At 38.8% G+C, this 141,137-nt stretch overlaps 1 protein-coding gene across 3 annotated transcripts; it reads left to right on the forward strand.

Annotated features, from left to right (window-relative positions):
* Positions 1-40,023: 40,023 nt before the first annotated feature.
* Positions 40,024-104,944, forward strand: LOC127411562 (B-cell lymphoma/leukemia 11B-like). Of its 3 annotated transcripts, none has more exons than XM_051647250.1 (4): positions 40,024-41,285; positions 55,446-55,829; positions 97,596-99,455; positions 102,056-104,944. In XM_051647250.1, exons 1-4 carry the CDS (start codon positions 41,228-41,230, stop codon positions 102,076-102,078), a joined length of 2,325 nt encoding a protein of 774 aa, XP_051503210.1. In that variant the 5' UTR covers positions 40,024-41,227; the 3' UTR covers positions 102,079-104,944. The 3 variants fall into 3 exon arrangements, with proteins under 3 accessions (XP_051503210.1, XP_051503209.1, XP_051503208.1); XM_051647249.1 differs by lacking the exon at positions 102,056-104,944 and having other exon boundaries at positions 40,024-40,703; positions 40,797-41,285; positions 97,596-99,796; XM_051647248.1 differs by lacking the exon at positions 102,056-104,944 and having other exon boundaries at positions 97,596-99,796.
* Positions 104,945-141,137: the final 36,193 nt, after the last annotated feature.

A 141,137-nucleotide genomic window follows, 5' to 3' on the forward strand; every position in this document is an offset into this window, starting at 1 on the left:
CTTCATGACCTATTACAGCGAAGGATGGAAGTTACCCGTTTTGAAAATTATGAGACACTGTTTTCTGAGGTGCTGTGACAGTTGATTGCATAGTTCAACTAATTTTATCAGTAAAGAAATTCATGAAGTCATTACTATTGTGCTGCGACAGAATATCTGGTTCAGTTGATGCTTTATTCCTAACCAATTTAGTCACAGTACTGAATAAAAAGCTAGGATTGTTGTGGTTATTTTCTATGAGTTTGCTAAAATATGCTGACCTGGCAGCTTTTAGTGCCTGTCTGTAGCTACAGACACTATCCTTCCATGCACCGCAAAATACCTCTAATTTTGTATTCTTCCACTTGCACTCCATTTTCCTAGCTGCTCTCGAGAGCATGAGTTGATCACTGTACCATGGTGCGGGGCTTTTTTCTTGAATTTTCTTTAATCGAAGGGGGGCAACACTATCAAGAGTGCTAGAGAAGACTGTATTTATATTTTCTGTTATTACATCAAGTTCTTCTAGACTTTTTGGCTTACTGAGTATGTGAGACAATTCTGGAAGTTATTAGTGAAGCTATCTTTAGTGGTCAAAAGAATAGTTCTACCTGAACGATAGTGTGGTGTAGATTGAGTCCCTCCCAGATGGATTCAGAAGTCTCCAAATGTCTGAAAGATTTTTACATATCCTCTGTAGTGTCAACGTTGCCCTAAAGGGTTTACACACCTTTGCATCACTATGTTCAAGGACCAGATCCATTACAAGATTGAAGCCTCCACCCAAAACCATATCATGAAGGATCCCAGTTGCTTGTAACTTTACCTCAAGATCTGTAAAAAGTTCTGATTATCAGCGTTAGGTGCACAAATATTAGCCAAAATAAGATTTTGCCCCTGTATTTCAGTCAAAACAATAATGACTTCCTACATTATCTTTGATCTGTTTGAGACATTTAAATGGTAAATGCTTACTTATCAATGTGATGACTCCCCTGCTCTTATTCGTACCAGCACTACAAAACACATGCCCACCCCATGTTCTGCCCAGTTTTTCAGCCTCCTGTGGAGAAAGGTGCGTTTCTTGAAGAAACACTATATAAAAAAATGTTACTCTTAAGAAAAGATACCACCTTCCTTCTTTTAATAATGTGCCCCAGCCCATTAACATTCCACGTGGAGAAAAACATTTTCGTGGAATTTTACCCATATAAAAGTGTGACATATTGACATGCAAAGAAAAACTGTGTACCCAAGGCCAAGTTATATAGACCTTTATCCAACATTGCTCCTTAACCCACAGAACAGACAAAAATGTGCCTCAGCCTCATATCATTTTTCTTTTTTCCTTCTCTCCCCTTAATGTAAACTGAGCAATTAAACTGTACATAAATGTGTTCAATAAAATAAAAATAGGCCCCAGTAAACAATAACATCGAACACACAATTTGAATGAATGAGCTCAACAGCAAGTCAACAAAGAAAAAAAAAAAAAAAAAAAAAAAGAGAATCAGGCAGGAGCCAGTGGGCAGACAAAAGAACAACAAACCCTTTCAGGCTCTCAAGTTAAATGCACGATGTGTAGTCTGTATTGTTGATCGAATGCAGGCACAATTACCCACTCACACCATTGATTTAATGAAGGCCATAGCTTGTTGTGGGCATGTAAAAGTCTTGTGTCCATCCTTGGCATCAATTCTCAGCTTAGCAGGATAAAACAGTGCGAAGCTTACATTCTGTGGGGCAGTAATTTTTTACACTCTTTGAATCTGTCCGCTTTGTTTGTGTAGCTCTAGTAAATTCTGGAAAAATCATGATGTTGTGGTCCTCCCAGCACAACTTGCCTTTATTCCTCGCCGCTCGTAGACAAAGTCTCTGTCAGCCGACCACAAGAATCTTGCCAGGATAGATCGGGGTCCGTCACCTGCTTTGGGAAGCTGACTGAGAGCTCTGTGCGCACGCTCGAGCCGGTGGCCCACTGTGTCGCTAAAATTCAGAATAAGCCCCTGCAAAAACTGCACCATATCTTGACCTTCCTTTCCCTCTGGGATTCCAACGAAATGAACATTATAACGTCTGCACTGATTTTCCATATCCTCTATTTTTTCCACACCCGTTCCACATCAGCCTTGGAAGCAATGTTAGCTTGTAACTCTCTTTTGGCCAACTCCAGAAACTCGACACGTTTTTCAACATCATCCATTCTTGTGACCAGGGTGGAAAGTTTCGCCTCCATAGATGTGATTGCACGACGTGTTTCTGCGAGGCCCTCCATGTCAGTCAAGATTTTTGTTAGTGCTGCATAAATGTTCGAGATATCCCAACCTACGTCACAAAACTTGCTGCTTTCACTATCGACTGGACCTCTGCCATCTTGATCCTGCAAGGCATCCAACACGTGAGAACGTAAGTGCTTTTTAATGTCCCCAAAGGCCGAGGATTTCAAATTTTTCAACATCCTGCCCTCCCAGCACAGTTTAACAAACAAAACTATTACAGTTCTCACCGGTTAATTTTATGCTTAAAAGGATAACTGTAGCAACGTTTAAGCGGAGCTCACCTCTAAGCGATCAACCCTCACGTAGCGTCACGTGATTCCCCCCTTTTTTCAATTTTTATATGCTTTCTAGTATCCCAGCGATCAACTGTATGAATAATCAACTATAAGTAACCCATTTGTAGGTTCAATTCAATTAAAACTGTTACAATTTGGTGCCATCAAATCATTGTCCCAGCAGCCAGACCAGTATGACAAGGCAGCACTGGCTCAACCAATGGCGTGAGTTTGGTTGTACAACCAGTGGAAGACTACGGGAGTTTTTTGGAATCAGTTAGAAAACAACAGCTGATTTCCAAATGGCATACTACACATACTACTCTTACTACTTCTGCCATATCGGTCTATGGCAGAAATAGTAAAAGTAGTATGGTGTCAGTCCAAACTCGGCCAGCAATTATTTTTGCAAGTCTGCTTAAAGCTAGGGTGTGTAATCCAGAGAGGCTAGCAGTTAGCAAGCTAGCTTTGAAAGCATAGAGCCCGCCCTCGCTTCAGAGGTGTCTCCAAAGCCACGCCTCCTCTATCACACATGAACACACACACAGAGCAGTGTTAATTCTGCTTTTAGCATGCTCTTGATCCAGACGTTTTTTTGTTGTAGAAGTTTCTAAAACGGTCTTTCTTTTGTTTCCTTTTACTGGTGGTTCAGGAGGAACATAAGTAGCTGCGGTTCGCCTTCCATTCTCGTGCTCGCTCTGCACAGCGTCAAGGAACCCGCACTGATGACGTGTGATTGTCTGCACGAACAAGTTGCGCGGCAGTATGCAAATATAGATTGATAGACAGGAAGGACATCCTATCATTACATTCGGACCGAATGCAATGATTGGTTGATCATTTTTTAGTCCTGTCCCTTCCACAGAAGATATATATTTACATTTATACCACTTAAATTATTGATTGCTATCAGGATGTGAAGAGACTTTCAACCAGTATAACAAAAAATGTTTCTGGAAAAGATTGCACACCCTAGCTTTAATGATGCTAGTGGTGCAGAAATTACACTTGTTAAGGAGAAATTTAAACAAGTTCAGCAAGTAAACAAAAATGCTTAAAAAACTTAAAGTATGGAATATATTTATATTGATTTACAGTATGTAGTCTATTTGTATTATATTTACTTGAGTAAACAGGATGCTAACATTAATGGCAGAATGTGTATTCTCACACCTATTGAACTGTTTCATGTGATGTCACTGTATGGCCGCGCCACCATGTCTGTGACCAATATTCTATATATCTTCAATGTGCTGCGCTGTTGGATGTAACAAAAGCCTTCTTCAGGAGTTAAAAGCAAGCGAGATCATACAGGCAGCATCATCACAGACATTTTATAATTCTGCGACTAAATCAGACCAGAAAACAACATTTATAACATCTCGCATTTAAAAATGAGAGATGTTTACAGTGATGTACCCGTGGGCATGTGTAGTTGCCAGTCACACATTAGACTCGCAGGTGTAAGGAGATGAATCGTGGATAAAATCTTTAAATATCCGCTAAAGTTCAATTTGGCAATATTTGTGCTGTCTTCAGACCTGTATGAACTTTTCCTGGGACTTGGCATGGATCAAAAGCAATTTTGGGTGTTTTTCTTTATATTGTTTTTCGGGTGTACCGCCATCGTTTCCTCCCGCTGATGGTCACAAATATGGCGGCTGCGGGGAAAAGTGACATCACTGAAACAGGTAAAAATGAGAAGTTCAATGAAAATCAACACTGAAGGCAGGTAAGGACAGCATTGAATGCAGCATAGCTAGCATAACAGCCAATCACCAAGCATAACTTATCCTAAGCAAGTATGTTTGTTTAGTGACCCATTGATGCAAATCTGATGTAAAATTGATTTTTTGTTTGTATGCAGCGGTCTAATAAAACAAGAAAAATTAAGTTAGGTTAAGAAATTAAGGAAAAACACAAGCTAACATTAGCAAGGCTGCTAGTTATCGATTGAGGTAAGAGACTGAGTGATAGCCGAGATAATTTTGAGGGCCAGGCAAAACACACCAAATTTTAGTATTAATAATAATTTTTATCCATCACAAAGATATAACACAACACTGTACCAGACTTTAAAATAATACAACCAAAAGACTGAATTTGTGGATGTTCTAAGAAGCAAACAAAGGGAATGGTTATGCTTCACACGCTAACATACATAGTTTGGCTGTTACAGATAGAAAGTCTTTTAGACTAACCCATAACGCATTAAAGTTTCATAAATGTAAATGAGGCTAGAGAAGGAATTGTGGAACTCCACAATGTAATATGTCCAGTTGTGTTTGTTAATTATATTATTAGGCCAACTAGCATAATTTAATTCCCACTTATTTAATTTATGTTATGTGACACATTATTGAACTCTAAAAAGGATAGCAACCAGAAAAGTTAAACAGATAACTTAAAAATAGAACATTTCCACCTAGCAACCCATTTTGTCAAGGGTTTAAGTGGCAACAGTTCTAACAGTTAGATCCAAGGAACCATCAAAGTGCCTTTTTTGAAGTGTGTATCAATCATATTAACAACAAATAGTTCATAATTTCTGAAATAACTTTGATCAGATTTAATAACAGGCTTAATCTTTAAACATAAGCGATTGGCTCCACATAGTTTTAATTACTGTCATTATACGGAACTCTTTGTCTGTACATTCAAACAAATGTGTCTTTATTAGAGAAAATTATGTGAGGAGAGCACCACATTTGTCCAAATGGATCCTTTCGGAGGGGAAAAAATTCATCAACGTGAAATCAAATTAGACCGGAACAAACTAATATGACATTTCATTTTTATGAATAATTACTGCTTCAAAAAGTCCCCGGCGGCCTCCCCTGAAGGAGATCAAACTTTTAATGCTCTTAAAATTGCCTCCCATAATTTATTTATGGCATTTTATATACTTTGTTGCCTCAAGATCCCTTGAAAATACTTCATTGTATCTGGCGCAGCTCTCCAATAATAGAATTTTGACTTGATGTGCTGAAAGTGATAGAGAGCATCTTGTGTTGTTTTTACCCAGTACGTTTTTGTAATAAAAGAATTGCAATTTCTTCTCTTGTACTGTGCTGGGGAAAACAGATTTTGTCTACTGAGATCAATATATGGCTGCAGAAAATATCATAAGGAGCAGAGAAATAGAGAATGGGCGTCTTTGTTCCGGTACGTGGCTTTGAGGAGCTTGAATTGTCTCACAAATTCAGGTTCTCAGAGGGTCTTTGGAGACTATGTGTACATAAAAAGCCATGCTCTCTTTCCAGTGGACACTACAACAGCCAGAGCAGCATTCCCTTTGAAACCTAAATGCTTGCAACCTGGTGGAGGAACTCCCAAAGAGACTGATGTTACAATCATGGGTCTCTGTGGGAATTGTATACAGACAGGTGAGATGTTGTGTTCCACCTTTTAGTGCTGCTTGTTTCCTGTTGACAGGGGTCAGCCATTCAAACTGTAAAACAGTGAGTCCTGACAGCCTCGTTCCTCACTTCCACAGCTTTCTTCGGCTGTTTCTTCAAGCACTTGACCCTAAAGAATGTGTCATACAGCAAACTGTGCAGATATTTAGCCAGTGGGCTGCAAATAACCACACTGGACACAAAATTATCTTTTTGGGGTCTATTCTGACGACTGTTTATAAAAAAGGGGGCCATTTAGTATTTAAAAAAATAATAATAAATAAAATACAAAAACTGTGTCTTTGAGATTATGAAATATGGTAATAAAACAAGGTATAATAAAATACAGTAATAAAATTAGATTTAACGAAATACAACAATTGAAATACAGTAGAGGCTAATGTCAAAAGAAAATGCAAACAGAAACAGAGCATTAGCCTACACATACACCCCATTCCGCCCCGTTTCACGGGGGCCCACTGGGAAAAGTCCCAGTTCTCCCTATGGCCAGTCTGCCCCTACCCAACACTGCCCACAACAAACACTCAATTTTAACATACAACTCTTCTGAACACATATTTCATGCAATTTATAAGCATCTTGTGTAAAATTTGATATTTACCCAAATAATTCTTTACCGATGAACAAAACTGGGAGCTCTCTTGCACAATGCATGCTCTGACACTTCTAACACTAGAGTGTGCTGGACAGTGGGCGTCGCCAACCTTGGAGTTGCAAAGCTCCAGTCTTAAAGGGGCCATGTCCAATTTATGACCAGAGTAAAATTACATGAAATTTCTCCACTTGGCTACATTCTCCCCTGCTAAAAGTCATTGTCCCTGATGACTTAATATATATTTTTCACTTCTTTAGCAGCTTCTCTAAAGAAAACACTACCCAGGCTTGTTAACACCTGAGAGAACTCTTAAGGACTGAGTGAAACAGCATCACATGCTGATTTTGGCTCATGAAATGGGTCTGAGTGTATGCCAGCATTGGCTCTTTTAGTTCTTCTTGGTGCTGGTACAGGCTTTTTCATCTCTGGTTCAGACAGAGTGTCAGGCTCAACCCTCTTTGGACCAGACACTTTAAGAGTGGTGTCATTGCCAGACTCAACTCTCTCTAGTACCGAACCTTGTTGTTCAATGTTCCCTGAAATCAGTACAGGTTCACTGATTCTCCCCTCGATTGTGGTGTTGTGGGAAAATGGGTTTCAGTCACCTCTGGCTCAGGAACAGAGTTAACACAAGGGCACAAGTCAAATCTATGGACTCTCTTTATAGGACCACCCTCAAAGCTCAATAGTGTGTGTTGTACCCTGAACATCTATGATACTGTATAAAGTAGGACCCCGTGAATCCTGTATTTTGTTTCTAAGCCAAGGGTCTGTGACGCAAGTATAGATGCTGACCCATATAAATCACAGGGCAATAGACCTTGTCATTCAAAGGGGCAAGTCTCTTAGCAGCCTTGTGTTTAGCATATTCCCTGGCTTTTTCATGAGCTTCTCTCAATCTGTCTTGGTAAATCACTAACCAGTCACTAACTGTCCAAAGTTTGCTCTTGACCTAGAGTGCATCTACTAGAAGATGCGGGTTGAATTCAAACAGCAAGTAATGTGGTGAGTATCCAGTGGTTGCATGTGGGGTTACACTGTAAGCATAAACCAGCTCAGGAAGGTGTTCTGGCCAACACTTTTTCTTTTCAGGGAGTAGTATACTGTACGTAATAAATCATGCAGCATTCTGTTAAAGCGCTCACACGGAGCGTTACCCTGAGGCCGATAGGGTGTGGTGCTGGTTTTCTTTACACCATACATTTTACACAGCTCAGCAATTACCTCACTTTCAAAATGTCTTCCCTGATCAGAATGCAATCGTTCAGGCACAACATACTGTATTTCATGAACCATTGTTTCAGAAGGATCTTGGCAATGGTATCAGCCCTATGATCCTTTGTTTGAAATGCCTGTGTGAATTTTGTAAAAACATCAGTCACAATTAACACATTCTTATGGCCATCAGAGGCAGGTTCAAGCACATTAAAATCTACTGCCACTACTTCAAGGGGCCTTGAAGCCAGAAATGTTTTCACAGGAGGATGTATCTTTGGCTGTGGCATCTTGGTTAAGGTGCACCTTTGACACTTTTTGATCCACCGCTCCACATCATTATACATTCCAACCCAGAAGTATCATTGCCTTAACAGGTTTAGCGTGCATTCAATGCCCTGATGCCCCATACAGTCATGAACACTATCAAGGACCTGTTCTTTCAGACATGAGGGTAAGAGCAGCTGTTGACATTCACCACGAATTTGGTCATTCACAATGCGATAAAGCAAGCCACCCAGCTCTCTAATACACTTCCACTGCTTTATCAGTGGCAGTACAGACTTTGATAGACCAGTTTTCTCACGAGTGGTGGGCTTTTGTTTATGTTCCCAAAAGGTTCTGAAATAAATAAAATTGGGATCTTTCATTTTAAAATACTTCAGTTCAGCTGTTGTATAACCCGGCAGAGTAGGTGTACTACCTTGAGGGTTACTGTCTTCCTCTATGCCACACTCTAAAGCATGAATATGTAACTCTACAGCACTTTTCACCAGCCATCACTAAGTCAGGCTCTGAGGCTGTTCCTTTGTTTATTATATAGCATATAACAATATGATAATGCAGTTGTCATATTCTGCATCCTCAGGAGTGGCAGGCTCCCCTGCTGATGGTCACTTAGGGAGGGAATCAGCAGCTACATTATGCCATCCTGGGCGGTATTTCATCTCAAAATCAAAGACGGCTAATTGAGCGATCCATCTTTGCTCAACTGCACTGAGCTTGGCCATTTTTAGATGGCACAGAGGGTTGTTATCTGTGATGACCACAAACTTGGAACCCAGCAGATAACCACAGAATTGTTCAGAGATAGCCACTCAAGCTTCATGCTACTGTAATTTCTTTCATTCCTTTCTGCTTTACGAAGTCTCCTACTGGCAAAAGCTATGACTCTCAACCAGGGGTAGTATCACACTCTGCATGAACCAGTCATCTACATCTGCTAATGATGTTCATGCCAATGAGGGCTGGTACAGCAGATGAGTTTTGCGACTCTCTGTCTACTAGAAAACCACACTCTGGTAGGGTAATACCCATAGTTTCAACCTCCAACTCAAGATAACCTATGTAAGGTATGTCTAAACCATTGGCAATTGTAGTCTTCAGCCAACCTGCTGTGGACAGCATACTGTATCTTCATCCTCACCAGACAGGTGTTTTCTGAAGAAACTCTCAGAAATAGTACTGACTTGGCTTCCTGTATCAAGTAAACAAGAGGCCATTACTCCACTAATCTTTAGATTAGTGACAGGACATTTTTCCCACAGCACGCTCAAGTAGTCAGTCACGACAAGTAGGTCAAGACAAATATCGATATTGGCAGAGCCTATGGACTGCCCTTGCACTGTCTGGCTCACAGCAAGCGAGGGTGCAAGTTTCCCTGCTGCACTGACGAGTTAGCATTCTCTGTGACAGTGTTTGTTTTTTCTTCACACACCTCTTAGCTGTGTCCTACACCATTACACCAGAAACATATCGGTTGGCCATTATCTGTAAACCTTGGCTGCATCTTGGGTTTACAATCAGCCACAGGTTCTGGCTTAGTGCACTGCAAAGTGAGTTTCTCAGGCTCAACACTTCTGTTGCTTACTAATTTTGTGACACAGGATTAGGACCTTCTAGAGACCACATAAGGGCTTCATCTCGCACTTCAATAAGTGTTGACTTTGGCTTGTCTCTCACAAGCTTATGAAGCTCCCTTCTAAGGCCTGTGTCCCTAATCCCGTCAATGAACTGATCTCGGATTGCCAAATTCACTTTTGATACTGCATTTGATGACAGCTTGAGGACAGAACTTAGAATTTGGGACAAAGCATGAGGGTAAGTACGAGCATCCTCACCTTCCATTTGTTTATGGCAATAGAATGTTTGTAATAACTGAGGCACAATGCGCTTTTCTCGAAAAGCTTCTCTCAGGTACACAAAGAATTCACATGGTCGCTTTGATTTATTCCCCATCCATAATCTGACCTCTTCTAAGGCTGAACCCTTTAAGAGGGAGAGGACGAGGTCTAACTGGTCCTCTGTGGTCTAATTTCTAGAATGTAGTACCCTCTCTACTTCTGCAATAAACTGATAAATATATCTCCCATCTTTGCTGAAATCACCACAGAATGGTTGAATGTGACGTTCTCTTGACACATATACATTACTGATTCTTGAGATAAGGGACAAAACATGTCTTACATACAAAAGTCATCTTTATTTTAAAAATCAATAAATTCATAACAATAAAAATACTGGGAAAGTTACATCTAAAGGAAATGTGTATACTCAGGGCATTTTTTTACTTATATTTTAAAATAATTTCATTAGAATTTTTTAAAATGCATGCTCTATACTTGGAAGCACATGTAACTTAACCAGTCCTCAGCAAGAGGTCATAATGTTAAACTGCTTAAAGTGTTTAAAAATGCAACAAATTCATAAATATAAATATCAAATGAAAGGCAGGGATCTGTAAGATATCAAACAATACATTAAGAAAACTTTAAATGATATTTTCCATAAAAAACTGCCTATCAAAGTTGTGTCCTCACTTTGCGTCAACTCCGTCACATATTTTTTAATCCTGAATAAATCAGAAAATGTCCTGATCAGCTTTAACTCTGAGTACCCCTTTCCCACTTCCTGCTCATGGTGGATGCAACAGTAGGACACGTGGTCTGGTACGTTTGATATTTTTCATATTTTAAACAAACAATGTGTAAGTCTCTGCGGTCACAGCTTCAACTTGTCAATTCCGTCATTCTCATTATTATAATTTCTGTTAAAACTGTGGGATCAATTTTGGCATTTTAGTTTAGTTTATAGAGGAATCTTCAACTGAGGGGGAAAAAATGGCTCCAGTGTACAACACATGGTTAAGATGGAAAAATATTACATTTTGTCAACTCCGTCAGAATTTTCAGAATAGTATGAAAACAGAAATATATATATATATATATATATATATATATATATATATATATATATATATGTATATATAGAATGTATTTTATCACTTAACTCCTTTACTTAATATTATTAGATAATTAAAGACATTACACTTGTTGGATGAATCAAATTAAAATAGCACGTTTTTTGGTGTGTCTGACGGAGCTGACACAAATGACAGTAAGATGTAAGTTATGAAGTGAATAAATGTCAATTTTCAGAAGAAAAAAAAAGTTTTTATAAAAATCTGTTCCCTTACATCATTCGTTAGCCGAGACCTTTGTCTACAAATATATCCATTTCAAATTAATTTAGTATTAAAAAATAAAAACTCAGATTTTAAACATGTTTTGTCCCTTATCTCAAGAATCAGTAAGAGCTGGTTGGCTCTCTACTCAAATTAGCAATAACTGCCATGGTCTCCTCATGCTTTCGGTTGAGCTCTTAAATCTGTCCCTGAACACCATGCATATTACCTGCACCCTGCTCATCATCAGTGTTTTGTAATACTGGACTATCATCATCAGATTGTGACATTTTGAAATGTTCAAATGATCTCAGTTCAACTCAGTAAAAAAAAAAAAAAACAGCAAAAAAAACAGTGTCAGTTCACTTGTGGGCAAAACAAAAAGTATCTTTATCAGTCCGTAACGTTGAAACAAAAGGATATGTATGAATGTCTGTTTAATATTTCTATGTTCTCTTGTAGACAGTCACTGGATAGGTGTCTCATCAAACAGTACCCCCATGGAATCAGCAGAAATAAGGTGCTCTCTCTCTCTCTCTCTCTCGTCCAGCAGTCTCACCACCTTGCCATGTCACCTCTGGCCGACGTCTGTTCACTGGACAACTGCACCAAGGAAGACAGCCTATATGAAATACAGTAATGAAATATGGTAGAGCCTAATGTCAAAAGAAAATACAAACAGAAACAAACCATTAGCCTACCCATATACTTCAGCATAAATCACTGTAATTCATGCTGTAATGCATGTCATTCACTTAACACATGTATAAATCACTCAAAGCATTTTATGCATTTAACACATGCCCAAATCACTCAAAGTATTTTACTTATTTTAACCAGGCTTTAAGAACATGTATTGCAGTTTAAAATATTAGAACTCTCATTACACATGTTCTCATTACACGTTTTCACATATAACACATATTACAGTTATTCACTAAACTGTAAAAAATTCTGGGTTATAAATCATTAAATGAGATATGATTAATTCAAAATTTACAAACCCATGTGTTGCACAGAATGTGGTCAAACTTCACACATGCAATCCATATGCATCCTTCAAAACTAACCCACAACAAATACTCAGTTTTAACATACAACTCTTCTGAACACCTATTTAATACAAATTATAAGCATATTGTGTAAAATTTGATATTTACACAAATATTTATTTACAAATGAACAAAACCGGAGCTTATAACACAAGAGAGTGCTGGAAAGTGGGCGTTTCCAATCGCTGGTGTCAAAGCTCCGATCTTAAAGGGGCCACATCCAATTTATGACCAGAGTAAAATTACATTGAATTTCTCCACTTGGCTACATATAAGCAAAGGCTTTTTAAAACCATTTTTTGGCATCTGCACAATTTTCGGCTGTAGGGGCGTAAACTTTTTAATCCACCATTCACAAGGTACCAGGCAGTTGTAATGAGTGCTTCAGCTGAATACAGCTGAATATAAAGGCTCATAGCGTAGAACCTTTGAAAGTCTTTCAGTTTAAGTCTTAGGTTTTATTTGAGATATTTTTTAGAAAGTAAACTAGATTTCCTTTAGCACACCTGCATTCCATTTTGTCTCAGAGATATATGACATTTCGTATTTAGCTACCTTTTAAATAAATAGTTCACCCAAAGATGAAAATTATGTCATATTTTATACACCCTCATGTCATTCCAAACCCGTATAACTTTCTCTTATGTGCAGAACACAAAAGGAAAAAATTTACTGATCATCTTTTCAAAACAATGGCAGTTGATAGTGACTCACTTTTTAAAAGCTTAAAATAGGACCCAAAAATATCATTAAAGTAGTCCATGCGACTTGTGCGTCATATTTCAAGTTTTTTATGCAGGGATTCGATTGTTTTGTTGGGAAACAACCTGAAATCTTAGTAATTTTTCTGTGAAAATCTTTACATTCATTGCTCATTCACAAAAATGTACCTTCAACAAAACACACATAAAAAGCAGTTTGCATTAATACATTTTGTGATGCAATTTCATAATGTGGAACTTTATGTTATGGGCATTTTTAAAGCAATATGCATGGTATTTTGAAGTGCAGTTTAATCTTGTCAAGTGAAGTTATAAACAATGCATTCTGCATTAGTAGCATGTAACTGTGGCCTGCCACTGTGGACCGAATTGCCATCAGCTGGACAGTGGTCTGCCGATGGAGGCCCAACCGTGGCAAACAAAACAAAAACGCTAGTGGTCCGACGAGTGCTTGTCGATGGTTGGCTTGCCACCCAAAAAAACGCTAGTGGACCAACGAGTGCTTGCCGACGTTCGACTTGCCGGTGGTCGGCCGACGGTGGACCAACCGTGGCAAGCCTCTGGCGGCATGCCACCCAAAAAACGCCGGTTGACTGATAGGTCATTGTTAGCTGGGAAGTGGATGAGAGAAGATCACAGTGGCATTTTCTTGTGAGATCTTGCATAGTTTTTAGCTCTAAAACAATGCAAATTCTCATGTGAACACCTGTGCCACTGTGAACCAGCTTCTCTCATAATGTTGGAAAGGCGGAGCTTAGAGCGCCTATTCAATCAACACCATGGCACAGTGAAGCAAGGCAGAGGAGAGACATGCCCATGAAATGTGCTAATATAACTTGTTGTGGGTGCTAAAGTTTGCATCCATGAGTGACTGTAATTATTTCCTTGATATATGTTCTGATTAAGCCACAGATCCTTTCATGACTGTTAATGTGATGTTTTTCTGCTGATATTGAGTGTATTGAGATCTGATGTTAGCCGTTATCTTAGTGTCATCTGCGCGGTGTTTTGCATGTGTTTGTTCACTGATATCTGACTCCAGAGACAATAATATTGCAGATTATGTTTTTATACATGTCACTGTGTTGATGATGACTAGAATTAGTCTGTGTTATGTTCGTATGAATGAAGTTATTCACCTGAGTGATGTTCATTACCGCTCAGAGGTTTGGTTTCAGTTTCTATGTGTTTACATATTAATGCCATATCAGCGCGTTGTATTGATCATTATTGCATTACAAGCTGATATTCCTATGTTATGTTATGTGTATTGCTATTGATGATTACATAATCTCCTGTGATTTGTTAGAGGTATAACAGTACAGAGATTGTATGTTAATCTATTTCTTTCTGTTTCTGTTGTAGAACCACACACACACAAGCATAAACACACCCATTCAAATACTCTCCTATAACCCTCATATCAACCTGACTACCTTAATATTCAACCTGTCATGTGCCTGTGTCATGTGGCTTCTTCGATGTAAGTAAACCCCCTTTGAATTAAACCTGGCTGTTTGGATCCTATCCTGTGTTCTGACCGACACGCCAGGAGGCGAATGGATAATTAGGAACCTTCTTAGTATAATGCCTTTGCTCTTCCCCCAAACTATCGAATATTTGTGGTCCTTCGAGCCGGATTCAGTTGTTCCCCTGGATAAAGAGGATTCATCAGCTCTAATATGCAGCCACAAGGGGTATATGCAGATGGAGGAAGGCCTCAGCAGCACGTCCGCCCTCCAGCTTACTTAGAGGACTATGAGCTCACGGCCACATGGCGGAAACAGGTCAGTCAGCCTTTGGCACTTTATGATGAGGAGGTAGGAGAGGGTAGCCTGCTGGATGATGTTGGGAGAGTTCCTTCGTTGTCAGGCAGAGCCTCCAGCCTTGTTAGTCAGTATTGTTGGAGCATTATGGATGGGTGGTTTGCACCTACCTACAAGCTAGCGCCTCATTATGACAGAGAGAGTGTCGGAGATTTGTCAGTTTCAAGTTCCTACACAGTCAGCTCCGACAGCTCAGTCTTCCCCTTATCACAGGCCCTGGGAAGGGAACCATACTCCGTTCACGCCACAGAGTACTCATATCACCCCAAATAATCCTCAGCAGTCACACAGTGCTATATCCTACTCTGCTGACTCACACTTAACGCCTTTACCTCGCTTACCAAACCCCATGCAGCCACCGCAGTTGGTAGTGCCCACCATCACACCTAATAGAGTCCCTCATCCCGCCTATAGTGCAGACTATAACCCTACAGTCCCCACAGAGCAGGCTGCAGACAGGAGAGATAGTGATGATGCGCCTAATCAGCTTGTTAAAGGCTCTGTAGAGCCACACCAAGAGCAGGTGCTGGACTTACTGGGCAAGATGCTCAGTGAGATTAAGTAGTAAGAGTTCAGAAACAGGCAGGTTCGCCTGTAAAGCCCCCTACCCATTGTGACCTCCTGCCCAAGGGTTATGAAAGTGAAACTGTCAGCCATTCCTACCATAAAGGAGGTCTGTCACCCAATGATTACAGTAGTTGGGGTCCTGCTCCTAGCTATCATGCAGGTCCGACTACTGAGCCTGTTAGGGTCACACGTCTGCCTCCTAAATGGTCATGTTATGACCGTAAGCCGCCCATGAGCCCTGTACCTGCCTACACAGCAGTTAGTCAGTATCCTGGGGGGAGAGAGAGCATATAGAGGTCCCACACCAACAATTCCTGACTTCAGTACAGGGCACCTGAGTGAGTTCACTAAACTCAAGATTGCCCTAGAGAACCTCCTACCCCCTGATGCTACAGATCTCTTGCGTTACCAAATCCTGATGGATCATCTGAGGCTAGCTGACTACTATCTCAATTCACCTTTCCCCTACACTGACACTATGGCAGCCCTTACTGAGAGATTCAGACTATAAGCTAGCTCAAGGAGGATAGCCAAAATAATGGATGTCCCTGATATCCGACGAGGTGATATTGTTGCCTTTGATGTATATGCTCTGCAAGTTAAATCCCTCATAGGCATGCTAGAGACACTACGTCCTGAGGGCAGATCTGAGTTAAAGTGCGGGTCACATGTTGAGAGGCTGCTCAATAAGCTACCCGCTGAGATACGGTCAGAGTTCAGGCGACACATTTTCCACCATCCTGGGGCAGTTTACAACCTCTTAGACTTCTCAGAATGGCTGCAGTATGAGTCATGGTGCCAGAGCAGTGAGGCCCACATCCCTGTATGGCGGCGAAAGTCAGATCACCAGGCAGACCAAGGGAGAGTCAGAGCCCTTGCTAGATGGTCAGCCACAGTTCTCAATAGAGCAGACGCTAGCCCAGTTAAGCCGCCTGCCGCAACAGGCCCTGTAGTTCCCTCAGTCAGTTTGAGGGCCGACAAAGCGGCACCTAAAGCCTTATGCCCCTACTGTGATTCAATGCCCCACTTTCAAATCCTTTAATAAGCAACAGATCACCGACTGGGTTACGGCAAATCACTGCTGCTGGCACTGCGGACGCGCCCATCAAGCGGCTAAGTGCACCCTTAAGAAACCATGTAGTCTCTGTAAAGTTTGGCATCTCCAGATCCTGCATAATGTCAACACTAAACCTATGACAGAGGGTTCCTGCTTAATTAGTTCAGCTACTGACACATTGCACCTAGATAAGCCAGCTACCGACAAGTAGGTACTTCTGAAGGTTGTCAGAGTCCTACTTCGCTACCGACCCTTGACACTTATACCGTCCTAGATGACGGGTCAGAGAGGACAATTCTTCTATCGGCTCCTGCTAAAGAGCTGGGGGTCTATGGACAGACGGAGAACTTAGCCCTGCGGATCATCCAACAGGATGTGCAGATAGTCACTGGATCCTCAGTCTCCTTCCATATCTCGACTCTGATGCAACCACAGAACATATTCGAGATCACTGCTGCCTTCACAGCTTAGGCCTAGCTGACCATTCTTACCCTCAAAGTGTTCTGGAATAGTACAAGCACCTAAAGAACCTGCTGCTGCAAGCCTTTGAGAAAGCGTGCCCACTACTGCTCATTGGAGCCGATAATACCCACCTCATTACGCCTATATCCCCTGTCCACTTAGGCCCAACTGGAGGACCTGCTGCTATTCAGACCAGGCTCGGATGGACTCTGCAAGGACTTGTGAGACTGGTGAAGGGTCAGATAGGCCCGCAGAACTGCTTCTTCCTATCCTACACCCCTGCTGATCTGGCATTGCAGAAGGATGTTGAGAGGCTGTGGAAAATCGATGTTCTGCCCTACTGCTGCGAGAAACAAGTTACCAGATCTAAGGAGGATCAAGAAGCTATTCGCCTTCTGGAAGCAGCGATTACCTGAGTGGAGGTGGATAGAGAAATTTGTTATGCTACTCCCTTGCTACACAGGAAAGACTTCCCTTTCTTCCGTGCCCCTAAAAATGCAGTGATGCCTAATCTCCAAGGAATGGAGCGACGGCTCGCCCAGATCCCTGCCAAGGCAGAAGTGTACAAGGCAGAGATCAAGAAGTTGGAGGATAGGAAAGTGCGGCCTCAGGTGAGAACTGGTACATCTCGCACCACATGGTTCACCACAACGGTAAGGACCGCCTAGTATTTAACTGTTCCTTTCAATATGAGGGTCTGAACCTTAATGACTCTCTCTTTCCTGGCCCCATGTTGAGTCCTTCACTCCTAGGGGTCCTCCTGCGGTTCCGAGAGCATGCTGTGGCCATAAGCGGGGACATCCGTGGGATGTTTCACCAGGTCCTACTCCTACCTGAGGACTGGGCCCTCCTACGCTTCCTATGGTGCGACATGCGCAGAGATGACCTTCCTGATGTTTATGAATGGCGAGTCCTGCCATTCAGGACTACCTGCAGCCCCTGCTGCACATCATTCGCACTCCAGCAGCATGTAGCAATGCACAGTGCCCCATGTGATGACGTGAGAGTCTCAGTAGAATGATGCTTCTATGTAGACAACTGTCCAAAGAGCCTCCCCACAGCACAAGAGGCATGACAGTTACTGGACAAGCTGCACAAGATTCTAACCTCCGGGGGATTTGATATCCGTCAGTGGGCCAGCAACATCCACCGAGCTGGAGCTGTGGCTCCCATGACAGAGCTGACCCAGGAGAGTCTACCTTAGGCCTGAGCTGGCACTGCAAGCTGGACTGCCTGAGATTCAAACACTGACCTATCACTTACAAGACTTTGACCATGTGGAATACCTACTGGGTGCTGGCGAGCCTGTACGTCCCCCTCGGAGTCATCCTTCCCTATACCACCCGGGCAAAGATAATATTGCAGCAGCTATGGGCTTGCCAACGAGACTGGGATGATTTGCAGCTACCCGATGAGCTCCAGCAGGCCTGGACAGCCAGGGAGGATGAGATACAATACCTACCATAGATAACACTCCCTAGATGTTACACTCCTATCACAATGGATCGTCCAGATACCTGCCATGAGATTCACATATTTAGTGACGCCTCGGAGAAAGTATATGGGGCCGTCGCCTATTTACGTTCAAAGAATCCCCAAGGAGGATTCCATGTCTCCTTCCTACTAGCCCGCTCCAGGGTTGCCCCGTGAATGCAGCAATCGATTCCCAGGTTGGAGCTCTGGGCAGCCCTGACAGGAGCACAGCTGGCAAAACTGCTATCAGAGGAGCTCACTCTGGAAATTGGATGAGTCACCTGCTGGACAGATTCCATGAATGTTCTCCATTGGCTGCATTCCGAGTCCTGCCGCTATAAGGTCTTCATAGGCACCCGAGTAGCGGAGATTCAGGAGTTGACTGACCTACAAGCCTGGCGATATGTAGCCTCTGCAAACAACCCTGCTGTTGATCTCACCTGTGGCAGGAACCTGAAAGACTTCACCAGTCCAAACCAATGGATGCAAGGCCCAGGATTCCTACTACAACCTCCAGCAGAGTGGCCTTCTCCTCCAGTCCTGCACATTTCCAAAGCTGAGAAGCTGTGGAATCATTACTGAGACCCTAGCTACTTCTGATGAGAGGAAGTAAGACAGGTGGGAGGACATTGTAGAGGCTGTCGCTTGAGAGCTACATGGAGCGGCTGCACAGGGTGACTCTCCCCCAGCGATTGCCTACCGAGAAGCCGAAACAGTTGTTCTAAGGAGGACACAGATGGACAGTTTCCCCGAAGAGTACCACGTACTGAAGGCCAGTAAATCAGTTTGCCATACCAGCCAATTATTCTGCCTCTCTCCTGAATTTGACACAGACCACCAGCTCATCCGTGTCAGAGGCTGCTTAAGGCGAGTGGAAGCCCTTGATCCTGCCACTGTGCATCCTGTGGTACTGGACCCCAAACATCCCAGTACTCAATTCCTAATCAAGGACTATGACACTCGACTCCACCACCCTGTACCCGATCGAGTGTTCACTGAGCTCCGCAGGAGAGTATGGATCCTAAAAGGCAGAGAGGTAGTTCGGAAGCATCAGAGGAACTGTCTTGAGTGCTGTAAGTGGAGATCGAAGCCAGCGATGCAGAAAATGAGTGATCTGCCCCTGCCGCATCTCCGACTGTACAAGCCGGCATTCTATTCAACCAGAATGGACTGTTTCGGCCCCTTCCTAGTCAAAGTGGGTCGTCGAACAGAAAAGCGACAGGGTCTCCTTTTTAACTGCCTAACCACTAGAGCAGTGCACCCGGAGTTGCTAACGTCCATGGACACTGATGCCTTCCTGATGGCACTGAGGAGATTCATTAGCCGCCGGGGCCAGCCGGCGGAGTTGTACTCTGATCAGGGCACTAACTTCAAGGGCGGGGAGACCGAACTCAGGGAAGCCTTCGACCAGCTCAGTCATGACCAGTGTAGACTGTTGGCCAAGAAACAGGTCAGTTTCCACTTCAATCTTTCGGCAGCTCCACACTTCGGAGGGGCGTGGGAAAGGGAGTTCAAAGCCGCTAGGCTACGTATCAGCTGTCCTGGCCAGCTTAGATGCTGTCACCCCTAACTGTCTCCTGATGGGGCGGCCTGACAGAGCTTTGCCACAAGTAGTGTATCCTGAGTCTGACCTCCTATCAAGACGCCGATGGAGGCACTCCCAAGTGCTAGCAGACTTCTGGACTTCCTTTGTTAGGCACTACTTACCAAGCATGCAGACGAGAGGGAAATGGCAGCAATTATCCCCTGACATTGTACCCGGCACCGTAGTCATGTTAGTTGACCCTTAACTTCCCTGTTCCCTGTGGCACATTGGAAAAGTTAAGAGAGTCTTCCCGGGTATAGATGGTCATGTCCGAAGAGCTGAGATAGAGATAAAGGACAAAGTGTACACTCGGCCCATAGCACACCTAATAGTTCTCCCTGAAATTCCAGAGGGGGAGGACGATCCCCAGGACAGTAGCCAATAGCAGGGGGTGTCCACTTTCCAAAGGGACATATCTGCACACAAGTCTGGGGGCGACATTGTTGGAAAGGCAGAGCTTAGAGCTAACTTGTTGTGGGTGCTAAAGTGTGCGTCCATGAATGACTGAGTAATTATTTCCTTGATATATGTTCTGATTAAGCCACAGATCCTTTCATGACTGTTAATGTGATGTTTATCTGCTGATATTGAATGTATTGAGATCTGATGTTAGCCATTATCTTAGTGTCATCTGCACGGTGTTTTGCATGTGTTTGTTAACTGATATCTGACTCCTGAGACAATAATTTTGCAGATTATGTTTTTATACATGTCACTGTGTTGATGATGACTAGAATTAATCTGTGTTATGTTCGTATGAACGAAGTGATTCAAAAAGTGGTTTACTTTTGGTTTTGGTTCTATGTGTTTACATATTAACGCCATATCAGCACGTTGTATTGAGCATTATTGCATTACAAGCTGATATTCATATGTTATGTTATGTATATTGCTATTGATGATTACATAATCTTCTGTGATTTGTTAGAGGTATAACAGTACAGAGATGGTATGTTAATCTATTTTTTTCTTTCTGTTTCTGTTGTAGAACCACGCATAAACACACCCATTCAAATACTCTCCTATAACCCTCATATCAACCTGACAACCTTAATATTAAACCTGTCATGTGCCTGTGCTGTGTGGTTTCTTCAATATTAATAAACCCCCTTTTAATTAAACCTGGCTGTTTGGAACCTATCATGTGTTCTGACTGTTAAATCTTGGCCTCAATTAATATTTGTGATGTTAATAGTTGTTTGGTCACTTTACATGTCCCTCAGACATTACCTTTCCTTTCTAACTGGGAAATTCATGGCAGAGACTATTTAGCAGAGACAGGCCACTTCTATTAAAATGCATGGGAGAATTTGGAACACCCAACCACCAAGGTGTTCATGCCCAAGGGTCAATGGATGTAGAAATGAAGTCCCATCTTACAGGTAAAAGAGCCAATCACCTTTTAGATACTGACATTGCCTGTCAATCAACTCAAGAATGCACATGCGCATTAGCTATACAAGATGGGGAAACTGCATTTTTCAACATAATCTGAGGTAAAGAAGCACAATTTATGATACCATTGTTGTTTGATTTTACTGCTGATTTGAAATTTGTCATTTAAACATAAGCTTGGCACTCCATAATGTCGGTGTTCCCCCATTGAAGTAGATAAGAGCTGCACTGTCATGACTGGAAATAGCCTCATGGGAGCATTCCAAAGATGGCCGCCAATGGACTGATTTGCTAGAAAGACTTTGTTCATGGCCAGAAAAGGCTGCAATGTGAACCACACTTTTATTCTGATAAGTCTGGCTATACGTAACTACAACTACAGCTGGAGTATCCCTGGTGGACTTCAGCTCCACTGCCCTCTCTCCTTCTCTATTTCTCTCCTCCTCCACAGACAATCGTCCTCACAGTGGGACGAGTTGGCCAGCTGGAAAGCCAGTGTGCCACAAACCATCTCATTTTCTTCTCCTTGGTGCATGTTGGGAAGGCCCAACCTATGTGTTGGTTGCTAGGTGACATCAGTCACTTACAGTTTCCGATAAGCAGAGAGCACAGAGTGCCTTGTGGTGTTCGTGGGACATGGACTGAACTTTCCTATTTCTGTGTTAAAGTGGATATGTGTTGAGTTGTGCGTCAGTGACAACATACCACACTCATACACACCTGTACAGTTATTCAAGCAATGCCCTGTGGTTTGGCTGTGCCTGTTTGTTTGTGCTGAACTTTAATTAAAGACTGTTAACTGGACTCCTGTCTCCTGTGTCCTGACCGACACACCAGTGCGAACACAGCTACCCTAAACCAGTCAATACAGTTCTAAGTAAACTTAGTCACAAAATTTGGTCCTTCGAGCTGGATCTGTGTTTACACTGGACCAGTATGGGTGAATACCAGTTTCAAGGACACGTCCTAAATGTACAGTCTGCTATCCAGCACACTTGGAAGATTTTGAAGTTTAGAATCCAAATCAAACAAGAGCTCCTTTTACAGCACAGCAGCCACATGGGTGAGAAGATTACCAGCTCGGTGATAGAAGGATGGCTCATCAGCACGATTTCAGCCACTATGGTTCAGATGAGGGATCTGGCAGGAGAACACCTGATTTGCTGGATACAAGGGGCACACAAACAGAGCCATTGTATCTCATAAAAGACCAGTGGAGTGAAGGCGATGGATATTCTCCACAGATGGAGAGCTATTTCTTACCTCTAGAATCCCGAGAAAGAGTGCATGACCACGAAAGAGAGAACAGACAGCTTCGTCAATCACAGCAATCAATGAGGGAGGAAATCAGACAGCTGCTAGAAATTCAAAGAGTTATGCAAGAAAAGCTAATGAGAAATCAGCCAAGTCAAGCTTCTCCATCTTCTAAGCAACAGCCCTTAGCCCCAACACCTCCATTATCCTCACCTAGAACTATCTGCAGGGAGCCAGATAAGCCTGTTCCTAGACCAGCACCTCGAGCTCATCTAGTACCAGGCCCACATAAACTTCCTTTTTCACCACAAGCCCAAAGTCACTATCCTGATACCTCCACTAGTGAAAGAGTAACTCATGTTCCTGCAAGTACACTCGATCCCTTCAGAAGTAACCAGGACACAAGGCAGGTGAAGACGGAAATGACACCCTCTACTCCTTTAATGCCTACTGTTCCTTTCTACTCTCTACCTTATGAGTCACCAGTAAAGCACATGGGGGTGTGGGGGGGATGGGGGGCAGACAAGTGGAACTAGACAGGAGACAACCTATAGGGGTCCTCAACCAACCATACCTGACTTCATCCATCGGGACCCAAGTGAATTTACCCGTCTAAAGTTAGCGTTGTGTAACTTGTTGCCAGAAGATGCAACTGAACTCTTCAAATATCAGGTGCTAGTCGATCATTTTAAATTAATTGAAGCATGCCTGATAGCAGACTCATTCCTAAACTCACTCACCCCCTATTCAGACACTATGGTGGCGCTAACTGAGAGGTATGGGCATCCTCATCAACTGGCTCTGAACAAAATAGCAGCTGTTATGGACTCCCCAGATATCCAGCCTGGTGATACAAACAGCTTTGAGTGCTTTGCCCTCCAAGTTCAAGCACTGGCAGTCCTCCTTAAGACTATGGGCACAGAAGGAGAGGTTGAACTATGCTGTGGTTCCCACGTGGCTCAACTTCTCACTAAATTACCTCAAGAACTGGTAGGCCTCCTTAAGACTCTGGGCACAGAAGGAGAGGTTGAACTACGCTGTGGTTCCCACGTGGCTCAACTTCTCACTAAATAACCTCCAGAGCTGCGAGCAGCCTTTAGAAGAGCCATGAGTAATGAACCGGGTACTTTATACATGCTCATTGATTTGGCAAAATGGTTTAAATTTGAGTCATGGTGTCAAGACCATGAAAGCATTGGTGGAAACAAAGCACAGAGAGACAGAGTCAAATACAATGTAGACTTACGCAATGACACCAGATTTAATCCCAGACCAGCCACAATCCTTCACAGTGCAGATCAACCAACCCCAGATCCGGCGCTACGACACCCAGCAAAGAAATTTGAGAAGAGCAATGCCTTCTGTCTGTAATGTGATTCCAGAGACCATTACCTGAGTCAATGCTCCACATTCCAAGCAATGAATAAAGATCAAATCACAGACTGGATAAAGACAAACAACAGATGCTGGAAGTGTGCATGCTCACATCGATCTGAGTAGTGTACCCTAAAAAAGCCCTGCCACATATGTAATGGCAAGCACTTATAAAGCCTCTATGATGTCAATGTTAAGACAGCAAATGAGGGCACATGTTTGGTGTGTTCTACCACTAAACCACTATACTTGGACAGACCTCAAAGTTCTAATCGAGTCCTTTTGAAGGTGGTCAGAGTAATTCTGCAGCACAAGGGTCAGAGTTTGGACACATACAGTATGTGGTGCTTGATGATGGCTCTGAATGCACCATCCTCCTGACATCAGCAGCAAAAAAGCTAAGACTCACAGGAAAGACAGAGGACTTAGCCTTAAGAACCATCAGGCACGACCTTACAAAACTCAAAGGTACAGCAGTGTCTTTCAGAATCTCAGAACCCTCCTAACCACATAAGAGCTATCACATTCAAAAGGCATTCACGGCTGAACCCTTAAGCCTAGCAGAGTACTCCTATCCAGTACCAACTCTACAACAGAGATACAGCCATTTGAAAGGCCTCCCACTCCAGCCCATCAATAAGGCTCATCCATTGCTGTTGATTGGAGCAGACCATCCTCATCTTATTACACCTATAGAGCCAGTCTGCCTTGGCCCACCAGGGGGCCCTGCTGCTGTTAAGACACGACTGGGATGGACTCTGCAAGGCCCGGCTCGAGTACTGGAGGTAACACTAAACACCCAACAGTGTCTACATGCCACCTTTAGCCCTTCGATGACAGAGTTGTTTCAAAATGTTGAAAGACTTTGGCAGGCAGATATGATTCCAATCAAATCAGAGAGATTGGTCACATGGTCAAAACAAGACCAAAAAGCCTTACGCCTTCTCCAAACTCAGACCACGAGAGTAACAGTTGATGGAGTAAATCAATATGCCACACCCTTACTGCGCAAGAAGGACATGCCACTTCTTCAGGCCTCTAAAGATGCAGTACTGCCAAATTTAAAGAACACTGAAAAGTGCCTTGAAAGAGATCCCATCAAAGCTGCTGCCTACCAGGAAGAAATAAAAAGCTTGAAGTCACTGGTTCCTACCTCACCATCTCGTTCAGCATAATGGAAAAAAAAAATTTAGTCTTTAACTGCTCTTTCCAATTTCAAGGCCAAATTCTGAATGATTACCTGCTGCCTGGTCCAGCCCTGGGTCCATCCTTGCTAGGCGTCCTGCAATGCTTTCGTGAGCACATGGTAGCAATGAGCAGTGATATCAAGGGTATGTTTCACCAGGTCCGCCTTCTCCCCAAAGATAAACACCTACTTCGCTTTGTGTGGCATGACCTTGACAGAACCCAGCCTCCAGACATATATGAATGGAAGGTACTACTCTTTTGGTACAACATGTAGCCCGTGTTGTGCCATTTATGTCCTCCAACTACATGTTATGGACCACAGTGACCCTGGTGATGATGTCAGATCCACAGTAGAGAGAAACTTCTATGTAGGAAACTGTTTGCAGAGTCTTCCATCGCCTCATGTAAACTTCTTGCCAGTGGAGGTTTTGATATTCGTCAGTGGGCAAGTAATGTGCCTAGGGTGATCGAACACCTGCCAACAGAAGCACGATCTGACAGCACTGAGCAGTGTTTGTCCAAAAACTGAACTGACACACAGGAGTCCACCTTAGGATTGATGTGGCACTGTCAATCAGATACATTCGGGTATAAACCCCGCCAAGTAAAGCCAGCACAATGTACTTTGCACCACATCTATAGAGTACTGTCAACCCAGTATGATCCCCTTGGCTTTATTCTTCCATTCACCACACAAGCTAAGGTGTTAATCCAACAACTGTGGGATAAGCAGCAAAAATGGGATGAGCCTAAATTGCCTGAGCATCTCCTGAAAGCTGGGAAGAAGAACTCCCTAACCTGGCTACCATTACCCTGCCTCGGTGTCTTGTGACATCAGAAACAGACAGAGGTTACCAGACAGATTCACAACTTCTGTGACACTTCTGAGCAGGCATATGAGTCTATCTCCTATCTACTCACAGAAGATTACCAAGGGAAAATTCTGCTTGCCATTATTATGGCATAATCCAGAGTTGCCCCTAAGCGACAGCAAACTATCCCCCGACTGGAATTATGTGCAGCCTTGAATGGTGCTCAAGTTGGTCAAATTCCTTAAAACTGAGCTCACTTTGGAAATCAGTCACGTGGTCATGTGGACAGATTCCACAACTGTCTTTGCATGGATAAATTCTGAATCATGCAGATTCAAAGTGTTTGTTGGTACAAGGATAGCAGAAATCCAGGAACTGACAACTGGATGTACATGTAGGTATGTGGACTCCAATAGCAACCCAGCTGATGACCTCACCCAAGATAAAATGCTTGCATAGCTGTCTGTACCCAATAAGTGGAGCCAATTCCATCATATCAACTCAGACCTGAATCAGACTGGCCAATATCCCCTCCAATACAAACCTCTATGGACAAAGCTGATCAACGAAAGGGAATTTTCTGTGGCATTATCACAGAAACTACTGCCACAAACATTCCTGAACCTGCTAACTACAGCTCCTGGAGTGAACTCATAGAAGCAACAATTAAAAAACCGCAGAAATGCTTATCTTGAGGAGGCCCTGAGGAGATTTGTAGCCCGCCGTGGTATGCCTTATGAATTATTCACAGACCAGGGCAACAACTTCCATGGTGGGGAAAGAGAACTTCAAGAGGCTTTTGCTTCCCTCAGCCCTCAACTACAACAGCAACTGCCCAAACAGAAAATATCTTTTCAACCCACCAAATGCCCCGCACTTTGGTGGCACCTGGGAAAGAGAGATTCGCTTTGTAAAAAATGCCCTTCGCATCACCATTGGCTCACAGGTAGTAACTGAAGAGGTGCTCCGGACGGTCCTCATTGAAGTTGAAGGTATCCTAAATAGTAAACCACTGGGTTACACTTCTTCCAATGTTGACCCTGTTATGCCAAATTACCAACTCATGGGGCGGCCTGATAGTTCACTACCCCCAGTTGTATACCCAATCACAGAGCTTATGTGGCAGCGGAAATGGAGGCAAAGCCAGGTTCTAACAGATCAGTTCTGGTCAAGCTTTATTCACCCCTACCTACCTACACTCCAAATACGTCGCAAGTGGCATTCAGATTTTAGCGACATGTCCACTTGAACAATTGTCATGCTTGTAGACCCACACTTTCCACAGGCCGTGTGGTTGGTGGGTAAAGTAGTTAAGACCTTTCCTGGTTCAGATGGTCACATCAGAGCTGTGTAAATCCAAGTGAATGATAAAATCTATACTCAGCCCATTGCTAGACTAATCCCTCTTCCTGACCTTGCAAACAAGAATGAACCTGCAAAAGACTCAGATCCCCCTAACTGACTATGCCATTAAAGGAGCAAATATGTTCAACATATTTGGGGGCGGCAATGTTGGGAAGGCCCAACCTATCAGAGTGTTGGTTGCTGCGTGACATCAGTCACATACAGTTTCTGGTAAGCAGAGAGCACAGAGTGCCTCGTGGTGTTCGTGGGACATGGACTGAACTTTCCTATTTCTGTATTAGAGTGGATATGTGTTGAGTTGTGCGTCAGTGACAACATACCACACTCATACATACCTGTACAGTTATTCAAGCAATGCCCTGTGCCTGTTTGTTTGTGCTGAACTTTAATTAAAAACTGTTAACTGGATTCCTGCCTCCTGTGTCCTGATTGACACACCAGTGCGAATACAGCTACAATTGAGCTACCAGTCAACAGAGTTCTAAGTAAACTTAGTCACAGTGCATCCACCTAAGTGACCAGCTCCTGTCAGCTGGGGCCCCTCGCCCCCTTCACCGGTCAGCTGGCTCACCGGGCCCTCAGTTTCTAGGCCAAGGTGTGGGGAAAGTGGCTGTGATACAGATATGGTTAGACACAGAAGCATCTCCCATTTTCCATGGGCAGACTGTGAAAAGTGCAGTTCACCAGTGCAGTGTGAAAACTCATACTTGATCAAAGGTGAATGTGCCACCACCTTATCTCCCTCTTCCTCTGTCTCTATCTGCTTCTCTTGCTCAAGGAGTAGAAGTGAGGCAGGACACAAGATTTCACTTAATGGAATTTCATAGGAAGACTAGAGACTGACCGGACAGCATAGTGTTTCACTGACAGGCCATGCTAGCCTGTGGAAAAGCTCTCAGTTGACTACATTATTTTTCATTTTAATTTATTCTAAAGGAATTACCCATTTACTCACTCTTATGTTGTTCCAAACCCATATTATTTTCTGTTTTCAATGGAACCCACAAGAATATATTTTGCATAATGATCAAGCTTTGCTTTTACATACAATGAAATTAGATGGTTATATATTGTCAAGTACTACAAAAGAGGTAAAAAAAGGTTCATACAAGTTTTGTGCTATATTCCAAGTATTCTGACGCCATATGATTTGTGTTAGGTTTGTGTTGAGAAAATATTAAAATGGAAAGGAATAGTTCACAAAAACATTATGCAATAATTTACTTACCCTCTATATGACTTCTCTTTCTTTCTTTCTTTCTTTCTTCTGTGAAGCAAAAAATTAGATATTTTAAATTATGTCCCATTCACTGATTTTAATACAATGGCAGTTGATAATAACTCACTTTTTTAATGTTTAAAAAAGGACCTAAAAGTGTCAAAAGCTGTCCATGCGACCTGTACTTTATATTCCACATCTTCTGAAGGCAAACCCAAGGCGAAATTTAAGTTATTTTACTGTGAAATCTTGAGTGAAAGTTAAAGCAACCCCCCCCCCCCCCACAGTTTTTACTTTTCCTTTTCACTCATGAACATGCAAAGGATAGCAATGGAGAAAATCTAGATTTTCACTGTAAAAAGTTTTTGTTTATCAACAAAATCTATTGTATGCCATCAGAAGACTTGGAATTTTGCTGTCCTGCTCACTGATTTCAGTACAATGACAGTTGATTGTGACTCACATTAAAGCTTAAAAAAGGACCCAAAAGTGTACACTCAAAACATATATTAACCTATTTTTTTTTTAAGATTTATGCATTTCAATTTCATAACAAAATTCCATTTAATTAAATTGTGTAACAAAAATGAATGAAAAAAATACAATTTAAATGTATTTGTTTTATTAATAAATTTAGTTAAAGATGACACAACTCAATGTGATGCAGTTTTGTTTTGAAATTGAAATGCATAAATCTTAAAAATAGGCTAAAATATATATCATTTTGAGTGCAATACAGGAGTTCATGAGACTTGTGCATCACATTCCAAGTTTCCTGAAGGTGAAATAACTTTTGGCTTGATTCTCATTAAAATCTATTGTATACTTCAGAAGACTTGGAATATCAACTGCCATTGTATTGAAATAAAAACAGGACAGCGAAATTCCTCCTTTTGTGTTTCACAAAAGAAGGACTAGTTTGGAATGACACAAGGGTGAGTAAATGATGACAGAATTTTCATTTTTGGGTGAACTACTCCTTTAATTGTGTCAGTCTTAAAATGGTATCCGACTGGTCAGTCATAGCTCAGCAAACTGCAAAACCAATGCCTTGGAGAAAGCCATGTTTGTGTTGTCACTGAACTTGCTCATACTGTAGCTCTCACGGTGAAGTACCACACAGCAGGAACAAACCTCTAGAGAGTAATCGCGATAGAATTGTGCGTGTCTGCTGTTTACAGAATCAATTTCTGTAAACGCAAAAAGCGCATGTTATAATGAGTTGAATTGTTATTAGTAAAGCATAATTACATTAAAATGTATACAGGCTCACGGCAGCATGAGCCTACAATGGTAATTCTCTCTGTTCTTTGCTGATAGGGCACAATGCCTGTTGACATACCACTGCTCATTACTGCTTGATTAAAGACTTGTACTTAAACAGGAATTAGGCTCCTGAACTGTACACAGATACTCTTCATCAATTATTCAACAGGCAGTTAATATTTAATTGTGCTTTCATATTGGTGGAATGGCAACCTTTTACATTTGACTGTGCTACCTCGACTGTTGTTAATTAAAGTGAGTGGTGCTAAGCACATACACCAGCAGGAGTTATGAACAGGAATGGCATTAGACGGGCTGGACAAATCATACAATAGGGTTGTTAAACCTCAGAAATGTACGGATAGATCAAATCTTTCAGTGTTTTTAGTTATTGGCAGGACAGTCACTTTATAATGTCTAAATTGCATGTATATGTATGGGTTTGCATGTTATATCCATATGTGGAGTGCATATTCGTGTTTAAAGATTTTTTAACCAACAGCACACAATGGCTTTTAAATTGTACCACTATAAAGCATTCAACCAGAGGAGGGCAGTAGTGGGTAGTTAATTAATCCAGTAATTAATGAATGTGTTGAGTTCAACTCTGATCAAAAGTCAGAAAATGCTTGTTTGTGTCCTTTCTGAATGGCTGTAACCACCATTGACATTGAAGGGCATTTTCACAAAAGTGGTTGATCAAAACGGGTTTTTCAGTTACCAATTCTTCAACTTTCAAATTTGGTCCCTCCCAATCTTGAATAATACTGTGTATAGAATGTCAAAGCACTTCTACTGTGATATAATTGGATAATTTTAGAACGATTATTTAATCCTTTTTTGGGCCTCCAAAAACTGTCACAGCCGTGGATATTCATCTTATTCATGCTTTTGGTTATCTGATTATATAAATAATCACATGAAAAATCTATTCGGAATAATAAGTGTGTGAACAGAGGTGTGAATAGATATCACACAGTTCCTGTGAACATTTCACACTGTATTGTGTGTTTCCACCTTTTGGACTCGTGTAGCGTGCTGATGTGCCATCGATTTTAATTCCAGATAGAGGCAGATTGAACAGATAATCACAATTCTGTCTAAACTAATTTATCAGTCACCTCTGCATAATTAAGGGCAAGCACTGTATTGATAAAGGATTAAAGCGCACTTGAATACAAGGCAATACATTTCCTTTAACAAACGCTTCAGACAATATGTGCACTCTGGGACACCATTAAATATAATTAGGCTAAAAATGTTGATTGATGCTAAATCAAATGTATGTAGTTCTGTAACAATGTGGTGTTACGTGTTTTGAGTTGCATGCTAGGTAAATGCTCACGTTTTTAACATCTTTAATTTTTAACACACTTTAAACAATAGGGTAAAATAGGCAATGCTATTGTGGATGTATTGTAAAAATAATAATATTTATTTATTTATTTATTTTAAGCAGGATGAGAAAACGGGAAAAACTGAAGGAAGGACGGGCCTGAACCATATCTAGGGACCAGAACATATAGAGACTTTGGATTGCTATCCATTTTGAATGCATCCTGGATGCCATTTACACTTAGTCTTTTCATGATCAGATTCGTAAAAATGCATGAAGTGACCAAGTGTAAATATTGTCCACCCAGTATTGTTGATTTTAGCACAACTGGAATGCTATATTGTCCAATCAGCATTCCAGAACTGTAAATATCCATTTTACAACATCTTTGATTTCAGATCTAGCACAAGATTTCCAAAGCAGGCTTGTACATCTATCTCATTTTCTACCTCTCTCTCTTTCTGTTCACTTTTTCTCATTTCCACCCAGTTCAGTGTGGCACAGTCTGGCTGTTGGCTGAAGGGCTGACGTTGAGATGGTAGATAACGCTCAATGACAGAGAGGCCGTTTGCTGCTGATCCCAGGGTGATGAATCGCATGGCCGAAGAAAGAGATGGGCTCAGGGGCGTGGTGGAGAAAAATGTGAAACAAAAAGATAGATGGCGGAGAGGCCAAAATTAAGGCCCTGTCGAAATGGCGGTATGGGGCTGGCAGAGAGGGGGATGCAGGCTGGACTGCAAAGACCCCATGTTGAGGCTGCAGTGGGAAGCATAGGCTGATAAGAGAAGCTAGAACTTAATCTTCTAAAGTGCTAATGGTGCTAGATGGAGAAGACTGTGGCTCGAACTGCCGCTTTCAAAAAAGGATGCCATTATTCACCATCAGAGTGCATTATATTATATTATATTATTCTGGTCCTTGGATATGGCTTGGGTCTCTTTTTCATTGTAAGTCTATGGGATTATTTTGATAGTTTTTCGTCAACCAGGCGAATATTGCAAGTCCAATCTCCTCAACAATCTGTAGGTCTTTGTTTTGCTGTTGCAATCATTTTATAAAAGAAATAAGCCATTAAAGCTGTGCATTACATTGATTTTATCACTGTTGGGAATATTAAATCTGATGGCTTATTGCTTTAATAATTCACCTTGCACATAAAATAACATATACATTTATGCATATGTCAAATCCATTTCAGTCATTACTGAAGGGGTTAAGCCAGGGCAACCATTGCCATTCTGTCTTCCATCTTCAAAAATGGCAGCATGAGCATTGCTTATGATTGCATCATTGCAACATGCCCACAAGAAAACAATGGGAATTAATTTGTGCCATCATTTTTGTATTATATAGCATTAGCGCCCGGTTGTCTTTTGAAAGCGTGTCAGGCCTTTTGATTTGGTACAGCCTCTAACCATCCCGCAAGCGCTCTGTGGGGGGGACTCACACATACGCAGCACACCCACTCACACATTTGTCATAACCTGATGTAAATGAGCCCTGTATTTATGGCTAGAGCGGTGTTATCAATGTGAACTGGGAGTGACTTCTGTGTAAGGAAGGCTGGGGATGGTGACCATACTATTCATCACTGTATAGATGTACACTATACAGTAACCTCAGTGCAATGTGTGGTGGACTTCTGAAATGAGGAGGTAAATTTCCCTCTCTGGGTTTGGCTGATTTTTGTTCAATCTAAAGTCGTGCTCTAATTCTGTTACTTAATTTACTATTAAACATATTATTTATTAAAACTAAGTCATCACATCAAAGTCTCCACATCAAGGGTGAACCTTTAATTTAACTGAGCTGAGTGGTCCCTAAAAAACCTCCTCAAGTTTAATCGGACGTGACCCCAAGAAATTAAGTTTGAGTGTTTACATAGTAATTAGTCCATCAATTTCCATTTTTTGCAGACCTGTTGCAAACATGATACATACTAGGCAGACATTACAGACTGATCTCACAGTGAATTGTAAACTGCTGCTGAATTCGGTCTGTGCTTTCCAAAATTTGAACAACTGCCCCCAGTGGCGGAGGTTGGAAGAGTTGTTGAGGTGAAATAACCATAGAGTGGCGCAAAAAGTGAGTTGCAGTCAACATGCATGTTTTATCAACTCTACCCCCTAAACCCAAACCTAAACCTAACCATCAGTGGAGTAAAACTGTAATTTTATACTGAAAACGCAACCTCAAATCACACTCACCATTGTTGATGTGACGCAATTCACAGTGAACCACAAGATCCTCCTGTTCAACCTCTCTGACCTGTTCATCACAGGAACTGCACTTGGATGGATTGAGTCATATCTCACTGGCAGATTGTTTAAGGTCTCCTGGAGAGGAGAAGTGTCCAAGACACACCAGCTGACCACTGGGTTTCCTCAAGGATTCGGTCTGGATGAAGGAACGACACCATCAGCTCAACCTTGCCAAGACAGAACTCCTCGTGATCCCAGCAAATCCATCTGTTGATCACAACCTCAATATTCATCTTGGTTCAACTACACTAACACCAACCAGAACAGCCCGGAACCTGGAATGGTGGTAGATGACAAGCTTAATTTCACTGCCCACATCTCATCAACCGCCTGGTCTTGCAGATTCATGCTTTACAACATCAAGAAAATCAGACCTTTCCTGTCTGAATATGCTACACAGCTCCTGGTCCAAGCTCTGGTCATTTCAAGACTGGACTACTGCAATGCTCTGTTGGCTGGCCTTCCAGCTAACACAATTAAGCCACTGCAGATGATCCAGAATGCAGCAGCGTGTCTGGTCTTAAATCAGCCAAAAAGGGCTCATGTCACCCCACTCTAGATTTCACTCCACTGACTACCTTTAGCTGCCTGCATCAAATGTAAGGCTTTGACTCTGGCTTTCAGGACAGCCAATAGAACCGCACCCTCTTACTTCAATTCACTTCTTCAGGTCTATGCTCCAAATCGCTCTCTGTTGTCTATGAATGAGTGATGCCTGGTGGTCCTATCACAAAGAGGCTAAAAGTCTATTTCACGATCGTTCAATTTCTCTGCTCCTCTGAGGTGGAATGAACTTCCAATCTCCACACGATCTCCTGTTACCTTCTCAACAGTTAAGAACCAGCTGAAAACACATCTGTTCCGCGAGCACTTAACCAACCCACACTAATTGCACTTACAACTGCACTTAACCTGCACTTAATGTAAAACAATAAAATAAAAAAATTAATAATCTTTGTCTGTGTCTTTCTTCTGTGCTAACATCTTTACTACTCCAGTCATTGTGAGAACTTGGTAGTCCTATACTGCAGATGTTGTTAAACTTTGTATGACAAATTGTTAAAATGTGTCTCATTTGTAAGTCGCTTTGGATAAAAGCATCTGCTAAATGACTAAATGCAAATGTAAATGTAAATGTAAATTAGCCTACTTCCTGATTTCTGCAGCATGGAATTGATTTCAAAGTACATTCGGAAGCAACATGTCAATTTACTGTGTGATCATACTGGGCATTTTACTATTGACAAGGTAATCAGCCAATGCTACAGACCCTCTTCTAACTTTTTGTTTGTATTTCGCTGGTACCCCTCTCACATTCACTGTTTAATGAGAATGCAATGAGCTCAAGAAAGGCAAAAGAGACTTTGCCTCCCTCTGAAACATTATCTTCAGGTGTCGCTGTTGGAGAGTGTAGTGTGCAAAAAATAGTGCTTTACACTCTGTTTAATCTCACATTTCATTATACTTGTTTTGGTTCAGTACTACCAATTAGGCCTATTAACTCCCTTGCCTCCTTTGATAAGACGTTCTTGATATGGGCCATGAGAACATACTAGAATTAATGATGGAAAACTGCATAAATACTGTGGTGATGAAATGTGTAAGAAAGCTACAGCTGAGTAAAATCTTTAACAAAAACTCAACACCACCTCTTTAGTCGCAGTCCTCTGCTTGACACCAGCCATAAAGCTGAAGGATAAATTTGAGATCTCCATATTTCTTCTGTTTAATCCCTGTGGCTTTCTCAAATGCCAGCTCTCTCCCCCGTGACAGTTTTAAAGTTGACAGGCCGGCACTCTGCTGCCTTCTCTGAAAGTTTTTACGCTAAGCTAATATCACAGCTTGCGTTTGCATGCTGGAAACTGGACCAGAAATTGCCCCATTTGTGGAGCTCTTTGTGCACTAGAGGCTTACAAAGTTGCTTTAAGAGGTTGAGTACATCCCTGTTTATCTACTTAGTCTCCTTGATGGGCCACCACTCCTGCGCTCCTCTACAGATTTAGAGAAGCACCAGCCGGCAGCTGTGAATTATGTCAACCTAGAGTGAAAGAGAGCCGTTCGTCTAAACCAAAGGTGGCGATTAGATAACAACCTAGGGGATGTATAACCAGGGGGCTGGGACTGAAAAGGTAGCTAATTGTTGTGAATGTGCGCCTTTGGCAATGTGCAACTTTCCGATCTGATGCCAGGATTTGCGGGCCCTGCATTCTCTCTCGGGAGCGGCGGAATCAAGCCTTTGTCCGACTGCCAAGCAAACCGATTTAGTCACACTCTGTTGCCATTTTTCTTTTCAAACAATCACTTTTCCCCCTCTGGACTCACTCGCTGGGTCCCTGAAAGTGGAGGGATGTGGTGTTCCAACATAGATCAGTGATAGGAGCATCCCGAAAACATTCTGGCACCCTGTGTGCAGAGACAAACCTGTTAAGGTCTAGTTTGCAGGCCTCAGGCTGAGAGCCGCCCACAAGATGGCCACCAGGCCTTGGGTTGAATGATGAAAGGAGACTGAGATATGATTTATCAGAAGGTCTTATCGCTCAAATCTTTCCTTGCTTGACAAAGCCATGTCTTTCCATTTTATTTATTTTCCCCATTGAACAGCAATTAAGGATGGCATTCCTTCAGATTCACTAGATTAATGTTTCTTTCTTGCTGGCAATATAGGAACAGAGAGAAAGAGAGAGAGGTTGGGGGACAGATGAATCTTCTTAGACAGGTTTTAATAAACTATGATGGTGGTGTGATCTTTGTATGCATGTTCTTTCTGGTTTTTAGGGCTTGATTTTTAATTTTGGAGTTTCAAAAACTGATTTGTTTAGCAACAGTGAGCACAGTTAGAAAGGGAAATATACATTCATTTACATATTTTGTTCTTGTCTGTCTTTTGTGCATGAGTTTACAGATTTTGTTACACTTGTGAGGTCCATATTTTTTAAAATGCCCTTACTATTTGAAAAGCTCATAAATTGGCCAAGTAATGTTTTGCTAAAAATCTTCTGCTATCAGCATGTTTTAAGGTTGAGGTTTGCAAATACCACAACCGTATAAACCATTGCATCTATGAGATGTCCCACTAATATAGTGCAACCAATGTGTGTGTGTTTGTGTGTATGTGTACAAGAGAAATTGTGAGAAAAATGTTCTGACTGTCGTTTTCACAAACTGACATCTTAAGTCTTTTTTTCTTCTTCCTTTTTCATGTAGGCTTATAGTGCACATCAGGGCCAGGCTATTTTGACAATACAGTCATGATTAATGTAATGCATGACAACACATAGCTTTGTAAATCTGTCACTTTTCATCACCACGTTTGTTTTTACAACCTTTCAATTTACTACATTACTGTCTGCAAGCGCTGTCTGTCTGATTGGCTTGTGTTTTGTGAAAAGTTGTCAAAGTAGATAGAGAGAACAACAAAAGGTCAATTAAAACCATGAAAGTGTCTAAAAACCCATTAAACCTCTTTGATAGACTAAATAGACTACATCCTTTATCAACATACACAAACGCTGTTCTTGATTACAAAATGGTCAAGATACCATTTTTTCCCCCATTATAATTAAATGTAGTAATTAAAGCAATTTGTTAGACCACCCAGGAAAAAAGTGAGACAATTTATTTATATTATTTTACTTCTCTTTGTTTCTTTATTTAAATCAAAACACAAATGAACGGCACATCAGAAACAATATGAGGTTTACCGCTACAGTATTTACAGAATATGTAGATACACCTTAACATATTCCAAAACAAAATAGAAATTCTAAATTAGGTTGGTTGATTTATGTTTCCATTAATTAAATAAAAAAAAATAAAAAAATAAAAATAAAGAATTCTAAAGTGTAACATTTAAGTAGAGGGGTGTTGCTATCATTGTGGTGCAGTCACCAGCCAACAGAGGGTACTGTTGCATTGCGAGTTCAGCACATCCGAGTGACATAATAAATCTTGTCCAAATGTGATGTACACACTTCTGTCCATAGATCGGAGACACTTTTCTCAAAAACCTAAGAATTGAATCGCCTGGATTATACTTAATATATGAAGATAATAATTACTGCAGGGGTGCTGCAGTATAAAATATGGAGTACTGTAAAAGTTGCATCTGAATTTTGATATAGTAGAGCATTTGTGTTCAAATTCAGTTCAAATTAGTTTCAATTGAGCAATTCTTTTTTTTATTTCTTCTTCCATATGCAAATACATGCAGTCACCATGTTAGATCTGAAAGTGATAAGGCGTATGTTCAAATTTTCCATAAGCACCCAAGACATAGCTTTAAATACAGGTAACGCTTATAAACATGATCATAGAACAAAAATGTGTAAGAATGCAATGAACAGAATGTGTATAGATTTCTGAGGATATATGTTTAATCTGCAAATGCTCAATTTAGTATCAATTTCTCCAGAGTGTGACAAGTGTAGACCACAGCACCTGTCTTTCTCATAACAATGATGTAGACTATATGAGATTTCATTTACTGAGGTTAACAAGAACGAACGAGACTTTCTATACACTCCCACTGGTATGGAAGAGAAAGTTGGCGTTCAGAGTCTTCTTAGCAGGCAGTGTTTGAGCCAAAACTATCGTTATAGAGAAACATGTATTGGCATAAGGGAAAGAACTCAATACAACACAGAGAACTGAGCAAAGTACAAGATGTGTCCAATGAATTCATGCAATAAAGTGGGATTCTCAGCTGTGGGCAACCACTACTTTTCAGAGAACATTTCACGCTTTTTATCTGTCTGTCTGTCTGTCTATCTTCTTTGTTCTATTCTCTGAACTGAAGGAATATGAAAAAAAAAAAAAAAACTTTAGTTGCTCATCAAACACACTGATGACACGACGAGGCCTAATGCACAAAAATAAAAGCGTCTCATTGCGCAACCGTTTTTTTTTCTTTTCTTTTTCTTTTTTTTATCATTTATACTTTTAGAAACTTAAACGTAGTACATGTGATGCATATATTTTTAAATACGCAAAGGTTGCGGCGTCGTTTGACTTGGAGCTCAGGGGCAGCGCTCAGGGGCGCTTGATATATCAGGGACAGCGGCAGAATATATGGCATCGTTGGCGAGGCTGTGCCACCCAGCATCCCATGATGGATCATGAGCAGATGGATCGACGCAGACACTCTCTCATCCGGACGCTCCGCCTGAAAACTATATACCTGCCACTGAACTGGCACAAGGAATATGTGCACCCTCTGTGCGCCTTTGGGTGCGCTTTTACTCTATTACGCACGGGGTTAGTCAAAACTCCTAGGTGGAGACTCTCCCCCACGTGAATAAACACGGTAATAACTTGCCCTTTGCTATATGAAAAAAGTCCTGTTTCTCCCAATCCCAACACATTCACTAACTTTTCCACGGCGTGCTTCCAAATGTCTAATTAGCTACAATTTACACTATCCATGTTCACATAGGCCTACATGTTGCTATAATTAGGTAGAGCAATAGCAATAAGAATGTGTAATTACAAACAGCTCCAAAAATAATTACATATTTAGTACATGTAGTTCATTAGTATTACTGATTACTTATGTAAATACCCATGAACATTAAAGTGCGGCCGCCTGCATTTGTAATCGAAATGCTGTTTTGAACAAACTTACGCACAATGACACCTCTGAGAACCCGTTAATTTAAGCTTTAATTCTAAAACAAGGGTCACTGTAACACCTCACCGGCTGACCTCAGCATATAGGCTATAGTAGCCTAAAGGCCACGTCCTGCCCTCTGCGTATTTGCATGTAGAGTTAGACATGAATTGCATTTAGAATGACATATGACCAGCTTTCAGATCAGTGAGTGTAAAACAGGTGCTGGTGAAAAACAAGCAACGCTGCCTATATTTCACCAGTGAATTCGAATCATGTAGAATTTGCTCACACACCTCCCTATTTTCAAAATGACAGTCGCTTTATTTCCTGCAGTAGCCTATTCAGTCGCGGAGTTGCACACATGCAACAGCTCAGAGTGCATTAATTTGTTCAAATAGATGTGATCAAATAATCAAATTAGAGCCATGAGGTCTTATGTTAATTTAAAGGATAAAATGTAGATTAGATCGCCTACCAAACGGGAAAGGACGGCAATTTTGATAAAAAAAATAAATAAAATAAAATAAAATAAAAGTGCCCTGATTACTCCACAATGTATTTTTGTTGCTTCTGATATTTTCTATGTCCAAATGTGGGTTTAATGTAATAACATATTTTCTGTAGGACATAAAACACATAAAAAAGTAAAAAAAGAAAAAAAAAAAAGAAATGTGATGTGTGAGTATATCAACGCCTGTCTCATCGCATGTAATTTATTACATATGAGATAAACACCACAATAATGTCTCTAACTAATGCGTATTTTGTGTGCATCCGTCCATGCCTTAATATTTTCCATCAAATGATTTGAGTTTTTATTTTTTATTTGAATATTTACTGTTAATGCACAAATGTCAATTTAAGAATTAATTGATAAATGTATTACTTAAATTCTTTGCATACATAGAAATCAAATTTGTATTGCAATTCACATATGCCTGAGCTACATCTTTTTGATAAGCTATATACATTAAAAAAATACAACAATAATGAAATCTTCATTGTAAACGTTGTAGTGTATGCGATCTTGCCTTGTTTTATTTGCGCTGCTGCGCATACAGTCAAGCAGTGCGCCGGTCTATCCGGTGATGTGTGTTTGTGTGTGTGTGTGTGCGTGTGTGTGTGTGTGCCTGTGCGTGTGTGTGTGTCTCTCTCTCTGTGTGTGTGTGTGTGTGTGTGTGTGTGTGTAAGACAGTGGCTCGAGATGTCCACGCTCTCCACCGCTGTTCTGGTGATCCGATAGTAGTGAAAAGCCACCACTAGTCGCCCCCAGTGCTCTTGCAGTCTCCAATTTTTCTTTCCCACTGTAGACTTAACGTCACGTCCGCACTTGAACTTGAATTTTATCCCATTGTACGGAGGCAGCCCTCGCCACAGAGAGACAGAGAGGTCCCGGAGAAGCAGGACTCCGCCATCTTCATACAGGCAGAAAAGGGAAAAAAGGTCTTCATTCATCTGGAAAGGAGGTGGCAAGTCCATGTCCATGGTCTACGGTCCGCAAAGCCGAATAGGGGGAGCAAGCGCAAAGAGTTGGAGAGAGTGCAAAGAAACCGGGCATCGCATGCAATAGTGCCCTGGAGAGGCGTAGAATTGTCCAGCGCTTGGCACACTCCAGTGCCTAGGAAAAATTGGATTCCTTTTATCCAATTAAAAAAAGTAATTATTATTTACCTTTTTTATTTATTTATTATTATTATTATTATTGTTTTTACTCAGAAACATTTTAATTGCCTTTGACATATCCGTAAGGCGCAGAGTGGACGAAGAGAGAAAGAGGCACTTGAGAGTCCAAGCTGTCCAAACGCACCGGGCATCGCATTTCTGATCTCCCTCACAAGGCACAAGAGACTTTTCCAGTGATTTCTTCACAACTGTCACTTATCAAGGATATTTTTACACTGCTGAAGTGCATGTGTCTGTCGATGAGATACTGAGCGCCTGCGCGACTCTGGTCATCTGGAGAGCCGGAGTGCGCAAAGACACTTTCGTTTCTCTCACATCCAAGGGACCTCTATCTGTATCCACGGCCAGGAGCCGTGGCAGTTCTTTGGAAGTCCCGGGAAAAGTTAGTTAGTGAGGGGGGCGGGAAAAGCCCACGCCACGGACACAGAGGACAGAAGAAGCGAGCCGATCATTCCTTGTGCGGGTCTCTGGGCGATGCCAGTGTAAATGCCAGGGCAATGTCCCGTCGCAAGCAGGGAAACCCTCAGCATTTGTCGCAAAGAGAAATTTTAACACGTAAGTCCCTTGTTTGTTTTAATTATCTGTGTTGAAGAGGTCGTTTTGGATTTTAAAACTTTATGTTTTCCTTGCAGTGTGTGAGAGAATGGTGTGTGAGTCTATTTGTTGTTAGTGATGGACTGATCCTATTAAAAACCATTACACTCTTAATATCTCTTCAAATACAATAAATTACAATAGTCAAATTGATTATATTAATTGTTAAGGTATTTATGATTTAAATTTAAGCAAACAGCAATAAAATAAAAGTTAAGGCGTAGTGTTACTTAAAAGGAATCAAAAGATTAAGATTATTATTATTTTATTGTATTTTATTTTTAAAGAATTTTTCAATAGATACAATTTCAGGACTCCATACATCTTTCATTTAATCTGCATTGTGAAGTATTCTTGTTGAAATGTAATGTCCGACCATTTTAATTAAGGTAAAAATTATTAGCAGGCCATGAGATCAGCTTAAAAACTTTATATTTGATAACTGATGATTTTAACGTGTGTAAAGTTGATTTCAAGTTAAGTTGTAAAGTATATATGTGTGTTATGGTAGATAATAGGTAATCATTTTAGAAATATGTGCTAATTTTCAAGTCCAGATCAATTTTGGTCATTATGGTGTCTTTTTTTATTTCCTCCAGTATAACCCAGATATGAAATTGGACATTATATTAGGTTATGGAGGGTGTATTATAATAATTTACTGTAGGATAAAGTACAATTTTAGTCCTAATTTCTCTTTTAAAGTGACATGCTTGAGTTGTAGGCCTGTCTTCTCAAACACTGATGCAATGTAACATTATCTATCATGTTTTGTTTGAATGCAAAGTCCTCACCACTTTTTACAAGAACAAGTCTATTGTAGTTTTCAAGGTGAGCTGCTACCTGTAACCACTGAACACAGGAACGATTAGGCTTTATTTTTGAAGTGCAATACACCGCACAGTTGCAACCAAGTGTGTGTTTTTTAACTAGGTTAAACTGATTACTAATCTGCAAAATGTTGATTTTAAGTTTTTTTTTTTTTTTTTTAAATGCACTGGGGGGAAAATTAAAAGAGTCAAGAAAAGTAAAAAAAAAAAAAAAAGGCAAATTATTTGAAAAAAAGGTTCCTAATGGCAAGAGTGCTTACTTTTACTTCAGCCATATTGAAAATACTAAATAATAAGAATACTTTACAATTGGGTACTAAGCTCACCTTGATAATGCAATGTTTTTACTTTTGTTTAGAAAATAGAATTTTGTAGAGGCAATACATTTGTATAAATAGACAAAGCAGACACAGAGCTTTAATAATGTTTCTCTCACTTAAGTTTGCCCCCGAGTCAAGGTGTGGAGTGTGTGGAAATAGACACTGAAAGCAAGACCCTTCATGACAAAGTATGATAAACAAAAGACAGCGACTATTAGACTAATAGACTACTCTGTTATTTAATGAATTTATTTTTAAATTTTCAAAGAACTCCATGAAAATGAAATCTGTTTCATATTTTCCTGTGAATAAGTGTAGTCTACAGAGTCAATCTTGATAGTTCATAACAGAGCCCTGTGATGTAATGCCACCCAAATCTGTTTCGTATTGCAGGGTTAGGGCCATGCAGTGCATATATACTCTAACACACACCATTCTTTTACTCTATGTACACATATGTTCGCAGTTGCAGTGTAAACATTTTGCATGCTGGTGTGTATTGTTTGTTTGAATTTACAGTTGAGTTTTCAAATATGACTAAGTCTTATGAATATGACTATGACTTATTACCGAATGAGAGTGGAGATGTTATTTAAAGCTTGATGTGCATTATCTGTTTTGCAATATGCAGCTAGGCTTGCCATAGGGCATCCCTCTTTGTATGATGCCCTCATATGCAGTTGTGACAAACAGTACTATTTATTTATATTTAATCATGCAAACTTTACCAGTATGTGCATGAATTGTTTGCAAACTGATTGTGTCGATTTACTGCTCAAATGCCATTTGTTATATGTGCATGTAAAACAATCATGCTGGTTTGGTATAAATTGGCCCTTTTTTCACTAAGTGTCTTTTGAATTTGTGTCCCTATAGTAATCACATGTCCTATCAGTCATGGCATGTACAATGGCTGTGGTTATTAATTTGGGCTTTACATTTCAGAATGCTCCTGTTACACTAAGGAACTTTCCCTAAGTGCTTTCTCTCTTACACACACATGCTCTCTCTCTCTCTCTCTCTCTCTCTCTCTCTCTCTCTCAGACACACACACACACAAATGCAGACATGAACAGAGGAAAGCAGAAGACAGTATAGACATAGACATCAAGCTTTTGTGTATTTTTTTTTACACGCACAGAAAGTGAGAGAGAGAGAGAGAGAGAGAGAGAGAGAAAGAGAAAGAGAAAGGAGGGTGGTCGACTTTCTCCTTCTTAGAAACAAGCGATTGAGGGGCGTTTATTGCATCACCAGTGAATGACTATAAAAGCCTCACAGAAGTTCCTGAAACAAATCTTGCCTTAGTGGTATTTTGCAGGGGACATGTAGGCCAGGTGTTAGTAGATAGTCATCGGGGCTCAAGGGTGCGTTCTTCCTTGTAGTTCATAATTCTCACATGCTGATATGTTAGAGTTTGTGGCAGCATTTTTGATGTAACTAGTGTTTGTGATAATAGTTGGCACTGTATGAAAATGTTTTCCACTCTTATTTGCACACAGTCATGCAAATTTACAAACCAAAATTCACTGTGCCAGCTTGTACATTCTTATTGTGTTTGACATGTCATTGATTATTTGAAATGGCTACTTGTAGAAAATTAGTATGGAAATGCCGATGAGAACAAGTTTGGAGAGAGCTGATATATCTGGTTTTCTCTCTAATAGTCCGCCTTCTAAATTTGTCCAATTTTGCTTCAAATGTCAAGGTCAAAAAAGTGCGGTCCCAACCAAAGTTTAATTTTTAGGACACATTCATATCTGTAAATAAGTGTCTGTGTGTGTGTGTGCATGTCTGCTCATCAGCATGTCCTCTGTGGTATTTAGCTTTTGTTAACCACGGTGTCTTAACTGGATTAGCCACGAGTTAGTGAGAGGCAATTTTTGTCTGCTCAAGTGTTCAAGTCTGTGAGTGTTTGCATGTGCAGTTTATGTCCACATGTTAATTTATGTGTTCTCGGCATGAACGACCTGCAAACTTTGCAGTGCTGTACATCAGTAGTTTTAGTGGTTTAGCAGCTTGTGGTTGTGTGCTACATTATGCCACTCAAACACATATTTTACTGTAAAAACCAAGTAGTTTATTAATTCTGTGTGAAATGCAACCATTTGCAGTGTTTTGATTATTTGTATTGGAATTTTTCACAAGATCAGTTATATTGAAAACTGCACAATTTTGGCTAGGAAAAAACTGGATAAAATAAAATCACATATCTTTGCGTGCAAACCTCCAACGTTCCCAGTTGTTTATTGTTTACCATCATTTTCGAGCAATTTCTAAATATGCGTAATGCAAGTGTAATCTTCACTGAATCGGACAAATTTAAATTGGATTTTGACACCTGTTCAATTCATGCACAGTGTATTTTAATGATGTTTAGTGCTGTACAAATAAACCTAAAGTTGACTTAAATGATGCAATCCTCAAATGAAGGAAATCAGATGAGAGCAAGAGAGTACATTTTCCCTTGGTGAGCTAGAGAATAACAAAGTTGTAATGTAAATTTTTAGCTCTCAGTTGAGATGCATGTTTCACATTAGACCTGCCAGTGCAGGAAATTGTGTCTTTATCATAACCTTTCTTTGAATGCGTTTAGAACATAAATTTGAGGTATGACTTCATATGGTCATATCTTGGATGGAAATATTTAATGAAAATGGCTTGTATTAAAATACTACTTTATGCATTAATACCTGTTTGGATATAGACAGTAGCATCTTTGATTATAGTATAGTATAGTTTAGCAGTGATTATATCCTCTTTGATTACTTATAAATTAAGTTCAGATTGTTTTTGTATTTAGATATGGACAGAGGCATTAATACAAGAAAGGCGTATATTGCAGCCACAGGAATCCAAGAGTTTGAAAGGCAATAAATGGTCATCTCCTTTTTTATTTTATTGTACTCATGTTTTTAACACTTAAAAGTATTACTTTTTAGTGTAATTTACAAAAGTATAAGTTAAATAAATAACTCACTCTGAGCTATTGAGCCTTTTTTATTTTTGGTGCTTTGCAGTGAGTGTGCTGGGTATGACCTGCTAGGGGGAGCTCTTAGTCTGCCATAGGGTGTGGTATAGGCAGTACTGAAAAAGTGTTAAAGCATACAGTATTTCCTAATGTGCTTAAATGGGTAAGTCGAGTGAACTACGTGGCTGCGGCTTCCGACGAGTCGGCATAGATGTTTCAAACGATATTGCCATTAACACACGTGCTCAAATTCAAACTGTCAACGCCTCTCAGCAGCAGCTGCTCTTGCAACAAGCAGGCTCTGTCATTTTCTCTCACATTTTTTTAGCACTCAAGTACTTGTTTAATTATTTAAATTGAGAGTTGGATTGCTTTTAGATATGTAATAACTATTTGATAGGTCCATCTTTAAATATAGATACGAAATCAAGCGTAGCATCAAAATAAACAAATAAAGGTTGAACGCGACCATGTTCGTTTTTCCAGCATGCTTAAAAAGTGAATGATGAAGTGGCTGTGGAACTTGCGGGCCCCTCTGACTGAGGACCTATTGTTCTTGCCATCTAAATAAATAAATTTGAGTCTGTGATATAAAAAATGGTAGCCTCTACAGAGCTTACACTCTCCCCATAACAATAGGCAAAATGTCTGCCTGGCACGTTTGATTAATACGCTTGCATATTCTCCTTTCTTTCAGTTTCAGGTGCCTTTTGTTTGCACAGTCAGAGAGAGAAAGACAGAGAGCATGCAGCCTCTCTCTGATGAAATGTACAGAAGTGTATGCCTGTCTGTCAGTATAAATTCATCAAGGTTGCAGAATCCTTTGGATGGCATCAAATGTGAGCATATCCACGCAAGCTTTCCGTGGCTTGATTTATGAGGCACAGAGGCTCTTAATGGTCGCTTGGATGTTTGGCGTCCCACAGCTGGCTAAGTTCTGACCTGCTCCGAGCATGGAAATGCTCCAGTTCTCGAGTTGCTCCATAGATTCAACCTTAAGAATGAGTTTTAGTGTGAGAGAATGTAGTATTGGCTCTGTGATTGCGATATATACTTCTTCTTTGTGTTTAATATCATGTATTTCATTAGCAACAAAAGCCTGGTAGAGAAACAAAATGAGATACTAAGCATGAGGTGATGTTTAGTCATCCCAGCTACACATAATTCCTTTAGTCCTCCTTCCTTGTGAAAATATTAGGTAGCCTAATATCTCCCTGATGAAATTTGCCAATAAAGGGTTAGCGATGCTTAGACAGGCTCCCAGAGGACATCATCATGTTAATCTCTTTTTACCTGCTAGACGGCTAATTTTCCTTTTTTTCCCCACTTTTTTAATTAAACAATGGGCTGCAGCCGCCGCAGTGGCCGAGGATTACGCTTTTAAAATTCCGCCACTGCCGTGTGCCATGATGATCCCTGTTCTCCTCTTGTTAACAGCTTCATTTGCACATGCACGGTGCTCACACATGCACGCCGCCTGCCACCACGCATCCATTTACTAGTGTTTTCTAAACCCTTTGCATCCGCTCTGCAAGACTGTGCTCGTCCAGCAACTACATATCCCCAACAAGAGTGAGTCTTTGTCTTTTGTTTCACATCATTTTAGAAGGCCTTCAGATTAGCAGTTTCTTAAAACAGAGCTAAAGCATGGCTAAAACATCCTTGTAAATGTGTGTTTGATGTAAGACATTTGGACACTGTTTTAGCTAAAGAAACACAGAGATGTATGGTCAACAGAAAAGCTTTTTAGCAAAAGAAAAACAGGAAAAACTAGAGGCCTAGCGCATTAGGCGGTGGTTTGCGGTGCGCCTTTGAGCATTGATGCGCTTGACTGTAGGTTACCGTTTAACCTTTTCATGAGTAGGGTCTAAATTCCCCTGCAGTGCCCCCTGGAGTGAGTTATTTTTGCACGTGACACTGCACAGCCAGTAGAGGTGGGCAGAGTGTAGAGTATTTTTTTTATTTATTTTATTTAAATTTTTGATTTCTTGTCATAAAAAAATAAAATACTGTATATAATATAGTAAACTTGAACAAATTGTTTATGTCTGCTGTACTGTATTTGTTTTATTTATTTAATTTTTATAGCTGTAAAAAACAATTGAACAAATTATATTAGCAGTCCGGTTTGCCTATATATACTGTTTGACTTCTCAGACATTGTGTGTGTGTGTGAGTGAGTGAGTGTGTACATCGGATAATCACGCTTGATCAGCATATTTTCACTGTGAGTATACGAGTTTTAAACTGTTATTGTGGTGCTTTTGTGATAGTTTGACTATCTGTTTCAGAAAACAAAAGTATGTGAATGAAAACCACATCTGCACCTAATTAGTAGATGTGGCTGCATGCATGGGAAGATCGCGTTTAGATATGATGGATGTGCATATACAAGCTGTGAACTGTTATCGTGGTAGTTTGGTGACAATTAGGCTGTTTGTTACAAAAAATAAACATATTATGTGCTTGAAAAGACTCTTTGAGTAGCTGTTTGTTTGACGAATGACAACCGCTACTAATGTAAACAAATGGCAGCACGCATCGGAGGAAGATTTCGTTTGACGTATTGACTGTGCATATAAGAGCTGTAAACTTTTTATCGTGGTACTTTGGTGACAAGTTGAATGTATGTATATAAAATAAACTTATTCTGTGGTTTAAAAGACTGTATGAGTAACTGTTTGAGTGAATATAAATAACAGACGCTTAACCAGTGCAGCCTGTGTCGGCGCGAAAGACGATTTGAATCTGGCAGCTTGTAATGTACTGGCTGCTGCAGAAACACATTTGTGTGACGCTACTATGTATGGCATATGTGACGGTACATATGAAAGGGTTAATGACAGCCTAATTAATTCCTGATAAATTCCTGCAAGCCCCAGTGTGCTGTGTGCATGTGTTACACAGCCCTTTTGCACGCATGATGAACATGAAATGATTGGAAAGATGGATGCCTTCAACTTGCTACCTCTTTGCCAACCTGTTTGTTTGTTTGTTTGCGTGCCATCTGAGTGGAAGGCTCAACCAAAATCCAGCTCGTCTTACTCTATGCCACCGTTTCCCCACTGTTCATTCACAAACATTGAGGTCAGACCTACATGTCTGTTATGTACTCAGTCTTGGGTAGCAGGCTGCTCTGGGTGGGTTGTGTTACACATGGAGGGTATTTCAGAATTGAAGTTTGTGGGCTGGTGTGGTCAGGTTTGTGTATGTAGTAGTGCAAATAGTGCAGCCCCCACCCACTGCCTGTGCTCTTGTGCAGCTTGGGCTGATGGGAACCATAGGAAAATAATGCACAAACAGTAAAGCGGAGCTTTTATTGTTTGATTAGGCCCTTTTTCTGGCTTTCATTTGAAGCGCACTCTCCCCTCTGCACACACAGTTCTGTGAATGACTTTAATTGGCACAGGGTAAATCTTTATATCTGGACAGCATTATACATTCTTTCAAGATTTAAATAGAAAAATGTATGGACCCAGTAAAAAACAATATGAAATCCATTAAATGGTGTGTCCATTGTCTAATTAGGCCTTAGCAATGGCGAAAAAACAAAAACCCCGTTTGAGTGATATCACATTGCAAATTTTTGAAAATCTCAACAGTCTGACATGAGCCAAACAACGCTGAGCTTTATTAGTGGATTTGTGATGTGATAGTCCGAGCGCTTGTGCAGGATGAAAGTTACGTTTTGCTTTACGCTGGGCTGCTAAAGCAATGTTACGTAACACACAGAACTTTGTGTGTTTTTTGGAGGGATAGCCAGACTGTATCGTGATCCGCCAAATACCTGTCAACAGCAATTTTGCTACTCTCCCACAAACAAAAAGACTCCTTAAGTATGAGTGAGTGGGACCCTAACAATGCTGAATAAATCCAAAACGGTGCTTAAACATGCATTGTGATGCGTTCATTTTTAGAAGCCATGTCTTTTATTTTATGTTTTACATTTGACAGTAATCTTATTAGTGTGCATTCTGACTCATGCAGCCTTTTTATGTAAATGAGAGCATCATCAGGAGCTTATCGTATAGACACATAAACAGAAGTAGCCTAATTTTTTTAAACATTATTGTATTTTACTGATTATTGGATGTCAATATACTAGACTGTTTCCTCTTAATTGCAAAGTTTGGCATTCAATTATGGAATAGAGGTAAAATAATGAGTGGAAACTTTATATATACTGTGTATACATAGATAGCCTATATATATATATATATATATATATATATATATATATATATATATATATATATATTTTTTTTTTTTTTCTTTAGGCTTTCTCACTTTTACTGCCCCTTGCACTGTCTTTCTCTCTGGCTGCCAGAGAGTGCTTGATAAAGACAAATACAATTTTACATTTCGGTGGCCCTGATAGAATTATATGGAGTACCTGTTGAGGGATCAGAGAAGATCATGAGTTATAATGTTACCTAGTGTGACAGCAATGTTATCGCTGGTGGATGAGAATGTGTGTGAGAGTGTGTGTGTGATTGTGAGGAACTGCACAGTCTCACCTGTTTGCCTAGAGAAGGAAACATACACTGGTGGATCGGGCCTGCGCAGTTCATTTTCTTACCTAGCATAGAGGTGCATGCACAGTATATAGAGAAAGATAAAGGACAGGAAGTGCTCTTATTAGGATTTTTAATGACCAAGTCGGGGAGTAAGTTTCAAAAACTAGCAACGTTACTAACTGAGCTTAATCTTTTCAGTAGTGAGACTGTACTTTAGCTGTTTTCAAACAGTGTAGCAGTGTAACATATTGTCTTGCATACTCTGCTTTAAACCCGAGCAAATTGAGAAATAATAAAATACGCTAGGCTAAAATATCCACATAATCTCATGTTTAGCATTTGGACGTCTGATTTATTTTAATGAATCAATTTGTTCAGAGAGTTCATTTAAATGACACTTTTCAAAAAGCGATTCACTGAGTCATGTGTCATTTTATGCCTTTATGTAGTTAAATAGAAAATAATATATTTATTTCTTTTATTTATTGTTTTACAAAATTTGATAATATTTTGTTTCATGCTGCTCTTTATCACTATTTTCGACTTTATTTAAATGATGTTGATAGACTTTATCATTTATTTAGTATAAACTGATCTGTTAAAATGCTGTTTAATGTTGTCACACTTATTAAGGTCCTTATTGTTTTTGTGTGCAATAAATACTGCTCAATCTATCCATCCATCCCATCCATCCATCCATCCATCTACTAACTTAATTGTTTTCAGGTAATTTTATTATTAGCTTGAAGTGTAGCTGTTTCTTCGAATGTGTAACTTGACTGTAGTTTAACTACTTTTTAATTATGACTAGATTGTAATTACAGTTTCAAAGTATTGTAGCTTCCCCAATCCTGTTTTTAACCTATGAATTATTCTGGACACTTAAGTTGAGTCCATGAATGTGTGTTTACGTGATTACAACACCTGATGTGTGTGTGTGTGTGCGTGTGAATGTGTGTGTTTGAGTATATGGGTGTCCCTTCCTTTGAAGTGCGTACTAGCGACATTGCTTGCGAGCAGCGTGTTTCCTGTGGTTGGCACAGACAGAGCAAAAGAAGGGGATGGGGGGGGGGGAGTGAAAATTTCAGCTGCACTCTTTCTTTACCACTCTGCCTTTTTTTTCTCCTGCTATCACTTTGATTCTGGTCTGCGCTAGACCTATGACACATTAAACTAACGCTTTCCACCAGCGTACCTCAAATTCTCACCCACAGTACAGAGAGGCTACAGTCTCACTTTCACCTCACGTTACACAGTCTGAGAGCCTATAACGGCTTATAACTTTGTTTATTGTGCAACAGGTGATATGCTTGGAGCTTACGAATTTTAGCTGTTTATGAGTCTATTACAAATGTCAGAAAATAGTGCACTGTGACTCTTGTTGACTCTTTAAACTTGTAAAATTTAAATAATAGCAAATTACCTCTTCCTGTAGTGGTGTGTGTGTGTGTGTGTGTGTGTGTGAGTGTGTGTGTGTGTGTGTTTACGCGCGCACATGTGCGCATCTCTGCTTTACAGCATCCCAGGATGCACAAATGCGTGACACACATACTGTACACACATGCATGCATTATGCTCATGTACGTATATGCCTGCAAGCAATCTAAGTTTATTGGTTCAAATGCATATGCTTTTGTGCATGTGCTCACAGGTGCAGATACAGTTGATAAATGTAAAACAGATGCACATGTACACAATAGCAAGTACACATAATGAATTTCTCCTAACACACTCATAGTTCTTGTTGTTAACCAATAAGAATTTTGATGTAATAATTTTATTTACATTTTCAATTTTTATTTAAATTTTTAAATAAATTTTCAAATGACTATATGTCAAACAAAAAAATTTGTGATTCAAAATGAATAAACATCAAAATAATAATTTATTTGAAATGTGTAGATAAGTGACTACTATAATAATTCACAATCACAGTCATATTAGGTTGATGTTCACAGTCGTTAAGTCTGCAGGCCTTTTTCTCTGTTTATTGACATAGATGAACTTCAGACTAATTTAATGCACAGATGGCCTGATTTTGCCTGGAGGGGGTCTGGATGCTACTCTATATGTCTGGGAGGGGAACTGGATTTCAGGAGGAATGGAAGTAGCTTAGTCATCCTCAGTTATTTCCATTATTATGGTACAAAATTGGTGCCTAAATCATATTTGTGCTAAAACAATGGCAGACAGTTGCAGTTTGATAAAGTAAAATTGATTATTATTGCTAATAATTTTGCAATAGGTATGCATACAGATTCCAAGCTGTTGTGTAACAGGATGCACATCTAAAGTCACTCTAATGTAATATGCATCTTCTGAAACAGAGATAACAGGGGTTGGTTGGTTTCATTTTCAAAGCAGCATTCCGAGCTTGACATTACAAATCTGTCTGCATTCATAATTTGGACCGTGGACAAATTGCAGATGGATGCACAGCCTGCTCGTAATTTATCATCGAAAATTAGTGGTTAGGCCGTTCCTCTGGGAGATGTAAACAGGGCTACCTGTGTTGTATGAGCAGAGTGGTCCGTTCCTCTATCTTTGTCTAACTTACCGTCTGTCTACATACCATTCCAGTAAACGCAACGGTTTCACTCGTTTCTTTGGCTTTTGGGTGATTTTTACTTCTTACATTCTCCGAACACATATAAGCAAAAATACAGGTTAATCTCATTTGACAGCAATCGTGGCACTACCACAAAAATGTATTGTGTAGAAAAAACAAAAAAACAAAAAAAAAAAAAACAATTTTGAGGTTATATCGAGGCACTTACAGTAGCGTGAATGGCCTGATCTCACATAAAATTGGCAAGTGTGTCTTGATTTTTCTTTAGCTGAAATCGGTATACGTTGTCCGAATTTGAAAACACTGCTTCCAGAGGCTAAAGCGGTAAGTATTTCAGAGCATATAAACAAGTTTGAAATCCATTTATATCCAGGAGAGGTCGCCAGAAGCCAGTTGTAAAAATAATTGTTTTCAGCTGAACAGGGTGTAAAACAGTGAAGAGAAATGCTTATTTTATTTAATCTACCCCCCAACCAAAACCCAAATCTAACCTTAACCATTAGTAGAGACAAAATGCAATGTTAGGGACAAAAACACAACCACATTATCATGCTCGTGATTGTTTATGCAAATGTGATTTCTTCCTTGTTTGATTGGGAATTGAACTGTGGTCTCCCATGCAACTGATGCAATGTGCTACCAATCAAGCCACAAGGGATGGTAATTGTTGATGAGCCATTCCAAATATGTCCGATAGGAGCTAGGGCATATAAGTGAGTCGGCATACTGTTGCCGATCCTAGGGTAAAGGAACTTTCGGAAACAGCATGCTGACTTCCCTTGTGATCATGTTGCAGCGACCACGGCATGAATGAAGTGAATGGGGCCAATTTTTAAAAATACTTACCTTAATTCTCGTTAAAACTTGAGTATTATTTGAACTGTAACGTTTAAATCATTCATTTTGCAGGATTACAGTGTTTACAGCTTTGTAAGTTTTAAAATGTAATTTAACTTGTAAGTGATTTTTTCCCCCTACACTAAAGTCATGTTAACACACATATTGTTTATGTGTTGTGGCTATACTTTTAAAACAGTCAGTATTTTAACGTTTACTGATTGGCCCCTTTCACTTCCATTGCAAGTGCTGCACTGTAACCCAGATTAAATTTTTTTTTAAGGAGGAACAAGTCGAAATGAAGTTTTGTGGTCATCAACATTATGCCACAAATGCTGTTGAGTGAGCTGAACTTATTGAACCCAGAATTATTATTTTTTTTATTGTATTTTTTTATGCTATTAGTTTTTCAGTTTAAAAATGTTGCACTAAAATTACTATGTGCACCTTAAAAAAAAAAAAAATAATAAAATAAATCCAAAAAAACGTTCTTATCAATTAGATCCTAATTTGTCATGTATTCTTTTTTCTAACGTATTCTGTTTTTCACATTTGTCCTTTAGGCTCTGACAATTTGAGAATTCCGCCCTTCATTCTCCACTCAGATTTATGTGCACTTAAAAAATCTGCATCTACTTGCTGTGTGGTTTAAGTGTTGCTATGGTAGTGTTTTTCTTCTTTTTCTTTGTTTTTTTTTTTCTGCTTTCGTCCAAATCATGCAGCGTGTTGAGGATGGAGAGCATGAAAGCAGTGACAGAAAGCTGAAGAGTGTAAAGTGGAAGTCATTGAGGTGTTTGTCCAGATCTTATTATTAGTATGGCGCAAGGATAAGCTGTCAAAAGTAACATCAACAGAGCTGTCTGTCAGGGGGTCCCGGGAGGGCTTTGTCAAGGCCCTCTACTGTCTTTTGATAAAACTGCTCTTGCGCTCAGCGTTGGGCTACAAAGGGCCAATTGTGGTGGCTGAATGCTGAAAGGTGAGGCTGAAATTTCAAAATGGAGGCAGAGGGACCGAGGATGTCCGACGTACTTTGTGGTTTCAGCGCTCGCCGCTCCTTGCTGTTTAACTAGGTGACAGAATCAACCAGACAATCTACAGGGCCTCTTGCTCTTATGGTTGTGCAAATATCTCTTACAGCCAAAACTAGACCCCCCATCCCCTCCCGCTTATTTCTTTTTTCTTCTCTCTTCACACTCACTCTCTTTCTCTTTCAGGTCTGGCTGTCTCATTCTCAGCCTCACAACTACTATATTGTATATTAATAACAGTGCCCTGCTGTTGGGTCTTGGCCCTCACATATGGATGTTTATCAAGAGCTGGCTTGGTACAGTACAGAACATGTGGCCACTGGGATGATTAAATTGAAGTCCGGCTTTATGCTCTCAAAGTTTAGTGTGACTGTCATGGGACGGTGAACGGTTAAACGGGCCCCAACATTAATTTCCTTTATTTTAATAAGCTGCCAAATAGCTAAATGCTAAACGACCTGACCCTGAACTCGCAGAAAATGTGTGATTACATTCCGAGTTTCACTCCATTTATATTTCATTTCAATTTTCCGCAGAGTTGTATTTGATTGTTTTTTATTTATTTATTATTATTATTTTTTTATTTAGAGTAAGAAAGTCCAAAGGATCCGGTTGAGGAAAAATGGATGGGCAAATGTAGACAAAGTATAATATTTACAATATATTTAATTTCTGTAACGTGACTTATTTACAAGTGAAACTAAATATTCATTAGAAAATATTGAATGATGTGAAAATAACTGTTTGGATCATGAAGGGGGTGAAGCATGTTAGGTTGTGATATACAGTAAGTGAATAATATTGTTTTGTCCCACCCATACAGCCTTCATCACATCAGCAGAAAAGAAACATTGTTTCAGATGCGGAGAAAGTTGTTACATTGAGATTACATTCTGGATAATGAAAATATCTTCATGACAAAAGTTTTCTTTTAAATAGTGTGCACTAATGAATGCACATTAAGACCAGGAACGTTTATTGAGTAAGTAAAAAGGACAAATTTCGATTTCATGTTACTCAAAACTCTTCTTTCTTTTTCTCTTCCTCTGCAGCGGAAGCGGAGCATGTGGGCGTGGGACTGGCCGTGGCTGATTTCCACTCTCACCCGCTGCTGGATCCCAGAATGCCTGGGCATCTACCTCCAGGCCTGGGTGACCACGACCTCCTCACCTGCGGCCAGTGCCAACTAAGGTTCCCATTGGGGGATATCCTGCTCTTCATCGAGCACAAGAAAAAGCAATGCCAGGGTCTGACGACCGGCCACGGCTGCTACGACAAGATGGCGGACCGCCACAGCCCCTCGCCGCCCCGCACCGAGCTGAGAAAAGTGGTGGAACCGGTCGAAATAGGAATCCAGGTGACACCCGAGGAGAAAGATGACAGACTGTTGACGCCCCCAAAAGGAATTTGCCCGAAGCAAGAAAGTGGCCTGGCAGGTAGGTCAAACTTTCTCCAGTGTATCAGGAAGAAAAGTTTTAGGTAGGCACTCAGATCAGGCATTACAGATGTCAAAATTGAGTTTTGTGGCATTTAGTCCATGTCTATTAGCTTTGAAGCCATCAATATGTCAGTGCACTCCCAGAAGTTGACATAAAGCAGATTTACTGATTTAAAATTCCGTCCTCTTTTGCCAGGAAAAAGGGACAAAATATATTGATGACTCATCTTGCACTTCACATATTTTTGGGTAACACTTTATAGTAGATTAATGTTGCTTGGGTTTTTAAAGGGGTTCATTACTGACTAATAATTAAGTTACAAATGCATTCTAAATCATTGATATGCATTTAAAACGTTCATGCAATGCCTACCAAATAGTAAGCCATTTTACATCACATGTTATAAATGCTTAATAACATGTACAGTATTCAACATTAGTAACCCATAACTATATACAAAGTGGACATATAGCAGTTATTAAAGTAACGTTCTGGGTTCAATACAAGTTAAGCTTAATCAACGGCGTTTGTGGCATAATGTTGATTACCACATAAAAAATATATATATATATATATATATATATATTTCGACTCGTACATCCTTTTCCTTCAAAAAAGCAAAAATCGAGTCACAATAAGACACTTACAATGAAAGTGAATTTGGGTTTAAAGGCAGAAATTTGAAGCTTATGCTTTTATAAAAGCACTTGCATTAATTATTCTGTTAAAACTCACGTATTATTTGAGCTGTAAAGTTGTTTAAATTGTTGTTTTAGTTGTTTTTTCTTTTTTTTTTCACCCAATTTTGCATGCCCAATTCACAATGTGCTTTTAAGTCCTCATGGTCACGTAGTGATTCGCCTCAATCCAGGTGACGGAGGATGAATCCCAGTTGCTTCCACGTCTGAGACCATCAACCCGCGCATCTTATCACGTGGCTTGTTGAGCGCGTTGCCATGGAGACATAGTGCATGTGGAGGCTTCACACCATCCACTGCGGCATCCACGCTCAACTCACCACGCGCCCCACCGAGAACGAACCACATTATAGTGACCACGAGGAGGTTACCCCATGTGACTCTACCCTCCCTAGCAACCGGGCCAAATTGGTTGCTTAGGAGACCTGGCTGGAGTCACTCAGCATGCACTGGGAGTTCGAGCTAGCGAACTCCAGGGGCGGTAGCCAGCGTCTTTACCACTGAGCTACCCAGCCCCCCCCCCCCGTTTTAGGGTTTGTTGACATTACATCATCATGGCAACAAAGCTGTAAAATTGTCTATAACTTCACACACTAAAATCATATTAACAAAAATATTGTTTATGTCTTGTGGCTGTACGTTTGGAAAGAGTATTTTAACATTCAAAATTGGCCTCCATTCATTTCCATTATAAGTGCCTCACTGTAACCCAGATTTTAGCTTTTATTTTAAGAAAAGGAAGGGCAAGTCAAAATTTATTTTTGTGGTAATCAGTATTATTCCACAAGTGCTGTTGATTGTGCTTAACTTGTATTGAACCCAAAATATTCCTTTAAGGAGTTCCCTCCTTTGAATCTCACTATAATATTAGATTTTTGCTGCATTGTGACATAAACCCAGAATTAGGGAATTTTATGTGTTTGATTAATATAACATGTACATTTACATTTAGTCATATAGCAGATGCTTTTATCCAAAGTGACATTCAATTCATATGTATTAGTATGGATAAGCATGTTTATTAAGCATTGATAACATGTAAGTTAAAATGTTTACTATTTAGCAAATATTGCATGAAAGTTGCCCTTTTATTTATGTTGTTATAATTGCATATCAGTAATTTCTAAATTAACCCCTTTATAAACCTTTACAAAGCGAACATTCATGTAAAGTGTTACATATTTTTGTCCAATCAAATGATCTGTACAATGAGAATGCCCCCTATATACCACCTGCAACCTGACTAGCAAGTTGCAAATCATGTTTCATGTCATGTGACATACACAAATGCCTTCTGTGACATAAACAAAAAACTATTGATATTTGAAAAACAGCCATTTGAGAAGTCCTGCCCAAACTTCCTGTTTCAACAGGAAATACATCAACACAGGAAGTAAACCTGAGCTTGGTATTTTCATAGGGTATTTTAAAGCTGTGTGATCCGTGACACTAATGAAGACAAACACACTTTTTTGCACCCATAAAGAGATGCACACCAGAAACACTTATTCTAATTCACGCAAATGCAAAAAACACACACACAGCCTGCAGAGTTTCAGACAAAGAGAGACACACACACATTTACCACGGTAGGACTCTGGGCATCCTGTAGTGATTGTGATACCACTCATCTCTGAGCCTCAAGACAGATTGTTTTTCCTTCAGCTGATTTCATTAGGGGAACCTACGCCGTACCGAGTGAAACATCACATTACTGACTCAAAGCCCTAAAACCCCCTGAAGGACTCGGGTAGTTGAAACAAATTGTGCAAGACGTGACAAAGAACTCACCCTACTTTCATGGAGAAATCCAGACTGAGCCATCTGCTTAAAAGGTGAAAAGCTCATTAAAATTCAAATACTCGCAAAAAAAAGCAGAGAAGAGAGAGAGTAAGAAATAGAGTACGATTAAAAGAGTGAGTTTCCTATTGAATAGAGGTAAAGAGGCAGTTTAGTTTAGTCCAGCTGTAGGGAAAAAAAAACCTCTCACAGTTATCTTGCAAAACAGTGCTAGTCCTTCGCAACGAAGCCAGAGGGATCTTGGGAAATGGGTCTCATAAAATAATATTCTAGGTTGGACAAAGTTACCGGAGGCAACGCAGGGGGGAGCGGCTTATGACACTGGCTCGGTTTTTAATAACGTCGTTTTTATAATGCCTCGCAATCCTTATTTGTGAAAGTTACCCGCGGCATCAGAGACAATTTATTCCGTGCCACCACAATGCCTCACGTATTTAAATGTCGCTAATAATGAGGTCGCTGCTAAATTACTCAGTACCTCACATGATGCAGGGCAGACTTCACTCACAGACTCACTGACTGGCTGTCTCGTAGTGTTGGTGGTAGTTGTGAAATATGATGCAAGCATCCACACAGTGTTACGTGCAAAACTGTTCTGCTACGCTTCGTCATTGATGATAAAAAAAGAGCCACAGGCATCTGCTTTGGCAACCACGCAATTTCTTTAAAAAGAAATATGCAGTGCAGTATAAGGATTGTTGTTAAATTTTTGTAAAAATACACCTTTAATTATAAAGAATTTTCATTCTTTACTGTAAGAAAAAGTTTTCATCATTATGTTAAAGCACCATATTTCCATCCATTTAACTTCTAAATGTAAATATATATATATTATATATATATATATATATATATATATATATATATATATATATATTAATAGCAGTATATATTTTTAAGGAAAAAAGAAAATCGCCTCAATTTACTTCTAGCACAATATATACAATTCAGTTAGCTTGTCCAATTCACATTTCAGCTAATGCCAACAAAATTACATGATCTCACTCTATTTTGAACCACCTTCTTCATGAGCTCCATGTCGAGAAAGGAGAGTTTTAATTTCATTTAAACTTCACAATTTGAATAATGGGTTACGAAAATGAACATTGCCTTTGTAAATCATATTGCAGTTAGCAAGAGTAAATTTTACACCTTTCATTAATTCGGGGTTGGAGAGGGAGGCAGTTCGGAAGGAAGTATATAACGGGAGATGAAACGTCCTCTGAAAGTGATTAAGACACTTGAATGTCAGCTTGCGCGTGCGGCTAAACACTCACAGGCTGCCTTGTATTCATAATTGCCTCCCAGCAGGTTAAAGTATTCTTTTATGCTAAACCTTTCTCTGTTCCATTTGTTCTCGACTTGAAACAGAAAATTACAAGCAAAAAAACACTCAGCCACTCCGTCTTGAAAATGGCAGTGGTACTCTTGCTCGGCAAAGCACGGATCATTTTTCATATTATCTTTTTTCCCATATAATATATCCATCTGCCAGCTTCAAGTGGAGAAATGAAAGAGAGAGTGACAATGCGAGAGAGAGAGAGAGAGAGAGAGAGAGAGAGAGAGAGACAGAGAGACAGAAATGTTGATGAGGAAGATCACTTTTGGGTCCACCAATAAGATTCCAAAATTCACATTTACATCACATTTATTGATATGCCAGATGCTTTTATCCAAAAGACTTACAGAGTATTCATGAGTTTGTGTGTTTCCTGGGAATCAAACCCATGACCTTGGTGCTGCTAGTACTACCAGTTAAGCAATCTAACTCATTTCCAGACCTTCTGAGCTTCTTTTTTTTAATGTTTAATTAAACATGTTTAATTAAACCCTCAGTCTAACTCTGACATACTCAGTCTAACTCAGCACTGTTGTGAAAGGTCTTAAACCCTACCACTTTATTTTCGCACGTCAGTGCCCATCACATTAGCTAGTTTCTCTCTGCCTCTCAAGTATGATTTACTGATCGTCCAACGGAAAGCGCATCATCTCAGACCTTAATTTTAGGTACAGCATGAGCAATGCCATTTATTTCCTTTACTATCCAAAAGTACTATTAAAGCCAATATTGCAATTTTGATATTGAAACCTCTTCAGAATAGAAAATTGTTGTGATTCCTGGGGATAAAACAGGTAATTATAGCCCTTTCAACATAAAAAAAGCTATTTTAACTGAAAAATATCTGTCTCCTTTTTTGTTTTCCCTTTTTTTATTTATTATTTAATCTTGAAATAACACAAAAACATACAATATTAGCCTATAATAAATGTCACATTTAGCTTGGTTGTTATATAGAGAAGTAAAATAACTCGAAGCAGCATTTCTGCTTGTGTTCAGATGAGTGGAAGGAGAAATAGTGTTAATCTTACAGTCTTAATATTAATAATCTTAGTCTTATTAATCTTAATATGACAGTAAAAAGTAGGAGTAGAGAGTAAAGTATTTGCTAACAAAGTACATTTTTGGTTTTTAAAATGAATGAAGCACATTCATTTTCTTGCTAAATTAGAAATAATTCAATCATTATTATATAAAACAAACATACATACACGCGCACACACACACACACACACACACACACACACACACACACACACACACACACACACAAACACACACACACACACACACACACACACATACTGTATATACTGTATATATGCATACATAACAACATCAATATCGAAAGTAGTGAGGTTTCAAGATCTATTCAACCATGTCTACTCGCTTCCTCAAGTTAACGTCCCAATATCACGGCTCATATCTCACGGTATATTATGGGCCTTTAGGAAAAAAAAATCACCCACTTCATTCTTTGTTTTTGGCTGAGTGTAGGTACTAACACACTACGCATGAACAGCAACTTCATTAAGCCATATACATACGCATTCTCTAGGGAATGCATAATGATAACTAAACATTGTGACTTTGATATGAAAAACCCATAATCAGTCAAAAAGATCCCATGATAAAGTATTCTACTGAAATTGCTTTCAGCGATAATTCTCCCAGTGGCTTTCTCTTTATTAGTGTGGATGAAAAAGTCAACGTTATCTATGACAATACGGGGCAGCCATTGAAGAGGAACCACTTGAGGGTTGAATTCAATATTTTGCGCATAAATATCAGCAGGACACAGGCTCACTCGGCACCGTATTGTATTGCCACTTAGCTGTCTTAAGTTTCAGCAGAATTTAATTATATTTAATAGCCCTAATTAAATAAAATATGACATTCCGCTTACCCTCGGGCGATAGGAGCTGCTTCTGGGGGCTTGGTTTGTGTGCAAGAGCCACTAGAGCCCCTCATGTCACACAGCTAGGTTAAAACAGTTCATTGGCACCGAAAAATATGATGCTGAGATGGACACCATAGCCAGCTGTAGCCACTGTGCATCATTAAGCAATCTAAATGTAAAATAAGTTAATAAATGCATAAATAAACAAATAAACAAGACATTTACTGTTCCTTAATGCATCTAGATGGTTTAGCCTGCTGAAGCTGGTCAGGCATTTAATGGTACTTGTTATTTAATTATAGATTGGTCTTAGATAGAGGTGCTATGAACTACTGAGTGCTGTGCAGCTCAACTGTTCGCTGTAAGGATTCCTTAATTAGAGGAATCATTTAATATGATCTCCTGAACCTGAAACAAGAGTATGCATTATCCAAGCAGGTTATTAATGGATGTTTAATATGCTACTATACTATACTACACAACGAAGTCCATAAGCAAGCCTCAAGTAACCTCATTGACCAATTTTAAAGGGTTATTTAATTTACAAATGAATATTTTGTTGTCATGTACTCACCCTTATGTTGTTACAAACCTGTATGACTTTCTTTTTTCAGTGGAACAAAAAGGAGATAGGATGTTAGGCAGAATATAAGGCAATGACACCCGCAGTCACCATTCTGTTTGTAAAAAAATAAATACAAATACAAATGCAATGAATGACAGTTCTGAGGGTAAGCAAATGATGGCACCATTTTCAGTTTTGGGTAACCTATCCCTTTAAAAATAACTTTATCTTACAAATAAGGGCTCGACCGAAAATTCATATATTTTAACTCCATACAAATTGTGGTGAAAATTGAGTAAAGCACTATTTGTGCTATACCTTTTAGGTTTCTTAGAAAACCAAATTGGACTGTGTGTAAATAGAAAGTCTAAATATGTGTATATCATATTTCTCCAAGTGTTTGGTGTTCGCTGTAATCAAGCTCTTGTCAGTCTGCATGTGTGGTGATGTGGCCATGTACCATTCCAAACCAACATTGCATTTTAGGCCAGCTTAAATATGAGCAGGCAAATCAGAGTGACAAATTGGAAGGAAATATTTCCTAAAGAGTTGTTTTGATTTTCTCGTATCTATTTCAAGTACAGTAGAGTGTTGTCAACTTGGACAGTGTGATCTCATTAGTATTCATAAGTATTCATACGTAAAGGGTGGTTTCATAACACATACATTTTCATACATATGTACAGACAATGAAATGTATAAAATCAACGCGTTAACAGCATTTTAAACGTTTACTCTTTTATGTATGAACCACTTTAGAGATACATACATTTTTACAAATCCTTTGAGGTTCATAGAAAAGTGAATTAAAGGAATTTTCTGGGTTCAATACAAGTTAAACTCAATTGACAGCAATTGGGGCATAATATTGATTAATACAAAATTTATTTTGATTTGCCCCTCCTTTTCTTAAAAAGTGGGACACTTACAATGAAAGTGAAAGGGGCCAATTTTTGAACGTTAAAATACTCACTTTTTCAAAAGTAGCCACAAGATATGAACAATATGAGTGTTGACATGCTTTTAGTGTGAAAAAAAATCACTGACTAACCTTTTCTGTGTAAAGTTATTGCCAATTTTATAGCATTGTTGCCATGACGATGTAATCGCTTGCAAAAATCGGGAGTTCACTGCACATTTGACACAAACTTGCCGCAAGTTCGCCACTGAAAATTTTCACAGGCAAAAGCTTTGTGGCAAACCTGCGGCAAATTGTCCATTGTTGCCAAAGGTTTGCTGCAGGTTCACCACTACTGGTGAAGAGCTGCATATTTCTGGCAAACATTTGCGGCAAAACACAAGCTCATTTGCATGTGAAAATAACAAGTGGCAAATTTGTGGCAAGTTCCTGGCAAACCCAGAAACGATTTAAACAACTTTACAGCTCAAATAATACATGAGTTTAAACAGAAGAATTAATGTAAGTGCGTTTTATCAAATTATAAGTTTCACATTTCTGCATTTAAACCCTCCAAAATTGGCCATATTCACTTCCACTGTTAATGCCTCACTGTAACCTCGATTTTTGCTTTTTTTTAAAGAAAACGAGGGACGAATCAAAATAAATTTTTATCGTAATCAACATAATGACACAAATGCTGTCGATTGAACTGAACTTGTATTGAACCCGGAATATCCCTTTAATGGAATTCATAGATTTATTTTAATGTACTTATAATAAATGAGATTAATAAAATATGTTCAACGGCATTACATTTATTTACCGCAGTTTGCACATTTACCTAATTAGACATTTATAACAGTTTCATTCTGTTCTGTGTGATTTCCAAAGATCGGCAATTCCAGTTCTGTTCAGTCTTCAGAAGATTTGTAAAGATTTGAACATCTCTAAAGTCGAACATACTGTATGCAAAAGAGTTTACATTTTAGATGCTGTCAACACATTGATTTTGAATTTTCAGTGTCTGTCCAAATATATGGTAAATGTACACTTTATATATAAAACACTATACATAAAAATGAGATCACCCTGACCTGGATGTGGTAATGTGAAAATCTGATGTGATAGTTTTAATGTGATGATTTAATTGGTAAGTTTAGAGTGGTAAAAACGTTAGTTGCTCAGAACAACTGCTTCACTTGCCATTTTTTTTTGCTGAGTTTATTTACTCATATTAATGTTAACTGATATCCAAGAATGATAGAACATGGTAATATGTGTTCTGCAATCAAAACAGTGACTAAATAATAGCCAAATAGTTGCAATTGTGCTGAATCTAAAACCTTACAGCAGGCTGCATCAGTTAGCTCACATTCTATCACCATAAGAACGCCATCTGGACACATGGTGGGATGATGGGCATGTCATTTGCCGAGATGGGCTCCTATTCCTGTCAGCGCTTTAGACCTCTCTCTCTCTCTCTCTCTCTCTCTCTCTCTCTCTCTTTCTCTCTTCATCACTCTCGACTAACACCATCCAAGCACACTCACACAGCTTTACACATCTAACAAGTGCTGCGACAGGGGAGTTATTTCTGACCCTTGGCTCACCAGATAGTCGTGGTGAAAATTTCATGAGACATACCTCAAACATTCTCCTCTCTTACTCTGCATCTCTTCTTGAGAGTGTTCACACCGCCTTTGTCACTTCGGAGCCAACACCTGCCATTAATGCTATCTTGAGTCTCTATTGCAAGGACTGTTAGCAGGTGTTACGCAATTCGATTTATCAGAAGCCAAAACATTTTAGTATCAGCATTTTTGATGGCCACAGACTAATTTTAGAATCATATTTTGTTAATCAAGTATGCGGACCAATCATAATGTAAACTACCAGTCAAAAGTTTGATCATACCTACTCATACTTTATGATTAGTATCTTCCATATTGTGCAATAATTATAGTCGTAAAAACATGCAATAACACAAATGGAAGTTTTATGTAATGACCAAAAATCTTGTTGGCAGCTTGTTGGCAGCTTTTCTGCCATTATCAGATCCAACTCATCAATTTTATTTATTATAAACGTTAATTTTGTAAAGAAAGTTGGCACAATGTCTGTTTGTCTACAAAACCAATTTCCAGCATTTAAGCACAAGTCTTTATATGAATTTTATATGTTTATAAGATTATGTGTACAAACGTGTGACTGGTAATGTACATTTAATATTAGAACAAAAAATATTTGCGGTGTACTTCATGTTTTATTTCTGAAAGATGTGTTTTTGTGGTATGCAGTATCTCTTCATTGAGGGGGTATTTTGTGGAGCTTCTAATGCTCTGGAGAAAGAAACCAGTCCTGGCTTCAGTGATACTGAGGCCGGCCAGCCGGTTTCTTTTACGTGACCTCACTTCCTACCTATTTTTGAGGTTTTGCCCAGAAATATTTGTATTGGCAGAGTTCCCCTTGCAGTGGTGCGGTGCCAGCACTCTTTGCCAGTTCTATATTTCAATTGTTCTATGGTAATGATGTACTTCGTTTAAAATTTCAGACTTTATCTTGTTTTTGTCATAGTATTAACCATATAGGTTGCTGAGGTTTCATAAATGTCCTTATAGCAACTAGCATGATCTAGTCTATCTTGCATATACGGTTCATTATTCCTCTGGGGTTAAAGGAATATTCTGGGTTCATTATAAGTTAAGCTCAGTTGAAAGCATTTGTGGCATAATGTTGATAACCACAAAAAAATATTTTCAACTCGTGCCTCGTTTATTTAAAAATAAATATATATATATATATATAAAATGCAAAAATCACGCATACAATAAGGCATTTACAATGGAAGTTAATGGGGCCATTCCATTAACATTAAAATACACACTATTTTTAAAGTATATCCATAAAATGTAGATATTACTTGTGTTAACATGATTTTAGTGTAATAAAATCACTTATTAACCTTATTAGTGTAATGTCAAACATTACAACTTAGTTGCCATGACAATGCAACACCAGTAAACTCCATAAGCAATTTTATCATACCAAATCATGTAGTAAAGAGATTTTTTCACACTAGAGTCATGTTAACACATATAATGTTTACATCTTATGGCAATACTTTTGAAACTATGTGTATTTTAATGTTTATTGACTGGCCCCATTCACTTCAATTGTAAGTGCCTTACTGTAACAAGAATTTTGAAATTAACGAAGCACAAGTTGAAAATACTTTTTGCAGTAATCAATATTATGCCACAAATGCTGTCGATTGAGCTTAACTTTTATTTAACCTGGAATATTCCTTTAATTCAATATTTGGGTAGCTGACATGAACTACTTTTGAAAAGCTGACATAGCTTGTGGTGTGCCATACCTGTAGCATACTCCATCTAGGACTATTTCAACTGCATTTTGCTTATTATGTTTAGCTAATTGTCATTATGAATGTGACTTTTATGATCTCATATAATTGAGTGACTACATGAAATATTTCTATTTTTAAAATGAAGCTGTTACACCTCAGGACAATTAAAAAAAAAAAAAAAAAAAATTAAAGTGCCGAGAAATGATGACAAATCACAGTGCCTAAAATATTACCCTTGTACGTTCATACACAATTTAACCTAAAATCTTGACACTGATTAAAAAACAATTTCCATGGACAGTTTACAGAATGCATTTTCAGGGAGCATGCACTGCCCATTAGGTGGTTTACACTGTCATCAAGCTCCCTGAATTTTGATTACATCAACAGATCATATATTTTCTTCTTTCTGCCCAGCAGAGTTGTACATGTACAGTCCAGAATAAACAGATATCAGATTCTGATCATCCCTCGCTGCAGAGAACATCTCAATTGAGAGTACAAGTCCCTCTCTCAGAATCAACATATACACTGGGAGGGCTCTTCAATAAATAATGACACAACACAGGCGCGGAGATATCGAAAACATGTTTCCATAATATGACCCACATGTCATTTTTTTTCAATTAAAATTCACAAAGACTTGGCAGGGGAAAAGGCCTGGTGCAGGGGGCTATGCCTGAATCACTGTGCACAGAAATTGTACCACGGTAGATGTGTGTTTGATTTAACGTGCTGGTTGAGTCATATCACACTTGCTTGGTCTTCTTCTTCTTTTTTTATTTCTTTTTTTTTTGCTGTTGTTTCAATATAGCCCGAAGTGCCGAACCAAGCAGCCATTTTGAAGTGGTAATTGCAATTTTTTACTATTCGTTTACATGTTTCCATTAGCCTGTTGTTTTTTCCTTGAGCTGTTGACTAAGTTCTGACTTAAAATGCAGCATTTCTTTCTTTTTTCCATGCATGCATTTCAACTAAAATACCAGCATGTGTGATGCAGCTCTGATGCATATTTAATGACGCTATGAGTGTTCCATTGAAGTTGATCTGGGATGGCCAAACAAACATGTGAGGAGTGTTTATAATGCTTTTCTGTGGAAACGACATATACTTACTCCTGTGCTCTAAATGACATTTACTTATGACTTTAAAGTTCTGCATTCTAAACCTATTCACCTTTCAGAAGACTTCTCTTTATTTCTAAACACCATCATGTGTGTCTATTGGAATATCCATTGAGAAGTTTAAATATGCATTATTAGTATGCTTGTTTGTGTGTGTGTAGAAAACTGTGGATAACTTGCTTTAATGGGAGCAGAGGCTAGACTAGCTCATGTATTTGTAAAATGTACAAGACTATGTAAATTTACACTACAACAACGTAATCAAGTTCACAAAATCTATTTCTCTATTACAATGGGGCCCAAAAGTCTGACAGCACTGGAGCAAATGCTTCTATTTTGCATTATTTTATTAATTATAACAAAAGTACAAATTATATTATCAGAATTGTTTAGTATTTGGTATGTCCATTGCTTTAATTAAAGCATGTGCTCGAGCTGACATGGACTCCACAATTTTGTGCAAAACCTGATGATACACGTTATCCCAGCATGATTTGAGATTGTTTAAAAAGCAGCTTGTATGCATCAATTGAAGCAAGAAAATCTTACCTTTTGTATGGAGTAAACATGGTCATTGTCAATTTGCTAACTTTTGAATAGAAATCTTAAACATTTGTTCTTCATTTTACATGAAAATCCTTAAACATTCTTTTTATTTCCACTTTTAAATTAGATTTTCAATCCTAGATTTTCAATGTGGTCTCAGACTTTTGGACCCCACTGTATACTAAGAGCAAAATCTCTTTGTCTTTTGATGACAAGGCAGTTGTCTGGCACCCATTGTGAGCCAGCACTTAAAGTAAACAAAGTAGACTGGTTTTAGCAACATCTCTGTTAATCGGTGCTTGATTTCGCAGCCTTAGTTCTGCAGCACATCTCAAACCATCCTCCCTTAGTTATGACATGGCCTTACATGTTGCTAAAGACATCCCATTCGGTGAACCAGACTTTAAATTCATCCCTCCTGTGCGTTTAATCCACTACCTCAAAATCCAGGAAAGTGCTACCTTATACTTGGCTTTTAAAATGCTTTCCAAATCCTCGCATTTGGGCTATGTCCAACAAACGGCAAGAACAGGAAAAGCCAGGAGGAGTGAGAGAGAGAGAGAGAGAGAGAGAGAGAGAGAAAGAGAGAAAACAGTTTTAGTCATTAATAGACCATAAAAAGCGAAAGCTGCAACCATGTTCTTCTTAGCATCTTGAAATCCTTTTCAGATTTTTGCCTCGTTGCTTTTTTCAGTTAATCACTTTGCATGCACACATTTAAATATTAAAATTTTCTTTAATCATCAAAGGCAGTGAGCCTCATGCATATTCATACCCCCCCCCCCCCACCAACCCCCCACCCCCCGTATTACAGGTTCATTACCTCGCTCCAAAGCCAAACAGTCATTACCAAGAGCCAGCTTTTTAATTGCAGATGCCTGGCCATCATTGCCTTACTGCTAAGATTTAAACTTCCATAAGAATATGAAAAAAAGATTTTCCCAAGTTCTAAATAACTTCACATACTTGTTATACATTCTCTTGCCTGGGAAAAAAGTACAGAGTAGAATAGAAAGATAGAGAGAGAGAGAGAGAGAGAGGGAGAGAGAGAGAGGGTGAGAGAAAAACCTGTTCTCTGGCTAGAGCTCTGAATATTTGTCAAGAGGCTTGACGAAAGTTGCATTTGCATAATGACTTTGTAGTTCTGCATTAATAAAATTTGCATATGAAGCCGTGTTAATTACTCCTGATCAGGCTTTTTTGCATTCATGCATGGTAATTTTCTGCGACTTGCGAGAATTGATGTCCTGGCGTCAGGGCTGTGATTGGTGGCGCTTGTGGATGTGGGGATTTTTGTGTGTGAGTGTGTGTTTGTGTGTTGGGGGGTGGGAGGGTCATGAGGAGAAGGAAGAGGAGATAGTGTCGGATGTACCAGGGAGAAAGAGAGGATGGCACATTTGTGTGTTCGTGCGCGCTTCTTTATTGCGTCGCTCGTGCTGTTTTCTCAGATATCTCCTGTAATTGGTCTAAAAAAGAGCAGTCATTTAAATGGCTTTCTGTGTAATGAAACGTCATAAAGCAAGCCGAATAAAACAGCCCTTCAACTGCAGACAGGCATTTCAAATCTATTGTTTAGCCCATTTATTTCTAAACAAGACAACTATTCTTGGCAACGAGAGATTCTGCGTCTTTACCATTTGAATGGGGAATGTTGTCAGAATAGACGGTTTTATAGAAACAAAAAGTGATTGTTTACCTTTTTAATTTTCATTTTCTTTCAGGTTTTCCTGTCCATCTGACTCTTTTTCTCATCCTTTTCTACCCCTCATGTTTAGTCTCACACCTGACTGGTTCAGTCTGTTTTTTCTGGTATTTAGAACCAAAAAAGGTTGTTTACCTTCTTAACATTTCCTTAATGATCTTGCTTCTCTTCCATTTCCACTTCCTCTTCTACCTCTCGCACCTTATTGGTTGAATCCGTCTTATTGCTAGTACACAATTAAAGAACATCTTTACAATTTGGTTTCTTTTCTCAGTTTAATTAGTGTCGGCTTGTGTGATCTTTTACTCCTTGCAAACCAGATCAAATTTCTAGATGTTTCACTTGCGGTGTCTTCTTGCTTGCTTGTGTTTTTTCTTTAAATAACTCAGAATTTTACCTTTGAAAAGAGCTTCAATCATTCAGCCCCGAAGGATTTGTCTTAATTTAAGCATGTCAATTTGTACACTTTTTACTAACATTACCTTTCCACTGATTTTTCTTTCCCTTTGTCAGAGCCCTGTATGGTTCAAGAAGTTGCCTATGGAATTTTGGCCCCTCTCTTGTGGTTTGGCAAAGGCATTACATTGCAGTGTGTGTGTGAGTCAGTGGCCCTTCTAGCAGCACAAGAGAGTCTCAGAAAAGTGTGTGTGTGTTTGTGCATGTTCATTCTCTTCTTTTCTTTTTCAGAAACTGGCTGTCTCCTTGTCATTTTGATATAGCGACAGAATTAAACACAACTTTTACCAGCATGAGGATTCTGGGGCTGGATCCAAAACAAAGAGATGTGTTTTGCAGCAACAGACGCTCAGCATATGAGCAGTATGCTGCGATGCACAGAGTGTGTGACGGCTCTGGCATACCTGCAGCCTGGGTGCTTTCTAAACGCTGCCATGTGTGCCATCAGTGTTGTGATAATGGATATGAAAAAGCTACAGCACCTTTGAACCCTCAAGGGCAGTGTAATCATATCCAGTCATTCATCCTGTACATGATACATGCATCATATGAGACCTTAGAAGTCAGAGCAAGAGATTTATTTGAGATTTGAGAATGTAGAATCAAACTGTACACTTGGACTTTAAACATTTTCATAAATCTATTGAAAATCTTGTTAAAATACTCACTCCTATCCCAAAAGAATATGTAGGGACAATTATAATTAAACCATTCATAGGCTGAGTCCTCCAAAAAGTGTTAACACTGTGGCTCTGTGGCGCATTCAAAACATTACTCAGTTTGAGCATCGCTATATTGGCTCAACCAGTGACATGAGTCTGAGGCGGGACTATCTGTTTGTCCCACCAGTGAAAGACAGGGGGAGTGTTTGGGAACCCTGTTTGAAAAATGACTTGTCATTATTTTTGCAGTTCTGAAATTACACACTTTAAAAATTTGCCTTTAAAACAAAAGCACCTATTAGTTTGCAACCAGGAAAGCGGAGTATGTAGGTTTTCGGTGTTAAAGAAAAATTCGGCGTTCAATACAAGTTAAGCTTTATTGACAGCATGTGTGGCATAATGTTGATTATCACAATAATTAATCATGACTTGTCCCTTCTTTTCTTAAAAAAAAAGAAGCAAAATTCTGGGTTTCAGTTAGGCACCTACAGTGGAAGTGAATGAGCCCAATCTGTAAACGTTACAATACTAACTGTTTTTAATGTATAGCAGCAAGACAAACCATATGCTTGTTAACATGATATTAATGTGATAAAATTGCTTACACCATTTTTGTTTAAAATTGCATCCAATTTTACAACTTTGTTGCCATGACAATGTAACATAGGTGACAAATAACAAGTGCATCCACCTACTTCGTCAACAATTTTTACCAGATATGAAGTTAGTATTTTTACATATTCAGTGTTATGTTTACATCTAATCTTACACTGTTCCTTGAAGAAATCTTTGTCTACTCTGATTTTCAGAAAGCGTAATATATCGGTTTTTATCACAGACAAGAGAGTGCCCGATTTCTCAGCAATCTGTAAAGAAGTAAACAATGCCCTCTTACTGTAATTGTTTGAATGTAATCGTGTGCGCTCTGGACTGTGTACAAGCTTTAAGAGTTTACTATATCCCACATGAAGACATCAAACGGTCCCTGTGCCACTTTGTGGCAGTCGTATGGCAGGATTTTAGTCTCTCGACCACAGGCAGAGAATAAACTTGTCACTAATTGGGATAGCGAGCGCTGGCAAGACTCTTTGCACACGCCGGTGGCTTTCGCCCTCATGCTGGTCTTTGTTTTATTTATTTTTTTCTTTTCTTTTTAATGTCAGCAGAGAAGTACTGTGAAACGCAAGTACACAGACTTTCCTTGCATTGCTTGTGTGGAATAATTCAAGGTAACCAATAGCTTTTAAATCCTCTTAAGATGTTAGAGTTGAAGCCACCTCTCAGATATATTATATATATGGCTATATTTTATATTTAGCTTTATTTGTTTAGCTCTGTCCTCCTGCAGGTTTGAAAGCTTGTTGTTGCTCTGGCGCTATTCAGAAAAACTGAGCACCTTCCCTGCTTCATTTTGCATATCGTTACAGAGGCTCCATCAAACTGACAGTGTTTGTTTTGTGAACTAGTCTCCATGAAGATTTGAATTTGTAAAGCGGGGGAGATGCCTGGGACGAGAGCGCATTGTAAGCCCCTCAGGCTGGGTCTAAGCAGGCCTAGATGACAGTCCCTGTATACCTCCCTCTAAAGCCGCTTTGGTAAAAGTGGATTGGCGTTGCAAACAATGGGGCGGGTGTAGAAAGCAGTGGACAGGATGGGATTACCAGGTTAGCACAGGTTCCTCTCAGCGTTTGCACGTTCTCCCTGGCCGCTCTGTGTTTTGACACAGCACGTCTTAGGGAATTAGTCCATCTTGCCGGTTTGAATCTGAAATCGTCTAATGAAGGCTCTCAAACCTGGAATATTTCCCACAAAAGTGTGTTGCTATTTAGTGGGAGAAATCACCACTTAACAAAAGCTAATTTTTCCCTCTGTTAGCTTGGGAGGATTAGGGGCCCGTGCTTGAAAATTACAAAAGTTTGTGGATCATGTGGAGAGGTGGGGGAGAAGCTGTTAGGAGTGAAATTAAAGCCTAGTGACAATCTATGAAGGGGCTGCTTGTCACTGTTGAAGGTAGGAAGCGTGGTGGAGTGTGTTGAGAAGGACCCGAGCGCCCTATGGAGACTGCATGTGCTGGCGTGTGCTGGCGGGCGGCACAGCTTGACGAATGCGTGTTGATCCCCTTGTTTAGGCGGTTTTAAGTCTACCCAATTTCACATGCTAACGGTCGCAGGGCAGGCCCTAGATGTTCAGCCCTGCCAGAGTGATGGCTCTAGCTACTTTAAGCTGAAATGCATCCTGTAATATTGATATATGTTCCCTAGGGTCTCTCTGTGTCTCTTTCTTCCACCCTCTGCCTTTCTTTTCCTTTCTTTATAGTGTCCACTGTCTTTCTTCTTTTGAAACCCCTGGCATGTAAATCAGCAAAATGCCAGGGTTTTGTGGATATGGCAGACCTATAATCATGCTCCTTTTACAGTAATTGCTCTCGTCTTTTGAGTTTAGAGAAAGCGCTCTATCAAAGCGCTGGCTGGACCAGGGGATCACGCGCTGGCATCGTTCAATCGTCCCATGAAACATTCTCAGGTTAACCCTTTCTCGTCCCGCTCACCATGACAAACCGATTGGCTTTTGGTTTGTATTTGAGTCTACAACAGTTTCCAAACGTTCCATTCCATCGCTGTTACGGTTTGGCACATGTAGCTTCACAAGGTTTATTTTGTTCCTCTGTGGGTGAATTTGCCCCCGAATCTGGTGTTATTTTTCTATTACACACGAGACTGTCTGGGTGGCAGCACGGTAAAACAAGTGAGTGTGTGCTTTCACTAAGCGCTGCATTCTGCCCAATTACTCATCAGAGGCTTGGGCTTGTGGATTTAATCTAACCTCTGTCTTTATCAAAACACAGTGAGCCCAAAGAAACATCAAATTATTCCCTCAGAAAAGACACGGTGGCCCCTTTAATCTATTAAAACAACATGGCTGCCTGAGTTAGCATAAGTTGCCTTGTAAGAATCAATTAGATTTTTATGATTACTTTATGAACTCCCACAGCAAAAAACACAGCAAATAGCTGTGAGTGTCTGATAATTTTACTTTAGAGACAAAAGCCGCTGTTGTTGTGACCTGTTGTAAAGCCAAAACCATCCATTGGCAAGCTAATTCATTTGCTAGCTCAAGGACCTTTTAGCTGTAAACAATGCTGGACCTCAGCCAACAGCAGTCACTTATTGTGTTTTAATACACGTCCTTCTGATTAGAAGAAGGAAAATAAATCACTTTCTTTGGTGCGGTACTCAAAGCCGCCAGAGAAACCTGCCGGTTAATCCGACAAAATTGCTCATGGCGTTTGAGTGGGGTAAAGGAGCAAGTCTTGTTATTTTAAGATGGCACCCCTGTTTTCTGTATCAAGAGGTGTTAATGCACCTGGCATGACTTGAAGGAAAAATTGAAGATGAAAGGCATATCTTTTAGGTAATTGAGCCACTTTTAGTTATCCTCTCTAGCCCCTTAATTAGGCTAGAGTTTTCTTAAGAAAGAATTATTTGCACATGAGCAGCACGAGTTGTTATGTTAGGCCACCCTGTACATGATCTACCTCCATGTTAAGTCTTTCGCTGCCTTTAATGGTGTCAAATGTGCATGCTATGTGCAGCATTTTCTCATGTCCCAGGTGGTTACGTCTTGGTCTGGAGAGATCTGTAGACCCCCATCTGGGTGCTTAGCTCTGTCCGCAGTCTGTGGCCCCTGTTGTTGGAAGAGGATGCCATGTGGAATTTCGCCTCTGGCGGAACTTTGGCCATCTGCCTAATTTGAAAGTGAGAGGTTGCATGTGAAATTAAATTAAACAGAGGCCAGTGCATCAGCCCAGTCTAATTGGCGCTGGAGTGTCAACTTCCTCTCTCGTTCACTATTTCAAAACACATTGCTTTTCTCAGCAACTCTCTCTCTCTCTCTCTCTCTCTCTCTCTCTCTTTTATGTGAAATGTTTTGCTTAAAGTGTAATTGTGATGTATTTCTTTCAAATAAATGTAGTTTGTTTAATATTTTGTTACATAATGCAAAGAGATTCCTATTTTTAAGTATGCTTAAGAACCAATAATGAACATTTCTGTTAATTTACTCACACTTATTTTGTTCCAAATCCATATGACTTACTTTCTTCTGAACACAAAAATAGATGTTAGACAGTATGTTTGTCTTGGTCACCATCAGTATTCCTCTCTGCCTTTTTTATACAATGAAAGTGAATGGTGACTCAGACTGTCATTTTGCCTAACCTCTCCTTTTGTGTTCCACTGAAGAAAGAATGTCAAATGAATTTGGAACAAAAGGGGAGTGAGTAAATAATGACATAATTTTCATGAACTATTATATGAACTATTCTTTTAAGTGTCTAAATACTTCTTGGGGCTACAGTAATCTCACATTTAATTTCCTTGGTCATCATTTGAATACTGAATGAGAAATAAACAAACAAGCTGGCGTTTGATTCATAGAACACAGTCACCTTTTCCCAAGTCATCTGACTTATGGGATGGTTCCGAACACCCTCATCAAGCCGTTGTCGTCCATGTAATAACAATCCTCAACATCTCAAATGTGCGCCTGGCCGCCCCAGCTGGCACAGCTCCCTGCCTGCCCCCTGCACATTTCTGCACACACATCACAGGGACCTTTTATAGCGCCCTGCTCTCTTTGTGAAGGGATTGCTGAATGCCCAGCTTTTTATAGTTACATTTAAAGGGAGTTGGATGCCTGGCCCAGCTGGGGCTCATTATGGTATACGCTATCCAAAAATGCACATGTAATTAATTCACTCACACAGGCCCCCTTCTTCTCTCGGCTCCCAAGACCCGTCTGGCCCCGCTCTGCGCTCCTTCTGCACCTCGGAGGGACTCGTTTGTGGACCGCACAAGGCTCCGTTCAAGATCAATAACCCGCCAGAGCAATAATGTTCACCACATGATCTGCACAGGATTTATTAGTAAAGAAATAGTTCACACAAAATGACACATTGTTCCAAACCTGAATGACTTTCAAAGGAGAAGTTAGGCTGTATGGTAGTCTCAGCCACCATTCACTTTCATTGCATCTCTTTTTCCATACAATAAAAGTGAATGGTGACCACAGCAATTGTTCTGCCTAACATCTCCTTTCGTGTTCAGCCAAAGAAAGTCATAGATGTTTGTTACAACATAAGCGTGAGTAAATAACTATCCCTTTATCTAGTTGCCATACCTGCCAATAGTGAGTGATTTGAGAATTTACAGACCATAAAGTATTTATTACCGCCTTGAAACTGTATTTTAAATTAATTTAATAAAAATATATGCTCTAGATTTTTTTCCATATTATTAAGGTTTATTTATTTATTATTTTTTTTACTGTGCATATGTCACATAACCTGCCCCATCACAAAAATATAAAGAAATAGCGATTTCGTCCTTCACATTTTTGTTTTAGTTGCTTAATGTCAAGACTATTTCACATATGTGTCGCCACATGGCGTTCTGGAGAAAATAAAAACATAAGGCACCCTAGATAAACTTCTGATGGTACATATTCCACTGAGGATAAAAAGTTGTCTGAAGAGGAGCAAGTTGTGACAGATGTCATTAGTCGACGATTTGTATGTCTTTGGTCTGGATCGCATGTCATTTACTTCAGTGAGGGTCAGACTTGCTATCTTACAATTTTTTTTTAAGCCATTTATTATTTTGCAGTTTCTAATAAAGCTAGCTCACTTTTTATTTACTCAACAAAGCAAATTTTACTCTCTTTTTGTGTTTGACAATTGTTCATGTAAGACCCTGCTTACACATGGCTTGCCCCCTAAAATATGAGGGCTGCTCTGGCAGAAAGCATTTGGCTTTTAGTAATTTCCGGTTGATGTGGACTAAAAGAGAATGAATCATTATCCTTTTACATTACACAATGCCTCCTTCTCTGTTTCTCCTCTCTTGGTTTTGTTCTTATGGTCCACTTTGGGTGTTTGAGACACTTTGACATTTTTTTTGTTGGCCCGCTTTACCATAGCCGAGCTGGAATCAAGGGTAGACGATCCTTTTTTAGCTCTTCTTGTGACATCGTTCCCAGGCAGTGATGTAAATTCTCTCTAAACAAAATGAATAGCTCAGTTAATGCAATTTTTTGAAGTCCATTTTTTTTGCGGCGAGGCACTGCCAGGAACCATTGCTCTCTCTCTTTCTCTGACAGTGAGCTTTTTCCAGTTTGTGTCGGATTGTCTCTCTTCCAGCTCTGCTTGATTGCATGGACTGGGGCAACCTAGTTAAATGTTTTAGTGGGTTTACCTTCTCATTTGCTAAATCCACAATGCACTTTATATCCACTAATTTGACCAGCACATAAAATGAGACAGCTTAGCAGGAGAACAAGTGTCATGCTGGCACATTTCCTTTATGTTGCTTGTTGTCTTATTAATGTAATAGTTCACCCAAAAATGACAATTCTTTGATAATTTACTTACCCAAACATGTATGCTGTAAAAAAAAAATAAATAAATAAAAAATTATGTGGAACACAAAAGGAGATTTATTTTTAGAATATTCACTCTGCTCTTTTCCATACAACAATGCTCATAGTGACCATGTCTGTTAAGTTCCAAAAAGGACAAAAAACACCATAAAAGTATCATATCAAAGAAAGAGAATCAGTGAATAACAAATTAAATAATAATAATAAAAAAATGTTTTGCATAGCTTCAGAAGAGTTGGAATATAGGACACAGTTGTATGGACTACTTTTATGGTCCTTTTTGGAGCTTGACATTCATGTGGAAATTAGCTGCCTGAATATTCTTCAAAAATTCTCCTTTTGTCTTCCACAGAAAAAAATAACAGCATACTAGCTTGGAACACTATGAGGGTGAAAGTTTCATTTTTTGGGTAAACTATTCTTTTAATTCTTACTATTTAGAAGTCTAATTAGACACCCACCTTAGGGTACTATTAATGCATGCAAACTAGATATTTCTGTACAACTGATCAAACAATCCCTTGAATTCAGTTCCACTGTTTATAATGTGCAAGGGTGTCAATGGTCTACCAGCAAAGAGTTGATATTTGGAGTCCTCTGTTGAGGACAGGGTTCTGGAAGGAGAGAAGGGGGCGTTTGAGGAGCTCTGTTTCTGGCAAATACAAACAGATTGGACTGGTTATGGGAGAGGGCCTGGTTTCAGTTAGACTGGAGACAGGCATACTGTGTGAATGCCATACCCCCCACTACCACCACCCTTTCCTCCGTTTACAGTCTCTGACATGCTTTTTCCAGCATTACTTTCTGCTGTGCTCTTTTCTTAAGCTTCCCTCTTTTTTCAAGGCATTTTTTTCTTTCCCAGCTTGGGAATTAAACAGAAGGAGAGCAACTCACCGCTCCTGTAATCACACTCACAAAGAGCATTTTCAAGCATGTAGTTTGACAAGCTGAACACTTCAAGTTCATGCCACGGAGAGTCATGTGATTATCATCTCTTTAAAATCGAGTGCATTATACAACTTATAATCACCCAATGACAAAATGTTTTCTTCTGCGCTTACATGTCAGTGGGTGACTTTGTTTATACTGACAGGAGCACCCACTTCCTCTTATTATTTTGTCTAGCTCAATGTTACCCAAACGGGATACCAAACATCGCTGCCTGTGTCAGGTAGACTTGGCTTCTTTAGCTAAAAACACCCGGCCTGTCGAAACACAAACCTCTGTGTTTTGTTTGCTAATTGCAGCTATATCCTCCTCCTTCGTGTCTGGCCTGCCTCAGTGATTACATTTTTTCAGGCATTTTTAAGGGATTAGTTGTGTTTGTGTGTGTGTGTGTATGTGTGTGTTGTTCAAAAATAGCATTTACATTCGGAAATCAAGTGGTTGCGCAAGTTGTGCGCTATTGTGAGTTGTTCCTCTTTAAAGTACAGAATGGACCAGGACACAATGGCTGGGCGCAATTATTGGGTGCATTTGGTACGCCTGATTACATTTTACAGGTGCTTGTTAAAACGAGCCATTCACACTACCGACTGGCTTATGATAGAAAGCACCTCTCACACAGGTTGTGCGTGTGTGTGTTTTCACCACTCCCGTGGTCCAACAGCCTTGGCTGCCCTCTGTCTCTGTGCAGTCCATCAGGTGCCTCTCGCTTGTGATCAGGCCCTTATAAGGGCCGTTTATAATAGAGGACACATCTACCCCCCTCTCTCCAGCCCCTTCTAACCCATGTCTGGTCTGAATCTGCTCTCCCAGGACACAGCCCGCCGGTTCTCACTGTCTCTGCAGTGTAAACATAGAGACCTCGACCAGAGCACATGGACGCTGCCTCCTAAATCAAATAAATACATGCATACTCACAAGTTAGTTGGCAAATACTTGTGAGGACCTCCAATGGATGTCTAATTGTCTTTAATTTTGATAATTACAATATAATTATTACAGACTGACCTTAACCTTAACCTCTAACTTTACTCCTGTCCCTAAACATTTGGCATTTTAAGATCTGAAATAAGATTTAGTCAGGGGTCTTCAACAGGGGATTGGGGAACTCTTAGGGGTAAATTATTGTTTGATCTCAAACAATTGTTTTTGTGAAAAAAAAAAAAAAAAAAAAAAAAAACGATATTAAATTAACTTCAACCAAAGCTTAAATTAAGCTAAGTTCAGCTTAATGTTTTATCGTCCCTTTTTACTTTTTTTATAAAAAGACAAAAACCTTCAGAATTACGTAATAATGCCACCAGGAGGCTGAATGAGATATCCTGCTTATTTATAGCATGCAGACATCCCCAGGCTTCCCGCACCCCTCCAAAAGCAGTTCTCTCAAATTTCCCACAGGCTGGCATTCAAATGCCTTAATGCTGGGTAAAGAAGGGTGCCCAACCTTATGCCAAAATGTAATTTTTATTCTACCATGGGAGCCATTTTCAACACCCACTACTGAGGTGGAGAGTAAACGTGTTTAGGAGTCCACAGAGCAATCAGTCAGGCTGTGACTGTGAAGGAATAGGCAGATTTTCAAGTCACTGTACTCATACATTAGCCTGCCAGTTCAGAGAGGCAATAAAGTAGCAACTCAACTGGAGTTTACTTAAAATGTATCCCTGCACAGAACAAGGCACTTTCGCTATAAGTTCTTTTTTAGAACTTTGAAACAACAAACCTAAATTTTCATAGTTTAGGGGATTTAGTGGAGATCTCATTTAATGTATGTTTAATTGAAGTTTAATTTTTGTTTCTGATATTTCCCCTCAAATTCCAATAGGGGAAATAAAATAAGAACCAGATACATTACATGATACACTTTTTTTTTTTTTCATACAGTAGAAGTAGTGATCTATAAAATTAATTTGGGCACATTATTTGGTCTTGGAAGATTTTGATGAGAAATGTTTGTGTTCATATTAAAATCTCTGACTTTTGCTTGCAGATGTTGGTATCTTGTCAATTTTTGGTCTTGGTGTTTTAATAATTAATTTCCAGTGGCGGGCCATGCATTTAGAGTCTAGGCCTTCAGTGTGATTCATGCCATTTAGAAAACACAGTTTCACAATGAATAAGACACTGTGCCTTTGGGCATCATACATTATGTCACAGCTAACAAGTAATACCAACTGACATTTTAAAAACACGTCCATGCACGAAAGCCAAAACTTGAAATGACACTTAATGCTCAAGCAAGCCTAATTTTAACTGCAGCATGACTTTTATGTGAAATGAACGTCTCCTGAACTGACTCTCAAAAATCATAATTTTTCATATGAATCTACCAAGGAGGTCTTTAATACCTGGAAAATTCTATCTAATAATATTTAAATGTTGCTTGCAATAAATTTCATTTCGTCAGGGTACACGGTTATGCTGCGTTCCATTCAAGTTGGATGAGCGATATTCCTACTTGATATCTCTGACCATATTGATTCTATTCATTCTATTCCCCTATATTCGGAACTGCAATGCTCCCGTTAGCTTAGCTTTATCATGTAATGTGGAAACAAACTCATTTATTGATATTACTTAATAAAGTGAATGTTTTTCACTTACTTTGTGTTTCTCCCTGAGTGTCGACATGTTTGTGTGACATCATGCCCCTGTATCTCGGCAAAATCAGAGTTGAGAATTTCTGCACGAGCCTACAAGTTGTAATTCTGACTTAAAGATGCATTACATTGCACTTTTCCTAGTTGGAAGTTTTAAAATCCAACTTTCTGAGTTGAATGGAACGCAGCACTACTTTTCAAAACTTGATCCGACACTGAAAGCTCCAGCAGCCTAATTTACACTTAGAAAACTCCTGATGTTGCTAATAACAATGCAAAAAGCACTTACCAATTTACTTGAACTGAAAATTAGTCCTCCTTTCCTGTTTAATCAATTAAGCAATCACACAGTCATGCTAAATATCTCCTGTTTTTAAATCCATAAGGATCTCTTTCTCAGTGGCAATACCAGCAGTGATGACAGCCAATTCGTCAGACAGCTTGATCTTACGCTTTTCGCTCTTGAATTACGTACATCACTTAAATCGTGATTGCGTCACTCAAGGCCAGCTAGAAGGCATCGACCGGGACATATCCTAAAGATCACACCCACCAAGAACAAATAAATCAATCTGATTGGCTGATGAATCTGACAATCTGACTTTAGTTGCCCATTCATTTGCACTGTTGAGGGATTCTTAAGAAATTCTGAAGGTCTGAGGGGGTGGAGCTCAAACTCACGCGCTGCTTCGGCATTTGTGATTTGTGAAACAGTTGTTACACTTTGCTTGTAAGCATCAAGGAATAAATTCTGACTGGATAAACTTTTCATTTTTCTCTATTTGTTTGTAGATTAATTAAGAGTGGAAAGTGATTAAAAATACATAGGCAAAAAGGTGATTGAGAATGAAAGGATGAAAAATATGTATTTATTTGGCATGTTAGGCCAGCAGAGAAGGTTTTGCTGGCTCTGAGAATTCGCCACTGTTAATTTCTGAATATATATTAATAAAAAAGGACATGTTACAGGTTACTATAAGAATTTAATGTAAGCACTTGTGTCCCAAAAGTCTGCAGACTTATTACATTAGAGAGAGAGAGAGAGAGAGAGAGAGAGAGAGAGAGAGTGAGAAGGAGGGAGGATGCAGGCGTATCATGTGGGGATGCTCCCTCTTGGGTCTGTTGTCTTTGGACCTTCTCGCTCTGGCACGGACCACAGAGGCTGTCCAAAAATCTGTTGGTTTGTAGACCTGTGCAAATCAGGCTTATGGTGCTTTCTTTATGGAAGCACCAGCAATGGCACCAATGCAAAAATCACAGTATGTGCCCACTTCGAAGCATGATATCAGAGGCAACAAAACAAACAAGCTGAGTTTAAACATTTAGACCTTAATTTACACATTTACAAATATTGAGATTGTTAGTACTGACAAAGTGAATGAGATTAGCCATATTTACATTAAGGGACATTTGCCAGTCAATTGTGATGATTTTGTCTGATTTAATTGCCACTGCTTTTTTTGCCATTGTAAAAAAAAAAAAAAAAAAAAATGCTTAAATTTCAAAATTAAGTTTGCTGGTATTGTAGGCCTACAATTTTTAGGTTAAATAAGTTATGGTAAGTTACACTTTATTTCAAATTCAAAGGGATAGTTCACCCAAAAAATGAAAATTCTGTCATTATTTACTCACTCTGATGTTGTTCCATACCCATATGACTTTCATTCATTAGTCTTTCTGTATGACTTTCTGTAGGCCTTAGTCCCCATTCATTTGATTGTACACAAAAAAGATGCAATGAAAGTGTATGGTGACTGAGGCTAAAATTTTCATACCGGTCATACTGGTTTGGAACAACATAAGGGTGAGTAAACAATGACAGAATTTTTTTATTTTTGGGTCAGCTATCCCATTAAGTTTTCATTTCTAGTGCAGGTAAAAGTATTACTGTGTCTGACAATTTCAGCCCTATGTTTAAACTCGCAGCATTTTCAGTTCTGAGAAGCTGTCTCTCTCGCCTTTTGAGGCAGGTACATGCATGCAGGTGAGGCTGGGGCAACTTAAGACCTGTATAGCAGGATTAGGGGCTTTTATTGCCCCCCTTCTCCCCAATCTCATCTAAACGCTGCCCACTCCCCCCTTCGCAGTGCTGACCAGCCTCATGCTGATGTTAAGCCGTGTCTGTCCCATTCACCTCTAATCCTTTTAATTTGTTAACATGACACAGGCTTTCATACACAGAGCTGCTGACATCGGCCTTCTGTATTAGCTTGGGTTCCTCTACCGGAAAACCTCTGAAAGCACCTTTTTCATGCTGTCACACTCACACTCTCTCTCTCACACACACACACACACACACACACACACACACACACACACACACACACACACACACACACTTGCACATGGACACACTTATGGTAATTTTAAAACCTTATTTAAAAGCTGATGTTCTCCAGAGGCAGTAAATCCAGTGGACTGGTAATGACAATTTGACACCCACCTTTCCCCCGTCCACCGAGAGGATGAAGGGAGATGAAACCCTCTCTTCGCTTTTAGCCCCTGTTCCTGACAGTGACCTGGTGAGCCAAGCTATCTTGACATGATCTTCAAAGGTCTGACCCTCACACATCCAGTCACAAATTCTCTCTGCCTATCTATGTTGGCCTGTTTTGGAATGATATGACCTCATAGGAGAGAAATTGTTATTCTTCTCTCTGCCTTGCCACTTTGCTGTCACTGAGTGAGTTAATGAATTTAATTCATTCTGATTTTGTAAGCTGCTCAGCATTCCCTTCAGTGCCAGTAACCCTTCAGCTCTGTACCCCCTCCCGACCTGCCTAATCCCTGCCTCCCCTAATCTCACGTGAGGAGACTAGCTGCATGCACCCAGATTTTACTCCAAGCATTGGAGGAGAAGACTCGGAGAAGGCATCTCTGTCAGTCAGGGGGAAAGCCTTAACACAGACAGTCATATAAATGTCAGTTCTCATGGTCACACACTTTTCCTGTCAAAGATGAATATAAATAATGTCCTTTGCGTGAAATGATGTCAGGATGATGGGTGTTCGTGTTGGTTTATGGGAGTAGAGGTTTTAGCTGTGTATTTGGCAGAACTTGAGTTTTTTTGTTAGGGTACTCCACCTTCCAAGACCAAGTTCAAATGGCTGATCACTGGTAGTGAGCATTTTTGTAGCACTCTGCATCTTACAGTTTTCCTTTTGCTTTTAAAGATTTAATGCATTCAGATAATCTGTATAGGATTAGGGTTGGGGTTGGAGTTAGGGTTAGGGCTAATGTTTACAGAATTTCCATCCCAATTCTGTTTCACTTCAGTCCTCTGTCTATAATTGTCTTTAATTAGAATCCGTTATGGGATAAATCAATTCAATAAATGCACACACACACACACACACACACACACACACACACACACACACACACACACACACACACACACACACACACACACACACACTATCCTTATGAGGGCTCTCCATAGACATAATGATTTTTATACTGTACGATTTATAGATTCTATCCCCTAACCCTACCCCTAAACCTAACCCTCACAAAAAACTTTCTGCATTTTTACATTTTCAAAAAAACATCATTTGGTATGTTTTTTAAGTGATTTGAATTATGGGAACACTAGAAATGTCCTCATAAACCTTATTTATAGCATAATACCCTTGTAATTACCAGTTTGTAACCTAAAAAAAAAGTTCTCGTAAACCACCCAAACCCGCCCACACACACACGCACGCATGCACGCACGCATGCACACACACACACACAGTATTTATGGATAGATAGTTAGAATATATATACAGTTTAAATTAATCTTTGTCTATGATTAATATCTGTTTAAATTTGACCCTTTATAATTTTTATTTATTTATTTATTTTATTACGAGGGTAGATAGATAGATAGATAGATGGATGGATGGATGGATGGATGGGTAAAAAATAAAAATCATAGACAAAATGTATTTATTTTATTACGTGAATAGATGGATGGATAGATAGATAGATGGATGGATGGATAGATGGGTAAAAGATAAAAATCATAGACAAAATGTATGCCTAGCTCTAATTGATCCTCTATAAACATTGCTTTTTATTTATTTAAAAAAAAAAAAAAATTCCACGATATTGTAGATAGGGTTTGGTTGGAGCCGTGACTCAGTGATTGGTGCTCATTTGAGAAATGTACGTTTAAATCTGGCTTGCAACATTTCCAGATGCTATTCTCAACCTTATTTCCTGTCCTATATCTCACTGTCCCTACAAATGTGGCAAAAACAAAATAAAGACAAGATATAATATACAGTATTTCTGTATGTAAATGACAGAGAGACGACAGAGAGAAGATGGAAAAAGAGTAGTTGAAAAGGGGGAGTAGTATTGTCCAAACTGCTGAAGTGTGTTTATCCTCCTGAACTGAACCTGCCCAGTTGGGGATTTGGCAGATCGGAGGCAGAGAATGTAAAGCAGATGTTAGCTGTGGGAAATGGCTGTGCGCTGTCCAGTCCAGGTCTGCACTAGTATGTCAAGTGGGCTGTAAAAACAGCTGCTTCCAGATTCCTTCGCCTCATTTACACTTAGTAAATCACCCATGATTCCCTGCTCCCCTGTTGAATGCCATCTATCCCCCTCAGATCAACCCACTGTCTTTGTGGCAGACGGTCCTGTCCCCGAATCTGAGATGTATAACTTTGCGGCCATAGAGACCGCTGCTCTTTACGGCACATGTCTGTTAGAGGCTTTCATAGCAAGTGTAGCTCTGCCTGTGAGCATACGTCAAGTGTTGTGCGTAAAAGCATGAAGTGTTCTTTCGTACGAGGAAACCAGAGGCAGCTCTGGCTCTCAACAGCTTTGTTCGCAGAAGCACAATGCGCCTGGACTGATTTGCATGTAATTGTTGCCTCCGATTTGCCATGATAGTCATAAACAAGACATTAGCAATTCAAGGTGAGGAATTAGAGGCCTGGGAGACTCCCAGATCACACACATGGTAATGAAGCCCCTGGCTTAATAATGCAAGAAATGTCAGGAAACTTTCCACAAGCTGGGCGGACGGGAGGGAGGAAACCTGTGCCTGGGGCTCATGTCATCTTTGTTCTAAATGCAAATCAGGTTGTCGTGACATTGACTCTATCAAATGTGGAGCACTCTGGCACCCTGGGCCCAGAAGCGTCCTGTCAGGTCTGGCTTAACCTCAAATGTTCACTCTAGCTCAAACGCTGGACCCTCTCGTCCAGTATTGCCTGCTTCATGGCATTTCGAGTTATTGATCCACAACCTGAAGTACTGTTTCTGAGCTTTCCTCATCTCTTCCTCATTCTATAGTTTTTCAATCATCTTGTAGGAGAAAGAGAGCTTGAAGAACTTTCAAGAGATCCAAAAATGATGATTATGCCATCATTTACCTAACCCTCATACTGTTCCAAACATAAAATGTTCCAAAAATTATGATGGAATTTTCAATTTTGGATGAATGGAGAGATAGAGTTTCTCTCCTTTTGTCTCATCTCAATCCACCTAGTCTGCAGGTACCATGAAATACAAGGAATATAATCTTGACCATAATAATTTAAGAACTCAGTTCAAAGAGAGTTGGCTCCGGCTCAGAACAGGAGACTTCTAACGCTCTGGAAATTCCAAGGTTATCTGAGTAAGTCCTGGTTAACAGGATGTCCAGTTTTGAAGTGGGATTTGCAGTCCCATGTGACACATTTTTTTCACTTCTTCTCGCTCGCCCTCCTTTGCTCAACTCCGGCATGAAAAGACAGAGTCTTCCAAAATAACTCAAATGGTTAATATATTAATTAAACTTAAGGGGCGCGAGGACAGATAATGAGGGGACTCTTCACAAACAGACTGCCTGGTGTTCCAGTCAGAAAACCCAGGATGAATGAAGGTACCAAATCAGTTACTCTCCCTCCACTCTCGGTCTCTGCAGTCATTACACAAATTACCTCCCAGCCTCAATATCTGCCTGCACCTCTCACATTTTTTATAAGTAGCCCTGGTCATTAGAGTATGCTGGGTAATCAGATGGAACAAAATTCATCCTGAGCAATTAAAAAACACCTCCAAGACCCGATGCCTGGCAATTAAACCTTTCACCGTGCATCTCGACCATCTCTTTTTGGTGCTAATCTAATAACTCCAAGCAAAGTACTTAAAACTTGACCTTAATACAGGTCTCCTCAAAAAACAGATCAGATCTTTTGCTCGTTTCCATTTTTTTTGGCCTTTATCCCCAAGTTACCTTGCATCTAGTTTATTTAAAAGCCTAATTTGTTACAGTGCATGACAAATACCCTTTTGATTTTGCCGTAATAAGGCATTTGCATAGGTTTCTCTTATTTCACAGCACTGAGGGCACTGAGCGGGGAATGAATGCTGTAATTTGATGGCCTTGACACAGTTGACATTAATCGTAAACTGTCTAGTGATTGGCACTTCCCCAGCAATTGTAGATCTAGAGGTAAACATGTTTCCCTCTCCGACTGGTGCAGGCTTCCATAATAGCCATGATTTAATTTAGCTATTTAACCTATAATTCCAGCAATATTTATTGAAGAGCGAGGGTAGAAAATTGGGCCATTAGGCGGCTAGGATGAATACATTGAGATGAAAATGAACACGCCTAACTGGTAGTTGACCTTCGTGTTTTTTTTTAGCAGTTTTTATTAGCACAGGCCACAATAATTACTGCAAATTGAATCATAGAGAAAACTGAAATCATTCGGTAATGAGCATTTTTATTCGTTATTGCACTCTCTGTCTGGGCTGTGAGGTATGAAGTCTGCACTTGTGGCTTGGTATAGACTCCTGAGAGGATTCCAGCACACAGAAAGCCGGCTAAATTAACAATGGTGAAAATTTCTTCTCAGATCAGTGCCGTAAATGGTGTTAACCAGCTTTTTTTTTACCAACACCTCATGCGGATATAAAGACAGTCATTATAAAAATCTCATTTTTAAACAGATCTCTTCATACTGAGGTGATTTTCTGTTGTTTGGTTTGTTACAGACGGTGACTAGATGTTGTTGTGTGCCAGCTTTAAACAACATCCTCTCGCCTCAGATGTTGTTTTTCTGAGCAGGGTGCGAGGGGGAGGGGGGTGGTTGGCAATTTATTTGTGAGCATTGTCTTTTTTGGATGGCATATGGCATGTCCTGTAAGACGTTGCAAGATGCAAATTCAGGGTAGTCTGACTTTAAATGAAGCAGTGACGGTGACAGGAGCCCTTTTGAAGAGCACACATCACAGTACTCCAGGGAGGAACAGCAGGGGAGACACACAATGCAGTACGGCCCTCTCATTCTCTCTCTCACTCACTGTCTGCACCACCCGCCTCTTCCTTACAGTACAATAGCATTCATCATTCCAGAGAGCGGTGTGACTGTATGCATGCGGCCCTCATTTGCTATCTTACCCTGCACTCTGCCTCCTCCAAAATTAGGCTAGCCGTAGTGTTGAAATCCAAGCCATAACATCATCTTAGTTCTACCAATGTTTACAGTCAGTTTAATTTTTTTATTTTTTTTTTTTTACAAGTCTTCAGTGTCACTAGCTTTGCAAATCGTGTGCATTGTGTGAGAGTAAAATGACCTGCTGTATCGTCCATGGATTATTTCCCTGTTCTCACCCTTTTCAGTTGTTCCGTACAGTCGGCTCACAGTTTAAACCATTGAACCATGAGGGACTGCAATTTGGTTCAGCTTCTCCCCCTTTTTCCTCTCTTTTAATCCCATAGATTCAGATAGACAAGTATTTTGCCTCACAATTGTGTCTCTGTTTGATGCGTTCGTCTGGTTGAATAGAGACGTGTGGTGACTCTTTAAAATCCTTTGCAGCAAGACGTCGTCGCTGAATGAGGCTGATGCCATGTTTCACCAGACTCGTCTCTCCTCCGCAAAACAGCAGCTTGAGTCCTAATTAATGGGACATGCGTCACTCTGCATATCTATCTGAGGAGAAACTAACTTAATTTTCGAGTGGGGTGTCCACACTAATAATCATTCAGCGGAATAGCCATCCAGAGGCCTGTGAAGTTTAGTCTCTCTAAATTATCATTAAGGACCAGACAACACTTAATCAATATTAAAAAAAGACTGGGAGAGCAGGCTGGGAGAAGCCGTGGTTGGGATGAAGGTGGGGCTTATTAGAGACGTCTCAGAAGATATTCACATGAAGCAGGGCCCCCACACAAGCCTGGCACCTTACTCTAAACAACTGTTATAAGACCAGGGTGAATTCGGCATATAAATCTGATGTGCACACAATGCAGGGAATGGACTAAGTTATGTGTGTGTGTGTGTGTGTGTGTGTGTGTGTTGATATGTGTCCAGTATTACTCTCTAAACCCTCATGCCATTTTAATAGCTCAAAGTATCAGGTTCACCTTCAATGAAAAATGTAACATTAGTAGTGTTTGGGATCTTAAATATAAAAATAAATAAATGCAATGAATTTCACATGCCAATGTCTTTTGATTGGTCCACACAGTACTGTAAATCACTGCTGTTTTTAATTATTTATTTATTTTTGTTTTGTTTTGCTTTTTTTTTTTTTTTTTTTTTTTTTTGCAGGGGTTAAATTGCCCCCAAACAGAAACAATGTTAATATATTTGAGATTGGTCACATTTCTGAAAAGTGCATATTTTGTGATACAACAGACAGATTAAATCTTTAATAAATCTGCCTACTATGTTTAAATTAAGTCAGAAGAACATATTAAAATTATATATATATATATATATATATATACACATAAAGCATTGCCGTCTCAGTGACGCCAAACATAAAGATGTTTAAGGGGTCCTTCTCAGTCGGATTTTAAAGTCGTCAAACTTCACTATATTAGCACATCATGGTGCTCTTAAATGTATTTTCAATGCAAGTACCCTTAACCTGTTCTTATTAACAGTTATAGTAATTTTTCCCTTTTCAACAGCTTCTTTTCAGCCGTTTAACAGAAAAATGTTTCCAGACTGCCATGATGAAGCACTTATGCCTGAAAGGCATCTCGGTCAGCCCCGTGGCTCTCCCTGGAGCTGTCTTTACTGTACTATGACAGTAGTTTCTGTTGGAAATTTGGATTTTTTAACTGTAAATGCTGAAAATGGAACACCGGACTCCCTCGTGAGTCCAGAAAAGCTACCGTGTACGAGCGAGAGCTAGTTTCTCGCTCTCTCTTTCTCTCACTCACCCTTTCTTTCTTGCGCGCGCTTTTTCCTCTTTCCTCTGTAAGCCATCCAAGAAGCCCCCTGCCAAAGCTGTGTGTGAACGACAGCCAAACAAAACACAGGCAGTCGTCCAGGCCAGCGCGGCACGCTTCCACTAATAGAGAGAGAAAAGCATCCAGACCCAACACACTACTTACAGGATGGCAAAATTCTTTAAGCTAGATAATAACTTAATGACAGCCTAAATGAAGTCCCTATAGTGAAAACCACTGTCAGCAAATGAACACCTCATTAAAAGATGCTATATCCCATTTCTCTCCCCCTTTCCTCTCCCTCCCCCTCAATTTATAACCAGCCTTTATTGTGACAAAAATTAAAAATTCCAGAAGAGTTTTGCTCCTTTGTCCTCACAAAACAATCTGATTTGCCTGCTCAGTCTCTCTCTTTCTTTCTTTCTCATTCAAACACCACACACACACACACACACACACACACACACACACACACACACACACACACGTTGGTGCAGCTATCATTATGAGGACTCTCCATAGACATAATGATTTTTATACTGTATGAACTATAGATTCTATCCCCTAAACCTAACCCTACCCCTAAACCTAACCCTCACAAAAAACTTTCTGCATTTTTACATTTTCAATAAAACATCGTTTAGTATGTTTTTTAAGCGATTTGAATTATGGGGACAATAGAAATGTCCTCATAAACCACATTTATAGCATAATACCCTTGTAATTACCAGTTTGTAACCTAAAAAAAAGTGCTCGTAAACCACTTAAACCTGCCCACACACACACACACACACACACACACACACACACACACACACACACACACACACACACACATTTAGCACATCTGTGCTCGTCAGCTCTCTTTTCTTTATCCATTAATGATATATTAATTCAGAGTTTAATTTTAAATGTCATTAATGGTGCGGACAACAAAAGACAATCCATTCGCAAAGGATGTCCTTAGGTGCAATTTACGATCAAAGTCGGGCACTTCACTTTTAACAACAACCACAAAATAATGTGGTATGTCATTGCAATTTGTAACACTGACTGTAAAATACGACAGCAGAAAAGCCAAAAATGCATGTCCTCTCATTTCTCTGTCTCTTTTTTTAATTTTCAGAATGAAAGCTAAAGTGGCTCATTGTACCACTCAGTGAGATGTTGAAACCTATTAACTGTCATCTTTATATTTTTCGCTTAATGTGTCTTAAAGCCCGGCATTTGCATGCCGTTTACGTCTGTGTGTGCGGAGAGTTACGATTGTTATGAGTGATAATTTCTCTTTAATTTAATTGGGGTCTGCATGCACGACTGATACTGCCGATGACACACACTTTCACACAATACCATCCTCATTCTTGTCTCCTCTCCTGCCCGGCAGCTAGGCCTCGTTGGGAATATCTAATTGAAAATAGAATCAGCCAGTGCTCAGCATGAGAAACTAATCACTCCAAACTTATCAGGAGAACGTGCATGCTGCTATTTGACCCTTTCATTTAAGAATCAGAGAAATCGGAGAGGTCTTCTGTCAGAATTCATTGCACCAATGCCCCCCCCCCCAAAAAAAAAGAAAAAAAAAGAAAACTAAGCTATTTTGCAGTGATTTAGGTCTATGCTTTTGTGTGTTAAATGATTAAAGATAACATTACATCAAAAGTCATAATTTTTACTTCCTTAAGTGTCCCTGGTCTTTTATTTTTATTTATTTTATTTTATTTTTTTGTGCATATTTTGTATTTATACTGTACTATATATGTATATATAGTTGAAGTCAGAAATTTACATACACTTAGGTTGAAGTCATTAAAACTAATTTTTTAACCGCTTTAAAAACTTAATTTAATATTATTTATTTATAAATAAATATTAAGTTTTTTAACTTGATTTAATATTAGCAAACTATAGTTTTGGCAAGTCGTTTAGGACATCTACTTTGTGCGTGACACAAGTAATTTTTCCAACAATTGTTTACAGACAGATTGTTTCACTTTTAATTGACTATATCACAATTCCAGTGTCAGAAGTTTACATACACTAAGTTAACTGTGCCTTTAAGCAGTTTGGAAAATTCCAGAAGATGATGTCAAGCCTTTAGACAATTAGCCAATTAGCTTCTGAAAGGAGGTGTACTGAATTGGAGGTGTACCTGTGGATGTATTTTAAGGCCTACCTTCAAACTCAGTTCCTCTTTGCTTGACATCATGGTAAAAACAATAGAAATCAGTCAAGACCTCAGAAAAAAAATTGTGGACCTCCACATGTCTGGTTCATACTTGGGAGCAATTTCCAAATGCCTGAAGGTACCACCTTCATCTTTACAAACAATAGTACACAAGTATAAACAACATGGGACCACACAGCCATCATTCCACTCAGGAAGGAGATGCATTCTGTCTCCTAGAGATGAATGTATTTTGGTGCGAAAAGTGCAAATCAATCCCAGAATAACAGCAAAGAACCTTGTGAAGATGCTGGAGGAAACAGATAGACAAGCATCTATATCCACAGTAAAACGAGTCCTATATTGACATAACCTGAAAGGCTGCTCAGCAAGGAAGAAGCCAATACTCCAAAACTTCCATAAAAAAGCCAGACTACAGTTTGCAAGTGCACATGGGGACAAAGATCTTACTTTTTGGAGAAGTTTCCTCTGGTCTGATGAATCAAAAATGCAACTTTGTGGCCATAATGACCATCATTATGTTTGGAGGAAAAAGGGTGAGGCTTGCAAGCCAAAGAACAACCGTGAAGCATTGGGGTGCAGCATCATGTTGTGGGGGTGCTTTGTGCAGAAGGGACTGGTGCACTTCACAAAATAGATGGCATCATGTAGAAGGAAAATTTGTGGATATTTTGAAGCAACATCTCAAGACATCAGATGCAAATGGGTCTTCCAAATGGACAATGACCTCAAGCATACCTCCAAAGTTGTGGCAAAATAGCTTAAAGACAACAAAGTCAAGGTACTGGAGTGGCCATCACAAAGCCCTGACCTCAATCCGATAGAATATTTGTGGGCAGAACTGAAAAAGCGTGTGCAGGCAAGGAGACATACAAACCTGACTCGGTTACACCAGTTCTTTCTGGAGGAATGGGCCGAAATTCCAGCAATTTATTATGAGAAGCTTGTGGAAGGCTACCCAAAATGTTTGACCTAAGTTAAACAATTTAAAGGCAATGCTACCAAATACTAACAAAGTGTATGTAAACTTCTGACCCACTGGGAATGTGATGAAAGAAATAAAAGCTGAAATAAATCATTATCCCTACTATTATTCTAACATTTCACATTCTTAAAATAAAGAACTAAGACAGGAAAATTTTCTACGATTAAATGTCAGGAATTGTGAAAAACTGAGTTTAAATGTATTTGGCTAAGGTGTATGTAAAATTCTGACTTCAACTATATACAGTATATATATATATATATATATATATATATATATATATATATATATATATATATTATATACAGCATATGTAATAAACTCATTCACCATTATTTCATATCGTATTAGCTGAGGTATTATACGTGTGCCTGTATATGATTCAATATGGTTTATTTTAGGTATAAATGTGTGTGTAAATGTGTGTTGACACAAGTCCCCATTAGTGAATAGCTACAGCGCCCCATGCTGACAGAAAAACCGGGGACACATCTACCTAAACCTGAGCACAATCATAGTGTTAGTAGCAAGAGAAGTGCTGCTGGTTTTCTCTATTTTTCTCCCTCGCTCTCCCCCTCTCTCTTCCTTTTTTCATATGGAAATGTGAAATAATAGGGTGATTAAATAGAGCTGTATATTAAAGTACAGCTGACATTAGAATTAGCATAATGTGCTCTCGCCTCGGGCTGCATACTTTATTTGCCATCTGCATCGGACTCCGATCCCCCCGGGAGTGCAGGCGCTGAACACTTCTCAATAAACTCATGCCCGAGTCCTTTCAGCATGGCCACAAATACCATTTCAGGCAGCGGCCATTGATTCTTCTTAATTGTGGGGCAGAAATGAACATTCGCCCCCTTGACGACTTCTGTTGGTTGCCGAGAGGATCCGCTCGTATAATAGCCTATGTTTTACGCACCGGTAGTTAGTGTAGAGAAAGATTCTCTTTCTCACACACACATAGAGGAAAAAGACAGTGCCTGGTAAACACAGACGCTGCTTGTTTTCCAGGCCTCCTTTACATGGAGCATTAGTCTTTGAAAGCATCTGTCATAAAACAACAAGAGGAGGGTGGAGGATTGTGTCTATGTGTGTGTGTATGTGTGTGTGTGTGTGCATATATGTAGGCCTTGAGAGACTGGGGAAAAAAACATGGTCATTGTGCTACAGCTTATGCTCTGTCCACTATAATTAAGTCAAAGGCTTTACAGGACAAGGGTAGACTGCAGAGGTAAACAGCTGTTATTCTGAGCACACACATCAGCCACATACTGTAATAGCGTCCATTGGGAATGCTTTTCCCAGCAAACCTTTAAAATGCATTTGTTAAGTGCTTGAAAATGCTTTATCTTTTGAAGGTCTTTATACCGTGTAAAGGGCATTAATTGGGCATTTTTTCTCTGGATAGTTTTAATGACATAAATGGACATAACACATAGCATCTGAAAAAGTCGCTTTGTTTAAACTGATCATGACAATACTTCTATTTGCAAAAGGATGCTATAACACTGTTTTCCAATCACTTATGCAGGTTTCAGGGGGTACTTGGAATGGTTTCAGTTTTGCTTCTTTAAACCTAAAAAACAGAAATAAATATATTTAGCATGTATAAATATAAAAAATATATTAATAAAATAAAAATTGGGGGTGGGGGCTGTTAAATCAAAAACAATTAATCTTTATATATAGTTTGATAGGAAGCTACTTGGCGTGTCTGTTTTTCGGTCACAAATGTGATTGTTTTTTGTTTAAAATAATGTTCATTTTAATAATATTAACATTAATGCTAAAATATATCCGCTATACTATGAGTGCAAAGGAACAAATATTTGTTTCTGTGTTTTGGTGTCAATAAAAGGGTGTTTGATCCTTACTGAAGCGCCTGTGGTGGTACCTAATACAAAAAATTTTGCAAAACAATGTGCTATTAAAAATGTCACATTTCGTAGGTTACAGTTTTTTGTTGTTGTTAATGCAGCAATTGTGAAATGTACAATTTCATATGTGCCTATCCTGGAATGGCACTACAAATTTTTTACTAATTTACATTTTAGTGTACTTACTATTCAAATTCTTTGATGAAATATTGCATCTTGGTATACCAATAAGATGAAGCTTTAGGCTATTGCTGTATATAATTCCTTGTCTCTGTTTCTTTCAAATGAAAACACACTCCCCTGTTAAGCTTTGCACTTCGGGAGCATGTAAAGGAATGCTAGAACAGATACTAACCATTCATTCTCCCTGCTCTTTTTGATCCTTCACAATGGCCATGATTGAAATAGACACCCATGAGGGCTTCATAGTCCCAACTCCTTGTTGCCCTGTGTGTGACTGCCGCCTCATTGTTCTCTTGGCACTCTGTCTCTTTCGCACACATACATATACATGAAAACACTCATAAAGGTACACAAAGCACAGTCAGAAATCAAATACCCGGGCAATTACTGCAGCATATGTTTTCCTGCATATCCTAAATTGCTGCATTAGGCCAGAACAGCAAGCTTTCATTTAATAAATAAATGAAACTCATTTAGGAGTACACAATTACCATTTCGACTTTGTAGATCTGTTTTTTCTACACCAGTGCCCCAGGAGTAAGGCATGAGAGATGGTTTAGCATCTTTTTTCTTTCGTACACATGGCTTGTTTGTGCTGCCATGGTAATGAGTCCCCTTTGCATGGCAGAACCTGTGTAACGGTGAAGTTGTATCATCAGTTAGTTATGTATAGTTAAAGCTCCAGAGCCACACCAAGCACAGAAGCCTCTTTAGTTTTTAGCACATCCTCTAATCAAAATAACTAATACTGTTCACACTGTTTCACACCTAAAGTTTACTTCACTTCACTTCGAAATACAGCAGGGTTCAAAAGTCTTAGTCCGCATTGAAAATCTGGCTTTCAAATTATAATTTAAAACTGTAAATTAAAAGAATGTCTTAGGATTTTGAACAGCATGACGTAAAATTAATCATTTATATTGAAGATTCTGCACTATTTAATAGGTCACTAATCAAATGTAGGCACATTTGGGATATACCATCATAACTCATTTGTATAAAAGGTCAGATTTTGTTGTTCAATTGAAGACAGTCTTTAGATCTTTCTCAAATCATTTTAAATCATGCTGGAATAACATGGATCATCAGGTTTTGTGCAAATCTGTGGAGTCCATGCCAGCTTGAGTGCTTAAAACAAAAGGAGGACATACCAAAATACTAAGAAATTCTGAAATTAATGATTTTTCAAGTTACACTTACATTGTTATGCCAAATATTTTATGAAATTTGTAATGATAAAACTGTATTAAATTAGAAAATGCATAATCAAAGTATTTTTAGAACTGCACTCAGACTTTTGAACCCCATTATATATTAACTTAAGCATATGTTAAGCATATGTTAAATTACATGATCAGAACTGTGGAAGACTGAATGTGTATGTATGTATATATATATATATATATATATATATATATATATATATATATATATATATATATATATATATATATTCCAGGATGTATAACAATGGGATAAAACAAAAACGTAAGAGGAAGTAAGAAAAAAACAATCTTGAGAAATTCTTAATGGAACAGTAAATAATACCCTTAAGCTTTTTTAAATGCCACCGACTTTAACACTCAGACCAGTGCACTTTTTCCTCCCCCACCCCATAGCCTCTTAAATCACAAGCAGTGTTTTCACTCTTTATTTGAAACAATTTATCTTGATGTGTGTTCCCCTCCCCCCAACCCCCTCTCTCATTTTTTTTATCCGTTTCTTTGAAGGGACAAGATTATTTGTTTGATAGTGATGAGAGCCCACTAAATCTCAGTTTAAGTTGTACTTTTCCAATTTGGTGGCATATTACTCTGGCATCCTAGGACAGTCTCAGTGCTTGGAGGCTTTCCCAGTTTAGAGTGGTATCGCCTTGGCATTATGCTTCTAAAATGAGTCAGCTGTTTGTAAAAGCGAAGATTAAAGAAGAACTGAAATAAGGAATGTAGTATTCCCACAGCACCAACCCTTAACAGCGTAGCATAGAAATGCACTTGTCACAGGTCTATTCAGGATGAGCTGCCCTGTTCATTGACAGCATGAAGGGAGAGACATTGCCTATTGCCCAAAGTGTGAGGCAAATTTCAATATAAGTATGTCAAATGAAAAAGAAAAAAGTTTGTACTTTGAAACATGTAATCATTCCTTGACCCCATGCCATATTTTCCATCAGATTTGCTTTTAGAACAGCTACACCATGTGGGTTAATTCACCAAACTGAAATGTCTAGGAACATTTCTCACAGGGGTTTTTACCTGACACCTATATAATGACTTTCCAATAAAAATCGTTGTTGTTTTTTGCTTGATTTGCAGGTAGAGATGAACCTTCAAGTTACATATGTACGACATGCAAACAGCCCTTTACCAGCGCCTGGTTCCTACTACAGCATGCTCAAAACACACACGGGATCCGCATCTATTTGGAGACTAACCCCTTGAATACCTCCCTGACTCCACGGATCTCCATTCCTCCCCCCATCGGTGCTGAATCCATACCTCAGTCCCCACTGACCAACTTCTTGGGAGACAATAACCCCTTCCACCTCCTACGGATGACTGGGCCCCTACTACGGGAGCCCCCACCAGGCTTCATGGAAAACCGTCTCCCTAATACACCACCCTTTGTTAGCCCCCCTCCACGCCATCACCTAGACCCCCATCGCCTGGAACGCCTTAGTGCAGAGGAAATGGGTTTAATCTCCCAGCATCCCAGTGCCTTTGAGAGAGTGATGCGCATGACACCCATGGCCATCGAGTCCCAATCCATGGATTTCTCCCGACGGCTGAGGGAGCTTGCTGGGAACAACAACTCCACTCCACCACTGTCACCAAGCCGTGCCAACCCTATGCATCGCCTCCTCAATCCCAACCCCTTCCAGCCCAGCCCCAAGTCACCCTTTCTGAGCACCCCTCCGTTGCCACCTATGCCCCCTAATAGCACCACCCCTCCTCAGACACAAGGCAAGACAAAGTCCTGCGAGTTCTGCGGTAAGACTTTCAAGTTTCAGAGTAATTTGGTCGTACATCGGCGAAGCCACACAGGTGAGAAACCCTACAAGTGCCAATTGTGTGACCATGCCTGTTCTCAAGCTAGCAAATTGAAACGCCACATGAAGACCCACATGCATAAGTCTGGCTCCATGACTGGGCGCTCTGACGATGGTCTGTCCATTACCAGCTCACCCGAGCCGGGCACAAGTGATGTCACTGGGGAGGGTATGAAGAACAGGGATGGCGACTTCAGAGGTGAGGGCATGGGGCCCGATAACGAGGAGGAGGAGGAAGAGGAAGAAGAAGAGGAGCTCGAAAATGAGAGCAGGCCTGAGTCAAACTTCAGCATGGACTCTGAGTTCAGTCGAAACAGGGAAAATGGCTCAAAACCACATTTGGATGAGACGAACCTCTCCTTGGGTAAGATGGTGGAAAATGTGGGGCTCACCTCCATCCAGCAGTACAATAACTTGATAGCTGACAATCGTAAACGGCTTACGTTCTCCAAAAGGATCTCGGAAGGGCAGAGGGACGCAGGCGTCGACGATTCAGTAGTGGGGGAAATGGACCAAGTGGAGCGTGCGACAGTGAATGGAAGGAATTGTGGCTCTGGTGACTCTTTCTCAGGCCTGTTTCCCCGCAAGCCCACTCCCATCACCAGCCCCAGCCTCTCTAACTCCTCGAACAAGAGGATCAAAATAGAGAAGGACTTGGACATACCCCCAGCTCCCCTAATCCCATCTGAAAACGTCTACTCCCAGTGGCTGGTTGGCTACGCGTCATCCCGCCACTTCATCAAAGATCCCTTTCTTGGCTTCACCGATTCCAGACAATCTCCATTTGCCACTTCCTCGGAACACTCCTCCGAAAACGGCAGTCTGCGATTCTCCACACCACCAGGGGACCTGCTGGACGGGGGCCTCTCCGGCCGTAGTGGTACAGCTAGCGGAGGCAGCACCCCGCACCTGGGTGGGGGGCCCGGACCTGGCCGGCCCAGCTCAAAAGAGAGCCGGAGGAGTGACACCTGCGAGTACTGTGGAAAGGTGTTCAAGAACTGTAGCAATCTGACAGTGCACAGACGCAGCCACACAGGCGAGAGGCCCTACAAGTGTGAGCTTTGCAACTACGCCTGTGCCCAGAGCAGCAAGCTCACTCGCCACATGAAGACACACGGCCAGCTCGGTAAGGAAGTGTACCGCTGTGACATTTGCCAAATGCCCTTCAGCGTCTACAGCACGCTCGAGAAACACATGAAAAAGTGGCATGGGGAACATTTGATGACGAATGAGGTCAAAATTGAACAAGCAGAGAGAAGCTAAGCCAGATTTCCTATTTTGCCTCACAATTCCTTGATTATAAAAGGGGTAGCTGGATACTCTGTTTTTTTTTTTTTTTTTTGGTTGGTTGTCTGTTTGTTTGTTTTCAAGTTAATGGTTTGAGTTAGATTTGTCCTAAGAAACTGCCAACTGAGAAAGTTTAAGACTTTAAACAAGAAGAGGAAAAATGCACACAAAAAAAAAGAGGATGAGGCGTGATGGGGATGGGGATGGGGATGGGGGGGGGGGGGTGATTAATTCGGAGCTGGTTATTTCTAGCATTCTATTAGTGGATACATTTAGACAATATTTAAAAAGGAGCCTTCAACTGTGCAATAATTTCTGTATTTATTGGATTTTAAAAAAATTGTTTGGCATGTGCAGTTTCATTTAATTCCATATTCATATTTTTTTTTTTCCAGTGCTGAGATTGGATGATATAGTATACATATATATATATATATATATATATATATATATATATATATATATATATATATATATATATATATATTATTTTTTTTTTTATAATATGTTTTTTACCCAAAAGACGTCCTGAGATTTTATTTATTTTTTAGTTTTTTTTTTTGCCAAACAGAGTATCGTTTGAGAAATCCATAGGCCACTGCTTACAATGTAGATTATTTAAGATACACATGTAATTTCTTGAAGAGAAGCCGCATTCAATTTCTTAAATTTCAAAAGCTGAACTGAGAAAGCTATTTGTTCCTTTTGTTTTTTTGTTTATTATACATGCTTATTCATTAAAAATGAGCGGACAACAATCCTTAGATCTTGTAGCATGAACTGATTGTAAACATGTCAATCTAATTGGGTATGTAGCACTGAATATCAGTTTTACAGTAGATCTAAAGAAAACTGTGTGGCTGAAATCCTCGTCCACTCTTAAGGACCTGAAATCAGGGAGAGGAGACTATAAAAACATTTGAAAGCGAAAGCAGCTGCTTATCTGTACCTAGTACCAACCCAGACAACGCTAGTCACATGCTCTCACTCAAATTGTCCATAGTGAATTTTTATCCCATTGCAGTTAATCAAAGCAGTTTGATTTTGCTGAACAGCACATTAGTGAGTAGAAGGATGACGGCTTTTTAGCTCTCTTTGTGAGCTTTAAAACAACTCAGGGTGAGCTGCATAGCTACTTCTGCCAAGTCTGCTATCTGATCTCAGCCATCCTCGGGTTCAGCTTATTCACAGCCCTCCCCTTGTCTGCACACTTACACATATTACACTGCCAAGCACCCCTAAATGTCATGAATCGACTCCATCCTTCACATAAAAGTGGCTCGTCAGACTACATTGCTGTAAAGTTAAAAGGACAGACATCTAGGCCAGAGAATGAAACAGTTTTCATACACTAGGAGAGCAATTTACACACACACACACACACACACACACACACACACACACACACACACACACACACACACACACACACACACACACGTTGGTGCAGCTATCATTATGAGGACTTTCCATAGACATCATGATTTTTATACTGTACAAACTATAAAAATGACCCTACCCCTAACTATAAAAAGAACCCTACCCCTAAACCCTCACAAAAAACTTTCTGCATTTTTACATTTTCAATAAAACATCATTTAGTATGTTTTTTAAGCTATTTGAATTATGGGGAATATAGAAATGTCCTCATAAACTAAAATTTATAGCATAATACCCTTGTAATTACCAGTTTGTAACCTAAAAAAAAGTCCTCATAAACCACTTAAACCTGCCCACACACACACACACACACACACACACACACACACACACAGAGGAGAAGGGAGAAAAGAGAGAGAGAGAGAGAGAGAGAGAGAGAGAGAGAGAGAGAGAGAGAGAGAGAGAGAGAGAGAGAGAGAGAGAGAGAACGGTCTGCAGTCCAATTTGGGTTAGTAAAGCTAATAGCACATTAGTCAAAAGCAAGGCAGAGCACCACCATTCTGTTTTCCATTGACTGACATTTAAATCTACACTTTGTTCTTTTGTGTTCAGTTCTGTTGTTTCATTTATGGGTATTAGGGTCTGCAGTTCTAGAGGGAGTTACCACTTTAACCAGATTAGATAGTAGGAGCAAATTCAATTATACATTCAATAATATTGTCATTCTATTAAAATGTTTGTTAAATCACTTGAAACAGCCCTATGCATTTTTGTACACACACACACACACACACATATATATATATATATATATATATATATTTATCAATCATTTTGAGAAACAAATTTATACTGCATAGTAAATCTGATTATAGACTTTGTGATAGTTAAAACATGTATGATATTAACGATGATATCTGGTTAATCTGGTTATATCCCGTGTGTTAGAGCCATCGGCAAGTATGCAGATTAGTCAATTGCACAGTGAGTGTATGTCATAACCTGTTGAGCGTGTGCTAAAACAGTAAGACATTTTTTTCTTTCTTTCCTCTCATTCAGGACTTCCTGTGATGTGTAGTTGAACGCTTTCTCAGAAGTAGCATCACGCTTACAGAATGCACAGCTGAATTTTCTCTTTTTTTTGTTTTCTCTTCTATATATATATATATATATATATATATATATATATATATATATATATATATATATATATTATTATTATTTTTTTTTGCAAAAAGGGCTGCCTCTGTCAGCCTAAATCACAGCCCTGATTTATTAGCAGTTAAACAGTCTTCTTTCAACATGAGACCCTAACCACCACAAATGATTGAACCGAAGAAATATTGTGGTTTTATATAAACAAATAAATAAATAATAAAGAGGGAGAGAGAGAGACAGAGAGAGAGCACGAGAGAGAGAGAGAGAGAGAGAGGGAGAGAGAGAGAGAGAGAGAAAGTAAGCATACACATCTCTTTGCAGTTTACCCGCACTTTATTATGATTTACACATTTAAAAACAAGGGAGAAAACGGCTTCTGAGCAAGAAATTATGTTAAAAAACTGATTTATTGGGCCTTGCTAGAGGGAGCATCTGAGATTGAAGTGCCAGTGTTGATAGGCTTGGCTTTCACAATGCTGGCACTATAAAAATGAAATTAATTTATTTGGACAGTTTTTGTACTGCCATTCAATTTGACATGAGTGTGCCTTGAATACTGATCTTCCTATTTATTGTCTTATAAGACAAATGCAACACTTTTTGTGAAGCAAAGAATAAAAATAACACACACACACACACACACACACACACACACACACACACACATATATATATATTTTCCATGTGGTTTTAATCTGCTTCTAAAATAATGACCGATAAAAATAGATATCACATCATTTAAATGATTTAAAATGAAAAGTAGCCAGCACAATACTAATGTGTGTCTATGTGTGTATATATGTATGCATATGTACATATAACTGCACAAACTTCAGGACAAGACTGCGTCCCTTGAAAATAATATATGATTCTTTTGCTACAAATAGTCAAGGAAGAGATAGGACAAAAATCAGGAACTACAGAAACTTAAAGAAGAAGAAGGAAAAAAAAAAGTCAAACATTTAGTGCACTCTGTCTTAAAATATGTTTACAGTATTGAAACAATTACAAGGGTAAAATGCTATTTCTATGTATGTGTGTTTTAAACAAATTTTTTTTTATTACCCCCACCCCAAGTTTGCTTATAAAGTTTTTCTGAATGTCACAGTGGCATGTGTATATTGTTTTTTTTTTTTTTTTTTGGTGATGGGATATATATATATATATATATATATATATATATATATATATATATATGACATTTCTCTTGTTTACTGTAAAAGTATACCAGTATTTGTAATATTGGATAATGCCGGGGCATTTTACAAAAAAAAGAATGGAAAGAATTATTATTATTTTTTTATTATTATTATTTCCAATTATAATTTCTTTGCCTTTTTCTTTTCAAAAGTTTCCTTTTGCAGTCCAATTTAAATTGTGTGTCTCTAAAATGTTTTGTCACTGTAACTGTAAAAGTCTTGAGTTTTAGTAATTCTTTTCTGCCTTGGGTGTATGAAAATAAAGATGAAATTGATTGAAAGAAAACTGCTAACAGAATTTTTAGGCAAAGGGGCACGCAACATTATGTATGGAAATTTCCCTTAAGCAGGAAGATGATTACAGGAAAAATACTGAGGCTCCTGTCATGTTTATCTCTCTGATTTTTTCGTCAGTAATGGATTTTTTTTTTTTTTTTTTTTTTTTTTAATGGCTGGAATGAAATATGTGTGTAGGCAATATGATGTGTGTGTGTGTGTGTGTGTGTGTGTGTGTATGATGTATATGTACACACATTTGGCAGGATACAATTGTGAAAACTAAAATTAAAAATGTACAGATGAGTTTAAGAGGTTGTCTGACCTTTTACTGTAGCTACATATACAGCAGTTCATGTTTTGTTCACTCTTATCTTGGTTGTAAATAATTGTATATGCTTGCCCAGAATTATTTTGTTTTCTCTCTCTTTCTTGATCTTTGTGTGTGTGTGTGTGTGTGTGTGTGTGTGTGTGTGTGTATTCTGACTAGCAGAGGCAGTAGTCTGTCTTTTTTTTTTTTTAACAAATGCCCTTCAGTCCTCTGATTTTGGGTGTAATACCTGATTTTGGGGCCTGTATCGTACAGGTCTATTAGCATGAGACTTTTCCAAGTCATTATTGGTCATTTAGTCTCATCATTTTTTAACCTGGGAGTAAAGAAAAAGGTCTGGAAAGTGTACAAAGTCTTTCTCTCTCTTGTTCTCCCTCTCTCGCACACGTACACGTTCACACAGAAAATAGACTCACTCATAATATACCTAAAATAATCAACTTTAAGGGGACACAAATGTGTAGGTATTAATAGCCAAGCCAAACCTCACTGTATATGGTCTTCTCTTCAAATGTGTGCAATTCAGATCAAAGTGTTTTGCCTCCAACCAAAGGCTACAATTAGAGTAATCAAGAACTACTAAAACTGACCACATTCATACAGACACGAATCAATCAACCTGACCCACCATGTATACTTTTGAACCCTTCCCAGAATGTATTAGACTGGTATCTGCATCTTAAAAAAGACGTAGCACTTTGTAGAGGCAAGAGAGCTTTGCATGATCAACCACACTCTTTGTTCACTCATTTATACAGTAGGTTCATCTCAAATGGCCGATTATGTTCACTTGTGTTATACAATTTGTTTTTGAAAGTCACCCTTCTATGTATATTATTAGTCTTTTTTTCTCCCTTATTTCTTCCAAGCATTAGAAACTGATGCCCCTTGTTTGGACTAAGTCAACTTGGGTATGCAGGTCTTGAATAATAAAAAAAAAAAAAGAAGAATCTTTACTACTGTTTACTATTTATTTTACATTACACAATTTCCAAGTATTCAAACTTATTGAGATCAAATAAAACCTGTCTTTATAAATGTAAAATGGTTCAGTAGCTGAAATAAAATGGGAGGGGAGGGGCCAGACAAAGGATTTGCTTTATGAAGTCACTCTTTTTAAAACAGCATCACTGATTTTATACAGCGTTAGTTTACTATGATGTTATAGACTTACTATTATATATATATATATATTTGTAAAAATCATTTTACAGGGAGTGTGCTCAAAAAGAGAATTTTTTAGCTGATGAAGTATTTAGGTTAGTATTACTAGAAAGGACTGTAACTCATAATTTTCAAAATCCCCAATATTTCCTGGTTTATCATGGCAATGGTATCCCTGATTACATTACTGCAATCCAAAGATAATTAGCTCCCGGGCATGTTCTTTTCTTGTTGAAAATCTTGAGGGAATACAAGATTTTTAGCACAAATAAACATACAAAATTTGTTTGTGTTTAAAGCTTAATGATAAGTGTTTTCTAGATGCAGATCACATTTAAAACCTAAACAACTTGCTACATTTAGTCACAAATTGAAAAGAAAAAGAACATTAATTTGCTTAAGTAGTAGTTTGAAATCCTCATTCAATTGCAAACTACCACACGCACACACATCAGTACTGTACGTGTATCTGTCATTATGAGGCCATTTTGTGAAGAGTGCCGAAGCTCCATGTGTCAGCTCATTGCTTGGTAAATGTGAGTTGGAGGGATATGGATTCCCTCGTGGGACCTGTCGAGGGTGGGCTAGCTGACTGATGGCTGGCTCTGCAGGTGCCTCATCCGTCCTGGGCCCTGGGCGGTGAATTAGCACTCATCTCGGCTGATACACCATCATTAAGCCCCCTCGTACCCAACTCTCCACGGTGTTAAATACCCCGACGTAATGCTCTCCCTCGGCCAGCCATCGAAACCTCCCTACACATCCCAGAGGGGTTTAAAACTTCACTCACTTAAAAATGAGGTTGGATTACCCTATACCCCATCCAAGATTAAAAACATGGAGAGAGAAAGTATGGAAGAACTCAATATTCAGTGGCCTCAATTGCCCCGTATTTGGACACTTAAAAATGTATGTTTTATTTATTAAATGTTACAATTGAATATCTACAAAACTTTTATCTCTTGTAAAAGTATTGTTTTATTGTAGTTATCATTTAAATCATTTTGACATTTTGTTTTAAATTGCAGTGACATTAATGCAGTTTCTAAAGACAGTCCTTTTAGGGGCCACTATAACATGCATAGTTGCTTTACCTTAGGACTGAAAATTATGCAGCACACTGCAAATATTATTCTATAAAATGATATTAGGCTGATATTACAGTCATTGCCGTAAATAGCTCCAAAAATTCTCTTCACATCAATCAGGCAGGTGCCTCCAGAACTATACAAACATATCCCACATGTTTCTTGTTTTGATTTAATTGTGACTTTTTCTTTTTCAAAACAATAAAAAATTAATCCAAGGTCACAATTAGCCCTGCCAATGCAGGACAGAGATGGACCAGAGCAAGTTTTGATTTGACAGCAGTTTTAAGGCAGGCAGGTAAATAAGCCAGTCCCTGCCGGGCCCTGCTCTTTGAAGTCTCCTGAAGGGGGGATTATTCCCTGTGAAAGGGAGAGAGAGAGAGAGAGAGAGAGAGAGAGAGAGAGGTGTGAGAGAGGAAAAGCAAGCAAAAAAAAAAAAAAAAAAAAACAGTCAATGAGAGATTGAAGGGAAAGATTTAATGAAGAAGTAGGATGCTCTTGTTCTCCTTGCACATTCCTGTAAATTCCTATGTTAGGGAGTGTTGAACCAGCTATTGTGGTGTTCACAGTCATTTTTAAATGCTGGTTTAAAACCTCAGCATCTCCATTTTACATTCATCACACATAACATTCCTTAAATTCAGAACTATTAACAACTTTTATTATTTTGGGGGAGAATAATTCATTTTACTTTTCACCATTAATTTTAGGATAGTTTACAAAATAGGGTAAAGTAAATCTGTAATTTGCTTTTTAGCATCAACAATTAATATATCAACAGCTGTGAAAATCACAACTATGATGCAGCGGTTTGCACACATGCTTCAGAAATTTTGAGCCTTGGTGCTCATGCAGGCGAAGCAGATTCTAGCCTTGCTTGCGATTTGTTGGCCTATGATTTTATTCCCCCTTTCGCTCTTTATGATATCTTGTCTTTCTCCACTATATTACTGTCTATAGTTTAGATAAAATTAATATATAAGATATCATATATCATATAATTTAATATGGTATCATATAATATAATGTAATAATATAATATAATATCATATTTGTTTTTATTTTAAAGTGAACTTTATAGGTTAAAGAAATATGTTGTAATGATTTTTTAATTATTATAATATATATTTTATATAATTAAAATACAATTTTTTTTTAAATAAAATTAAGTGACCATAAGGTTTTACCAAAATATGCTGTAATGAACAATTAAATAATTTTTTCTTAATTTAATTTATTATTTTTATTTTAGTATTAAAATAAAATACAATAAAATACAATTAAAGAAAATGTAATTTAATTTAATAATAAACAATCTTTAAAGTCTATTTCTGTGAGCACCTTTTAAGGTCACTTCTGCCTTTAAAAAATTCTAAATAAATGTAGAATTGCTTAACAAGAGTTTAATAACTTATTGCACATTAAAGTGCATGAAAATTGTTTATGTGGGTTAGGGGGGACAAGGAAATGACATCATGTATTTGACTGAAAATGTGACATTTCTACACATCTTGTTAAAACAGTCGAAGAATATGTGGGAAGATGAGCATTGATTCTGTCTTACACACACCTCAACTCCATTTTCACAGTGTAGCAGCCTGATCCTGTGTGTGTGTGTGTGTGTGTGTGTGTGTGTGTGTGCAGGCCCGAGCTCACCCTCTCATTAACCTGTTCCTGCTTATGTCCATTACATAAACAGCACCAGGATTTAAAGACACGCTTGGGTTATTCAGAAGGTATGGAATTATTTTGGCTCAGTCTGACAGCATGTGCAGACCTCCCCTCTTATTAAAAGGCAACTACAAGTGACTCAAGCCACAGTCCTCGCTGCTGAGCCCAAGTGTTGACAGGTATGCTGAGGCTTAAGACTTCAATATCAACATGACTATTCTTTCCCACAAAATCCCCCACCGTGCTTGAAGTGACGGCTCGAGATTTTACTGTTGGATGGTGAGGGGGTGAATTCAAACTGCTAAATAGAACTCAGAGTGAGTTGTGGAATCTTTGTCCCCCACCAACCCCCGGTTACTGGTACCTGGTCCAGAGGAAATAGCAGATGAGGGGAAAAAGTGGAGTGCTGCTCTTAATTATTGGAACTGAGTCTCTGTGGAAGATAGCTCAGTGAGTGAGTCATGGCAAATCAGGGGATTCCCTAGACTTCCCTAGTGTTGTAATTATTAACATTATTATTCAACTAACTTATGCTTGTCCAATTGATTGGCATGGCTGTTTCATGGCTGTTTCCAAAAGTGGTCTTTCTCCTCTTCTCTCTCTCTTACAGACAGATCGGCATGACAAATGACAAGAAAACTAATCAAATATGTTTAAATCAATTTGAGGCTTAACAAATGCAGCATTTCAAGTCAGAGTCGCACAGAATTGCAGTTGATGCGTAAATATTGTCACTTACAGTAGCAAGAAAACACATCACACAAACACAAGTTTAGGGGAGACAGTGGCTAGTCACACTTTTTACTCCAGTCAGTAATTCTCAGGGTAGGTTTAGTTTTGAATGTCAGTTTCTGTAGAGGCGCATTTACTGTACAAAGTCAACAAATGCTGAATTTTTTAAAGCAAATCAGCTGTTATATGTTTTCTGCTAAACATCCTTTTCAGTAAAATTATTAGGCCTATTAAACACAAAACAAATCATGAAATAGCAAAGTGTAGAATAATAATAATAATTAAAAAAAAACATATAAAAATTGTTCTGCCCAACAGAAATTGTACAAAATTGTATAAAATGTATGAATGTTACATATACAGTACAACACATGTGACAACTTGCCCCTTTAACAATGTGACATATGAAAAATACTCTTGTCCCAATTACCTGTTGGTTAAAATCTTCATTATGTAGCCAGTGTGGTTTTATTGTTTCCAAAGAGCCAATAGATGATATTGGAAGTTTTGCTTAGAGGATACAGTTCACAAAATTATTCTAATTTCAGATAAAATTTAAAAACTGCTGCCAGAGAGAACGAGCATTTGTGCAATTATTATTTAGACTCAAAACCTTACTGTTACTGAGATACAGCTTATGTGACAACTTCCCCACATGACAGCTAGCCCCGGTCTCCCCTATAGAATTATAATAAATAACTATGAAGGCATATGGCATATCATATATATATATATATATATATATATATATATATATATATATACACTATATTGCCAAAAGTATTCGCTCACCCATCCAAATAATTGAATTCAGGTGTTCCAATCACTTCCATGGCCACAGGTGTATAAAATGAAGCACCTAGGCATGCAGACTGCTTCTACAAACATTTGTGAAAGAATGGGCCGCTCTCAGGAGCTCAGTGAATTCCAGCGTGGTACTGTGATAGGATGCCACCTGTGCAACAAGTCCAGTCGTGAAATTTCCTCGCTACTACATATTCCACAGTCAACTGTCAGTGGTATTATAACAAAGTGGAAGCGATTGGGAATGACAGCAACTCAGCCACGAAGTGGTAGGCCACGTAAAATGACAGAGCGGGGTCAGCGGATGCTGAGGCGCATAGTGCGCAGAGGTCGCCAACTTTCTGCAGAGTCAATCGCTACAGACCTCCAAAGTTCATGTGGCCTTCAGATTAGCTCAAGAACAGTGCGTAGAGAGCTTCATGGAATGGGTTTCCATGGCCGAGCAGCTGCATCCAAGCCATACATCACCAAGTGCAATGCAAAGCGTTGGATGCAGTGGTGTAAAGCACGCCGCCACTGGACTCTAGAGCAGTGGAGACACGTTCTCTGGAGTGACGAATCATGCTTCTCCATCTGGCAATCTGATGGACGAGTCTGGGTTTGGCGGTTGCCAGGTGAATGGTACTTGTCTGACTGCATTGTGCCAACTGTGAAGTTTGCTGGAGGGGGGATTATGGTGTGGGGTTGTTTTTCAGGAGCTGGGCTTGGCCCCTTAGTTCCAGTGAAAGGAACTCTGAATGCTTCAGCATACCAAGAGATTTTGGACAATTCCATGCTCCCAACTTTGTGGGAACAGTTTGGGGATGGCCCCTTCCTGTTCCAACATGACTGCGCACCAGTGCACAAAGCAAGGTCCATAAAGACATGGATGAGCGAGTTTGGTGTGGAAGAACTTGACTGGCCTGCACAGAGTCCTGACCTCAACCCGATAGAGCACCTTTGGGATGAATTAGAGTGAAGACTGCGAGCCAGGCCTTCTCGTCCAACATCAGTGTCTGACCTCACAAATGCGCTTCTGGAAGAATGGTCACAAATTCCCATAAACACACTCCTAAACCTTGTGGAAAGCCTTCCCAGAAGAGCTGAAGCTGTTTTAGCTGCAAAGGGTGGGCCGATGTCATATTAAACCCTATGAATTAAGAATGGGATGTCACTTAAGTTCATATGCGTCTAAAGGCAGATGAGCGAATACTTTTGGCAATATAGTGTATATACATATGCACTGGTGGCCAAAAGTTTGGAATAATTTACAGATTTTGCTCTTATGGAAAGAAATTGGTACTTTTATTCACCAAAGTGGCATTCAACTGATCACAATGTATAGTCAGAACATTAATAATATGAAAAATTACTATTACAATTTGGAAAAAAAATTTCAGAACTTCTTGAACTACTTCAAAGAGCTCTCATCAAAACAATCCTCCATGTGCAGCAATGACAGCTTTGCAGATCCTTGGCATTCTAGCTGTCAGTTTGTCCAGATACTCAGGTGACATTTCACCCCACGCTTCCTGTAGCACTTGCCATAGTTGTTTGTCTTGTCGGGCACTTCTCACGTACCAGTCTAGCTGATCCCACAAAAGCTCAATGGGGTTTAGATCCATAACACTCTTTTCCAATTATCTGTTGTCCAATGTCTGTGTTTCTTTGCCCACTCTAACCATTTCTTTTTGCTTTTCTATTTCAAAAGTGGGTTTTTCTTTGCAATCCTTCTCATAAGGCCTGCACCCTTGAGTCTTCTCTTTACTGTTGTACATGAAACTGGTGTTGAGCGGGTAGAATTCAATGAAGCTGTCAGCTGAGGACATGTGAGGCATCTATTTCTCAAACTAGAGACTCTGATGTACTTATCCTCTTGTTTAGTTGTACATTTGGAATGCCACATCTCTTTCTGTCCTTGTTAGAGCCAGTTGTCCTTTGTCTTTGAAGACTGTAGTGTACACCTTTGTATGAAATCTTCAGTTTTTTGGAAATTTCAAGCATTGTATAGCCTTCATTCCCCAAAACAATGATTGACTGATGAGTTTCTAGAGAAAGCTGTTTCTTTTTTGCCATTATTGACTTAATACAGTATTGACCTTAAGACATGTCAGTCTATTGCATACTGTGGCAACTCAAAAACAAACACAAAGACAATGTTAAGCTTCATTTAACGAACCAAATAGCTTTCAACTGTGTTTGATATAATGGCAAGTGATTTTCTAGTATCAAATTAGCAATTTAGCATGATTAAGGATAAGGTGTTGGAGTAATGGCTGCTGGAAATGGGGCCTGTCTAAATTTGATCAAAAATTAGTTTTTTCAAATAGCGATGGTGCTGTTTTTTACATAAGTAATGTCCTGAATATACTTTGTGATCAGCAAAATCTGTACATTATTCCAAACTTTTGGCCGCCAGTGTGTGTGTGTGTGTGTGTGTGTGTGTGTGTGTGTGTGCGTGCGTGTGTATATATATATATATATATATATATATATATATATATATATATATATATATACATAGTATATACTGTAGTATTGTACTGGGGATGTAAAGTCACATGAAATAGTATTATCTAGTAATGTACTGATAGCAACATAGGACAAATAGGGTACACAAACTTGTGCTCTACATCACGAACAATGAATCTGTCAGTTATCAAACTTTTTCTAATCAAAATAATAAAAAAAACACATTGTCTAGATTTGAATTGAGAAGGTCACGCTTGAAAACAAAAAAAGCAAAAAAAGGACTTCGACACTGAGACAAAGAAAGAAAATTCTTTTAACAGCACACTGAGGCAGTCACTCAAATGTCACATTTCTGTTTTTTATATATTTTTTTCCTTTTCCTTAAGTGACAACGGGGTGAGTTCTTTAAAAAAGCAGTTCTGAAGAACTGAAGGCTCTGGTGAGGTGCGTGGTGTCTTTTTGATATTCAGATTTGCCTGCCTACACAGAGCATTATGACACATTTGGATGATCGCATTGTGGGATTAGGGGGCTGCCTTGTCATTTTCAACAACAATACTGCGATTTAGGGATGCTATTTCTCACACTGCAGCTTGCATTAACGCCGGGGCCCAAAGATTTACATAAATCTTTGTCTTAAGATGAAAGAAAGGGCTTGAGACAATGAAGTTAAGCTGTAGAAATGGGAAGGAAGGTGTGTGAGTGTGTGTGGAGGGAGGGGGGTGGTGGCGACCAGGGAAAAAGAAGATTGTTATTTTTTATTTTTTTTGTCTAATTCATCCACTGTACTGTTGATACAGAGGTAAATAAGAATAAATTCATCATAAAAAATAAGCAGGAAAAATAAAACATTAGCTACACATAAGACACAGAACACAAGCAGAGTGTTACTCATTCAGAGCTGAATTACTGATTCGTATTTCAACAAATCTGTGCGTGCCTTAAACGTATTGCCTGTAGCAGTCATTTTTGAAAACTGACCTAGATTGTTGCACCACCCCTCTGTGATTGGATTCATTTCCCATGATTGTGATTCAGTTTATATCTCAGGCAAGAAATTGGAATCACAATTTGACCACTGAAGGCGATTTTACTCCAAGGTTACTGTCGATTGCAGATTTTCAAGAGTGGATTAAATCTGCAAACATTACGCGCCATAATTTTTCTTGCCAAAATTAGTTTTCCGCACATGCCTTGTTCCAGTTCCCTTTTATGAAACAAAAGTTGATAAGCTGAAGATAATTGTCATCAGTCTTACTCTGCACACAAAATTTTGCTGCTGATTTTTAAATGAAAGCTGAGAATCTTTTCTATGAAACAGGATTGCAAGAAATGTATGATTTTGTTGATTGCTTTATTTCTTATGCAACTACATTGGGGTCTAGAGTCTGAAACCACAAATGAAAATGCTTTGATTTAGCATTTTTCTAATTTACATTTAAAACTTTTTTTTTTTTCATTAAAAATGTAACTGTCAGCATAACAAATTAAGTGAAATGGTAAATTGAAATATGAAAATTAATCTCAGATTTTGTTTGTATTTGTTTTGCCCCCCTTTTGATTTAATGACAGCATGGCACAGACTTCAGCTGGCACAGACTTTACAAGTTTGTGCAGAACCGGATTCATTTTCAACTAGTTTGATTTTAAAAATATTCCAAAGAGCATCTTGTGTGCTTTGATAGTAATAATAAAATCTGACCTTTTGTAAAAACTAGTTAACATGGTCACAACATGTCACAGATTTGCATCTGATTTGATTTACACTTGATTAGTGAACTAGAAATAGTGCAGAATCATAAATATATCTTCTTCATTTGACATCATAACTTTTCTTTGTTTTAAAATTTTAAAAAAATACTAACACTTTGTATATTTCCAGGTTTAAATTGGATTTTAAATCTCAAATTTTCAGTGTGGTCTCAGACTTTTGGACCCCATTGATTAATAACACATTTAAGTTTTAAGTAATTTGTCATGTCAAGCAATTGCGGTTAAATGTAAAATTGATACAGTAACATGACAGAAGCTGACTATTTTCTACACATTTTCTTCCCCTTAAAGGGATAGTTCATCCAAAAATGAAAATTCTCTCATGATACACTCACCCTCCTGGCATCCCAGTTATATATGACATTCTTTCTTCTGCAGAACACAAATGAAGATTTTTAGAAGAATATTTCAGCTCTATAGGTCCATACAATGCAAGTGAATGGGTGTCAAAATTTGTATGCTCCGAAATCCAAATAATGGGAGCATAAAAGTAATCCATATGACTCTAGTGGTTAAACCCATGTGTTCAGACACGATATGATAGGTGTGGGTCATAAATTCTTATTTTTGCCCACTAGAGGGTGATAAGCATGAAGAATGTGACCAAAAACAGAAGAAGGAGGCAGTGAAGGTGAAGGAAAATGGACTTAAATATAAATCTGTTTCCCACCCACACCTATCATATCGCTTCAGAAGATATGAATTTAACCACCAGAGACTTTTATGTTTCCCTTATGCGGATTTTGGAGCTTCAAAATGTTGTCACCCATTCACCTGCATTGTATGGACCTACAGAGCTGAGATATTCTTCTAAAAATCTTTGTTTGTGTTCAGCAGATGAAAGAAAGTCATACACATCTGGGATGGCATGGGGGTGAGTAAATTATGAGAGTATTTTCATTTTTGGGTGAACTAACCAAACTGTACAAATCTCAGAATTGACACTTTACCGTGCTCATATACGTACTTACTATACTTGTACAAGGTGTATTTTATTGGAATCTTTTTTCCATTAGGAGCGATTTCCAAGACTTGTGCTGGGCAGGATCCATATGTCCAGCATATGATTGGATGGTTCCCTGCTGCTATGAGCTAGTGCCACAGATCTGTGCCATGGCAACAATTTGATGATTATAATTCAGACAGAAAGGTCATTATTTATTGCTTTTCCTGCCTGCAGCAGACAGTGGTGCTGTCCCTTGGTTCATGGTAATAAACTAAACAAATGACAGTGGACAGATGGCCCACCTTGAACTAGTGAAAAAGGTTATTTACATCTGTGAATACTCACAATCAGATCGCCCTAGATCACTCAGCGTTGACAGTCTCGACAAGCTGACATCAGATAACAACACACACAGATCATCTCTTTCTTTGCGCGTCTGTGGATGTGTGTGTATGTGTGTGTGTGCATGTTTAATGCTCAGGGATTTTTTGTTCTTGTTGTTGTGATCAGATTTTAGAGTCCTAAGGAACATGACATTGTAATCTGGGCTACGTTTTATTTATGGACCTTACTAAAGCAGATAACAGCCTTTTTTTTAAAAAAAAACAAAGATGATTGCTTTAGGGGCCACTCACTCATCCTGAGATAATTAAGACAAAGTAGCTTCCTTGGCCAGGGGGCGGAAACAGTGGTGTAGTAGTGTTTGAAGAGGTGGGCATCCAGTACATAATTAATTTTTTTTTTTTCCATAAAAAATAATAATAAAATAAATAAATACTACTACTACTACTACTACTACTACTACTACTACTAATAATAATAATAATGGCTGTTTTAATTATAGTCCCACATTAACATGAAAATGTATGTCTTTTGGAATCCCTACTCGGGAGATTATTCTGAAGAGTACCTCCGCAACACTACGTGCTGAGATGTTGTGCAGGGGCACTGCTTCCGATATCGCATTGCATAGTCCACCAGAACTAATACAAAGCAGCGCCAGCCTCCTCCCTCTCGATCAGGCTCCGGAACACCTGCCGGTCCTCCGCTTTGTCCTGGAGCAGGAGTTGGAAACGCTGTTCCTGCTCCAGGCGTAACTCGATGAGGACTTAATGCTGGGTCTGCTGGATGCTGGCGAGGGATTTGATAACTTTGCCCAGCGGTGAAGACCCCATAATGGTGTTGTCCTCCAAATTCCCGGGTTTCGGCACCACTGTAGTAGGGAGAGTTTTTTTGGGCAAAGGAGTAGTCTGGAGACAACGAAGCAGTGCAGGCAAGTCTTTTATTTTCTGACTTCAGGTTTCTTTAATGCAGTCAGTTCTCGTAAATTCACAACACTCAATAAGGTAATAAAAAAAAAAAAACTATTTTTTTAAACACTCTGTAGCGTCGAGCTTGTGTTCTCAGGTCACTCTCTCTCTCTCGAACTGGTGAGCTGGTGCAGCTTTTAAGTCTCCCTCTGCATCACTATAACAAGAGACAGGTGTTAGAGATAATTACAACCCAGGTGATGAGCCTTACCGCTCTCTCTCTCCCGCAGACAGACACACGACCACGCTCCCATCACCACAGTGTCATTAATGTTCCTTTCATTATGCTACTATGAAAATTGTTAATACTTTTAATTACTCTAATTAATAGACTAATACATACATAATACGCAATAAACTGTTAAGCATTGTATAGCTAATATGAGTGTACTAATGTTCACGTTAACATGTTATCTTGTATTACCATATATAGCCTAAATAAGAATTAATGCAAAAAAATAAAAAAAATAAATACAATAAAATATATATATTTTTTTATATAATTAAGGGACACAGTTTTCCAACATCTGCAAAAAGCATCAAAAACTAGCTCTAGTGCAAAAACATGCAGTATTTTCACAAAGTTTAATTGCATAGGTTAAATTTATATGTAAATGTTTACGTTTAGCAGGGAAATAAATTTACAAATTATGGTTACCCCAGGGAACCTTGTGTCTAGCCAGGGATGCTGGAAATGTCCCGCCCCTCACTGAAATGGAAAAAATGATTGGTTAGCAAATATCCAATCATGTCTGAAATGAATGTTCTGATTGGTGGATCAGCTTAGTCGGACTGTCTGTCTTGCCAGTGCCATCAGTTGCTCTCCCGCCTCCCGCTGCTCCGTGCACGTTTAGAGAGAAGCTCTTTCCACTTTTAAAATAAAATAAAAAACACAATTCACTCAATGGTGCTTTCCATTCCTTAAAAAAAATTACAAATATGAGAGCGAACGAGACAGAGAAGGCCTTTTTAAGGCAAAGGGGGACATACCAAATACTTAGAAATTCCGAACTTGACGTATTTATTTATTTATTTTTCAATTAAACTTTTCTGTTAAATTGTTGCTGATAATATCATTTGTAACTAAAATTGTACTACATCAGAAAAAAAAAAATTTTTTCACCAGTGAACTCTGACTTTGGATCCCACTGTACAGTATATGAAACCAAACTTAACAAGCCCAAGGAGAGAAATGGAGGGTGATGTAAATTTTATGCGCACCATATAATGTATACATTCAAAGCTGCGTGGGGACATTTTTGGCTGAATGCGCATTATAATGGAGTGGTTTGTGGAAACGGGCCTGGGCTTTCCCCGCAGCTTGTCAGGCACAATGGATGGAGCTATCTGTTTGTTGTAGGCCTCATCCCTAGCCATGTTTATTTGTAAACTGAGCAGACAATATGAAAAGCTGAGCTGTACAAAGACCCGAGACTGCCAGCTGGCTGACTGAGGGTATTCATGCCTTCCCTCAACCCCTTTCACAATGGCAAAACCCTCAGCACACACACACACACACACACACACACACACACACAACCTTTCATAATAGCCCTGAGACAATCTTAAGGAAGTGTGGAATCCGCCCTCTCCTGCATGTGTCCACTCACTCACTGCACCCACACTACACACACACACACACACACACACACACACACACACACACAGTAGAGCCTTGGGCAACTCTAATGTAAAGCTGATTTCTTACAATGCCAAGAATGAGAAAGACTGTTTTCTCACTATTACCAATCAGTGTTGGTGAATAATCAACTAAAGTTTTCCACAAAAAAGGATTCCACAAACTTAAAGAACTATTTCACACAAAAATGTATATTCATTCAGTCATTATTTACTCCCACTCTATTCAAATTTTGAATAGTGTACTGGTTGCTCTTTTTCCATGGATGCAAAAGTGTCGTCAAAGTAATAACTGTACGTAAAGGCAGCCTGATCTTTTGACATATATGTGACTGTGGCGACATTTTTAATGATTTAACTAGTTTCATTGAGCCGGCCACACTAGCAGAATCAAAACAAATCAATTTTGGCTGAGGGTGTCACAAATGCAGACTGTTTTGCTGAGATCTCGCTCTATTCAGTCGGTGGTAGGACACACTTGCCGATCAAGATTGGTGGAGGGGTGACACCAACTCACCGCAACTCTCTCTCTGATTCCCTGTCCCATAGAGCTTGCCAAAATAACAACAGGAGTACCGTGTGAACATAAACAATGGTAAAAACTCATTTAGGATGTGATTCATGGAGCAATTTACCTTGTGAAGGTATGTGATAGTGTATTTATCCCCTCAACGCTTTCCACAGAACGTGTTTGTCCATATGCAGCTTTAAGTAAGTAAAGAAATTACGTTCACTAAAACAGACTGTTTTGCCTCCACTCTCTGATTTCATTTGTCATTTTAGTGTATCAGAAAAATGCAGTAAAAATGCTTGGTGAAAGAATTACTATGGATTACAATCAGCGTTTGTGATGACATGCAGCTGAGTGCGATCGCAGATGAGAAAAGTTCAGATCAGCTTGATGCCTTGTCAGTTCTGCAGTAAAAGAAGAAGCTCACTGGTCACTTGAAGAGAACACAAGACGTCAGCCTGGCGACAGAAATTTTTTTCTGTCATGTTGGATCCTTTTGCCTGTTGCTGGAACCATTAACTCAGCAAGGAGTTTTTATAGGAGTTTTTAACAGATTAACAACCTCCCGCTGGAAGACAGTAATGCACGCTCCATCTCCCTCCTCCTGTCCGGTGATTATGTAAATAATAATAAAAAAGCAAATGCGAGATTAATGCTTTATCGGGTTTTAATCAACAAAACCTACATCCCTGCCTTAAACCTTAAAGCTAAACCTAAACGATATTGTCATAAAAGCAAATGCAATGTGAAAAATGAAATTGCTGAAGCAGCCATGTCATTTTGCTGTACTTCTATGACACTTTTGACTTACGTGTCGACTTGCGTGCTCTTCAAGACTCTTCAGGTGTCATGGGCTATAGTAAAAGTGAAACGTCATAATTTAAAGGTGCAATATGTAACAATTTTCATATAATATTCACCTTTTTATTTGCCAATGTGTGAACGGCTTGTAATGCAACTTAAAAAATTTGCCCTTCCCAGACTTCCTAGGCTGCCTATTAAAGCCTGTAGACTGATTTTCATGCAAAGGGAGCGGGTCGCTTTTGCCGGGAAAATCCAAAGGATGTGACGTTTATGCGCACTCCCGAGAGCCTTGCCTTTGTACTTCTCTTACGCTATTCAACAGCGACAACAAACTGCAACATTAGGTAACATTATGTTAGAGATGGAATCCAGCAAACGTCCGGCTCCCAGCACAACACCGACTCCTACACAAAATTTGAGTAAGCCAAAAAAAAAAAAAAAAAAAAAAAAAAAAAACATTTATCTACTGAATCCCATCTGGCTAAGCGGGAACGTGATCGTAGTCGAGCGAAAACTAGAGTGAACATCGGCAGGGCATTTGATTCCTGGAGGGACGTTCGTTCGGTTTTGGACAGGTAAGCATAACTGCAAAGCATGTGAAATATAGTGCCATAAGGATTGATCTGTATAATTTTAGCTAACTTGATCTTGCCTGCTAACGCTGACGAATTGCAAGCTACCTTGCTTCGTAACTTTCAAATTAATTTCAACGATTCTCTTTATAATAAAAGTCAGGTATATAGGATAAATTTAAGCAAATGTGCTAGTTTCTTATTCGTAGTACAACATATGACATGCAAAACATACAATAGTGCAACGTAACATTGCAGTGCAACAGATTACTGTCTGGTATAGTTCGGTAGTATCTAGCTGTATGTGTATATCAGTATGCTATGTTAGCTGATAAGTTGTTTTAGTTTAATCTCAAAGTTTGTAGTAAAACATTCATAACTGTGTAATTTAATTATGCTACCTCATCTGTCATCATGATGCTGGTGGATCACGTTAGTCTCTTTGTACATTACGTCATTGTTTTGGCTGATGCGTCCCTATGGAGTGTGTGCTCGAGCGCGAGCACGAGCAACAGGTAGCTGGCTGCAGTTCACTTAACGGCCACAGGTGTCATTAATTTACATACTGCATAAAGCTGAACATTCTCTCATCATTTACTCACCCTCATGCCATCCCAGATGTGTATGACTTTCTTTTTTCACCAGAACACAAACTGAGATTTTTAGAAGAATATCTCAGCCCTTTAGGGCCATACAATGCAAGTGAATAGTGATCAGACCTTTGTAGCTCCAAAAATCACATACTCTAAAGGAAACATAGAAGTAATCCATATAACTCCAGAAGCAATAATAGGTGTAGGTGAGAAACAGAACAATATTTAGTACATTTTTACTCTAAATCTCCACTATAACTTTCACTTTCAGATGTGAAAGTGAAACTAAACAGGCACCACATGTGACTCAGATGTAAAAGTGAAAGACTTACATTTTGCATTTCTCGCACCTATTATGAAGATATGGATTTAACCACTGGAGTCTTATGGATACTTCTATGTTTCCTTTACAGTATGTGATTTTTGGAGCTACAACGTTCTGATCACCATTCACTTGCATTGTATGGACCTACAGTGCTGTTTGTGTTCTGCTGAAGAAAGACAGTCATACAGATCTGGATGGCATGAGGGTGAATAAATGAAGAGAGAATTTTTTATTTTTTTTGTGGTGAACTACTCCTTTAAGATAGCACTGAGTGAGGAACAGAGCAAAAATTTGTGTTTATATACTGATAATTTGCCATTTTACTCATAATTTGTGTGAAAATGAATAAAAGTCACTGTTGTTGTAGCGACTTTAGTGTTTATTTCAGCAAGAAATTGTCGTGATACGTATAACGAGGCATGTAAAAATAATTCTGCAAACATTTAGGTATACTAACATGATTCTATGACACCAGGTTGCATAAATTATCGCAACACAGCTAACGCCAAACAAGATCAGGCAATAATCAAACATGTTCCCCTAGAATGTCCGCTCTCTCATACTGTATGTAGTGTTGGAAAGTCTAATTCATTGTAGTAAATTGGTTTGTTCAAGTGGTTCATTTAAATGAACTGATTCAAATGGTACAATGTGGTTTGCTACATTTTGTTAGTAATTTATAGTGTATGAGTAGCTTGTAGCTTGGCAAGCTGCAGTTTCCAAGTAGCTTTCCCAACACTGTTTCCAAGTGTGTATGTGTGTGGACGTGAGATTTACAAACTAGCCCCAAACCCCCCGGTGAGAAAACAAATTGGTCTCTCTTCCTGTTCACATCAATTGATGTTCAATTAAGACCAGATGGCCCTGATGGGCTTCAACCCCATCTTGCAGAACATCCATACAAAAATGTTGATGCCTATTAATTTTCTGTCTCTTCCCGCCAGCTCTATGGATATAGCCGTTGGCTTGAGGTATCCAGACCAAGGAGTAAAACTTTTTGACATCCACGAGGGATGTTTCAAACTCCCTCAACCTTCAATACACACTCATACGCACTCTTATGGAGTGAAAGTTAGCAGTAGACCTTATATTGACAAAAGAAATGTCTGTCAATAGGAGATTTATGTGCTGGCATACTGAAAGACAGAGAAGTGCTTTCAAGCAATAACATACATCACACTGGCATCTCTCAGTGTGTAAGGGTGTGATTTCATGAAAGATACATGCACGGTTTGAGATGGATATTTCTGCATTATCTCCACTCTGAGCCTTGACATTTTTGCATCACATGATTGCTGTTTTGTTGAAGACGGTGTGAATGGAACTGCATAACTTCTCTTCCATCACCCTGAACTACTAGGAAAAAAAATCCCATGAACTCCCTTTCCCTCCTTCAGTACATTGCCATATGAAAGGTGTTTTCTAAGGCTGTTTTTTCCGCAGGCATGGTATGATATATTGCCCATGGAGCACTGGACCTTTTACACTGATTTAAAAACAGCTCACCTCTTATAAACTCCAACCTTGAGGTTTTTAAGAAACCGAACAAAACCTCTGAGATCAGCTCACGGACACTATTCTTACCAGCAGTGTTCAACACATATCGGATTCCTTATAGATAGACGAGCGGTTTTTCATTCATCGCTTTGACCTCACACTCATCATTACAATCAGATTTTCTTACAGTGTGCCACAGTGATGTGCGCAGAGTTCGAGTGAGCCAATTCACGTCCCTGAGCAGCAATAACAATTTTATTGACTTTTGTTCTGAATAGTCGGGCGATGACTTCTTGACTGAAACAAAATATTGTTATGGATACTGTTCTCAATGCAATAAAAACCTCTCTCTGAATCAGAGCGAACAGCACAGTTGTGGTATAAGCTTACATTTTGTGTTTACTCAAGTTGGTGGGTTGACGTCATCCACACTTGGAACATGGAATTTCATGTTTTGTGGTCCCTGCTGCAGATATTTTCTCTATGGAACATGCTATTAAGATAATAAGCTTGGATTAATTTAGGTTTAATTTACAGAGAAATGAGCATAAACCTAATTTGTAAATCACTTAACTATAAATGAAAACTTTGTTTGGAAGTAAAAGTGCCCAGAGGAACATTTTATTGCTCAGAGAGTGTTCAGTTTTGTTTATTATTAATGCAATAGACCTTTATCACAGAATGTGATGACGCCTTATTTATCAGTGTAAATCTTGCAATTTTTTAAATATTATACATTTTTTAAATATTGAGTGTAAATTTATAACATTATGCTTTGTGTTATATTACCCTGGAATTAGTTTAAAAAAAATGAATTACCACAGCTGCGAAGGGGTTTTGATTACAGCTGCTGAGAGAGTGAAAGTAAATTTGGCATCTTCTCCCATCTGACTGTTTTAATCCACTGCTCTCTATTTTTTTCCTCTTCTGGAAAGTCATTAAAATGTAATAGTGGATTTTTTCTTTTGCTCTTGGAGCAAATGGGTAAGTGAAAATAATATTTGCTGTGGTCTCCCATTCACTCCCACTCACCGCTGTTGAAGTTTACCCTGCAAACGTTTACTTCCGCATTCCAAAACCTGGAGTGTGAAAAAGGTCTATTTAAAGACAATTTAATGAAATAAATGTGGATTGTTAGAAAATTTGGCTTTGGAAAATTTTAATGAGAAATTGTTAAATTCATATTAAATCTGAACATAGTTTGAGACATTCTTAAGCTCTCTTCTTAAATTTGAGATATGAGATTACTACGGTCTTTTTCTCAGGTGAAAAAGTGAAGTAGGAGACCTCAGTCACCTTTCACTTTCAATGTACTAAAAAATGCAATGAAAGCGAATGGTGACTTAAGTTAACATTCTGCCTAATACCTCCTTATTTGTTCCACAGAACAAATAAAATTAAACGGTTTGGAACAACATGACAGGAAGTAAATGAAGACAGAAATTTAATTTTGGGGTGTCCCTTTAAGTATATTTGCTTTCCATGTAAATTCATTGCTGTCAGGTAAAAACAGATGAGAAAATTTGATTACAGTTAAAAATATTTAAATCACTGAAGGAATTAGTCTGAATTTTAATGTCATTTGTTTCATTTAATATTTAATCTGTTAAATTGGGAATATGTTTCCAGTATCGAAATTTGATACCCACTGGCGTCGCGTGAAGAAAGAGCATGTAATCTGTAATCATGAGCAACCTGATTTACAAGACACGAGAATGAATGAGAATACAGAAAATAAGTGTGATGCGAATGCTATGGAAATAGTCACTTTAAAATTCGGCAAACGGTCGCAACATTTAGCAATGAATGCAATGCAAGCTGTGTTTGCTAACGATGCTGCTATCCACTTCAAATGATTTAAATCCCAGGAAGCATCTTGAGATAAGTCTTGCTCAATATGTAATAGGTCACCCAAAAGTGAAACTGTTGTGATCATTTATTTCCCCATTATGTTGTTACAAACAGATGACATTTAAGTCTCCATTTGGCACGTTCGTTAGAGTTAATGTAATGATGTCCGATTCGTGAACGTCCGATTTGTGAATCATTCTTTTGAATTTAATCTTCTCAACGAATCTGTTTATCCAAAAAAAATTCATGAATCAGACTGATCTGGTTCTGATCAAGTTCAGCTCACTAACTCAATGATCAGCAGTGAATAATAGAATAATAAAGACTTACATTTTGGTCTGTTACTTATACAAAGCTATTGTATGTCTTCAGAAGACTTCAGAAGGCACCCCTTAGTATTTTGTCTCAAAATAAATTTGATAGTTTCAAAAATGCTGATGTGAAATGTAAATTGCTTGCATGAAAATATCTTACTCTTAGTCTTTATCACCACTACATTAATTTTATTGTCATACACTGCAATTATCCTGACACGCCCTGAGGCGAGAGGTGTTTAGACCTATCAATTGCCTTAATGTGAAACGACGATGAGCCAGAGAGCCTGAGAAAGTGTCTGCCATTGACTCAGCTTTGCTACAAAGCGGCTGGTCATACTGCTTTTAACAATGATTTCTCAGAAATATCTTGTTACAAATCAAGCCCTCCACACATAGGTGGAGTTTGACGGGTGCCAGGGCCAAAGCCGAAATAGTTTATTATAGTTCAACCGTGTGAATGTTATGAATAAAATGTATTATTAAAATGAAAAGCCTTTTTAATTGTATGTATAGTATATTGGTGCTTTAGATACAGCTTATATCAGCTTCTACCTTGTGCCCCCTCAAGCACAAAAGTGAAACTCCACCTTGGCATGCACATATAAAACCAGAATAATCCTGTACTACAATGTCCCAGCACATTTTCGAAATGTCTCCTTCTGTTAGATGAAACACAGACAGTCTTAGTGAGCTGTGTAGTCAAGGACAGGAAAAAGGAAATTTCTCTCAGTAGAGATTGTCAGTGGCTCACATGGACCGAGCTGACCTAAATGACAGGCCTCTATAAAACCAGGGCCCTGTTAAACAGGGTGTTCTTTCAGCTTGCGGCTCTAGACCCTAGATCTTCTGAAAGCCATGTGTGAGCACGTCTGGGTTTTTTGCAAGTTTGTGTGTGTGTGTATGTTTTTTCCTATTCACTCGACAGGGCCTGGTTGGCTCTGCTCTCAATATCGAGCTACTAAACACTGTTTTTGTGGCCAAATTCTCTGACCACCCTATGATCAAAAGGCCACGAAATGAGAGATCTGGCAGCAGAAGCTACAGAGCTGTGATAACTCAGCACTCATCCAAAACAGAGAGGGAGGAGGGGAGCAGGGGAGAGAGAGAATAAGCTAGGGACAGTGGCAGGCTGTAAGCTGGGCACACTCGCAGAAAAAGTGTTGAAATGTTATTTGCATTCTCAACATACTGTATATTGTTCCTTTCTTTTGTGTTGTTTTATTTTGTTTTTGGTTTTATGAATGTCATTAAAACATGTCCGGTCACATTTTACCTCAAAATTAAAAGGAAAAAAAAAATTATTGTGCACAAAGAAAATTAGGATTGGGATTTTTAAAAAAAGTTTTGGCAATTCATTATGACCCCCCTCCCCCATTCTTATTACCGTAATCCATTTGAATATTTTGCTTTTACGTTTTTGTCATTTCTGTTATGATTCTCATTAGATTCTATATATACAGTATATATATATATATATATATATATATATATATATATATATATATATATATATACATATTTGCATTACAGTAATGAGAGTGAGATTTATTTATTTATTTATTTTGCTTTACAGTAATTAGAACTGGGCTTTTGATTTCTTTTTCATTAAAATTCTCCCCATTTTTTTTAAATGCTTGATTGTCATGAAGTGTCACAATATAAAAATTCTTAAAGAAATATTCCAAGTTCAATACAAGAAAAGCTCATTCAACTGCATTTGTGGCATAATATTGATTACCACAAAAACATAATTTCAACTTGTCTCTCCTTTCAAAAAAACAAATAAATAAACAAAATGGGTTACAGTGAGGCACTTAAAATGGAAGTAAATGGGGCCAATCCGTAAATGTTCAAATACTCAGTTTCAGAAGCATAGCCCCAAGACATAAACAGTATGCATTCTAACATGATTTTAGTGTGATAAAATTGCTTACTAATCTTTTCTGTGTAAAGTTAAATTAGATTTTGTACTGTAACGCCATAAATCATGTAAGCCCTGTAAATGACGATTTAAACTTTACAGTAGTGATCAAATGATAGGGTTTTTTTTTTTTTTATTGCAGATGCTGATATCTTGAGCTCAGGGAGGCTGATAGGCCAAAGTAATTCTGATAAATATGATATCACACAGTTTAATATAATAGTAAATTACATGTACAGAAAATTGCTAAAAATTCAATTAACATTTATTTATCATTATTTTCTCTCATTTCACATATTTATAAAAACATAAATATTTATATTTAAGATAGCAGCTTCTCCGGGTTGGTTCAGTCATATAGGGCTGGGCGATATGGCTACAAAATTATATTTCAATATATATATATAAAAAAAGAATGCATGAGCTAAAAATCTAGTTAAAAATAATGTAGTCCATGTTTTCCACAGTTTTTCACTATATGAACATAAGAGAGAATAATAATGAATCATTATTTACTGACTTATGATATTTTTACTAAAAACATTCATTTTGTGAATGAAAAGGTTGTGCAAAAATTACAACTTAAAAAATACAGTATAGATGTTTGGAATTGCGTGAAGGAGTGAACCTGCAGCACTTTGTTTTCACAATGCATGGGAACCGCTCTGAGATACTGACATGGCCGGTGTTATATCGAATTGTGTTCCCCATCGGAATCTGTTTCTTCCTAGCACCGATAAGTTATGGGGTTATGGTTAGGGTAGGTAGGGTAGTGTAGGTTAGGGTTAGGGTTAGGTTTGTGCATGGGGAAATGCATTCTGACAGTAGAGAATGTTACCATCAGATACTGTTCCCCCCCATACAGATCTGCTGGGGGGAAACAGATCCCGACGGGCTAAACAGAGTTCAACGCAACACCGGGATATCCTCCTTTGAGTTTCACGGACTGACAGTCATGCAACATTTGTGAGCCAGAGGGTTTTGATCCAGTTTTGATTCATACTGATATAATTTGTGCTTCAGAGAAAGAAAACTGAGTGCTCCACAGGAATACACGCTTCACAGGAAGAACAGGAAGGAAGAACTTGCGCATGTTTTGTGAGGTTAGTGAAATAAATCTTTGAAAGAAATTCAGTCATTTTCTTTAAACAAAGTATCTGCATATTTGCCGACGATATATCATATAAGTTGTATTGCTATCATTAGACAAGACAGTTAAATGTTGCAGGGAAGTGTTGAGGAGAGATAGGTTGAATGATATGTGAGCACACTACACATCATGAGCTCATGCACTCTGCTCAGGGAATGGGATTGCTTGAATGAGACATTGTTGCACACCGGTCTATTATTGTTGTAACACGATGGCACGTAACAGCAAAAGGAAAATTAATTCAGTTAAAATGTGAAATATAACAAATATTGGCCGAACATTAATATTGAGCTTAACCTAACCTGGAAAATTCCTGAAATGGTGCTAAAATAGGGTTCATTTCGGTTAAGCAAAATCTAATTTCTCATTTCTTTCTTTTGATTTAGGGGTGAAATATGACCCAGACATGTTCTTGACAGGTTTTGTGAGATTCATCCTTATATGTAGAAAAGAATGGAAATGATAAGAAAAACATGGGAGAATGGGATCAGGAAATGACACAAGCCAGATTCAAACTCCCATTGCCTGCATGAGCACCACAGCTTAACGCTCCAATGTACATGCGTTCCATGTTTTTTAACAGAAAATGTAAATCCATGATTTAATCAACACCAGTGGCAGATGAATTTTGCCGGAGGCATTTTCTAGGAAATCATTAGGACAGCCTTTTTTATTTCTCTTCAAACGTGTAGTATCCATCAATTTACCTATTACCTATTTTCCTCTCCTGTAACCTCAGGGTTAAATGTCAGGGGTGCAGTCTGTGCTCAACCTCCAGTTTTTCACCTTTTAGATCTGTCAAGAACATATAGGAGTCTTAGATTGAGACAGTGATGGGTTAAGAAACCAGTGTGTCTGAACTGCTCTGACCTGTTCCCGTGGTTTACATACCTCTCAATAGCTGCCTGCTAGCCCTCAAGCCAGAGAAGGAGTGAAACCCTAGATCCAGCCACTCCTCCTGTTTGAACCTTTAATGGAGAGAAAAGGGAGCTTTTATTTTTCTTTCTTTAAATGTTAGGGTGGTTTCTATGGAGCAGGGAATGATAGGAAAGAGACAGAGGACAGTGGTGTCCAAAAGTATGAAAACACAAGTAGCCTATATAAAGTAATATATAGAGTGGTTCGAAGTCCAGTTGTGGACATGCTTTAAATAGCATCTTCTGATTTAATTTAGTTTTTTTTATTACAAAATATATAATAAACATAACAATTTGAGTTTTTGAAAAATCATAGACTTCAGAATTTTAGTATTTGGTATGTCTCCATTTTGTCTTTAATAACAGCATACACTTGAGCTGGACTCCACAATGTTTGTGCAAAACCTGATGATCCACATTATCTACAGTAGTGTGAAAGTATGTCAAAGAAGGCTCATCACTTCTGACATAACCTAGGCTAAGTTCATTTTAATAATGTGATTTCACCTCCTCTTTTGCACCCAAATAAAATGATAAGAGCATCCTGAACAGTGGGGGAAAGGGGCCACTGGCAATTGTGTCTTTCAATCTCCTGATTCCTCTTGATAAGCAAAACACCTTGCCCTGTCCAATCCAAAGCCTCTCCTTCCATGTATAAATTTTATTTAATGATAAAATCTTTTTTTTCTCTCGTTTTCATTGTTTGTGCAGTGAATTATCATTACACTTTTTTTCACCTTCCATTGCATGCATATGTGCATCTAAGAGATAAGTTGACCTTTCCGAAATCATAGTCCGGTATCAGATTGTGTGGTTATTGCAAAATTCCAATGTAACAGATTCAAAGAAAAAGGGCAGTTTTTGAATGTTTTGTGGTTGTACGTAGTGTACATGCTATTAAACAGAGAGTTCCCTGTAGCACGTTTGCGGCTCGCCCCCCAACATGCTGCATACCATTTTCTCTGGTTGCGATAGCATTCCTAGCAAACAAGACCAGGCAGTGGAGCTGTGATTTAACAGTCTTGTGTTTCTTAAGAAAGAAAATATTTTGTTGACAGGCTCAAGAATTTTCACAGGACATTGCATGTGGGTGTGTGTTTGGGTGTGTACGAGGAAGAACCTCATAGCCAGTGGGAAAATAAACTTTACGCCAATGTAACTGTTAGACATGGTCGATAATACAAACCCACAATAATTTGGGATTTATGTTTCTGTAGCTCAACTGGTAAAGCATGGCATGAGCAATGCCAATCTCATGGGTTCGATTCCCAGGGAATGCACATATTGGTAAAATGTTGACCTTGAATGCAGTCATTTGGAAGTGTCTGTGAACCCTGCTGAAAAAAAAAATGTTGCTGGTGAACATGGCTATGCTGATCCACCAGCTAAACCAGCACCAAACCATTATAAACCAGCCTATAGGGATGAGAATCATCAGAAATTTAATGATCGCAGTTCTGATTCCGATTGATCTTAACGATTCCAGTTCCTTAACAGTTCCATTAATGATTTGTTTAGTACATTTGAGGAATAAATATGTGGAAATAAGATATGCAGTCGTATTTTCAATTGACTGCACTCAGCAGCCTTTTAGCAAATGATGAAATAATTTCATATTTTGACTAGGGCTGTTGATTTAACACGTTAATTCAGTGCGATTAATTATATAAAAATAACGTGTTCAAAACATTAACGCAATTAATCATGTCCCTGGACCGTAATAAGGAATATTCCTACCATCGGAGCAATTCAAGCTTCAAGTACCACCTGTTTTCTCCAGGGGGCAGTAAGTGAAAATCCAGCTGTACAGGGAACACACATCTTATACAGAGAACAAACCACACTTACCCACAGCAGACAGCACAAGATGGCTGCATCCGAAAATGTAGGCAGCTGACTTGCTGCCTTGCTTCCTAATCAGTTAATGGCTTAACTGACAGCTGTTTTGTATGAATGGAACTCTTAAGGAAACTGATCTCTGAACAGTTTGAAAAGCACCTTATTTTCATCCTGTCTCTGTATACAGCCTCTGAAGTCAGCATTTTACTCTTTTCGGATGCAGCCGATGATTCTCGTTCTTGCGTTCAAACACAGCTTGATAGACCTTTTTCACACTTCCGCGTTTCTCGCTTCCGGGGGTGGCCCTCGCAGGGTAAACTTACTTCCAGTATCAACAATGGCCATTGAAACATGAGCAAGATCTTTTGAAATCAAAGTCTTCACACAAATTAAATAGTGTGTAAATGTATGATCTGACTTTATGCTTTGTTGGTGAGTCTACAGAGCTCTAATTTACATTCTGACAACTTTCAGGAAGGCATAATGTGAGATATTCAAGCTGGTCATAGACTACTCCAGTAATAAATAACTATAATAATAATATAAATAAGGTAATAAATTCTCATTGCTATTCTCCGTGTCTGTTTGGGTCGGCTCTGCATTATTGCAAGTAAAACAGCACATGTGCAGAGAAAATCATCGGCAGCCAGCTCCTCTCTCTCACACACCTGTGCAGCTCCAGGATGAGAAGCAGGGCAGGGAAAATCACGTCTGATTGCTTGCACCATGGACACTTAACACTAAAATTTCATCTCATTCACATGCTCCTGACATCATCATAAAACTGAGTGTGGTAAAGTTAATGATTGACTTATTGTATAATATTCATTAAACTCTGTGTATTTTACACAACGAAACCAAACCAACTCAGACATACATCTGTCTTTTACATACTGTATAGCACGGTTCAATTTTAAAATACGATTTTTTTTTTTTTTTTCCTCATAGTAATATTATTATCCCTATAAATGAAAGATTTGGACCATGGCTATGAAATGTTCAGAAAAATATCCCTTTCGTGAGACTGTTTTTAATCATTTTTGAGAAATGTATGTTGCTAATGTTCTTACTATATAAATCCATGCTGATGTAGTGCTTACTCCATTTTGCACATGTTAATATTGCTATAATTGGGCCTGGGTAGCTCAGCAAGTATTGACGCTGACTACCACCCCTGGAGTCATGAGTTCGAATCCAGGGCATGCTGAATGACTCCAGCAAGGACTCCTAAGCAACCAAATTGGCTCGGTTGCTAGGGAGGGTAGAGTCACATGGGGTAACCTCTTCGTGGTCGCTATAATGTGGTTCTCGATCTCTGTGGGGCATGTGGTGAGTTGTGCATGGATGCTGCGGAGAATAGCGTGAAGCCTCCACACGTGCTACGTCTCTGCAGTATCTTGCTCAACAAGCCACGTGATAAGATGCGCGGATTGACGGTCACTACGCCACCATGAGGACTTAGAGCGCATTGTGTATTGGGCATTCTAAATTGGGGAGAAAAGGGGAGAAAAAAAAAAAATATATATATATATATGTATATTGTTATAATCAGTATAAAATGCATTGTTTATTGCACAGTTTCTTATCACTCTCTGTTACTCGGTTACTGGGATGGTGGGGTTAATGTACATTGTGTTTATAATATATACATGAATATATTTATGAAAATAGGTAAACAAATTTGACAGGATGACTTGGTTTCATTAGTTTGATTATTTATACATTTATACTGCATTTAACATTTTTGGGAGTTTAATACGAGGTTCAATTAGACATTTTTGTATATGTGTTGGGAGTATATAAAGCTTTTTTAAATGAATTTCTCATGATACAGTGATGCAAGGATTCTCATTTATGCTAATGAGATGGGAGCTGGTGAAGAAACCACACCAGCACTGCATTTGAGCATATAAACTCAAAAGAGACTGCAGCCTGAGTAGCCAAATCAGTTGGGAAAAGATGATAAATAATTTCTGTGTACATTATATCGTGACTCGTAGGAAAATAGACCATACAGAAGAGGTAAGAAGCGTTATTCAAGGCACAGGTATACTAAAGTAATATCTGCAAAGCCGTAGCGGAAGTAGCTTTACCCTGTGGTGATGTAGTTTCTGATTCATGTGAAAAAGGCTAATGGAGTGCAGATTAGAATGCAGGGATCTCAAGACATGTTTTTCTAAGCTTCAGACTACGTTAAACTTGACACAGCGACCTAAAAACGGTATGTTTATGATGCGATGCAACCAAAGTGAGACGCTCCAAAAGCATCGTACTGACGCATGTGTACATTTACAGGTCCTCGTAATAAACCTCGGACTGATTGACAAATTAAATTGCAAAAACTTATAATGTGTATCTTTAACTACACATTGTCATATCAACAACCATTGAGTAATTACTCTGAATTCTTGGTTCATTTGGTTTATCAAGTCGGACATGACAAAATAAATGAATTGCAATTCAGTACGTTTTTTATTCACTAATAAGAATGGGCTGATAAAAGTCATTGTTCCTTAGGAAAAGATGTCTGTTTGTTGTGTAGATTCAAAAGAACAGACTCATAAGAGTCATTAGTTCGGGAATCAGACCACATTGGCTGCACTGTATGTTTCACACCATAGATTCAAATGAACTGGCTCATAAGAATAATTTGTTCAGTAATTGGACTACGCTGGTTGCACTGTAGATTCAAAAGAACCAGCTGATAAAAGTCATTAGTTCGGAAATCAGACTACACTGACTGCGCTGTATGTTTCGCGCAGTATATTCATAAGAACTGGCTCATCGTTTGGACTACTGAGAGGATTATTGGTTGCCCCCTGCCCCACCTTCAAGAACTATACACTTCCAGAGTGAGGAAAAAGGCTGGAAAAATCACTCTGGACCCCACTCACCCTGCCCACTACCTTTTTGAACCTTCTGGCCGACGCTTCAGAGCTCTGAGCACCAGAACTGTCAGGCACAGGAACAGTTTTTTCCCTCAGGCTATCCATCTCATGAACAGTTAAATTGCCCCATTTAGCAATAACTATGTGCAATACACAGTTTAGTCTTTCTTATATTTATCCAACACATCCAACCTCCTCTGCCATTTCATTCCTCTGAAAAAAACAAAAACAAAAAAAACATTTGCACTGTACATAACAGATTTGTATTTACACTGTACATAACAGATTGTATTAGATTTGCACTACCCATGTGTATGTGTGTATGTATGTATGTATGTGTGTCTGTACGTGTATAATAATTTTGTTATTTTTTATTTTTTATTATTATCTATGTCTTGCTGCTGTTTTTGTATTGTTGTGTACTGGAAGCTCCTGTCACCAAGACAAATTCCTTGTATGTGTATGCATACTTGGCAATAAAGCTCATTCTGATTCTGATTCTGATTCTGATTCTAATAAGAGTCATTTGTTGGGGAGTCTAACTGCACTGCTCGTGCGTATGTTTTGTGCCGTAGATGCAAATGAACCAGGTCATATGAGTCATTCGTTCAGGAATCGGACTGCACTTGTTGTGCTGTAGATTCAAAAGAACCAGCTTATAAGAGCCATTAGTTCAGAAATCAGACCAAACTTGCTGCAAAGTATGTTTTGCACAGTAGATTCAAATGAACTGGCTGTCTTTTATTCGGGAATCTAACTACACTGGTTGTGCTGTATGTTTCACGCTGTAAATGCAAATTAACTGGGTCATATGAGTCATTAGTTCGGGAATCGGACTACACTGGTCGTGCTCTGGATTCAGAAGAATCAGTTTATAAGAGTCATTAGTTCAGGAATTAGACTTCACTGGTAGTGCTATATGGTTATCGATGTAGATTCAAAAGAACCAGCTTATAAGAGTCATTAGTTAAGGACTCAGACTACCCTTGCACAGTATTTTTTGAGCTGTACATTCAAAAGAACCAGATCATGAGATTCATACAATTGGGAATCTGACTACACTTGTCGCACTGTATGTTTCACACTGCTGATTTAATAGCAGTGTTGCAGTGCCGTTAAGTGGTAACTGGAAACACTGTCAGAGTATTTTAGTACAGTGTCCTGCCCGCGTCTGTGGAACAATGCACTTTCAAGAACTGTTAACGGAACCGAAAGTCATGAAAATTATTCGGTTCTGGTATTAAAAAACTGGCTGTGAATAAGAACTGGTTCTCGGTTCTCAACCCTACCAACCTATACTAGTGTGGGAATTGCATTCTGGTTTACCTGGTCTTTAATCAGGGAAATTAATAAATGTGAATGTGAAAGGGTGAAATGTAAAGCTGTTTTGCTGGAAACAAACTTTGGCCTTTTATTCAAAAAATTAATCTGGAATAGTGTCGTCTCCTTCTATAAAGGGTTTTTATGAAAGGACGTGACACATGCAGGCGGGTACGGGGTTAACTCTGAAATTGCCTTGTGTGATATTGAGTTCTGAGAGGGTGACCTGACCAGATCGGTGCCTTTCTTGGTATTATATTCAAAAGAAGGCCACAAAGGGTCAAACAAGCTGAGATATTGCAATGAGAGTTTACTCAAGAGGACCATTAGTCTTCGTAATAAAAATCATCGTACGTCTGCAAGCGCCAGCCCTATTAATATTCACTTTAGCTGTGCATTGCTGGTAAATTTTTCCTTAGTCAGACTGTCTCTGGGCAGCACAACCCCAGACCTGTCTCAGAAAATTAGAATGATAAATCGACATGGGCCTCTTTTACTTGAAGATTGAAGTCTTCCTTTGGGTCAGTACCACGGCCGTGTTAAGACACATATTCATCCTTGTCGAGTGTTTCATCAGTTATGTCATAAAATAAAACATACATTCAACACAGTTTCAAGCCAGGAAAAAGCTTGTTAAGTGAGGACACGTTTTCAAACATTCTTGGCTCTGTTTTACTGACCCAACTACTGTATGTCTTTGGCTGTTTATGAGTGCGTGCTGACAAAATAAGAGTCAGTATACCAAATGCTGCTTCAAAGAACCCACACATACAGATTTGATAACACTGTATAGCACACAGTGTCAAGAGTCACTACTAGGGCACTGAATAATTTGCACTTCATGGAAGAACAGCCTTAATATAGATGCAGCACCACAGGAGAGATGAGGCTTCTAAGACCACATATAAAGTTGTAAAGCATTTAGTAGAAAGTTTAACAGGGATGCACCAATGTGTCAACAGCCAATATTTATCGACCAATTATTGACCAAATTAAAACCATTGGCATATTGGTTATAACCATGAAAAAGCTGACTTGAAAAACCAATGGTTTATTTATAATTAATTAATTAACACACTTTGTAAAAACTCTGTGAATTTAAATGCACAATCCAGAAATAATAATAGCCACAAGGGTTGGCACTCCTAAGAACATGTAATTTTTAATTTGTATCCTTTCTTGTTCTCACGTAATTGTGGGGAAAAAAGCCATAAATGGTTGTGACAATTGTGAAAGCGGCACTTACCTATGGGCTACATGATGAGGGAAACCATCCAAAATGCTTTGAAACCAGCAGACTTTGACTTCTGCAACATCGATATAATATCCATTAATGCTGCATGGTTGATTGAATTAAGATTGAAATCGCAATATGGTCTTGCGTGATTATTATACCTTAAAAGCTCTGTTTCAAAATGTTGTCTGCATTCAGCGCTGTGAGCATGCAGTGCCCTGTAGCAATCTGGATGGCGTTATCCATTGTCCAGCTAAAATACAGAATTTAAAAGGCCGTTTTATTTCTTTGGTTATAATTTTTTATTTTTCCATGATGTGGTTGACCTTTCCATGGAATTGCCCAACATATGCATAGTATGAATTTGTAATGTACATATACATATACTGTACTGTACATATGTGTAAAATGTGAGTTTTGTTGTTTTGAACTGGAACATTAGAAGTGCAATGTTTTAGAAGTACAAAATAACCTTTTTTCTAATCAATCATCATGTTATCATATTCATTTTTGTATATTTAAATATTTATCTTTTATTGTGGCTCTCTTTACATTTTTGGCCTGTCATGTGTTAGATCCAATCCATGTTCAGTGGAAATTAGTTATTGTTAGAACAGTAAAAAAAAAAAAAAAGCTTTTGAAACACTTTGTGCATTTTTAAAGCATAATTCTTACGTAAAACAGTTTTCTAGTGACAAAAAAAATATTTTTATTTTTTTATTTATTTCTTTTAATCGGTATTGGCCAAAAATTTCAGTGTATCCCTCTTTTCCAGCTCAAATTTCACACAAAAAAAAGACATATGTTTACTTGCTTTAAGAACATACGCCAGAGTCTTTTTAGAAAGTCAGTCCACTCGGCGGCCATATTTAGAACACTCCCAGGCAGCTATTTTTCTATGTAAACCAGCAGTATACAAGTGCAGCTCATATCTACTTGAATGGGGAAAGACCGAAATCTCCAAAATGGTTGGTCAAGATTACAATCAGAGAACATATTTCAAATCAGCAGTAAAATCTGACAACACTGGTATTATAAATTGTGCTTCTTTACCTAAGATTACACTAAAAAACGCTATTTTCCCAGCTTGTCTAGCTAATGCGCATGCACGTTCTCAAATTGATTGACAGGTGATGACCATATCTAAAAGGTGATTGGCCCCTTTACTTGTAAGGCGGGACTTCCTTTTCAACGTTCGTTGACCGTTGGGCATTCCAATTTCTCCCGTTCATTTTAAAGGAGGTGGCCCGTCCCTGCTAAATAGTCTCTGCATACGCTAACATTTTGATAAAAAATGTTATTGGGTGAGTTGGACTGGATAGTGAAGGTAAAGCAGCCAAGTGCCCAGCATACATGAAAAATAGTCCCAGGTGGAAACTTCATGAAGTATGTTGAGAAAATGGCCAGAGTTTACAGAAAGGTCAAAGGTCAGCTATTTTGAATAAACTAAAATATAAGATAGGTTTGATTTGTTTAACATTATTATTTAGTTTTGTTGACTTTACTGTTTTTCTAAAATGTGCATCACAAAAAAATAAGAATGAGTGTTTGCAAACTATTGCTGGTAATATATGTACAGTATAAATCATAACAGATGACACATTTTCATCTTTAGTGATAGAATGTCACCAATACATGATAATTATACTGTGTGTTTATTAAAAAATGCACATCCTTGTTTAGCAAGTTGACCTATCTTTTTTCAGCCTCTTTCATATTTGTATGCTATTGTATATTCATGATCTCTAAGAACAAACATAAAGGTTACTTTTAGTAGGTGAACAAAAATATAAACAAGTGTCAACCAAGAGAAAACCTAGAACTTAAATCCTTGAATCCACTGCATCTAATGATAGTATCTAATTGCTGAAGTGTTCTAGTTAAATTGTAAACTGCTAGAGCTGTTGCGGCTCACCAGGAAAATGTGAATTTGCATTTAGATCCCGTTTGATAAGTGTAATGGTTGTAGACATCTGAATGGGCACAAGGCCAACTAAATGTTCAGACAAAAGCAGGTCATCTGAATATCACTGGTTCTGCCTGACGGCATACTGTCATGGGTTTTAATGGCTTAAGTAAATATACTGTGTGGAGAAGTTGGATTTATTCAGTGCAACAACAATCATTCCCCAGACATTTTGCAGCACAGTTTGTAGGCATTATTAACGATCATGTAGGTTTAGCTTCAAATGAATTATCTGTTCCGATTGCATATGGCTGCCCCATTATGTTCACTATGTTTAAATACTGGTGGTATTAATTAAGAGGATGTTAATAATATTGGTTTTGTTATAAAGGAGAATTATGTCTCAACTGTGTGCTAAGTTAAAGTCACGTTGCTCAGTGTAAAATTGTTATACAGCTTTGTAAAATACTGCTGTAGCTTGCAAGCAATATCGATCGTGTGACTTTTGTTAGGCATTTAAAAGCAGAGAATAAGATGCCTTAAAATTTACAATAAAAAAATGGTCTATCAGAGAAGGGTTTTTTTTTTTTTTTACATTGAGGTGGAAAAAGTAGAGGAAATCCCACACACTGGTTTAGCTTGCAATTTTTTATTACATACGTAGCAAAGTTTCAGTCAAAAATAATCAGAAAACCTTAATGAAGGTCTCTAATCGAAATGTTACTATCAAATATATATATATATATATTTTTCAATGCTTAAATACTTTCTCTTTTTCCAGTTTAAAGGAATATTCTACGTTCAATACCAGTTAAGCTCAATTGACAGCATTTGTGGAATAATGCTGATAACCACAATAGCTAATTTCGACTCGTCCCTATTTTTCTTTAAAAAAGGCACAAATCTGGGTTACAGTGATTCACTAACAATGGAAGTGAATGAGGCCAATCCATAAACATTAAAATACAGACTTTTTCAAAAGTATAGCTAAAAGACATAAACAATATGTGTGTTAACATGAATTTAGTGTGATAAAATTTGTGTAAAGTTATATCCAATTTTACAACTCTGTTGCCATGATAACGTAATGCCATAAACTCTAAAACCCTGAATCGACCGTAAAAAAACAACAATTTAGAGCTAAAAACCAAAAATTGGCCCCCCCATTGGCCACACTGTAATCTCGATTTGTGCTTTTTTAAAGAAAAGGAGGGACGAGTCTGAATAAATTTTGGTGGTATTCAACATCATGCCACAAATGCTGTAAATTGAGCTTAACATTTATTGAAGCCAGAATATCCCTTTAATATGCAGAGACAACTGTACAGAAAGTTAGCCATTTGTATGCTGATTTCCCCGGAAAGTGTAAACACTGTGGCTCTGTTTGTTTGAGCATCCGGACTAGCCTGACATACTCTAGGGACATTGGCTCAACTAATGCCGTTAGTTTAGGGCAGGACTGTCTGTTTGTGGGAGTGTTCAGGGAATTTAGTTTGACGATGGTAGTGACGACTACAGCAAACCTATGATAACTTGGTACAACTGTCAAAGAAGTCGAACAAAATGACTAATATTCTGAAAGCTACTTGCACTGTCACATGGAAAAGTAGCAATGATTGTAGTAACTATGGAATTGTTTTTAGGGCAATATCACAATGGTGTCTTGAATTAAATTTCCCCATATCTGTATTATATGTGGGTGGCTGATGACTGAATTTTTTCAAGCAGGATACCATTTACATATACACCATCTATCAAGGTACGCTGGCAGTCTGTTGACTATGCAGCTGTCCCTTTACATTCCCAGGCAGATCTTGATGCCAGTGCAAAAGGATGAAAAAATAAAATAATACAATACTATGTTTGTTAAAGGAATGGCATTGTGAGAGTTGTCTTTGCCCATAAGTGTCTCCATATGGGCCTGTGATGATAAACCTCCTTCATCATCCTTTCACCTGCGCTCTGACAGATGGACGGAGAGGGGACCACTCGGCCGTTAATTGCCCTTTTCCCTGCTTTTGTAGTGATGTGGTCCTTAGGTTTGCTGGGCCCTCTCTAATTAAAGAGCTTTGAGAGTGGGAGCAAGGCATCTGGTCACTGCCATTTCCATTCCCACTCACCAAACATAGCTAGCCAGACAATGATAGCCAATTATCTCGTTTATTAAAAAAGAGGAGGTCTTGGCGGGTAATGATTAGTGCAGATAGGGGTGCGTCAGCTCGGTCTCATGCACATCAAGGGCAGCTCGCTGGAATTCAGAGGCTGAGATCCAGCCGGGGCTTTTTTATGGGAAAAAAGCCAAGCTGATTGGTTCATTATACATTCAAGTATGTCAGTCAAGGCAGGGAGTGTTGACCTCTTAAAAGATGGTTAGTAATTTACAAAAATAAAGAGGAAAAAGGAACTTTTTTCAGTGATCATTATGACAAGCTAACATAAACTCTCATGTGTGACTCATAATTGGCTGAAATCAACATCTTTATGAATTCTGAAGACTGTAAGATCAGTAAAACTGTTTTACATTGCTGATCAAATGCAAGCTTCAGTGGAACTTAAGTCTAAATTGGCACCTAAGGCTTGGTTCAATCACTTGATCTGATCAGATTTCAATACCAACCTTTCATTTTTTCACATTGTACTTTTGTGTCTGAACCATTGTGCCTTTGTGTTATCAATGTTATCAACACCGTTTCAATGTGCTATTAAAGTATTTGCTCTTTTTGAGTTACCACCCTGATCCTATGCGATGTACAAGTGAATGTTAATCTCATTTAGAGATGCCCTCTCTGTCCTAGTTTTGATAACAGCATGAAAGTAGACACTGCTATGGATTTAACCCACACATTAACATGCAAGTACACACCCACACGTTTATGCACAAAAATAAAATAAAAATGACACAGGTTTTGGGAAATGTATAACAATGTGTGGGTCTGATTACTTTTTGTGCTCTGTTGCAAGCGTAGACTAAGGCTTTGCTGACATTAAGGAAAGAGGGGCATTTCAGAAACAGTTTAAAGGCAATTATGCTTAAGGAGTTAAAAATATGTGATACCTCTTTTCATAATTCTCAGTGAGTGGTTAAAGGAACAGTCCACCCAGAAATGTAAAAAAAGTTTACTTAACCTTACATCTCTCTAACAGAAAAGTAGACCATTTTGAAGATTCATTGCACAGCTCTGTCTATACCAAGGGTTTTCAAACTATTGATGCCAAGGACCCCCCAAATTCGCTTGTGTAAGAAAAACAGTAAACATGATTTTATGAAGACTTCTTGTTTGCTAAATTAAATGGGCTTTTATATTGTCATTTAAAGCATAAATAAATAAATAAATAAATAAATATTATCTGGAAAATATTTACTTTTTATTAAGCTGACAGTGTATCTTTTTTTTGGAGTAATATTAGGTGGATAAATCTGAAGATTTTTTTTTTTTTTTCAATTCCATTAAAAAAAATTAGTATAATCAAAATAATATATTATTTTAAATATAAAAAAATAAATAAAAAGTGCTATATAAATACATTTGTAGAAGTATACAAACAAATATAAATATTGTTTCAAATCAACTTTACATAGAATAGTGAATTACAATCTTTATTTCTTCCAAATAAGATTTTTGTTTTTTCATATTATATGAAATAATATGCCAAATCATTTTTATTTCTGTTTGTATTTCTTAATATGGCTGTTAATACAATAAAAATAATCATCTAATTATTTCAGAATGAAACCGTAATAATGTAAAACAATGTCAACATTTTATATTTGTACGGACCACCTAGCACCCCCTTGCGGCCCCCTGGGTGTCCCCGGACCCCATTTAAAAACGCCTGTTTTATACAACAACAGTCATAGTGACCATGTCTGTCAACCTCCAAAAAGGACAAAAAAGCACCATGAAAGTTTTGTGAATTTAGTCTATATGACTAGTGCGTGATATTCCAGGTCTTC

The sequence above is a fragment of the Myxocyprinus asiaticus genome, chromosome 20 (assembly GCF_019703515.2).
Source record: "Myxocyprinus asiaticus isolate MX2 ecotype Aquarium Trade chromosome 20, UBuf_Myxa_2, whole genome shotgun sequence".
In the NCBI taxonomy this organism is placed as follows: domain Eukaryota; kingdom Metazoa; phylum Chordata; class Actinopteri; order Cypriniformes; family Catostomidae; genus Myxocyprinus; species Myxocyprinus asiaticus.

Excerpts from the sequence above, each read along its gene's own strand:
- LOC127411562 (XM_051647248.1), top strand. The coding sequence starts at position 41,228 with ATGTCCCGTCGCAAGCAGGGAAACCCTCAGCATTTGTCGCAAAGAGAA. Across the intron at positions 41,286-55,445 it reads GCAAAGAGAAATTTTAACAC|CGGAAGCGGAGCATGTGGGC; the intron begins GTAAGTCCCTTG and ends CTTCCTCTGCAG. Across the intron at positions 55,830-97,595 it reads GCAAGAAAGTGGCCTGGCAG|GTAGAGATGAACCTTCAAGT; the intron begins GTAGGTCAAACT and ends CTTGATTTGCAG.